The sequence below is a fragment of the Lutra lutra genome, chromosome 8 (genome assembly GCF_902655055.1).
Source record: "Lutra lutra chromosome 8, mLutLut1.2, whole genome shotgun sequence".
In the NCBI taxonomy this organism is placed as follows: domain Eukaryota; kingdom Metazoa; phylum Chordata; class Mammalia; order Carnivora; family Mustelidae; genus Lutra; species Lutra lutra.
The window spans coordinates 137,894,760-138,017,424 of record NC_062285.1 but is presented as its reverse complement, the minus strand read 5'-3'; the positions used below and the strand labels follow the sequence as shown (position 1 = coordinate 138,017,424).

Below are 122,665 nucleotides of genomic sequence, written 5' to 3'. Positions count from 1 at the left end.
AAGTAGAATGGTAGTTTCCAGGGGTTTGGAAGAGGAAGGAATGGGGTGTTGTTCAATGGGTACGGCGTTTCAGTTTCGCATGAAAAAGTTCTAGAGATTCACGGCACAACGATGTGAATACAGTTAACACTACTGAAATGGACACTTAAAAATGGTTAAGATAGGCTTTATATTGTTTTTTTTTGCCATATTTTTAAAAAAGAGATATATCCCTCTCCCCCCCAAAAAGAGATATATCCCTGAGACTCAGCCAGAAGATGCCCAGCATTTAGGGTGGTGGCTGTGGAGAGGCCCAGATCAGTAGGGTCCAATATGGCTAAAAGTAACACACGGGCTTGTGAAGAACATTTTCAGTCTGAATCGCAAACAGGACAGTGGCATTCCCCAGGAATGCAACAACACACACACACACAAAAGGGAAGTCCAATCCAGACGTGCGTATCTTCCAGCCTTAGGATGCCTGAGAGGAGGAATGAAGAAGGATGGGACTGGGGGTCGTTAGGAATGGGCATCCTCCTGCCGCTGCTGGGGATTATGGATTATGGATGTCAGATGTCAACTTCCTATTAATGAGTCTTTCTCCACTTCCCTCTTTTTTCAGACTCCTGGTAAAATGCGAAATAACACTGTAATATTCCTTTTTTCCCATTTGATGTTATCCAAACTTTTCTGCCATCTTTACCGGAATATCAGACAGCTCCAGGAACAGAGCCAGCCTCACTCTTCCCCCATGTCGTTTCCATCCACAAAAGGGTGAACAAGGAGGGGGAGAAGAATATAATCTGTCAGGCGGATATTCAGGGTAAAGGGTAAGAATTTAAAAGGTGGGGTAGCTCAACAAGCTACCACATGCCAACTCGAAAACAAGTTGGCATTCATTCACAGACAAAAGTATCTTGTGGAAGGTGTGGGACTCCACACCGCGCCCCACAGAGCCCGAGAGGGAAGAGTCTAGACCACCAGTTCATCAGGGAATAGGTGTGCAGACCTTACTCCTGGCTTGAACCCTGCAGGGCCTGGGAACTGGCTCCAGCCTGAGAGATGCTGGCGATCACTGTCTTAAACAATCACCCACAGACAAGAGAGCCTTTATGGGAGCCCAGGTTTCCTGTAAAGAAGTTCCAGCACACCACTGGAGAAAGAAAATAAAAATGTGAACACACCGGAGAGGGAAGGAGCAACATGTCACTCCTCCCCCAAGAGGATAGGTCAGTGCCAAGTCAGATGTTTCTTGGCCCTCGATTTCTCCCATGGGGAAAAATAAGGGCATGAGAGAGAGCACATGGTTCCCCAGTTGTGCAGCAAGTTGCCAAACAAACCTACTTCTCACTCACGCTGACCAGAGTACTGAGTCATGAGCTGTGTGACTTGGGAGTGGGAAAAGGCTGGGAGAGTGACAGATAAGACCCTCAGAAGGCATTAAAGGGATGTGGATCCTACTGTGTTTCAGACTTCAATAAGAAGCCTGCCCACACGTTGATCTTGGCTGCAGATCCCTCCAACCGGCTCAGAGATATCCCTGAGCCGCGCATCTCACCCCCATGAGCCCCTGTCTCACCTCCTTACCCTATGGATGATTTCTGTGCAAACTCTTGAGGGTGGCAAGAGTGAGCTTTGGGAGATGGCTAGCGAGCACGCACAGAAAGCCAGCCTGAGTCTGCAAATTGGGGACAGACCACAAACGTGAGCTTTAACCCTACCCTTGAGAAAATAAAACAGAGGCCACCAGAGATGCCTGGGTGGCTCAGTCATTTAAACGTCTGCCTTCAGCTCAGCTCATGATCTCAGGGATTGAGCCCAGGCTCGGGATTGAGCCCTGCATCGGGCTCCCTGCTCAGCAGGGAGCCTGCTTCTCTCTCTCCCTCTCCCCACTCGTACTCTCTCTCTCTCTCAAATAAATAAATAAAATCTTTTTTAAAAATTCAGAATAGCTGTTTTAAGGAAGCTCAATGAGCTACAAGAAAACACAAAGACAATTCAATGAAATCAGGAAAAGAATAGACAAATAAAATGAAGTAGAGCTAGAAATCAGAGCTAGAAAGAAGAGATCAAAATCATACCAAAGAAGAACCAAATGAACTCTGGAGCTGATGCGTGCATTGAATGAGGTGGAAAACGCCACAGAGGACATCGGCTGTAGAATGAAGCAGTCAGGAGAAAGAATCTGTGAATTAGAACAAGGAACTTTGATATTATCCAGTCAGAGGGTAAAAAAGGAAAAAGAAGGAAAGAGTGAAGAAAGCCTATATGATCTATAGGATGCCATCAAAAGAAACAAAATGCTAATTATTGGAGCCCCAGAAGGAAAAGAGAGGGAGAAGCGGATGGAGAAAACTTATTTAAAGAAATAATGGCTGAGAGTTCCCAAAGTCCCAACTTTAAGAGATTTTCTCCAGGGGCGCCTGGGTGGCTCAGTGGGTTAAGCCGCTGCCTTCGGCTCAGGTCATGATCCCAGAGTCCTGGGATCGAGCCCCACATTGGGCTCTCTGCTCAGCAGGGAGCCTGCTTCCTCCTCTCTCTCTGCCTGCCTCTCTGCCTACTTGTGATTTCTCTCTGTCAAATAAATAAATAAAATCTTAAAAAAAAAAAAAAAAGAGATTTTCTCCAATATACAGTAGGATGAAAGTGTTGAAAATCAAAAACAAAGAAAGAATCTTAAAAGCTGCAAGAGAAGGGGCACCTGGGTGACTCAGTCTGTTGGGCGGCTGCCTTTGGCTCAGGACATGATCTCAGGGTCCTGGGATCGAGCCCCGCATCAGTCTCCTTGCTCAATGGGAATTCTGCTTCTCCCTTTCCTTCTGCTGCTGCCCCTGCTTGTAATCTCTCACTTGTGCGCACACTCTCTCTCAAATAAATAAATAAAATCTTAAAAAAAAAAAAAAGCAGCAAGAGTAAAGAAGCTTATAACTTACAAGAGAATCCCCATGAAGTATCAGCGGATTTCTCTGCAGAAACCTCACACACTGAGAGAGAGTGGGATGATATATTCAAAGTGCCAAAAGAATAAAACTGCAACCAAGAATGACCTGGCAAAGCTGTCCTTCAGAAACAAGAGAAAAAAACAAAGATTACCTCAGACAAACAAAAGCAGAGGGAATTCATCGCTAGAAGTGCCTTATAAGGGGCGTCTGGGTGGCTCAGTTAGGTGTGTCTGCCTTCAGCTCAGATCATGATCCCAGGGTCCTGGAATTGAGCCCTGCATTGGACTCCTTGCTTAGCAGGGAGCCTGCTTCTCCCTCTCCCTCTGCCTGCCACACTCCCTGCCTGTGCTCTTGCTCTCTGTCAAATAAATAAAATCTTTAAAAATATCTATAGAGGTGCCTTATAAGGAATGCTGAAAGGAGTTCTTTAAACTGCAATGAATGGGCGCCTGGGTGGCTCAGTGGGTTAAGCCTCTGCCTTCAGCTCAGGTCATGATCTCAGGGTCCTGGGATCGAGTCCTGCATCGGGCTCTCTGCTCAGCGGGGAGCCTGCTTCTCCCTCTCTCTGCCTGCCTCTCTGCCTACTTGTGATCTCTGTCTGTCGAATAAATAAATAAAATCTTTAAAAAAAATAAAATAAACTGCAATGAAAGTATGCTAATTAGTAAGGTGAAAACATGAAAACAAGCAACACACTGGGAAGGTAAATATAGTTGAGCCTTGAACAACACGGGGGTGGGGAGGAAGTTAGGGGCACTGACCCCTGCACAGTCAAAAATTCCCTTATAATTCTGACTCCCCAAAACTTAACTTCTAATAGCTTACTGTTGATTGGAAGCCTTACTGATATTTTGTACATTATTTTTGTGCATATTTTGTACATTATATGTATCACATGCCATATTCTTACAATAAAGTAAGCTAAATAAAAGAGAATGTTAAGAAAATCATAAGGAAGAGGAAGTACAGTACCATATGTATATTTACTGAAAAAAAATTACCCAAGCTGGGCCAACTGGGTAGAGCACCCTGGGATGGCAATGTTCCACAGCCTGGTGGTTTTTGGCTTAGTGGCGGCAGCCACCAGGATGGCCCGTGGCAATGACAGTGACCTAGAGATGCAGTAAAGCTGCCCCATCTGCTTGGAGGTAGGCATTAGCCATTAGCAGCTGCAGTTACACGTGAGTGCATCGGCCTCTGGGAAGCTGAAGGCAGGAGGGAAGGTGTAGGCCACTGCAGGAAGGGGTCCACACTCCACCCTGGAGGGGCCCAAGGTCCACAGCTGCACTACCACAGCCCTGAAGCACGTCTGGACCACTCAAGGGCAGGGGTGCTAGGGTGTGGGTCTCCCTATGCAGCACTGTCCCTGCACACAGAGGGCACCTTGCATCCCTGCCTGCTCCTGGGCCCCCGGTGGTTGCTGACAGCCTCTGCTGGCCTCCACAGGTACCCACGGAGTGGCAGGTATGACCCGCACCAGTCACTTTCTATTCAGTCTGTGACAACGGTAGGGAGAGGGCAGTTGTAAATAAATGACTTGTGGCTTTTATTGTCAACCCTAAAAAATTTGTATAAGCAGACCCACACAATTCTAACCCATGTTGTTCAAGGGCCAACTGTATAGTCAAATTCAAAATATTCTAATACAGTAACGTGGTGGTGTATTAACCATTTAACTCTGGTATAATTGTTAAAGGACAAAGGTATTAAAAATAATTTTAGCTACAATCATTTGTTAACGAATCTGCAATATAAAAAGCGATAAACTGTGACATCTAAAATGTCACAAAAAAAAAAGAGGGAAAGTGGGGCGCCTGGGTGGCTCAGTGGGTTAAGCCGCTGCCTTCGGCTCAGGTCATGATCCCAGGTCCTGGGTTCGAGCCCCACATCGGGCTTTCTGCTCAGCGGGGAGCCTGCTTCCTCCTCTCTCTCTGCCTGTCTCTCTGCTTGCTTGTGATTTCTCTCTGTCAAATAAATAAATAAAATCTTAAAAAAAAAAAGAGGGAAAGTAAAAGGGTAGAGTTTCACATATGGTTAAAATAAAGTTATCAGCATAGAATAGACTGCCATATCTATAAGATATATTATGTAAGCCTCATGGTAACCACAAAGCAAAACCCTGCAATAGATACACAAAAGATAAAGGCAAGGGAATCAAAGCACAACATGCCAGAAAACCATCAATTCACAAAAGAAGATAGCAAAAGAGAGAGAAAGGTACAAGGAACTTTTTAAAAAATAGTCTGAGAGGGGTGCTGGGTGGCTCAGTGGATTAGAGCCTCTGCCTTCGGCTCAGGTCATGATCTCAGGGTCCTGGGATTGAGCCCTGAATTGGGCTCTCTACTCAGCAGGGAGCCTGCTTCCTCCTCTCTCTCTCTCTTCCTGCCTCTCTGCCTACTTGTGATCTCTGTCTGTCAAATAAACAAATAAAATCTTAAAAAAAAAACTTAAAAAAAATCAAAACATTTAAAAAAAAACAGCAGGAGAACAATTAATTAGATGACATTAGTAAGTCCTTACTTATCAATAATTACTCTTGATGTAAATGGATTAAGGGGCACCTGGATGGCTCAGTGGGTTAAACCTCTGCCTTCAGCTCAGGTTATGATCTCAGGGTCCTGGGATCGAGTCCCGCATCGGGCTCTCTGCTCAGTGGGGACCCTGCTTCCTCCTCTCTCTCTCTCTCTCTCTGCCTGCCTCTCCACCTACTTGGGATCTCTGTCTGTCAAATAAATAAATAATATCTTTTAAAAAAATGGATTAAAAACAAGATCCAACTGTATGTTGCTACAAGAGACTCACTTCAGCTAAGGACACACAGGCTCAAAGTGAAGAGATGGAAAAGGATATTCTATACAACTGGAAACCAAGAGACAGCAGTGATAACCACACTTAGACAAAATAGACCTTAAACCATAAACTATAACAAGAGACAAAGAAGGTTATTATATAATGATAAAAGGTCAATTCATCAAGAGGACATAGCAATCATATATGCACCCAACATTAGATTAATTATATTAAGTAAATACTAACCGATCTGAAGGGAGAAATAGACAACAATCCAGTAATAGCAGAGGAACTCAATATCACACTTTCAACAATGCATAAAACATCCAGACAAAAATCAGTAAGAAAATATTGGACTTCAGCTACGACCAAATGGGCCTAACAAACATATGCAGAACACCGCATTGAACAGCAGAATACACATTCTTCCTAAGTGCACGCGTAACATTCTGCAGGATAGATCTTATGATATATCACAAAACAAGTCTTAACAAATTTAAGATTTAAATCATAGCAAGTATTTTTTCCAATACATTGGTAGAAAACCAATATATTTTTATATTCAATAAATATTGAAGGCAATAACAAGGGGAAAACTGGAAAATTCACAAATATGTGGGAATTAACACACTCCTGAACAACCAAATGGTCAAAGAAGGAATCAAAAGAGAAAAAATGATCAGGGTGCCTGGGTGGCTAAGTCGGTTAAGCATCTGCCTTCAGCTCAGGTCATGATCCCAGGATCCTAGGATCAAGCCTGCATTAGGACTCCCTGCTCAGTGAGAAGCCTGCTTCTCCCCCTTCCTCTACCTGCCATTGCCATTCCCCTGTTTGTGCTCTCTCTCTGTCAAATAGATAAACAAAATCTTAAAAAAGAAGAAGAAGAAAAAATTTTAAAAGTATCTTGAAACAAACAAAATAAAATATATAACTTACCAAACTTGCAGCAAAAGCTTATATGGCAAATGTCTACATTAAAAAAAAAAAAAGGATTTCAAATAAACAACATAACTTCAAACTTAAGGAACCACAAAAAGAACAAACCAAACCCAAAGCTAGCAGAAAGAAGGAAGTAACAAAGATTAGACCAGCGATAAATGAAATAGAGGCCAGGAAAAAAAAAATAGAAAACATTAATGAAAGAGCTGTTATTTTTTTTTTAAATAAATAGCTAGACAAAGGGAAAAAAGAGAGAGAAGATGCGAATAAAATTGGAAATGAGAGAGCAGACATTATGATACCACAGAAAAACAAAAGAGCATAAGAGACTACTACAAACAATTATACACCAACAAGTTAGCTAATCTAGAAGAAATGGATAAATTTTTAGAAACATACAACCTAACAAGACTGAATCATGAGGTAATAGAAATCTAAACAGATACATAATGAGTAATTGAATCAGTAATAAAAATCTCCAAACACAGAAAAGCTCAGGACCAGAGTGTCTCTGCTGACGTCTATCAAACATTTTTTTTATTTATTTATTTGACAGAGAGAAATCACAAGTAAGCAGAGAGGCAGGCAGAGAGAGAGGAGGAAACAGGCTCCCTGCTGAGCAGAAAGCCCGATGTGGGGCTCGAACCCAGGACCTGGGATCATGACCTGAGCCGAAGGCAGCGGCCCAACCCACTGAGCCACCCAGGCGCCCCTCTATCAAACATTTAAAGCGTTAATATTAACCATTCTCAAACTCTTCCAAAAACAAAAAATTGAAGAGAAGGGGAGTCTCTCAAACTCATTTTATGGAGGCCAGAATTGCCCTGATGCCAAAGACAGATAAGGACACTGTAAGAAAACGACAGACGCATATCCCTGATGAATACAGATACAAAAAGCCTCAAAATAGTAACAAACCGAATTCAACATCACATTAGAAGGATCATACCATGATCAAGGAGGATTTATCCCTGGGATGCAAGGATGCTTCAACATATGCAAATCAATTAATGTGATATACCCATTGATAAGTTGAAAGACAAAAATCATATGAACATCTCAATAGATACAGAAAAAGCATCTGACAAAATATAACATCCAAACATTGAAGAAAGAAATTAAAGACCTGAATAAATGGAAAGACCTCCCTATTTGTGGATCGGAAGATTTAATATTGTTAAAAGTCCTAACAGATTCAGTCCTCATAAAATATCAATAGCCTTTTTACAGAAATGGATAGTTGATCCTGAAAGGGACCCAGAGTAGCTAAGATAATCTTGAACAAAAACAAACTTTAAAGATTCACACTTCTAATTTTAAAACCTATTAGAAAGCTATACTAATTAAAACTGTGGTAATAGAATAAAGATAGACACATAGATCAATGAGATACAGAGTCCTGAAAAAAACTCATACATCTATAGTCAACTGATTTTTGACAAAGGCACTACCATTCAATGAGTAAAAATGGTCTTTTCAGTAAATGGTTCTAGGACAACTAGCTAGCCACACAAATAAACTTGGACCTCTGTTTCACATTATATACAAAAATGAACTGAAAATGGATAAAGACCTACAAAGACCTAAGAGCTCAAACTATAAAACACTTAGAATAAAACAAAAGTTATATCTTAATGACTCTCGATTAGGCAACAGTTTCTTATATATGCCACTAAAAGCACAAGCAACCAAAGAGAAAATAAATAAATTGGATCTTATCAAAATAGAAAACTTATGTGTGTCAAAGACACTATCAAAGGAAGTGAAAAGATGACACACAGCATGGGAAAATAGATTTGCCAATCCTATATCTGATAAGGATCTATTATGGGAATATATAAAGATCACTTACAACTCATAAATACAACAAAAAAGATAAAAATAAAAAGACCAATAACCTATTTAAAAATAGGCAAAAGATTCAAAGAGACATTTCTCCAAAGAGATTGTACAAATGGCCAATAAGGCCATGGAAAGATGCTCAGTACCATTAACCACCAGTCCCTGTGGAGAACTCTCTGGAAATTCCTCAGAACGTTAAACACAAGTTACCACAGTGACCCAGCAATTGCACTTGCATGCATACACTCAAGAGAAATGAGAATATAAGCCTACACAAAGACTTATATATGAACGTTTACAACAGCATTATTTGTAATAACCAAAGAGTGGAAACAACTTAAATGTGTGTCAGCTAGCCGATTGGATAAATATGTGGTCTATCCACACAACCCATACAATATGTCTGTACTGATACATGCTACAACGTGGATGGGTCTAGAAAATGATACAAAGTGAAAGAAGCCAGACACAAAGGGCTCTTATCAGATTCCATTTATATGAAATGTTTAGAATAGGCCAATCTATAGAGACAAAAAGTAGGTGAGTGGTTTACAAAAGGGAATGAGTAGTGATTGCCAAGGGCAGGGCGTTTCTCTTTGGGTGATGAAAATGTTCTGGGCGGGGGGTGGTCCTGGATGGCTTAGTCAGTTGGGCGACCCACTCTTGATTTCCCCTCAGGTTATGATCTTAGGGTCTTGGGACCAAGCACCACGTTAGGCTCCACGCGCTCTCGCTTTAAAAAAAAAAAAAAGACTACCCAGTTCATAGAATGAGAACAAGTTGCATGTAGTGATTTAGTTACATATTCTAATATCTAGATTTAAATCTTGGCTCCAGGGGAGCCCGGGTGGCTCAGATAGTTAAGTGTCTGCCTTCAGCTCAGGTCATGATCCCAGTGTCCTGGGAACAAGCCCCACATCGGGCTCCTGGCTCAGCGGGGACTCTCCTTCTCCCTCTCCCTATCCCCCTGCTCATGCTCTCACGTACTCTTTCTCTATCTATATATCTATATATGTCTCAAATAAATAAATAAAATCCTTAAAAATTGCTTTTTAAAAAAATAAATCTTGGCTCCATTTAACTCTGTGCAATCTTGAATAAGCTACTTAATTTCTCTGTGTTTCCACTTCCTCCTCTGTAAAGTAGGGATGTTAATAGTTCACACAGGATTGTTGCTCAAGAATTACATAAGGTGGCTCAGTGGGTTAAGCCTCTACCTTCAGCTCAGGTCATGATCCCAGGGTCCAGGGATCGAGCCCCGCATCCGGCTCTCTGCTCAGCGGGGAGCCTGCCTCTCTGCCTACTTGTGATCTCTGTCTGTCAAATAAATAAATAAAATCTTTTAAAAAATTACATAAGGTAATTTATGTAAAGCACTTAGGCACCTGAATAAGTATTTGTGCCCAGTCTTCTCCACATCGTGGTTTTTGCCCCTAAGCCGGGGCGCCCTCTGCAGGAAGTTGTGGAAGTAACAGGGTCTCCTTAAGGGATACCCCAGCCCTCATCTCTTCTTCCCCGCTACCAGCCTTTTTAAAAGAGCAGTTCTAGGATTATGAAAAATGGAACAGGAAGCCAAGTTTCCATATATCCTCTGTACCCCCCAGGCCTCCTCCACTGTGTCCCCCATTATTAGCATCTTGCATTAAGTTGTTACATTTGTTATAACTGATCACAGGATTGATACATTATTATCAGCTATGGTCCATAGTTTACATTAGGGTTCTCTCTTTGTATTGTACATTTTGTAGGTTTTGACCAATGTATGACATGTATCCACCATTACAGTACAGAAGTGTCACTGCCCTAAAATCCTGGGCTCCTCTTACTCATCCCTCCCACCAACCCCCAACCCCACAACCACTAATCTTTTCACTGTCTTCATAGTTTTGCCTTCTCCAGAATGTCACAGAGCTGGAATTAAACAGTATGTAGCCTTTTCAGACTGGTTTCTCTCCCTTGGCAATACGCATTTAAGGTTCCAACATATCTTTCCATGACTTGGTAACTTACTTCTTTTTATTGATGAAACTATCCATTATGTCTATATCCACTCAGCTACGGAAGAACATCTTGATTGCCTCCAGATTTTGATAATTATGAATAAAGCTGTTATAAGCTTTCAGGTGCAGATTCTTGTGTAGACATAGGTTTTCAACTCATTTGGAAAAATAGCAAGGAGTTCAACTGCTGGTTCATACGGTAAGAATATGTTTAGTTTTATAAGAAACTGTCATATTATCTCCCACATGGTTGTTCCATTTTGTACTTCCACCAGCAATGAAAGAGCGTTCCTGTTGCTCCACATCCTTCCCAGAATTTGGTTTGATTAGTGTGCTGAATTTTAGCCATTTTAATTGGTGTATAGTGGTAGCTTGTTTCAATTTGAAATTCCCTAATGACATGTGATGCTGAACATCTTTTCATATGCTTATTTGCCATCTAGTGAGGTGTCTGTTCAGGTCTTTTGTCCATTCTTAATTGGGTCATTCCTATTGTTCAGTTGTGTGAGTTTTTTGTATATTTTGGAAATCAGTCCTTTACCAGATGTGTGTTTTCCAAATATTTTCTCCCAGTCTGTGGCTTGTCTTTTCATTCCCTTAGTAGTGCCTTTAAAGAGAAATTTTCCATTTCAGTGAAATCCAACTTACCAATGTTTTCTTTCACGGATGGTACTTTTTGGTGTTATTTTCTAAAAAATTCATCACAGAAGTGAAGGTCATTAGATATTTTCCTATGTGATCTTCTAGGAGTATATAGCTTAGCACTTCACATTTATGTCTTTGATGCATATTGAGTTAATTTTTGTGAAAAATCTGCTTTTAGATTTTTTTTTTTTTTTGCATGTGCATGTCCAGTGTTCTAGGGCCATTCGTTGGAAACACTATCGTTTCTCCACTGAATTGTCTTTGTTTCCTTTTTAAAAATCAGTTCACTATATTTGTGTGGTCTGTTTGTCCATTCTTTTGCTGATACCACCGTCTCGATTACTGTAGCTTTACAGCAGTTCTTGAAGTTGGATAGAGGCAGTCTTCCAAATTTGTTGTAGTTCTTCAACATTGTGTTGGCAACTCAAGATCTTTTACTTCTCCATATAAAATTTAGGATCAATTTGCTGATATCCACAAAATAACTTGCTAGATTTTTTTTTAAGATTTTATTTATTTATTTAATTGACAGAGACAGCGAGAGGGGAAACACAAGCAGGGGGGGGGGGTTGGGAGAGGGAGAAGCAGGTTTCCCACAGAGCAGAGAGCCCGATGTGGGACTTGATCCCAGGACCCTGGGATCATGATCTGAGCCGAAGGCAGACGCCCAACCAACTGAGCCACCCAGGCGCCCCGACTTGCTAGAATTTTGATTAGGATTATGTTGAATCTATAGATCAAACTGGAAGAACAGACATCTTGATAATATTGATTCTTCCTATCCTTGTATATAGAATCTCTCATTTAGAATTTCTTTCATCAGAGTTTTGTAGTTTTACCCAGTATAGATCTTGTATGTATTTTGTAAAATGTATGCTTAAGTATTTCCTTTTCTTTGGTAAATGGTATTGTCTTTTAAAACGATTTATTTATTAGTGCCTTCTTAGCGCAGTAGGCAGCACGTCAGTCTCATAAAAAGATTTATTTATTTGAAGAAAGGGGTGGGGCAGGGGGAGAGAATCCTCAAGCAGACCCCACAAACACACATCACCCAGCAGGGAGTCTGACACAGGGCTCAATCCCAAGACCTATGAGATGATGACCAGACACCCAACTGACTGAGCCATGCAGGTGCCCCAGTGGTATTGTGTGTGTGTGTTTTTAAGATTTATTTATTTATTTGAGAGAGAGAGAGCAAGTGAGTGGGAGGGACAGAGGGAGAGACAGGATCCTAATGTGGACTCCCGGTTGAGCACAGAGCCTGATAAGGGCTCGCTCGATCCAGGACCCTGAGATCATGACCTAAGTAGAAATCAGGAGTCAACCATTCAACCAGGCACCCCCCAATGGGATTGTGTTTTAAATTTCAAATTCCAATAATTTACCACTGGTATATAAGATAACAACTGACTTGTATATTAATCTTGTATCCTGCAACTTTGCTACAATCACTCATTAATTTCAGGAGGGTTCGGTTTGGTTTGGTTTTCTGGTCAATTCTTTCAGATTTTCTACATAGATAATCATGTCCTCTGGAAACAGAGTTTTATTTCTTCCTTCCCAATCTGTATATCTTTTATTTCTTTCTCTTATCTTATTGCATTATCCAGGGCTTGCAGTAGCAGCCCTGGTGGTGAGGGGACAGCCTTTCCTTCCTTCTGAGCTTGGCAGAAAAGTATCTAGTTGTTCATTGCTGAGTTTGATGTTAGCTGTAGGTTTTTTGTTTTGTTTTCTTTTTTGAGAGGGGAGAGGGGAAGGAGAGGGGGAGAGAATCTCAAGCAGACTCCACACCCAGCATAGAGCCTGACGTGAGGCTCAGTCTCATAACCCCAAGATCATAACCTGAGCTGAGATCAAGAGTTGGATGCCTAACTGAGCCATCCAGGCACCCCTAGTTATAGGTTTTTTGGTAGATGTTCTTTATCAAGTTGACAAGTTCTCTCTAATCCTGGTTTACTGAGCTATTTTATCATGAATGAGTGTTGGATTTTGTCAAATGCTTTTTCTGCATTTACTGATATAATCATACATTTTTTAGTCCATTGATATGATGGATTACATTAATTAATTTTTAAATATTCAATCAGCATTCCAGGGCTCCTGGGTGGCTTAGAGGGTTAAGCCTCTGCCTTCGGCTCAGGTCATGATCTCAGGGTCCTGGGATCGAGCCCTGCATTGGGCTCTCTGCTCGGCAGGGAGCACTTCCTCCTCTCTCTGCCTGCCTGCTTGTGATCTCTTTCTCTCTCTGTCAAATAAATAAATAAAATCTTTTTAAAAAATCAGACCTCCATATCCGGAATAAATTCCACTCAGTCATGGTGTATAATTCTTTTTTACATATTGTTGAATTCATCTTGGTAATTTTTTTTGAGGATCTTTGCATCCATGTTTATGAGAGATATTAATTTGTAGTCTCCTTGTAGTATCTATCTGTTTTTTTTTTTAAAGATTTTATTTATTTATTTGACAGAGAGAAATCACAAGTAAGCAGAGAGGCAGGCAGAGAGAGAGGAGGAAGCAGGCTCCCTGCTGAGCAGAAAGCCCGATGTGGGGCTCGAACCCAGGACCTGGGATCATGACCTGAGCCGAAGGCAGCAGCTTAACCCACTGAGCCACCCAGGCGCCCCTCTATCTGGTTTGAATAGAAGGTTAATGCTGGTTGCATAGAATGATTTAAAAAGTATACCATCTGTTTCTATTTCTGGAATAGAAAATATTGTTCTTCCTTAAATGTTTGGTACCATATACCAGTTAACCCATCTGGGCCTAGTGCTTTCTTTTCTGGAAGGCTATTAATTATAGACTCAATTTATTTAATAGATAAATCCCTATTCAAATGTTCTATTTTTCTTTGTGAGTTTTGTAGATTGTATAGATTGGTAGACTATGCCTTTTGGTAGACTGTTTTGATAGATTGGTCCCTTTCATCTAGGTTAACAAATTTGTGGGCATAGACGTATTTATAATATTCCTTATTATCCTTTTAATGTCTATGGGATCAGTAGTGATTGCTCCACATTTTTTTTTTTAGTTACTCTATTTTTTTGAGTACCGCTGACACACATTACATTCGTTTCAGGTATATAACTTAGTGATTTGACAAGTTTATATACTACTCCATGTTGGCCAATATAGTTACCTTCTGTCCCATTACATCATTATTACAATATCATTGACTGTTCCTTGTGCTCTGCTTTTTATTTTAATATTTTTGGAGGTTTTTTTTTTTTTTTTTGAGAGGGAAAGAGAGAGCACAAGTGGGGAGGAGAGGGAGAAGCAGGCTCCCCACAAGCAAGGACCTCAGTGTGGGGCGCCATCCCAGGACTCCAGGATCATGACCCGAGCTGAAGGCAGATCCCTAACTCACAGAGCCACCCAGGCACCCCACCCTTATGCTCTGCTTTTTTTCTCCTAACTTACTCATTCTGTAACTGGAGACCTGTATTTCCTCTCCCCTTCCCCCATTTTGTCCACCCCCCCTTTTCATTTCTGATATTAGAAATTTGTCTTCTTTTTTCTTAGTTAACCAAGCTAGAGGCTAACAATTTTATTGATTTTCTTCAAAGAACCAATTTTGTTTTTTTCTCTACTGACTCTCTTTTCAATTCCATTGATTTCTGTTTTAATTTCTTTTCTTCTGTTTACTTTGGATTTAAACTGGTTTTTCTCTAGTATCCTAAGGTAAAAGCTGAGATTACTGATATTAGATCTTTTACTACATCCCACAGTTTTGATAAGCTGTATTGAGCTTAATTTGGTTCAAATATATTTTGACTTTGGGGTGCCTGAATGGCTCAGTCAGTTAAGCAGCTGGCTCTTGGTTTTAGCTCAAGTCATGGTCTCAGGGTTCTGGGATCAAGTCCCACATTGGGCTCTGCACTCAGGGAGGAGTCTGCTTAAGGATTCTCTCTCTCTCAAATAAACAAATCTTTAAAATTATATATATATATATATATATATATATATATATATATATGTATATACATGTATATGTATACATGTATATACATGTATACATATGTACATATATATGTAATTTTTTACTTTTTTGATATCTCTTTGACCCATGTGTTATTTAGAAGTATGTTGTTTCACCTTCAAACATTGGGGGATTCCCCCCTATCTTTCTCTTCTTGACGTGTTTAATTTCATTTCAGTTTGAGAGTATACTTTGTATGATTTCTATACTTTTTTGATTTGTTGTGTTTTGCGTCCCAGAATGTGGTCTAGGTGAATGCTCCATGTGAGCTTGAGAAGAATGCATATTCTGTTATTACTTGGTGAAGTATTCTCTATCAATTAGATCTAGTCATTTGATAGTGCTTGTTTAGTTCAACTACATCCTGATTTTCTGCCTGCTGGATCTGTCAGTAATACAGGGGTGTTGAATTCTCCAACTGTATTAGTGGATTTATCTATTTCTCCTTATAGTTCTGTTTTTGTCTCATATATTTTGGTCCTCTGTCAGGTAATTTTGTATTAAGGATTGTTATATCTTCTTGGAGAATTAACCCTTTTACCATTATATAATGACCCTCCTTCTCACAGATAAATTTCTTTGCTCTGAAGTCAGCTTTGTTTGAAATTAGTATGGCTACCTGGTTTTCTTTTGGTTTGTGTTAGCAAAGTATATCTTACTCCATCCTTTATTCTTTTTTTTCTCTCTTTTTATTTTTTTAAAGATTTTATTTATTCATTTGACAGACAGAGATCACAAGTAGGCAGAGAGGCAGGCAGAGGGAGAGGAGGAAGCAGGCTCCCCATGGAGCAGAGAGCCTGATGTGGGGTTTGATCCCAGGACCCTGGGATCATGACCTGAGCCAAGTGCAGAGGCTTTAACCCACTGAGCCACCCAGGCACCCTCCTTTTTTCTTTTTAAAAAACTTGTGGTAAAATACACATAAAATTTACCATCTCAACCATTTTTAAGTGTACAGTTCAATGGTGTTAAGTATATTCACATAGTTGTGCAACTAAACCCCAAAACCTTTTCTATCCCTTTCCTCTTAATCTATCTGTGTCTTTATACTTAGAGTGGGTTTCTTGTAGCCAATATATAGTTGGGTTTTGTTTTTTTAATCCACTCTGACAGTCTCTGTCTTTTGTGTATTAAGGTGTTAGTATTCAAAATGATTATTGATAGCATCGGATCAATATATATTATGTTTTTTACTGTCCTCCATCCATTGTCCGAGTTCTTTTATCTTGCTTAATTTTTTTTGCTTTCTATACTTTTTCTGCCTTTTTTGGGTTTTTTTTTTTTTTAAAGATTTTATTTATTTGTCAGAGAGAGAGGAGAGCGAGCGAGCACAGGCAGACAGAATGGCAGGCAGAGGCAGAGGGAGAAGCAGGCTCCCCGCCAAGCAAGGAGCCCGATGCGGGACTCGATCCCAGGACGCTGGGATCATGACCCGAGCCGAAGGCAGCCGCCCAACCAACTGAGCCACCCAGGCGTCCCATGCCTTTTTTGGTTTTAATGAAGCATATTATGTGATTCCATTTTCTCTCTCTTGCAATATCATTAATACTATTTTTTTCTAACTTTTTAAAGTGGTTCCTCTAGAGTTTGCCATACCCATTTACTACTAATCCAAGTCCTCTTTCACGTAGCATTATACTGCTTCACAGAGCAAATACCAACTCCTCCTTATAACATTGCCATCATTCATTTCACTTATCCATAAGCTATAATACTGCATACATTGTTGTTGTTCTTATTAATACTTTGAACAAACTGTTATCTGTCAGTCAGTTAAGAAGACTAAAGGATTTCATTTTACCTTCATTTATTCCTTCTCTAGCACTCTTCGTTTCTGTATGTACATCCAAATTTCTAATGTATATCATTTTCTTTCTCTCTAAAAGCTTCTTCTAACATTTATTGCAAGGTAGCTCTGTTGGTGACAAATTCCCTCAATTTTTCTTTGAGAAAGTATTTATTTTTGAAGGATAATTTTACTGAATATAGAATTCGACATTATTTTTCTTTGAATGTTTTAAATATTACACTGCACTCTTTTTTTACTGGTATGGTTTCTGAAGAGAAGTCTGATGTAATTCTTATCCTCGTTCCTTTACAGGTAAGCTTTTCCCCTTCTGGCTTCGTTCAATATTTTCCCTTTGTCTTCAGTTTTTTTTTTTTTCCCCCAATTCAATATGATATGCCCAATTGTAGATTTTTTTGGTATTTATCCTTTTAAGTATCCTTTAAGATTCCTAGATTTGTGGTATCTTTTCTGTCATTAACTTTGGAAAATTCTCAGTCATTTCTTTTGTTTCTATCTTTTTCTTCTTTACATGTATGCTAAACATTTTGTAATTGTCCCACAGTTCTTGGGTGTTTTGCTCCATATTTTTCATTCCTTTCTCTTTTCAGTTTTGGAGATTACTAGTGACATATGTTCAAACTCATTGATTCTTTCCTTGGCCATGTCCAGTTCAGTGATGACCTCATCAAAGGTATGCTTCATTTCTGTTACAATGTTTTATTTTGTTTGTTTTGTTTCTAGCATTTCCTTTGATTGTTTCTTGGAATTTCCATCTGTTCTTGAATGTTGTCTATTTTTTCCATTAAAGCTCTTAGCCCACTAATCAGTTGTTTTAAATTCCCTCTGATAATTGCAACATCTTTGCCATTTATGAGTCTGGTTCTAGATGATAGCTCTGTCCAAGTTGTGGTTTTTTGTCTTTTGGTATGACTTGCAGTTTTATGCTGAAAGCCAGACATGATATACTTTGTAAAAGAGATGGAAGAAAATAGGCCTCAAGTGTGCGACTTTAGGTTTATCTGGTTTGGAGCTAGTCAGTGTTCACTGTTTACTATAACCACAGGTTGTCAGAGTTGAATTTCCTCTGGTGTTCTTATTTTTACCTCCCCCGTTGTCTTTGTATTTCCCTAGAGACATCTTAAATAAGGTCTGAGATGTGCCATTTTTTCATATGCAATCTTGTTATTACGCAGAGGCTCTACTGATGTGGCGGTATGGTGTTGGGGGAAGGGAAGCATCCTATAGTCCTATGATTAGGTGTCAGTCTTTCAATGAGCCCGTGGGCTTTGACCTCCATAAGTGCTTCTCAGTCCCTGGGTTTCCCCCACCCCCTTAGTTAAGGCAGAAAGGCTGAAGTGCTGGCCCTGGGTGTTTCCCTTCCCTGGGTCAGTTAGGCTCTAGTTAAGAATTTTCTCTTGAGGGCAGTCCATGTTAAGGAGAACATAATGCTCTGGGTGTGTTTTTAATATAGCTAACTTTCTATTTTTCCTGCTGGAAGCACAAAAGGATTTTTCTTCACTCTTTACTGTGGGGGTCTTGGCAGTACTCCTGGAGTCAACACTCACAAAAATGTCAGGCCCCCTTGAAAAAAAGTTTTTTTAAAGATTTTATTTGTTTATTCGACAGACAAAGATCACAAGTAGGCAGAGAGGCAGGCAGGGAGAGGAGGAAGCAGCCTCCCTGCTGAGCAGAGAGCCCGATGCGGGGCTCGATCCCAGGACCCTGGGATCATGACCTGAGCTGAAAGCAGAGGCTTTAACCCACTGAGCCACCCAGGCGCCCCTCAAGTGGAAATATTTCTAAAATAGTCCCAAACTAAAGGTGCATCAATGCCCAAACAGAGGTATGAGGACCAAGCAAATTAAGACCATCAGAGCAAGCTAAGAGAGAGCCCGACAACCTCCCCAGGGAGACCACAGGGAGGATGGAGTCCTCATCTGCTACCAGTCTAGAGGTCATGGGTGGGTGGGGTCCAGCACAGGGTGGAAACTTGTAAAACACAGTAAAACTCTCTCTCTCTGGAGCAGTCTGTGTAGCCTCCGATCAGGGCACGTCAGATCCCTCAGAGCACAGGGCTGGCGTAAAGCTGCCTCAGTAGGTCCTTGACCTGAACTGATCCTCAGGAGGCCGAGCACACAATATTGGGCAACACAGTGAACAAGCGGTCAGCCCACAGCTCTCGCAACAATGATCGCGGTCCTCCTGTGGAGAGTCAGAGGGCAGGCTTCCCCGATTTGGGCAAGTACTCCATCCAGGGGATTCAGAGACATCAGCACTAAGAAGATGCATCTGTCTCGGAACCAGACAATGAACCGTTGAAGCAAGACAAGTGCAGAGCCCAGCCAGGAATCTAAGAGTCTAGGCATGTCCAAGCTACCTACAGGTGGTCCCGCGGGACCAGCAACAGGCAGTGCGTATCACAGACGCTCTCAGGAACAGAGAGACCAAGGGCACGGCAGAGGTGTTGCGACAGCAGACTTTAATCAAGGATGTAAAGCCAGGGTGACTCCCGCCTCTTCGGTTACGTTAGCTTCTTTTTTCTCCTCAGGACATAGGCAGGAGGAAGAAGGCCTGTTTTCTAACGAGAATCTAGAAATCAGTCTCCATCCCCAAGCTGTATTACGTGGACTGGTTCAGATCTCGCTCTCTCTCTCTAGTTGGTTTGCAATCCGTTTTCAAGCATTTTCCTTCCTTGAGAAAAGAGTTCTCACATTCATCTATGTCTTGAGTCACCCTGGAATTAAGCTGCCTCTACACTAGCTGTTTCCTCTGTCTAGAACACTCTACTGCAGGCATATGCAGGGCTAGCTCCCTCACCTCCTTCATCCTTCCAGTCTCCACTCAGACATTACCTACTCAACAAGGTTCCGCAAAAGTCTGCTCCCTCTGCCACCCCCTGGCATTCCCAATCTCCCACACCTCGCTCTCTACTTTTCTATAACCCTTACCAACTTCTGTCTTTGCTTTTCCTGCAGTTTGAGTAGGAAATGCCCAGTTATATCACATAACTAATGTATTGACTGCATCTCAGTATCACTACAATGTACGCTCCGTAAGAGCAGGGACTTCTGTCTGGTCACTGATATCCCAAGTGCACAGAGATGGAACACAAAAGGCAATTCAATAAAAGAGTGCGTGCAAATGAGAAGCAAAACCTAGTGCAGATCCTGCCCTGTCATTTACTAGCCAGCTGTGTGCTTTAGGCAGTTTGCTTCCCTCTCTGCCCCAGTTCCTCAGACTGTAAGACTGGAGTCCAAGTACTCACCCTGCTAGGTTATGCCTATAAAGTGCCTAGCAGCGTGCTTGCTTAGTTCAGAAATGAGCCAGCCATCTGACATAATTACTGCCTGTCTCAAACTCTTCACCTCCAGTCTGTTCTACATACTCTTCACTCAGGGCATCACTAAGGCCACTGATGCAGGCCTGTGATGAGGGCAAGAGACCAAGAAAAAACAAAGATTTCAGGATTCCCTTTTTCCTGCACCAGCTTAGCGGACTTGAGGACAGCTAGCCTTGGGCTCCCCAAGCCCCACACCCCAGTTACATAGCAGCAGAGGATCTAGAACACATCTTCTGGCCCTGTGAGAAATCTGAGCCCTCTTTGACCTACTAGACCATACCGGATGCCCTCCGACCACCAGGGATGGTAAGCCCACAACCAGGAAGGGACTCCGAGCTTACCAGGACCTCACAGATGTGCGGAGAGGATCGAGGTACCACATGCAAGGAAACACCTCCTACTGCTGGCACCTGTGGGATGAAAAGAGGATGATGCTAGGAGGTGGGCTCTTCAGTCAGGGGTTAGGGTCACAGGCTCTGGAGTTCATGTTCAGCCTAAGTTCATGTTCTGTGTCCACCACTCAACAGGTGTGGCTGCTTTGGTTTCCTGAGGTCACCAAGCTTTAGTGTGCTTAGCTGTAAAATGAGGAAATGAACAGTCCGCACCTCACTGAATTACTGTGGGGATGAAGTGAGACATGCTTATGAAGTGCCTTAGCACATTGCCAGGCAACTCAACTTTAGTAATGATCATTAATTCACTTCCAAAGACCTTTGACACCAGGTAAGTTCTATGGGACCACCTAGCCAGCAGTGGTTTTGGCCAGTAGGAACCATATAAACCATGGCTGTGAGGTAGGAAGAGGTGAAACATAACCACGCCTTCAGGACTGTTCAACTCAAGCAGACAGAGAAGGGACAGTTTTCTCTAAAATCTGAAATTCTAATCCTCTCTAACAGCCTGCCAAAAAAAACTCACCTTGCAAATTATAATCTTCAACTGGTGGCCAGAACTTAGTGGTGTATATATGTGATGTGTGTGTACATGATGAATCAAGAAACACAATTTTTCACATTTTTATTCCCTCAACAAATGTTTACTGGACACCCACTCTGTGCAGCGCCTTCTGCTAAGTGTTCCTGCAATGAGACACAGGCTCTGTTCTCAAGGAGCTCACAGGTCATGGAGGAGATGGGCACGCAAGCAGTCCCAACAGGTTTGGCACAGGTTTTCACCAGAAACAATGCAAGCTCAGCAGAAGGGTAATTACTCTGGAAGGGGAGTACTCAAGAAAGAACTTTTCACCCTGTTTTTTGAGAGATTCCACCCAGCGTTAGGGAACCCATTGAGGAAGGCCAGGGACCTAGTTTTATCACTGTATTAATCATTTCCTTTATTTTCTGTAGTCTGATTCTTGGACATCTGGGGACTTGCTACCCCTAAAGGGGCTGCCCCTCTCAAGGTTAGCCAGTTTCTAAAGACAGTAAACAAGCTGCCAGAAAACGTGCCTTTCTAAAGGAAGCAAACCATTCTGGAGCCATTCCCCCAACCACCTCTTTTATGAGGCTCTACCTGCTCTAATCGTCCGTGGGCCTGGTACTGGACAAACAGGGACAGCCTCTCTGCCCCTGAGCCCACTGAATTTACTCAAACTATGCAGTCCTAAACCTGCTTACCCTGCCTCGCCTATTCCTTCCCATGGAAACCACAGTAAAGACTCTGGTACAGTTTCCCCTCACCCCTGGTGCTTTCCTTAGTGGCGCCCATGGCGTGGCATGCCACTGCCTTTGCATCTGTAAGTGTAACAAATTATCTTCTCAATGGCAGCTGTCTCCTGATCCGTTGGCCTTACCATACCTAAATAATAATAAAACCTATACTAAAACAATAACCAGAAGTTCTTTTCCCTGAATCCTCCAGAAGAGTGGCAGAGTGAGGCAAACAATTACCTACCAACTAGTTCCCTTTTTGCCCTAAAGCGCTGATCAGTAAGTTCTTAGAAGACAGGGACTATATTTTAAACAACTTTGTCCCCACTCTACAGCACTAGGAGTAATGGCCCAATAAATGTCCTCAGAGAACTCACAGTTCAGGGCAGAGACAGACATATAAACCAGCAATGACAATTTACTCTGTAAGTGCTCTCTAATGGAGTCATGCACAAAACAGAGTGGGACAGAAGAAGAAATAACTTCTGAATTTGGTTGAGAAGTTCAGGAAGGTTTCATAGAGCCTTTGAGTTGGGACTGAGCAGATGAACAGAACTTCGCCAGGCAGCCAGAATTATCATAGTATTGCAGCGGGGAGGGGGCAGGTAGAAAACATTCTAAACGCATACATGATGAAAGAGGAGAGCAAGGCACATTCTGGTAACTTCTCACCAAACTCAGGAGGTGACTGTTACCTCTCTCGGAGATGGAGGGTGAAAGTGTCCCTGCTTTATCTCACAACGCAAAAATCTAGCCCCAGTGGCTTTGGGGCTAGAGATTTGTCAAATGATTTGTCAAATGACTATTTAGACCTTAAAAAGAATTTAACAACTGTGGTCAATATTAGTAGCTACTTATTAACACTCAGTTCAATTAAAAACCTGTTTTATTTTTAATAATAAATGCTCATTACTAAATGTTATACAAAATTTTTAAACATTAGCGACTAAATGCATAGCTAATCAAATGGCTGGTCGAATCTACAGACCCTCTCCCTTAGACTGAATCCCTTCTTCTTGGGCCATTTAAGAATCTTCAAAAAGCTTATCCTCCAGCAGTCCATGGTCGAGAGTGCCACACTATCTCCCTCTCCTAAAGGCACTCCAGGTAAAGGTTGGGATGGATGCCACATGTTGTACTTTCTACCAGATGGCTAGGGCACCTGTGCACTATGAATTTGAATTGTGTCTTTACATCCTATACATAGTCACACATACATGATTTCAAGCAAGCAGCCAGGCAGTGGGTAAGAAAAGCCAAGTCAGCATAAAGGCAAAGGCTCTCTATTATCTTCTGTGCAAACCCAAATCCCGAGATTAGGATTATAAGGGCTGCTCAAGAAGTAGAAGGGATATAGTCAAACCTACTCTAGGGATACACAGTATAGCACTGAGTAGTAACTAATAAATATCTGTTATGTAAATAAAAAAAAAAAGTAGAAGGGATGGGGGTGCTGGAGAATCTGAGAGGTTGCGAAAGAACTGGAGCCTCTCCAGGAGTCCTGCTCCCCAGGGCTCAGGGGTGACATGGTACATGGAGTTGGACCTCCGACACCCAGCTGCCAGGCCCCACCCAGATTCCAGGGACATGAGGGAACAAACGAGCTATCAGACTTAATGGGACCAGGACTGGGCAGTAGCTCTTTCAGAAGTAACCTGATGCCTGGAAGGGGCTTCCTGGAGTCTTGATGCTGCATGAGATCTGGATACCTTTGCATAATCTCAGGAGTTTGGGGGAATCCACCAGCAAGGCAGATGGTGGGGGGGATCTTGATAACAGAACTAAATTAAGGGATAACAAAGACATGCAATATTTCCTGCATATATTAATCTATGGACTGGAAAATCCCATCCACTCTACATTTTCCCCTTGATTCCACAGGACAGTCAGGCCAGAAGGCTCTGCAGCAGCAGGCTAACAAGCATCCACTCATCCAGGAAAAAGACTATTTAGGCGGCGCCTGGGCGACTCAGTGGTTAAGCAGTTGCCTTCAGTTTGCATCATAATCCCAAGGTCCTGAGAATGAGCCCTGCTTCAGGCTCCCTGCTTGGTGGAAGCCTGCTTTCCGTCTCCCACTTCCCTTGCTTGTGTTCCGGGCTCTCGCTGTCTCTCTCTGTCAAATAAATAAATAAAATCTTTAAAAAAAGAGAGAATATTTAGATGCTTATTTTGTGGGTCCACTAGCAGATAGTGCAGAGATAAAAGGCCTTTTTCCTTTCCCTTTAGTATTTCTAATAGGAAATGAGGAGACAAAGTATAGAAAGCAAGAGTAGTTTCTGTATTGCAGCTAGGGAAGAGAGAGGAAGAAGAAAGAATCCACAGCTCAGGGAGTGAGTCAGGAAGGAAGCATCCAAAATGTCAGTGGAGGGGTGTCCAGGTGGTTCAGGTCCGTTAAGCATCTGCCTTGGGCTCAGGTCATGATCTCAGGATCCTGGGATCAGCCCTACCAGCCCTATGTTGGGCTCCTTGCTCAGCGGGGAGTCTGCTTTTTCCCTCTCTGCCTCCTCCCAACTTGTGCACTCTCTCTCTCTCTCAAATAAATAAATAAAAAAAACCCTTTAAAAAAATGTCAGTTGGGGAGCTGATGGCCCTGCGTTAGTGCTTTCAGCACATAACAGGCCTAGCTGAACTCTCTCGGGACTTATGATAGGCGGCGCAAATCAGATCCCTTTGTATACACAGGACCCAAAGCTCTCTTAATAGGATGTGCTTTTGGGTGCCTGTGTGGCTCAGTGGGTTAAAGCCTCTGCCTTCGGCTCGGGTCGTGATCCCAGGGTCCTGGGATCGAGCCCTGCGTCCAGCTCTCTGCTCAGCGGGGAGCCTGCTTCCTTCCTCTCTCTCTGCCTTCCTCTCTGCCTACTTGTGATCTCTGTCTGCCAAATAAATAAATAAAATCTTTAAAAAAAAAAATAGGATGTGCTTTTTTTTTTTTTAAGATTTTATTTATTTATTTGACAGAGAGAGAGAGATCACAAGCAGCCAGAGAGGCAGGCAGAGAGAGAGGGGGAAGCAGGCTCCCCGCTAAGCAGAGAACCCAGGATGTGCTTCTTATAGAAAGACTGAATCTTTGGGGAACAGCTGCACCGGGTAGTAGGAGCTAAAAGTAGTAGGTCTGTCACATAGCCCCAAGTGGATCCAAACTGTGGCTCTGCTTGGTCCCATCTCTATACAATCACAACCTTTGGTTGTCTTCAGGAAGCCTGGTGAAACAGGTGAACTGGTTCCCTTTGCAGGGGAGAACATTATGGAATTCACCTTCAGGAGACTTGGACTTACTAATCCTTCTAGGTCACTGGACCTCACTTCAAATTCACCTGGTACAGGGGCCCCTGGGTGGCTCAGTTAGACATCTGACTCTTGGTTTCGGCTCAGGTCATGATCTCAGGGTTATGAGATCAAGGCCCCCCAACCCACACCAAGTCAGACTCGCACTCAGCGAGGAGCCTGCTTGAGGATTCCTCCCCTCGGCCCCTCCTCACTCCACGCATGCTCTCTCCTACTTCAAATAAATCCATCTTTTCTTAAAAAAAAAAAAAAAAAAAAAAAAACCCACCTAGGGGACCTGGGTGGCTCAGTGGTTAAGCAACTGCCTTTGGCTCAGTTCATGATCCTGGAGTCCCAGGATCGAGTCCCACATCAGGCTCCCTGCTCTGTAAGTAGTCTGCTTCTCCCTCTGACCCTCCACCTCTCTCATGCTCTCTCTATCATTCTCTCTCTCAAATAATAAATAAATAAATAATCTTAAAAAAATAAAAAATAAAGATAAATAAATAAAAATTTAAAAACCCACCTAGAATGAAGAGCAGAAGACAAACTCTAGTTGCTACTCTTGTAGAATTCTAAGCCCAGAATGTGTCCTGCAAGACATTGGTTATTTAGAGAATATCCCGGCATAAAAGAGGTCTCACCCCTTGACCCTATTCCCAACTCACCCTCACATTCCAGCAGAAACCGAAAAGCTGAATGAGGGAACCCTATTCCTGCTCTGGTTTGTAGAATCTCTCCCTGTTCATTTGTCACTTCTGCCCATGCAGAGAGGTTTAGAGAGTGAGAAAAAAAGAAGAACTCCTGAAAGGAAAAAAAAAAAAATCCTTATCACTTCCTCTCAAAAAGATTTTAAGAGAAAGATCTGGAACCTGTGACCCACATTTAAGATCCATAGGATCTAAGTTATCTATTTGGAACCTTTAGAAAGGGTTATACCTATGGTTTTCCCTTGTTACTTCTTCCCTTCATGACAGTTGTCTGTGCATACTGTCAACCCCTTGTGCTACTGACACGCCAGCTTCTTAGACCCATGACCTCTATGCCAGTAATTGCTGAGAGAATCCGGAGCTACTTTCTATATCAACATTTGCCTTCTTCAAGAAGATCCCCTGCTGTCTACAAACTGGACATGAAAACTCTTTTTCTTGAAAGGGAAAGAATGGTCCTTGACTTGTCTCATTGCTGGAAGAGTTTCAAGGGCTAGCATATTCCAGAGACTTACAGGACCTTAAATTCTAATATCCCCTCATTCCAGAAAGTGTTCCCAATGTTTGTTCCACTGAGTAATAGTTTTTCCAAGATGTTTAGTGAATAAAATAGTCTAGGTCAAATAATTTGAAAAAATATGTAGTAGGGGCGCCTGGGTGGCTCAGTGGGTTAAGCCTCTGCCTTTGCCTCAGCTCATGATCTCAGGTCCTGGATCAAGCCCCACATCGGGCTCTCTGCTTGGCGGGGAGCCTGCTTCCCCCTCTCCCTGCCTGCCTCTCTGCCTACTTGGGATCTCTCTAATAATAAATCTTTAAAAAAAATTTTTGGGGCGCCTGAGTGGCTCAGTGGGTTAAGCCTCTGCCTTCGGCTCAGGTCATGGTCCCAGGGTCCTGGGATCGAGCCCCGCATTGGGCTCTCTGCTCAGCGGGGAACCTGCTTCCTCCCCTCTCTCTCTCTGCCTGCCTCTCTGCCTACTTGTGATCTCTCTTCCTCTGTCACATAAATAAAATAAAATCTTTAAAAATAAATAAATAAATAAAAAATAAAAATAAATAAAATAATTTTTAAAATATGTATATTTTGAAATTCTCTCCCTCTAAGGGATTTATGTTCATTAGTATATTCAGGGTGCTAAGAAATCATAAAGTAAAGAAACCTGTTCACCTGGCTTTTTCAAATATATATGACTCCATAACCCCCCTTTCACTTAAGACCCATTAACAGCCACCACTTCCTTAGGAAAGACTGTCCTTGGCAACACAGGAGCATCTGGTTTCCTAATTGTTACAATGAAGATCAATCAGTAACTCTAACCTCTTTTAAGGAAATAATCCAAGATTTTTTTAAAAAGCTCTATATAAGAAGTTAATTGCAATGTTGTTTGTAATGGCAAAAACCTGGAAACAACTAAAAATATCTTAAAATAAGGATGGAGAAAATATGTAATGGTGCAACCCTGTCAGAATATCATGTAACCACTACAATATTATGAAGAATTCTTAAAAGCCTATGAGACTCATTAACTATACATTAAGGAGCTCCTGGGTGGCTCAGTCATTAAGCCGTTGACTTCGGCTCAGGTCACGATCCCCTAGGTCCTGGCGTCAAGCCCCGTGTAGGGCTCCCAGGAGCCTGCTTCTCCCTCTCCCTCTGCTGCTGCTTCCCCTACTGTGCTGTCAAATAATAATAAAATCTTTTTTAAAAATGCATTAAATATATACAATTTTTAATGTATCAATTATATCTCAAAGCCGTTAAAAACACCCTATGAAAAATATAAAGTATCAGATGAAACTATATGTACAACATGTTTTCAGCTACATACAAAATATACAGAGAAAAAAATATATGATTTAAATGTCTTCTGATTCTGGTAATATTGTGCACTACAGTTCCTGAAAACCCTTCTGCTATATATCTAAAAACACTTGACATAATATATTTTTGTTTTAAAGATTTTATTTATTTATTTGGCAGACAGAGATCACAAGTAGGCAGAGAGGCAGGCAGAGAGAGAGAGGAAGGGAAGCAGGCTCTCCGCTGAGCAGAGAGCCCGATGCGGGGCTCGATCCCAGGACCCTGGGACCATGACCTGAGCTGAAGGCAGAGGCCCTAACCCACCGAGCCACCCAGGCGCCCCTTGACATAATATTTTTAAGACACCATTTTTAGGTGGCTTGATGACCTGAAAGCAAGCAAGAAAAGGCCAATTAAATCAGGGAGTTGGTCAAAATAGGGGGAACAGTGAGCTCTTAAGAGGCTGAAAACCTTGGAATAGTCTAGAATGAGTTCTCAGCAGGGAAGGCATTGACCCCCAGGGGCAATTATGGCATAAGTGGGGGCATTTCTGGTTATCACAGTTAGAGGCCACAGTTGGTATTCACTAGGTGAAAGGTCAAGCATACTAGACATCCTGAAAAGTACAGGGCAGTTCCTCACAACAAACAAATGCATCTCTGGCCATTGATACAGGTGAAACATGGGCTTGTAATCATTTAAGCCTAGATCCTAACCCTGTTTCACATGATTTTAATACATACAGAACTTCTCTGGAATTCAACCACTGTGTAAATCAAGGAAAAACTAAATCTTTTATTTGGAAATTTGTCAGAATTGGTTATTTGGAAATGACATTGCCAGTGGCATTGCCAGCATGGTATTCAAGTCACAAATGCAACATACAAGGATCAGTTGGCGTCCCCAGCATTTACAAATTTGGTGAATCTACATCCCGGTGAGCACCTGATTACTTCGTGGTCTTCTAGTACGGTGGGATTTGAGCATTTATATATTAATACTTAAAATTTTACTATAAACTAGTTTTTTTATTATTTCTCTATATCACATTTATGGTATTATATGTGGATTTTGGTTGCAATGGTGTGGGAATCATACTGTCCTACAAATTTCACTCCAGTATATAAAGGAGACATTACCAACTATTTGTTATGTGGGCATTCAGTCTGATGGGATTGAAAATCACTGTAGTATATAAGCCCTCAACTTGCCTTTCTCATTTAACATTAAGACAGAAATTGTTGCGCATGTAGCTTAGATGTATCATAGTTTATGTAAATATTTACTATGAGTGAACACATAGGTTGTTTCTAATTCTGCGATGTTAGAAACATGTAATAACATCTGTCTGCACGCATCTTTGCGCACATGTACAAACATTTCTCAGGAACAGATACTAAGAAGTGAAACTACTAAATGGAGAGTAGGTACCTTTTACTTTTAAAAGGTACTGCCAAATTTCCTTCTAAAAATTCATACCAATTTACACTCTCACTAGTTTTGTATCAAATAACCTTTCCCCCACATGTGTTCCTTCTCAACACTTAAGTTTTTCAATCTTTTCAATATTTGTAAATCTTTGTAAAGTTCTCATGCTATGTTGCATTTTCCTAACACTAGTCAAGTTGAATAAACAGCTTTTCAAATGTTTCTGAGCCACTCTAGTGGCCTCAGTTAATTGGGAATTTATACCTTTTGTCCATTTTTTCTTTTTGATTGACATTGTCATCAAAAAGTTCTGAGTGCAGAGTCTAACTTGGTGTGGGATGGGGGGGCTTGATCTCATAACCCTGATATCATGACCTGACCGAAACCAAGAGTCAAATGCCTAACTGAGCCACCCAGGGGCCCTTGTACCAGGTGAATTTGAAAGTGAGGTCCACTTCTTCATGATTCTGACTATAAATTATTTGTATTAACATACATGTTGGAGATTAACTGTCTCTTATCTATCTCCTAGCTTTAATTTTGGTCAATGGAAGTCCCAAATAGTTGATTATCATCAACTTATCACTGTTTTCCTATTGTTTCATGTGTTTGATCTTTTGTTAAAAGATTTTTAATTTATTTATGACAGAGAGATCACAAGTAGCAGGAGGCAGGCAGAGAGAGGGGGGAAGCAGCTCCCCGCTGAGCAGAGAGCCTGATGTGGGGCTCGATCCCAGGACCCTGAGACCATGACCTGAGCCGAAGGCAGAGACTTAACCCACTGAGCCACCCAGGTGGTCCCATTGTTTTTTATCTTAAAGAAGGTTTTTCCTACATCCAGATATCATTTCAGGGCCACATAATAGTCCACTATATGGCTGTACCATAATTTATGAAATTCTCTCTCACTATTGGAAATGTTAGGTTGTTCCATCCTTCAATAATATAATAATGCTGTGTTCAACTTGATATTTCTAACATATTTTAGGGCCTGGCAAACAGCATAATAATGTTCTTGAGTGGGGTAGAGGAGAAAGGCAGGAAGATTTTCCACCCTCACATATGTTAAAAAATGCAGCCCAATGTGAACCAAATTATCAGGGAATTTGCTCTAATTCTACTTCTCCTCTGGCCCATCTAATCAAGAGTTACCCCCTTCTAAAGTCTAGGCGTGGAAGTACAGCTTTATCCTTCCCCTAAGCTGCCCTCCATCAGGTTGCTACGGTACTTCATACATGCCTTCAATCACATACCCGAGTCCGCCTTCTTAATCCTGACTTCGGTTTTTGAGTGCCACTTGCTTGGTGAGTCTTCAATGGTTATTTCCTAAAAGATTGGTAGAGGGCCCTCAGAAGATGAAGGAGGAGGAAGAGAAGGCTCATACCCAGCAGGCTGGGCTGCCATAAATCGCTAGGACCCAGCTGTAGTTCCAACAGGTGAAATTCCATATGCCGGAGGCGAGGCTTCAATTTGCAGTGGGTGGGTTTTCATTTCCAGCCAGTGAAGCTTCATTTCCGCTGGTAGGGATCCGTTATCCTGCAGGGGGTGTTCCGTATACTCCAGATGGGGGTCTGTATCCCGCAGGCGGGGGCACGTATCCTGCTTGTGGGGTTCCGTATCCACCTGTGGGATTCCATACACCCCTGGTGAGGGTCCGTATCCCACCTGTTGCGGGGTGCGTATCCCGCCTGCGGGGTCCCGTATCCCGCCTGTGCGGGTCCATATCCTGCCTGTGGGTTCCATAGACAACAAATGGGTAGGCTGAGAAGGACAAAAAAAAAATCAGTTACTCATTTTTAGAGTGGACAAGGATAGGTAAGAAGGAAGAAGAAGCGAACTGACACAGGAAAAGAATTCGGGCAGAATAATGCTAAAGCCAGATCCTTCAGACACCACTGGATGAAGGCTTATCATTTCCTGTGTTTGGAGGGGTTCAAGTTAACATGAAAATAACCTTACAGTTATATCTCTACATTACTTATAGTTGTGCTCAAAAGATATATTTATTTAATAAATTTTGAGTATGAAGAAAGCAATACATGCTGAATGAGGGGTATGTATTAGAAAATAAAGATGAACTTTATTTTTTTTAAAGATTTATTTATTTAGTTGACAGAGAGAGACACAGTGAGAGAGGGAACACAAGCAGGGGGGGAGTGGCAGAGGGAGAAGCAGGCAGGGCTCAATCATAGGACCCTGGGATCATGACCTGAGCTAAAGCCAGACGCTTAGCAACTGAGCCACCCACGCACCCTGAAAAGATGAACTTCAAAAGTCATCTATAATCCACTCTCAAATACAAAAATTTAATATTCTGGTGTATTTCTTTGTAGAATCTGTTAATATTTTTATACACTCACAATCATAACACCCATACATTTTTTTTATCTGGCTCTTTTTGCTTGACATTATAAAAATTTTCTTTATATTATTAGCATATTTCATACATTAAAAGCTAGACAACATTTATTACTGTATAGGTGCTACTAATTTCCCTGCTGCAAGAGACATGTTGTTTCCAACTTTCTTTTTTTTTTTAAGAATTTTTATTTATTTATTTGACAGACAGAGATCACAAGTAGGCAGAGAGGCAGGCAGAGAGAGAGAGGAGAGAGAAGAGGAAGCAGGCTCCCTGCTGAGCAGAGAGCCCGTGTAGGGTTCAATCCCAGGACCCTGAGATCATGACCTGAGCCGAAAGGCAGAGGCTTTAAAACCCACTGAGCCACCCAGGCGCCCCTTTCTTTTTTTTTAGATTTATTTATTTATTTGAGAGAGGAAAGAGAAAGCACAGGAGCAGGGAAGGGGAGAGGGAGAAAGTCTTAAGCAGACTCCACACTGAGCACAGACCGATCCCAGGAACCCTGAGATCATCACCTAGGCCAAAACCGAGTCTGACAATTAACTGCACACCCAGGTACCCCATTTCCAATTTTCTAACTCATATTGCATAACCTGGACTTTATTTATTTCTTGGCTACATTTCCCAAAGTGGTTTAACTGAGTCAATGAGTGGACAGCTGTCAAGTTACTTTGCTGTAATCCACATTTATGTTTGAGATAACTAGAAAAACTTTAAAAGAATGGTCTTAAAGATTCTTTAAAAACGAAAGGAAAATGTGGAGGAAGTCAAGAAATGATGTATGCATCAAACAATACCAGCAGAAGTGGAAACTTCACAAGAAGTCAAAAAGAAATTCTGGAGCTGAACAAGTACAACACTGAAATGAAAAAAAGCACTATAGGGATTCAAATTCAGATTGGAGTAGGCAGAAGAATGAATCCATTAACTTGAAGATAAGACGACCGGAAACAATAGAGGTTGAGGAATAGGAAACACACACACACAACACACACACAAAAACCGAAACACTGAAGAAGAGTGAACAGGGCTTGAGAGTAACAGCGCTTGAGGGACCTGTGGAACACCATCAAGCAGACCAGAAGGAAGTCCAGGAGGAGGAGAAAAAGGGACAGAGCAATATTTGAACAAATAGTGACTGTAAATTTCTCAAATTTGATGAAAACATGAATATAAACATCCAGAAGCTCAATAACTTCAAGTAAGATGAACTTAAAGAAACAAACACTGAGATACATTCTAATTAAACTTTCAAAAGACAGAGACAAAGGGAGAGTCTTGAAAGCAGCAAGAGAGAAGCATACAAGGGATCCTCAGTAAGATAATCAGCAGATTTCCCATCAGAAACTTTAAAGGCCAGAGATAAACTGTCAAACGAGAATCCTCTATTTGCAAAAACTCCTTCAAGAGAGAGAAATGAAGATGTTCCCAGATACACAAAAGCTGAAGGAGTTCATTCTTTTTTTTTAAAGATTTTATTTATTTATTTGACAGAGAGAGATCACAAGTAGACGGAGAGGCAGGCAGAGAGAGAGAGAGAGAAGTAGGAAGCAGGTTCCCTGCCGAGCAGAGAGCCCGTGTGCGGGGGTCGATCCCAGGACCCTGAGATCATGACCTGAGCCGAAGGCAGCGGGCTTAACCCGCTGAGCGGCCCAGGCGCCCCATGAAGGAGTTCATTCTTACTGGGTAGGAAGTGCTTAAGGTGGTCCTGCAAGGTGAAGTGAAAGGACACCAGACAATAACTTAAAGCCAACTTTATAGGGATAAAGACCTCACTAAAGCTGAATCACTGGGCAATTACAAAAGCTAATATTTTATAATAATAGCTTGTAATTCCATTTTTGTTTCTACATAATTTAAGAGACATGCATTTATTTATTTGTTTTAAAGATTTATTTCTTATTAAGAAGAGGAAGAGCATGAAGTGGAGGAAGGAGCAAAGGGGGAGGGAGAAGGAGAAGGAAAGAATCTCAAGAAGAGTCACGGCTGAGCGCAGAGCCTGACACAGGGCTCGATCTCATGACCGGAGATCACAGTCTGAGCTGAAACCAAGAGTCAGAGGCTTAACTGACTGAGCCACCCAGGCACCTCTCAGAGACTAATGCGTTTAAAAGAATTATTACATTATATTTTTAGCCACACAACTATAAAGATGTAATTTTGTGACATCAGTTGTTCACAAAACTAAAAGCTGTAGACATGTATGTCATGTTCCAAGGAGAACCCAAGAAAGGACTACCTTTGGGGCCTGTTGACGGCCTGTTAGGAGACCCTTTGTGGCCCACCTATAGGCTGTGGACCACATTTGAGAACCACTGGGGACCAGGCACAACTGTTAAAGGACACAGGGCATGAAGCTGGAGTCCTCAGTGAGGCTGAAGGGCCCGGCACGAGCATGATGGCTATACTTGTGTGAGATGGGAAAGGGGTCAGTGGGGAAGAGCACCTTTTTTTTTTTTTTTTTTAAAGATTTTATTTATTTATTTGACAGACAGAGATCACAAGTAGACAGAGAGGCAGGCAGAGAGAGAGAGAGAGGGGAAGCAGGCTCCCTGCTGAGCAGAGAGCCCGATGCGGGACTCGATCCCAGGACCCTGAGATCATGACCTGAGCCGAAGGCAGCGGCCCAACCCACTGAGCCACCCAGGCGCCCAAGAGCACCTTTTTTGATGCAGGCTATAAGTAGGAAGTGACGGTTCCTGCTAGCAGGAGTCGTCCATGTCTGCTCCATATGTGTACATTACAGTTAAAAGTAAGCCTCAACTGAAGCCCAGTCATTGCTGACCTGCCATGGGGCTTCAGTCTAGAAATGAAGTCATGGACTCCATTTCCAATTCTCTTTAAATGTCTCCTCTTTCTCCTATAGCAGAGTTGCAGGCAAACTAGCAATGAATGGATCTTTGAGCCCTTGGCATATTTTTCCACCACCCAAGGAGAACTTCCCTGCCTCTCCTTACTGGACAGGCATCTGTTGGGAGCACATCATGCCCCCCTGCCCAGTAACTACGTACAGTCCTGGAGAGCCGAACCAGTAGTTTACACTTCCAAGTGGAACTCCCCTGGCAGCTGAGAAGACAAGTTTGGCAAAATAGGGACTTTTTAATTCTTTTAAGCAGCTATCAACCAAATAACTAATAAAGTATCAACCATCATCTCACATATGTGTCCAAAAATGCTCCCAGGATACGAGATAAAAAATATATACCTCCCTTGTCCTGAACTGCATGTTCCGTGAGGGCAGAGATTGTGTCTTATTTGCCTGTGCTTATCCAGGGCCTAGCATAGCACTTACCATAAAAATATTCAGAATCCAAGTGAGGATTCCATCTAGTTGGCAAGACACAACCATGGAAGCCAAGGTATGGCAACGTGATACAGAAGAAAGAAAGTGCTCTTGTATATCTTCCTCTGCGTCTCTCTTATAAGGACCCTTGTGATGGCATTTGGGGCCCACCTGGATAATCCAGGGTAATCTTCTCATCTCAAGCTCCTTAAATTAATTACATCTGCAGATTTTTTTTTCCAAACAAGGCAACATTCACAGATTCTGAGGGTTAAGGAAGGACATAGATATATCTTTGGGAGCCATTATTGGCCTACTGCTCTACTTCTGGCCTATGGCATGTGACCAGAAGTAAGGTACACCGCTTCCAGGGCTTCCCTGGTGCAACCTTCCCAGGTGAAATATTTACTCTCTTTCCCTCCCTGCCAGCTATCCAGAGGGCTGTGGAAGCCATGTGTTAAAGATGCAAAGACCCTAGTACTCTGGGTCCCTAAATGGCTATGTGGTTCAGAGCCCCATATTATCTTTGCTAATTGTCCTTTACATAAGCAGTAATATCTACTGCCTTAAGCTATGGATAATTTGGGATTTTTCTGTTCAAGAGATAGCATTATCTTAACTAATTCATTATAAATCTGAAGTTGTCCTCTTTACCCCTACTAACCTCCTTGTCAATATCCTATTAATATCCTTCCCAGAGTAATTATTTTATTAACTTATATGTTTGCTCTTTTCTTTTTTTAAAAGATTTTATTTATTTAGTTATTTGACAGATATATATATATAGAGAGAGAGAGAGTGTGTGCACAGGCAGAGCGGCAGGCAGAGGTCAGGGAGAAACAGGCTACCCGCCGAGCAAGGAGCCCGATGCAGGGCTCCATCCCAAGACCCGAGGATCATGACCTGAGGTAGATGCTTCACCGACTGAGCCACCCTGGCACCCCTGTTTGCTTATTTCTTATATGACTCTCACTAGACTGTAAGTTTAACAAAGTTAGGGGCTGTGTTCACCTTGTTCACTACTGTGTTCTTATCATCTCATATAGAGCTTGGCAAACAACAGGTACTCAACATGTATTTGGTAAAAACAAGAATCAAAGAGCCCCAACAAGTCAGCTCTGTAGAGGGGAAGAGATTTCTGCAAAGGGTCAAAGAATCAGATCATGAAGCATGATGGGTAGTTAATTCTAAAGACCTCAAAGAGCCCATCTCACAATCTTACATTCTTACTGGGGGAGTGGGGATAGGCTCCCACACCTAAGCCATGATGTAATCAGACCCAGAAAACAGTGGGCCAAGCTCACATACGTTGCCTAAACTCTTCCCAAGTAGCTATATAACTGCTGGGACTCCGTAGCTTTGCAGGCCAAGAAGCAGATCTTTTTTTTTTTTTAATTGACAGAGAGAGACACAGCAATAGAGGAAACACAAGCAGAGGGAGTGGGAGAGAGAAAGGCAGGCTCCCCTCCGAGCAGGGAGTCCGATGTGGGGCTCGAACCCAGGACCCATGATCCAGGATCATGACCTGAGCCAAAAGCAGATGGTCAACCAACTGAGCCACCCAGGCAACGCCCCAAGAAGCAATCTTAATGAGAGCACAAGAGGATCCCCTCAAGTTGCCTGATCCTGGCCCATAATCTTAAAAATAAGCCCCCTCCGTACTGTGAGGCCAGAAATAAGAGCGAACTCAAGAACCAATATGCAGTTATTCTGAGTTCTACGGACACCGGTAGGAAAGAGGAGCTGGACTTCCAAGTGGCCCCCGACTCTGGATTCCACAAGTCTGTGCTCTGTCTGCCAGGACACCTTGCTACCCAGTGTCAGGCTTCCAGATACTGTCTGCCCTTTGGATGATGAAGAGCTGTTGGTTGGGTACAGCATGTGAGCTCCTTGGCCTTTGTATTTTTGCACTGTATCTTAAAGGTAACAGTAAAACAATTCTTACTCCTCAATTTCTTATATATGGCTTTTCTGCCACCTGTCTTCTTTAGCATTTCTCTCTTGCTAAGAACACCAACAAACTCAAAGTTCCACATGCAATGCACATCCTTCAGTCTTCATTTTATCAAACATCTCTGTAGCAGCTGACAAATGATCACTCAGTAACGCCTGAAACCTGTCCTTCCTTGACCTCTAGGACAATAAACTCAATTCTTCTCCTACCTCAGTCAGCACCTTTGCATTCTTCATTAAGTCACCCCTCCCTACCCATCCCTGAGCTGTTGAGGACCCTTGGAATACCATTCCTAAGTCACTGAAGGATCCTATCACTCACATGGCTCCAGACATGACCTGCGTGCTGAGGATTTCTAAACCTCTAGAAGATACAGTTCATCTTTGGAGCTCTGAGCTGCAAATCCACTGGCCACTAGCATTCCAATGTGCCTCATATTTAATAAGATGCACGGAATGAATAATATAGGATCAAAAAAATACAACATCACTTATATCGTATTCCTGCCATTTAAAATGCATGATGTGCATCTAAGCATGAGGAACAGACAAACCCAAATTAAGGGACAGTCTACAAAACAATAAGCCTGTATTCTCTTTAAAATGTCAGCATCAAGAAAGGCTGAGTCCAGATTAAAGGAGACCAAAGACACAGGACAACTAAATTCAATGGGTATCTGGGATTAGATCCTGATTTGGGGGGAAAAATGTGCTATTAGAATTAGGAACAGTAATGGGTTCATCATTTGAATTTGAATATAACCAAATATTAATACAGCATTGTTTCCATGTTACATTTCTTGAATTTGATAAGCAGACTGAGGGTAGATAAGAGAATACCCTTGCTCCTAGGAGATTTACAATCCAAATACTTAGGGATGAAGGAAATGATCTTTGTGACTTATTCCCAAATACTTTAGTAGAAACAAAGCAAAAAAAGAACAAGATAAAGCAAAGTTGGGAAATGTTAATAATGGGTAATCTAGATGAATGGTCCATGAGAGTTTGTTGCAATACTTTTTTTTAAAGATTTATTTATTTGACAGATAGAGAGAAGACAGATCATAAGTAGGCAGAGAGGCAGGCAGAGAGAGAGGGGGAAGCAAGCTCCCTGCCAAGCAGAGACCTGACAGAGGGTTAACCCACTGAGCCACTCAGGCACCCTTGTTGCAATATTCGTGCAACTTTTCCAAAGATAAGATTATTTTCTTTAAAAGTTCAAAAAAAAGAGCAAGAAGAGGTTTAGGATTTAGATTCTAGCTCCATTGCTCTCTATCTGTACAGCCTTGGGACACTGTATAACCATCACTGCCTCAGTTTCTCCTGTTATCAACTGGGGATAATGACTGTAGCTACAATCATAAGTTTTTGTGAGGGTTACAAGTACTGACACAATGTAAAGGGTTTGGAACACTGCCCACTATATAGTAAGTGTTCAGTAAATGTTAGTATATCTAAAATTGAACTCCAACGTAGACTGTCTCTTGCATTCTTCCTATGGTTTATAGTATCATGATCCAATCAGTCTTCTGAGCTAGAACATTCATTCCATCCTTCTGTGTCCCCAGCATTTTGTCCATGCCTCTGTTATGGCATATTTGCATATGTCCATCTCAACTAGATTGTGTTCATCTCAACGAGATTGGAGTTGGAGGTGGAGGCAACAGAGAAAGAGAAAGAACATTCCAAATAGAGCAAATTTCAGGACACCTAGTGGCTCAGTCAGAAGAGCAGGTGACTCTTGATCTTGGGTCATGAGTTCAAGCCCCATATTGGGTATAGAGTTTACTTAAAAAATAAAAATAAGGGACGCCTGGGTGGCTCAGTTGGTTGGACGACTGCCTTCGGCTCAGGTCATGATCCTGAGGTCCCGGGATCGAGTCCCGCATCGGGCTCCCGGCTCCGCGTGAGTCCGCTTCTCTCTCTGACCTTCTCCTCACTCATGCTCTCTCTTACTGTCTCTCCCTCAATAAATAAATAAATAAAATCTTTAAAAAAAAATAAAAAATAAAAATAAATAAATAGATAGATAAGTAAATAAAATTACCCAGAAAGAGCAAATAACATGAAGGTACAGAGATGAGAGAACAAGGCATACAGAAGTCCATTAGATTGGAGTACAAAAGGTGAGAGAGGAGGGGTATGAAATGAGGCTAGATTAAATAAAATATATCATAAGGGATTTATTTCTTTTTAAGTGGGCTCTGCACCCTACATGGGACTTGAACTCACAACCCCTAGGTCAAGAGTCACATGCTCTACTGATTGAGCCAGCCAGGTGCCCCGTAAAAGGATTATTGGTATTCACAGTCTGAAAAGAGTTATCTGGTACATACTTTAGATCAGTGCTGTGGCACTTGACAATACCTCTTCCCTCTTCTCATGAAAATGGGAACTACAGCTAAGAGAAGCAAAGACAAAGCCAGAGAGGAGAAAAGACAAAAAAGGCATGACAGAGGAAAAAGAACTCAGGCAACTGGGGCTTCCAGAGCTGAAATGAGACTACTCAATGATAGGAGACCAGCATTTAATGGACAAGACATTAACAGGTAAAATTAGTCATTCAGGTGTCTGAGTACAAGCTCCTGGTAGACGACAAACTCCTTTAAGACAAGGAGGGGACTGACTAATCTTGCTCCCAGCCTGTGGTGTGGTACGTGTCCCATAGTAGGGAGGCTCAGGAAATACCTGCCGAATACATGTGCAGCTACCACGGCTTGACCTCGGAGGCCAAAGTCTTGACCGGGGTGTGTACAGTCCTACTTCGCCTCAACAGGCCTCAACCCACCCCCCAAAGCATTTAGAATCCTTATTAGCATTGCTCACCAGCGGAAGCAGCTTTCATCATCATCTGGCAAATTCGATGGCACCTCCTTTTCTGAAGGCTAATTTAAAGGTAGCCTGTCCTTCCCAGCCACCTGGGGGAAGAATGACACACATTCACTAAGGTGCTGGCACCTCTGGCCGGAGAGGACTGCCCCAGACAGAGAGAGAAGCACTACCCAAAGGAACGGGCAGCTTTTTTTGAATTCCAGCATGAGCCAAGTCTGAATCTTAAACCTTCTGGAAGCTTTTGAGAAAAAACAAACAAACAAAAAAACACTTCTGAGGGGGCACTTACCATCTGGGGCTGCCTGAATGATTCCTTTAATGAAGTGGGGGGTAAAGACGGGTTGTTCAACGGTGCAGTTACTCATCAGATCAAACGGCATCATAAAAGAAAACATGGAGTCATTGACTGTGTGTGAAGTCACGAAGATCACCTATGAGAGGAAAGAAATTTCAGAGAAGGACTACAAGTTTGTCCACAGATTGAGACATAGCAGAGCAATTCTAAGGTCAAGGCTGCTTTGACATCCTGGCCTAATTGAGAAACATCACCCATTTTCTTCCATATTCCTCAACATGGAAAATCATAAAAGTGTGAATGTTTTAAAACACTTTGAAAGTCAACATTTACCCTCTCTCCATTTTAAGGAAAACAAATGTGCAGTTAATCCGATCAAAGAAGAAGTAGAATTACCCGGTATGAAGTAAGAAACACTGTTCCCCTCTTTGTACCACAGAAGAGACTGGATCCCTCTGGTTGCTGTGGGAAGGAGAGTTCTACATCCTGACACTGAGTCAAGACACTGCAGAAAAGAAAGGGTAGACACCACTCAATTTCAAAGTTATATAAAATGACATACATAAAGCTTTTAGCATAGCTCCTAGCCCAGAGTGAGCACTCAATAAACATTACCTGCTGCTGTTATTGCCATTATTTTATTGAAATAGAAAGGAAATTAAATGATATTATTCTCTGACTGCTCACCTATTCTTCTCCCTTTTAATCACTAGTTTCTCTTTTTTCTTTTCTTTTTTTTTTTTTTAAGATTCATTTATGTATTACAAACTGAGGGTTGCCAGCGGGAGGAGGTAGGGAGAGGGTGGTTGGGTTATGGACATTGGGGAGGGTATGTGCTATGGTAAGTGCTGTGAAGTGTGTAAACCTGGCGATTCACAGACCTGTACCCCTGGGGCTAATAATACATTTTATGTTAATAAAAAATTTTTAAAATGTTTTAAAGATTATTTATTTTAGAGAGAAAGCATCACAGGCAGGGGGGAAGCAGACTCCTCACTGAGTTGGGAGCCCATACGTGGGGCTTGATCTCAGGATCCTCAAATCATGACCTGAGCTGAAACCAAGGGTCAGAGGCTTAACTGACTGAGCCACCCCGGTGCTCTGGGTTCTTTTTTTTCTGAATTTACATTCTTCTTCTTAAACTTCTTACCATCTCAAACCTTCTTACCATCTCAAAAAAGAAGTTTTATTCTTTATGTGCAGTAAGTATAAAGCACTGTGGTAATGGAAATGTTTCTCTGACTCTTATAGAGACGGTAAGGCACACAGCGGGCTTCAGATTCCTCAGGCATGTTGTGTCCTCTTCCTGTCATGTTCTCCCCTCACTATTAACCTGAGAAACTTGGACTCATCCTATTCTCGCTCACAGAATCCTAACGGATTTCTTCACTTTCTCAGTAATTACTATAATACATACGTGCTTATTTGTTCAATGTCTTAACTATGATCATTAAGGACAATGTCTTTCCACTGTAGCTCTAGCAAACAGTGGGTGCTACTAACTATTTATGGACAGAATGAGTGAATGAAAACATAAATATAAACAATAGAGCAGTATTGGGGTGCCTGGGTGGCTTAAAGCCTCTGCCTTCGCTCGGGTCATGATCTCGGTGGTCCTGGGATCGAGCCCCACATCGGGCTCTCTGCTCAGCAGGGAGCCTGATTCCCCCTCTCTCTCTGCCTGCCTGTCTGACTACTTGTGATCTCTGTCTGTCAAATAATAAATAAAATCTTTTTTAAAAAAATAATAAATAAATAATAGAGCAAGTACTAATATGACCATACATCACATTACTGGCACAAAATGTCATAGCAGTTTAGTGGAAGGAGAGATTAGCTTTGGTCAAAGTGATTAAAAATGACTTTATAGAAAGATCAAAGTGTGAGCTGATTCTTAAGATATCGACAGTGTTTCAGGAGGCAGAGTGAAGGCAAGGGGCAGTCCGGATTAGGGAGGCAAGCAGCATGAATGGAGGTGCAGGAGCAGCATCCATGGCATACGCAGTGGGAAGCAAACTGCACACTTGGGAGCCGGCTACATGTGTGGATTCAGCAAAACAGCATGGGAGTGTTGGGGTGGAGGAGAATAGTGAGATAGAGCTGGAAAGCCATGCTGGAACTAGAGCTTGGAGACACTATTTAATAGGCGAGGAGAAACTGTGAGCTACAGCTGTCTTAACAGGCTAGTCACATGATCAAGGAGGGGGGGTATATGAGAGGCACCACTTTAAGAATCCCTAAGGGGTACTGTGCTGGCTCAGTCAGTAGAGCATGCAGCTCTTGATCTTGGGGTCATGAGTTCAAGTCCTATGCTGGGTATGGAGTTGACCTTAAAAAAAAAAATCCCTAAAATATTCCTGATGTGCCACAATAAGAACTAGAACTGGGGTGGTGGTGTGGTGATAAAAAGGGTTTTTTAATATACAATGAAAATATAGGATGCCAGCAAAAATGTCAGGAAAAATAGGGGAATTCCGGGGGTGCCCGGGTGGTGCAACTTGTTGAATGTTGGACTTGGTTGGGGCCAGGTTGTGGCCTCAGGGTCTGGGATTGTGTCCTGAGTTAGGGTCCATACTCAGTGAGGAGTCTTCTTAGGACACTCTCTCCCTTTCCCTCTGCATCTCCTCTCTCTCTCTCTCTCTCAAATAAATAAATCTTTAAAAAAATAGGGAACTCCAAAACTCGGTTCAGAACTCTGGAATCTAACCAAAACCTTATAGCAACTAAGATAATGTTTAATCAAGAAAAAAAATAGCTGAGTCTCAGTAAGAGAGCTTTTTGACACTTTAACTTACCCTGGTACCATCCTCCAATCCCCAGTTTGGCAACAGCCTTAAAAATAACCCACATTGTGGGGTGCCTGGGTGGCTCAGTAATTAAGTGTCTGCCTTTGGCTCAGGTCATGATCCCAGGGTCCTGGATCAAGCCCTGCATGAAGACCCCTGCTCAGTGGGAAGCCCACTTCTCCCTCTCCCAATGAAACCTCTGGTGAAGCAGACAATTTCTGAATAAACGTAAAAAATAAAATAAAATAACCCACATTCCTAGTCTAAGTGCCAAGTACCAAAGAGAGCAGAACACACCTTATTCTCAAAGAATTGTGGTTGTTTTAACTTGTCTGGTAGCTCCCTGAGGGGCTGACTCAAAGGGTGTGTGCCTAATTCAGGCACTACCCAGGTGACTACCGAGGGTGCATTTATCAAAAACAGTTCAAGGTAAATGTATTAGTTGCTGCTATCTGGGGCAAAGATGACACTTAGTGCAAATGAACAAAACTGAAAAGTTAGGGATGAAAGGCTGATGAGATGCTTTAGTGAATAACAGCTTTGAAAAGCTCTGACGTATTCATGGAACTCTAGAAAGCCATATGCATCTCTGCCCAGGGCTGGATTCAGGCTCAGAAGAAAACTGAGAAGGCCCAAAACTTTTACCTCTGGTTGACAATAAGGCTCTTCTCAAGCAGGAAGTGAAAGCTAAGACAGAGCTGTAAACTACCTGGCTGAGTGACAAAAACATGCTCTAAACATACGGGCAGACCCCATCTGCAAAGGCAGGGAGGTTTTTTTTGTTTTGTTTTGTTTTGTTTTGGTACAGATTTATAAGGTAATAGTCAAATCACTAGTTGGCAACTAAGTTAACATAAAAGAGACTTTAGTGACCACATTGGACAAAGAGTACAAACTTTATAAAATTTATAATTCAGAAAGCTATTAAACAATAACCACAACAAGCAGCAACAATGTACCCTAAGAGAGAAAATCTGATTTTCAGATTTGCCAAATTATAATATTCAGAATGTCCAGTTTTCAACAACAATAAAAAATCATGAGGCTTGCAAATAAACAATAAGTATGGCCCATAGGTTTTTCTGTGAACATTAGACAATCAAACTAATAGAAACTGTACTGAGGAAGCCCACACATTGGATTAACTAAACAAAGATGTTATTTGTTTGTCTGTTAGGTGAAACTCTAAGTACAACGTGGTGCTCAAACTCCCAACCCCAAGATCAAGGATCACATGCTCTACTGACTGAACCAGCAAGGCACCGCACAAGACCAAGACTTTAAATAAACTATTTTAAGTATGCTTAAAGAGCTAAAGGAAACCATGTCTAAAATAACCAAAGGAAATAATGAGAACAATGTTTCAAAAGGTTGAGAATATCAATAAAGAGATAGAAATAGAAAATGAAACAAATAGAAATTCTGAAGATGGAGATTATAAGTAAAAAATTCAATTGTGGTGGGCTTAATGGCAGATTTCAGCAGGCGAAGGAAAGAATCAGTGAACCTGAAGATAGGTCAATTAAAAATAACAGTTACTACCCCAGTAACAGGAAGAAAAAAAGAATGAAGAAAAATGAATAGAGTCTAATAGACCTGTGGGACAAAATCAAGCTTACAACCAAATGCATAATGAGACTGCCTGAAGGAGAGGAGAGGAAAAAAGTGGGCATAAAAAATTTGAAGAAATAATGGCCAAAATTTCCTCCAATTTAATGAAATAATGAATCTACATATCCAATAAGCTCCTACTAGGATAAACTCAAAAAGACCCACACCAAGACATATTATAATCAAACAGCTGAAAACCAGATACAGAGACTCGAAAGCAGCAAGAGAAAAGGATCATCACTTACAAAGAATCCTCAATAAGACAAATAGCTGACTTCTCATAAAAAACTAGGGAGGCAGGGCTGCCTGGGTGGCTCGGTTGATTAAGTGGCTGCCTTTGGCTCAGGTCCTGATCCCAGGATCCTGGGATTGAACCCCACATTGGGCTCCCTGCTCAGTATAGAGTCTGTTTGCCCCTGTACCTGTGCCCCTCCCCCTGCTTGTGCTTTCTCTCTCACTCTCCCAAATAAATAAAATCTTTTATTATTATTATTTAAAAAAATGTTTTAAAGATTTTTATTATTTATTTGAGAGAGAGTAGGAAAGAGAGAGAGCATGAGTCGGGGGAGGGGTAGAGGGAGAGGGAGAAGCAGATTCCCCACTGAGCAGGAAGTCCAACATGGAACTTGATCCCAGGACCCTGGGACCATGACCCAAGCCAAAGACAGATGCTTAATGGACTGAGCCACCCAGGCACCCCTCAAATAAATAAAATCTTTAAAGAAAAGAAAAAAACTATGGAGGCTAGTGGAATGACATATGCAAACTGCTAAAAGGAAAAAAAAAATCTGTCAACCAAAAATTCTGTATCTGGGAAAACCATCCCTCAAAAATTAAGGAGAAATTAAAATACTACCAAGTAAACAAAAACTGAGAATTCATCACTAGTAGATCTGAGCTATAAGAAATGCCAAAGGAAGTCCTTCAGCCTGAAACAAAAAGACTCTGGGGGTGGGGCCTGGAAGGCTGTCAGTTAAGAGTCAACTCTTGATTTCAACCCAGGTTATGATCTCAGGGTTGTGAAATTGAGCCCTACATCAGGCTCCATGCTGTGCGTGGCCCCTGCTTGGGATTCTCTCTTCCCCTGCCTCTCTCCTTCTGTCCCTCCCCACCTTTCTCTTAAAAAATAAAAATAAAAAGACATAGACAGTAAATTAAACCCTTACAAATAAACAGAGAACACTGGTAAAGCTAACTACATAGGTAAACATAAAAGTCAGTATTAATGTATTTTTGGTTTGGAACTCTTCATTTCTTCCTATATGAATTAAAAGGCAACTGCATAAAATAATAATAGTAAATCTTCAGTGATCAGTACACAATGTATAAAAATGTAAATTGAGGCAATAATTGTATAAGGGGACAGACTATATAGGAACAAATTTTTTGCATAGAATTAAAATTTGGTATTGGGGCACATGGGTGGCTCAGTTAAGTGTCTGTCTTTGGCTCAGATCACGATCCCAGGGTCCTGGGGTCAAGACCTGTGTAGGGCTCCCTGCTCAGTGGGGAATCTGCTTATCCCTTTCCCTCTGTTCCCCCAACTCATGCTCTCTTTCTCTCTTACTTGCTCTCTTTCTCTCTCAAGTAAATAAATAAAATCTCTAAAAAACAACTAAATTGGTATTAATTTGAACCAGTGTTATAAATCAAGATGTTAAATGTAATCTTCAGGACAACCACAAAGAAAGTAACTAAAACACAAACAGTAAAAGAAATAAGGAGGGAATCAAGATAGCATATTAGGAAATATCTATTGAACACAAAGGAAGGCATTAATGAAGGAACTGAAACATAGAGGAAACAAATAGCAAAGGAGCAGAAGTTAATTCCTTCCTTATAATTATATTAGGTGTAAGTGAATTAAACTCTCCAATTAAAAGTCAGAGATTGGCAAAATACACATTTTTAAAATATGATACAACTATATGCTGTCTACAAAAGACTTCCTTTAGATCCAAAGACACAAATACGTTTAAAGTGAAAGGATGAAAAAAGATATTCCATGAAACAGTAGCCAAAAGAGAGCTGCAGGAGCTATACTAATACCAGAAAAAAATGGACTTTATTTATTTTTTTTAAAGATTTTATTTATTTACTTGACAGAGATCACAAGTAGGCAGAGAGGCAGGCAGAGAGAGAGGAAGGGAAGCAGGCTCCCCAGTGAGCAGGGAGCCTGATGCAGGTCTCCATCCCAGGACCCTGAGATCATGCCCTGAGCCAAAGACAGAGGCTTTAACCCACTGAGCCACACAGGTGCCCCAAAAAATGGACTTAAAAACAAAAATTATTATGAGACAATACTATATCATGATGAAAGGGCCAATCATCAAAAAGACATTACAAATGTAAACATGAATACATTTAATAAAAGTCAACTAGACCTAACATAAGGACACTTCAGCCACAAAGGTAGAATACACATTCTTCTCAAATACACATGAAACATTGTGTAAGACAGATCATATGTTAGGCAACAAAACAAGTCTCACTAAATTTATGAAGACTGTAATCATATTGAGTATCTTTTCTGACCACAATGGAATGAAATTATAATAACACAGGGAACCTGACAAATTAACAAATATGTGAAAATTAAACAAAATGCTTTTAAACAACTAATGATTCAAAAAAGATATCACAAGTGAAATTAGAAAACAGAATTGAATCACTAGAAATTAGAAATTTTTAGATGAATAAAAATGAAAACACACAAAACTTTTGAGATGCAGTGAAAGTGGTGCTTAAGAAGGAAATATATAGCTTTAATGCTTGCAATTTTTTTAAAATATTTATTTATTTATTTGACAGACAGAGAGCACAAGTAGGCAGAGAGGCAGGCAGAGAGAGGGGGGAAGCAGGCTACCCGCTGAGCAGAGAGCCCTATGCAGGACTCGAACCCAGGACCCTGAGATTATGACCTGAGCCGAAGGCAGAGGCTTAAACCACTGAGCCACCCAGGCGCCCAATGCTTGCAATTTTTTTAAGAACAGCAAACCAATAATCTAATTTTCCACACTAGAAAACTATAAAAACAAGACCAAACTAAACCCAAAGCTAGCAGAGAAGGAAATAATAAAGATTATAGTGAACATAAATAAAGAATAGAAACAAAAGAATCAATGAAACCAAAATTTTATCCTTTATCCTTTAAGCAAAATTGACCAACTTTTACCTAGACTAAGAAAAAAAGAAAGAAAATCTAAATTACTAAAATTTGAAATAAAAGTGGGGATGTTATCACAGAATTTATAGGGAAAAAAGGATTATGAGCGAATATATGAAAAATTACATGCCAACAAATGAGATAATCTGGGGCACCTGGGTGGCTCAGTGGGTTAAAGCCTCTGCCTTCAGCTCAGGTCATGATCCCAGGGTCCTGGAATAGAGCCCCACAGTGGGCTCTCTGCTCAGCGGGGAGCCTGCTTCCTCCTCTCTCTCTGCCTGCCTCTCTGCCTACATGTGATCTCTGTCTGTCAAATAAATAAATCTTAAAAAAAAAATTAGATAATCTAATTGAAACAGATAAATTCCTAGAGACAAACAACCAAAATGGACTAAAGAAAGAAAATGGGGCACCTGGGTGGCTCAGTCATTAAGTAGCTGCCTTTGGCTCAGGTCATGATCCCAGGGTCCTAGGATCAAGCCCTGCGTCAGGCCTCCCTGCTCAGCGGGATGCCTGCTTCTCCCTCTCCCACTCCCTCTGTTTGTGTTCCCTCTCTCACTGTGTCTCTCTCTGTCAAATAAATAAATTAAATCTTTTTAAAAAAAAAATAAGAAAGAAAATCTGAATAGAACTATAACAGATTGAATCAGTAACCAAAAAAATTCCAACAAAAAAGCCCAGGATGGGGCACCTAAGTGGCTCAGTGGGTTAAATAAGCCTCTGCCTTCAGCTCGGGTCCTGGTCTCAGGGTCCTGGGATCAAGCCCCGTGTCAGCCTCTCTCCTCAGCAGGTAGCCTGCTTCCCCCCCCCCCACCCCTCTCTGCCTGCCTCTCTGCCCATTTGTGATTTCTGTCAAATGAATAAACTCTTAAAAAAAAAAAAAAAAAAAAAGCCCAGGATGTATGTTATGTGTTGTTGGGCGGAGGGTTTTGCACGTGTCTATTAGGGCCAATTGGGTCCAATAGTGTTGTTCAGATCCTCTATTGTTTTATTATCTTCTGTCTGGCTGTTCTTTTGATCAGAGTTTCTTAGGAGCTGGGTTAAGTGAGGAATGTGGAGCGACTCCTTAATAAATACAGTTTCTTTTGGGGTGATGAAAATGTTCTGGAATTAGACAATGGTGGTGATTGCATGATACTGTGACTATACTAAAAGCCTCTGAATTGTACATTTTAAAATGGTTAAAATGGGGGGTGCCTGGGTGGCTCAGTGTGTTACAGCCTCTGCCTTCAGCTCAGGTCATGATCCCAGGGTCCTAGGATCAAGCCCCGCATCAGGCTCTCTGCTCAGTGGGGAGCCTGCTTCCCCCTCTTTCTCTCTGCCTGCCTCTCTGCCTACTTTGATCTGTCAAATAAATAAATAAAATCTTAAAAAAAGAAAAAATGATACCTTGTGTCTGAGAAGAAAGATATTTCTACGCTAAGAACTCCATCATATGTCTTAATTCCATAAAATAAAATCATTTTTTTAAAAATGGTTAAAATGGAAAATTTTATGTTATATGAACTTTACCTCAGTAAAAAAGTAGGTTTATATATTAAGTGTAAAACCTCAATAAATCAATTAATCAAATTTAAAAAACTGTGAAGAAAGAATCCCATGAGTTTGGTAATTCATTGGATCTGGGAGACAAAAAAGTCATGAGAAATCAAAGGTGATCTTTGCCTCCAAAGAAATAGGGAAGCCAGAAAAAGAAGCTTATTGGGAAGTAGGGACATAAATTTGGCTCTAGACATGTTGAAATAGTCAGGAGGCAGGAGTGCTCTTTGCAATTTCATTCTGTCATGTCCTTGGGTCAGCATATAGTACACGGGGTTTCTCAATCTTGGCACTATTGACTGGGTTGGATAATTATTTGTTGTTACGGGCTGTGCTTTGTAGATTGTTTGCAGCACCCCTTGTCTCTCGCCACCAAATATCAGTAGAAGCCCACCTCCACACTGAATTGTGAAAACCAAAATGTCCCCTGGGTGCAAAATCACCCCAGACCAAGAACCACTGTCCTACAAGGACGGCAAGGTGACTGCAAAATTTCAGGGAAAAGTACAGTACAGTGAAACAAAGAATGAATTTTCATCATGTTGGTAAATGTTATAATGTGGAAACAACAAATTTCTAAAAAAGAGATAAAAACTGCAAATGAAATTTCACAGTACCACGGTGCCAGGGTGGCTCAGTTGTTGGGCATCTGCCTTCAGCTTGGGTCATGGTCCCAGGATCCTGGGATCAAGCCCCATATAGGAGGACTCCCTGCTTGGCAGGAAGCCTTCCTCTCCCTCTCCCATTCCTGCTCCGTGTGTTCCCTCTCCTGCTGTGTCCCTCTCTCTGTCAAATAAATAAATAAATCTTTTTTTTTTAAAGATTTAAAAAATCTTTTTAAAAAAATCTTTTAAAAAAACGATTTTATTTATTTGTTTGACAAGAGAGGAGGAAGCAGGATCCCCACCAAGCAAGAGCCTGACTCGGGACTCGATCCCAGGACCCTGAGATCATGACTTGAGCTGAAGGCAGAGGCCTAAACCACTGAGCCACCCAGGCGCCCCAAAATAAACAAAATCTTAAAAAAAAAAAATTTCACAGCCCATTTGGCTAAGGATATCAAACACTATTCTGTCTCCAGTTAACAACCTAACTTTACACCTCGAGAAACTAAAGAACAAACCAAACCCAAAGCTAGTAGAAGGAAGGAAATAAAGATTAGAGCTGACATAAACAAAAAAGAGAATACAAAAGCAACAGAAAAAAAATCAGTGAAACTAAGTCATTTATTTATTTATTTTTTAAGATTTTATTTATTTATTTGACAGAGAGAAATCACAAGTAAGCAGAGAGGCAGGCAGAGAGAGAGGAGGAAGCAGGCTCCCTGCTGAGCAGAAAGCCCGATGTGGGGCTCGAACCCAGGACCTGGGATCATGACCTGAGCCAAAGGCAGCGGCTTAACCCACTGAGCCACCCAGGCGCCCCAAAACTAAGTCATTTTTTTAAATCAATGAAACTGACAAATGCTTGGCTTGATTACTTAAAAAAAGAGATGACTCAAATTATCAAAATCAGAAATGAAAGAAAGGACATTACAACGGAAGCCACAGGGGGAAAAAAAAGGATAAGATAATACTATGAAAAATTGTATGGCAATATATTGGATAACCTAGAAGAAATGGACAAATTCCTAGGAGCTAATTCATTAATAAATAGAAAACCTGAACAAACCAATAATAAGTAAAAACACTGAATTAGTAACCAAGAACTTCCAGCAAAGAAAAGCCCAGAATCAGAGGGCTACACTGGACAATTCACCAAACCCTAAAAGAATACCTAACACTGATCCCCTAGAAAATCTGCCCAAAAACTGAAGAGAAGGGAACACTTCCAAAGTCCTTCTCTGAGGCCAGCATTACCCTGATGTCAAAGCTAGAAAAAGATACAAGAAAACTATGGATTAACATCTCCAAAAAACACTGATGGAAAAATCGTAAACAAAATACTAGCAAACTGAGTATAACAGTACATTGAAAGGATTATACACATAACCAAGCGGGATTTATTCCTGGAACATAGGATGGTTCAACATATGAATATCAATCAACATAATAAAATAGAACTATCATATGATCCAGCAATCTCACTTCCGGGTACATATCCAAAGGAAACGAAAATAGGATATCAAAGAGATAACATGCACTCCTATGTTCACAGCAGGATTAGTCACAATATCCACGATAAACAACCTACTTGTCGGTCAATGAATGAATGGATAAAGAAGATGTGGTATTTATATATACATATCATTCAATCATAAGAAGGAAATCCTGTCACATGCTACAACATGAACGAACCTTGAGAACACTGTGCTGAAATAACCTCGAGAAAGGTAAGTACTGTATCGTCTCACTTATATGTAGAATCTTAAGGAAAAAAAAGTCAAATGCATAGAAGCAAAAAGTAGAATGGTGGCTACCAGGGACTCAGGGAATGGGGGAAATGGGGAGATGGTGGTCAAAAGGTACAAATTTGTAGTTATGTAGGATGAATAAGTTTAGAGATCCAACGTACAGTAGGCATGATGACTACATTTAATGAGTATATTGAAAGGGCGCCTGGGTGGCTCAGTGGGTTGGGCTTCTTCTGCCTTTGGCTCAGGTCATGATCCCAGGATCCAGGGATGGAGCCCCACATCGGGCTCCCTGCCCAGTGGAGAGCCTGTTTCTCCCTCTCCCCCTCTGCCATTACCCCTGCTTGTGCTCTCTTGCCCTCTCTCAAATAACTAAAATCTTTCTTTTAAAAATGAGTATAGCGGGTGCCCGGGTGGCTTGGTGGGTTAAAGCTTCTAGGCCTTCGGCTTGGGTCGTGATCCCAGGGTCCTGGGATGGGCCCCCGAATCAGGCTCTCTGTTCAGCGGGGGGCCTGCTTCCTCCTCTCTCTCTGCCTGCCTCTCTGCCTACTTGTGATCTCTATCAAATAAATAAATAAATAAAATCTGGGGCGCCGGGGTGGCTCAGTGGGTTAAAGCCTCTGCCTTCGGCTCAGGTCATGATCCCAGAGTCCTGGGATCGAGCCCCGCATCGGGCTCTCTTCTCAGCAGGGAGCCTGCTTCCCTCTCTCTCTCTCTGCCTGCCTCTCTGTCTATTTGTGATCTCTCTTTGTCAAAATAAATAAATAAAATATTTTAAAAAATTCTATAGGGTGACTTTGCAAAAATATATCTTTCAATATACATTCGTTTAATTTAAAATATTTTTGACAGAATTTTTATATATTTTTAAAAATACATTTTAATCTTTTTTAAAAAGTCTGTATCCTCTGAGTCCATTGTTCCACTTTCAGGAACATATCCCCAAAAAACACTGTGATAGGTGGGCAAAGATAAGTCATCAAAAGTGTTCACTGAAGCAATGTTTATAGCAATGACAAATTACACCCTGAACATCCCGGAGAGGAGCTTGAACAAAGATTCATGAATACTGGAATACCAGTCATTGAAAATAATGATGTAGGTATTGATACTGGAGAGCATTCCCAATACATTGGTAAGTGAGGAAAACCAATTACAAAGCAGTCTCAGGTGTGGGGGTGTTGCTCATATTTCCCTGGGAGGAAGTGCAGAAGGATACACACCAAAATGTAAAAAGCACTGGATGTTGGAATCTGGGGTAACTTAATTTTTTTTCTAGTTTTTCTACAATAAACACATATGGTACGATCTGCACAATTTTAGAATATTGGTTAAAAAAAGAAAACTCAGTGTCTTCCCTATTTACCAGTAGAGTCCTATATGTTCAATTATAACTTAGCTGGGGGGAAAAAAAAAGCAACCTCCCCAGAACACAGCTACAGTGTGATAAAATTCTCAAATGTGTATTCTGAATAGGCAAAAGAAGTAAAAATACAACCAATCTTCTTCTCAACCTTGTTTTAAAAAGTAGTTTCTATCATCACCAAAAGAACCCCAAACAATCCCATTTAAAAATGAGCAGAGGAGCTGAATAGACATTTTTTACAAATAAGAGATACAGATGGCCAAAAGACACATGAAAAGATGCTCAACATCACTCATCATCAGGGAAATGCAAGTCAAAACCACAATGAAAGCTCCCTTCACACCTGTCAGAATGGCTAACATCAAAAGACAAAAGCAAGTGTTGGAGAGGATGTAGAGGAAAAAGAACACTTGTGCACTCTCTGAAGGAATGTAAATTGATGCAGACAGTGTGGAAAACAGTATGGAGTTTTCTCAGAAAATTAAAAACAGAAATACCATATGATCCAGTGATTCCACTACTGGGTATTTACCTAAAGAAAATGAAAACACTGATTTGAAAAGACATATGCACCCCTATGTTTACTGCAGCATTAGTTACAGCAGCCAAGATATGGAAGTAACATAAGTGTTCCTCCATAGAAAATTAGATAAGATGTGATACACACACACACACACACACACACACACACACGAATATAATGCAGCCATAAAAAAGAATGGGATTTTTTTTTTTTTTTGCCATTTGCAACAACATGGATGGACCCAGAGTGTATTACACTAAGTGGAATAAATCAAAGAATACCATTTAATTTCAATTATACATGGAATCTAAAAAACAAAATGAATAAACACCCAAAAAGAATAAACACAGAGGATAAACTCATGGTTGCCAGAGGGAAGGTGCGGGAGGGGGGGGGGCCGGGGGATGTTGAGTAAAATGGTTGAAGGGGAATGGGAGACACAGCCTTCCAGGTTTGGAATGATTAAGTCACAGGAATAAAAGAGAACGGCATAGGGAACAGTCAATTGTACTGTAGTACTGTAATCTGTTTTGTATGGTGACTATTTAGGATGAGCCTAGCATCATTTACGGAGCAGCCCAATCACTATGTCGTCCACCTGAAACTAATGTTACACTGTGTGTCAACTATGATCAAATAAAAAAAATTAAATAAAGATAAAGAAATATCGTAGTTTCTACACAAGAAGCCAGAGCACTGACAGGGTGGGTGTTCTCTGATGACAAGAAGCAGTCCTTTTGGTTTCTGAGGGACAGCTGGAGTTGAGACGATCAGACCCCAATCCAAGCTCTCCCGGTGCAAGCAATTTACTTCTCCTTGTTTCAGTTTGAGGAATTCCCGGAGAAATAAGGGAAACACTGCTGATCCTCATTGTAGATAGAGCAGGGGTGAGTACGAAGCTCTTACAGGTGTTTGGCGATGATCAAGCATTCAAGAGCACAGAATGGACCCCATCAAGGTAACTCGAACGACCATGAAATCAGTGTTTCTGATACAACATTTTAAAACATGCTTCACGCCCTGCCTCCGAGCCACACACAGAAAAGCAGAGAGGCAGACCCGACGCTCAGCGAGAAGATGCCCAAACACCAGATCAGAAGTGACTGCAGGGCACAGAGCCACCTGTGCTCAGGTCAAAGCGCTCTGGGCGGTGAGCCGGAGACCTCGCACACGGCGGGCCATCATCATCTCCTACTACAAGGGAAGACCGACGGCCTCCACCGCACGAAGGAATCTGTCAACAACATTTTCTCGGGGAGGAAGCAGAGAAAACAGATCTGGACATCAGCACTCGGTACTGTCTGAGCGGATCTTCCCGACAAACGCGCAGTCCCCCGGGAGCACAGCACTGGGTGTCAGAGTCTCCCGCTACCCGACAGCAAAGGAGACCGAGGGCCAGTCGAGCCGAGACACGAGCCGGGGGGCACCGCGCAGGAGTCTGGAAAACCCGGAGGGAGGAACGGAGCAGGGGAGCGGCGTGGAGGCGAGGCACGAGGAGGGAAGGGGAGCGAGAGGCGGGCCCGCCCGCGCGCGAACCCGGAAGCGCCGCGCAGCCAGCGTCCGCCTCCCGAGGGGTCTGGTCCGCATCTTTACGGTAAAGGAAGCGCAGTCAGCCCCCCGCCCCCGTCGGGGCGAATAGAAACGGCGCTTCAGGAGGTTCTGAGGGCGAGCGAGGCCCTCGCAGCGCGGGACCGTCAGAGTGGGCCGCACTCCCGCCTCTTCCGCCCCGGCGTGCCGGGAGCCCCGGAGGGGTGCGCCCACCGCTTCCCCTCACCCCACGCCCGGCCGCCGTCACCCCGCGGAGGTCCTGCGCTCCCAACGGCAGCCGCACGCGACCCCAAAGGGCGGCGCGACACCCTACTACTACCAGTGCGCTCCCGCCTCTCTCCTGAGGCGACGAGCGCCTCGCACCGCGCACCCGCCCATTTACCTGACCGAGGCCACACGCTCCAGCCTCGGCCACCCGTAAGCCCCTAAACGCCCGCCGGGGCGCGCGCGCTCAAACGGAGGGGGCCGGAAAAGGCGGGAAAGGTCCCCATTGGCTGAGAGTCTACAAGCCGCCGGCCCCGCCCGCCGGCCTCCTCCCGGCTCTGACAGCACCCCTCCCCGGCCCCCGGCTTCCCTTCAGGCACCTTTCGCCAAAAGGGATGATGGCCCCGCGGCGGTTCTCGGTGTGACTCTGATTCACTGCCATCTTTCTCCAGGCCCCCTCCTGCCGCCCCTCAGATGGGAAGGGGCGGGGCCTGCGCCAGGCCGGGGGGCGGGGCTTTGAAGGGGAGGGCGGAGATTATGGCGCAAGGACGAAGGTGGGGGGTGAGTGGGCGAAGGGGCTGGTCACGTGAGGGGCGGTGGTCCGAGAACCCTGAGGTGTCCAGGTTGGGATGCTGGCTGCAGGGGAGCGGGCGGGGAAGGGAGCGGACCGGGGAACCAACCGGGGGAACTGACCCCGCCTCCGGAGCTCGGAGGGTTGAGAGGCAGGTGAGTGGCCTCCTGGATCCACACCTGTCCTCTTGGTCCCCGCGTCGTAGCCCGGGCATGGCTGCTCTGCTGCCCGCGGGAATGGACTCACAAGCAGGATTTTCCTGCATCTTTCCTGGCCCGGTCAGGAGGCTAATGCCCTGTGGAGAAAGGGTCCAGAAGGATTTCTCGCTTCTCCTAGGGCGAGCATAACTTTTCCCCACCAGAAAAAGCCTGGAATCTGAGCCGGTTTCTTATGAGGCAGCGTCCAGGAAAGGGTGCGTGAGCTGGGTGCGGGGGTGTCTGTGCCGGCCCCAAGATCCAGAGAGCCCGTGTCAACCATCCTACCTCTGCGGCCTCCTTGGACCCGTGACTGGGAGGATCTAGTGGGATACGTTATATTGGAATCGCTTTGAAGACTAAACTGTTGTCCATACTCTTATTTCCTTTAGAATTCGAAAAACAGCACCAGAGGGCTTCAAGCAAAGGGATGTTAACAGCTTCAGGATTACTGTATTTCTCCAACTTTAAGATGCTGCCAGTTATAAGATGCATCATTTTTAAATATACCACTGAGAAAAAACAGTTGCCAAAGAAAGATGTGTCATCGGTTGTAAGCTTTTTTTTTTTTTTTTTTTTTTTTTTTTTTTAAAGTAATCTCTACACCCAACATAGGGCTTGAATTCATGACCTGGGGATCAAGAGTCACATGCTCTAGGGACTCAGTCATCCAGGTGTCCCAAGCTGATTTTTTTTTTTTTAACACAAAACTATTGGAACAAATGCAATACAGTAGGAATGGTGTGAAGCTGTAGAACGAACATCGAGATAATGGAGTACTCCTCTTGCAATGGTAACTAAGCGTGCAACTTTGGGCAAGACAACTATGCTTTCTGGACTTTAGTGTCCATATCTGTATCAAAGAATGGAACTAAAAGAACTGTTTTCTCTTAGTTGTGATTTTTAAGTTGGCAGAACTACTCTGTCACTCAAATCTTCCCACATCTATCCATCTTGGTGTGGCATTGCCACTCTGCCCCTGGTCTGCATCATTCTACCTGAATGACTCCCCACCACTCTTCTATACCTTGCATTCACCCTACAGAATATTAAGGCCCCAAACACAATTGTTTATGGCCATCACATTCAAATTCAGAAAGACAGAGACAAAGTTGTGTTATTTGTTGGCTACAGAAGAGATCAGGAACCTCAAAGGGAGGAAGTTTAAGTTTGAAAAAGACAAGAGACCAGCTAGTGCTTTAGATGTAAATTCTTAATTCTTTAAGCATTCACTGTACAGTAGGCAGGTCTCCAGGCACGAAGGGCCCACTCCTTTCATAGAATTGGGTTTTATGCCTTCTGGAGAAAGGAGGGAAAAGCTAGGGAATTAGTTAAATGAAAATAAACCTTGTTTACATTGAAGGAGACAGTCTATACAGAACAGTGTCCTTGAAGGTCTAGCATGATAGCTCCATCACTACTTCTAAACACAAAACTCCGTGGAATAATGACTGAAGTCCAACCTCAAGCCAACTGAAGACAAACTGATCTCACGAAATGTTTTCCACCTATAATTCCTGTGGCTGCTTCTTACCAAGACGGTCCCTGTCTCACCCCCCAATCAGTAATGGCTGATTTCGGCCAAGGAGTGAGGAGCACAAATGAAACACAGGCCAGACAGTTCTTGTTCAAACAGCAATGTTTAGTTGTACAACACATAAAGTCTAGCAACATTTATACAACCAGTTGGAGTGTCTGTTGGCTTGTTTTCAATTGGGAAATTTAACCATAATGTCACCCAAAGGTTGGCTGGGACTGGTAACATTTAAGAAATGGGTCGTTCTTGCATCCCCTAGGCTTGGGCCTCTTGCTCCATCAGGACTTAGTTGTAGATGAATGGCCCACAAGTCACCAGCCTTTGAGAAAGCAGTGTCCAGGTAGAGATGGCGGGGGTGGGCAGGTGGGGGGGGGATCCCATAAAGACATAGTATGTGGGGCAGTGGCAGCCAACATTCGCAAACATTCATGCATCTGATGGGGGGCTTTGCCCTCCACTGGGTATTTTCCACTAGCCTACAGTGACCAACTGAGGCCAGGCTAATTCATTACTCACATTAGCAGGGTGAAGGTCAGGGTAGCAGGTAGCAGGAGTAGTCAGGGTAGGTGGGAAGAGATCCCTCTTATTGCTAAGTGGACAGAAGGGTGCTTTTTGTGTTTTCTTCCTAGAGTTCACATCCCACGGGTTTCTGGAGGTTTATGTCTGTGTTTAGTTCTTTTTTAAAGTTTGAGGGTAAGGAAGTCAATTCCAGAAATGTCTCTCCAGGAAAACCACTTTAGGTGGCCGCCTTACAGGGTGGGGCAAATGTGAAGCTGAACTCTGGGCCAGCTACAAGTGGTGGTTTTTATTTTTAAATGACCCTAGGCCTGGCTCCCCCCACATCCGTAGTGACCCATCATCAGAAATAAGCTGTAAGCAATGAAGGAGACACCCTTGTCCCACACTGGGGCTCACACGGCTGACATCCACAAATCTGACAAGCAGAAAAGTTGCTTTCTTGACCCTTGAAGGAAGCCAAGAGTAGCTCATGCAGATGAATGGACAGGGAGCAATGCCATTTCCCTTCGGAGATGGTTACAAGTAGCTGGTAGGGGTGTCCAAGGGCAGAAGGAGCTCTTGATGAGTTCTTTCCCCCTACAGATGGGCTGGGACCGGCTGATACAGACGATGGAGGAGGGCTGGGCTGGCGAGAACTCCATTCCACTGGGAGCAGGGAGGGGTTTGGATACAGGGAGAAAGCAACTGTCCTAAAGAGACAGCTGGCCCCTCCGACCTGCTGAGAGCTGAACGGGGGCTGTGGTGGTGGTGGGCTGGGCAAGCACAGCTCTAAAAAAGGGCATAGCCCAGCAGCAATAAGAGCTGGGAGGAATGGAGGGAGAAGCAGTGCTTGAAATGGCCTTCATTCAGCAGTGGGGCAGGGGGTGGCTGGCACAGGTGGAAGGACAGTGCCCAGGAGGCCTTCTCCCTGCAGGGGGGGGGGGTTGAAAACGGTTGAGGGTGTGGAGACCAGCAGCTGGCAGCAGACACATAACACAGCTTCTCCGCAGAGGCTGACGTCAAGGTGTAGGGGTGCCAAGCATCATTCTCTACTCAGCCTCTCCAATGCCCGCCACCCCCACTAGACCTCCCCTGACAGCCTTAGGTGGCCAGTCCCGCGTCTGCATACATGACTGCCCACTGTATACCCCAGGGGTCCCTCTCCTGTTGAAATGTAGCAAGCTCTGTGCTTTAGTCCTGCTGCTGTCCTATCCTGCTAGGTGCTTACCCTGCAATGACTTTGTGGGTGCGGGACTATGTGTATTGCACTGGTAAAGAGCCTCCAAGAAAGACTGAGACCATAGGTTTTGGGTCTCTGGTTTTGGGGTTCACCCACCTCTTTCCCCTGGCCCACTGAATCTTGATCTGAAGTCTATGTGTTTTCCTAGCACCTGAGTGATACGAGACTAGAAATGCTGGGATTTGTCATGGACCAGTAAAACACCGAGCGCTGGGCCCGGAGGTGGAACAGGAGGTTGTATGAGGTCATTGTAAACGCCAGCTGGTTGGGAGTTTTCCCTTACCTAAGGAAGCTGTTTCCCCAGCCCCAAGTTTCAGCCACCTTACGGACTAAAGGAGGAAGAGGAACTCGTTTGTAAAACCAATGGGGGTAATCTAGGCCTTAATGCAGAGCTGAAGGGAATGGCAAGAAAAGGCCGACGGGATGATTGTGGGTGTCCTTAGGAATGTCTGCAGGAGTCAGGAGGGGGAAAGCGAGGAAAAGCAGAGACAGACAGACAGACAGACAGACATGCACAGTGAGAGAGAACAGAAGCCCAGAGGGGGTCAAGCATGAATGAGAAGCAAGCAGTAGAGAGGCCAACTTTGGGGGGAGGAAGAACCCTGATGGAGAAAAGTGAGGTGGTGTCTCACATTTGCCTCTGAAGCCAAACCACAGAAAAAGGCAAAGATTGTGTACCGCTCTTGAGACGTCTTTAGATCTAATTCTTCTAGAACTCAGTGCCCAAAGGTTGTCTCACTGGACCAGCACATGTGCTTCTCAAACCAGATACTGGGAACTGGGTAACTCATCGTGTTTCCTCCTCTGCCTGGGCCCACAGGGGGCCGCCATGCGCTGTGGATACTTTCTTTCCCTCTCATCTCTGCGGGTCTGATTTCTCTCGTAATCCCTGTGGGCACTGTCACATGGTTGGCTGTAATTTTATTTTAAGGTGGCCTGAAGGCCTTTTTGGGCATAAATCCTATATATAGGAATGTAGCTAAGATGGGTTAGACTCAAAGCACGTGGAAGAAGTCACAGAGAGGGGCAGGATGAAGGAATGCAGGAAGGGGGAGAAGCTGGGAGCAGAGGGGAGTGAGGAGAGGCGCGTGTGGAGGGCAGCGGACTGCAACCAGGACGGACGGTGACAGGTGGTGGGTTTCCGACAGTGGAGACAGTGGAGACGACCCACACTGAAGGGTGGAGCTCTCTTCCCCACTTCTCTTTTCTGCAGGAGCCCAGCTCCCACCTACTCTGCTCTCCTTCGACCTTCCCACTCCTAGGAAGGCCCAGCCTTACCCTAGACGGCCACCTCCCACCCCCTCCCCCACCAGGTCCAGCTCCAAAGCTGTCCTTAGAGAGTCTCTGCCATCCCCTTTGTGGGCGGTTCAGAGATAAGAAAGTTACCTGCGGCTCACTTGTTCCCCATCATTTTTAAGTGAAACCTCCCCCAAAACCTCTTGAGTGAGGCGTACAGCTTGGTTCTGGGACACAAGGAAAGGAGACAGATAATGGACAGCCATGGAGGAACCAAACTTACAAGGGACCTTCCAGGGAAGGCAGTGAAAATACCTCATCCCTGCGCAGGTACACACACACACACACACACACACTCTCTCTCTCTCTCTCTCTCTCTCTCTCTCTCACACACACACACACACACACACACACACACACACACACACACTGTAGACAAACCACAAACACCAGACAGGCCTGCGGGACAGAGTAGAAAGCAAGAAGGTGGTTGGTGGTGATACTGGGATGTGTGTGTGGAAAAGCAGGGATGTGTGATGATACAGAGAAAGGGCCGTCAGGGGTTACTGTCGTGGCTTTCCTCTGTGTCCACGCTCACCGGAGGGAGGCCTCCATTGTCATTGAGCCGCTTGGCCCTGTAGGTCTCGTAGTGGATGTTGTGTGTCACTTCCTTGAGGTCCTGGAGGTGGGTCCTGAAGGACATGGGGTGAGGAGAGAGAGGGGTGTGGTTATGGGTGGGAGGAGGAAGAGATGAACCCACACCTAGGGCCAGTGCATCACTCCCATGGCCTAGGCCCAATGACTGGGACCCAAGCCAGAGAGAGAATAAAAGTACTTCTTTGGCCCCTTCTGCTTCATAATGGGACGAGAAACGGGGCGCAGAGCGCTCCGTCAGAGGAAGTAGACCTGAAGGGATGGCCTCCTGACCAAGAAGTAAAGCCACCCTCTGAGGGAACGGGTGAATCTCACCTGATGACAAAGTCTCGGAGCAAGGCAAACTCACAGTGGTTGAGGTTTTCCACTGTGAACAAAACAGAACAACAGGTGGTCATTTCACTAATGCAGAAACACTTCTATTCAGGTCACACAGGGCTTCTAAAAACTGGCCCAAAGCCTCAGACACAATTCCTATCCTCGAGGAGCTTATGATCTGATTGGAAGAGAGTAACACACGCCAAATGTAACAGCCGAGCCATCTTAGAAAAGGTCACACACTATATGGTGACTCTAACTCAATACAGATTTGAGTACCTACTATCTGCAAGCCGTCTGCCACGCATTGTGGGAGAAGGGGACTAAGACACGAAGGCTCTAGTCCCACGATCTAATGGACAGGACAGACATCCTCATAAATGATTCTAGTTCAAGGGGGATGAGAAAATGCAATTAAAAAAAAAAAACTCAACACAAGGTCATCGGCAAATGAGAGACGTGATCCAGTGGGATGAACTTGGTTTGGGAATTAAAATCAACTCAGCTGTGGCCTTGAACTCTGGCTCTAAAATCCCAGTTTCAACTGCTAACAAGTTGTGTGATCTTGAGCAAGACCCTTCCCCTGTCTGGGGCTCGAGACCCTCGGGGGCTAATGTTCTGAGGACAGGCACGCCTCCCCTGCTCCCCACAGAGGGTGGGCATGCTCGAACAAGATCACTGAAGCAATTCTTTGAAACCTTCCAGAATCGTTATTGACCTTCTCAAGGTCACATCCGTTCACAACAAAACGAAAATGAGCACCTCCGAAACACCCTTTAGCAGTTTGTCAGATCATGTCCCCTTTCATGTGAAAACCTTTCTGCAGTTTTCCAGTGCTTTTTAGTCTCTCCATGTCCTCCGCTCCTTTGACGCATGGGTCAGGGCCTCCCAGTCAGGTGTTAAACCAGCCTTTGACCGCTGCCCGCCTCTGACACTCATCTTCTCAGTTAGACTGTAAGCTCCTTACAGCAGGGTCTGGCTGGCATTCGTTTCGTATCCGACATGCCAGGACAGTGCCCTGAACTCTAGAGGCTGAGTAAGTAAGCATAACGTACCCACAACGGCCAGTTCTTCAAGAAGATGCACTGAATTACCTTCAATGATTCCCCAGGGAGTTTTTCTGCCGAGGACACGCTTGCCATTCACTTGGTACTCCTTGTCACTTCCCACGACAGCGAACGGCATGCTTTCCTGCTGACAAACCACACACATGCATGTCAGCCTCCTGCTGTCCGGGCCGCCACGGACAGGATGCCCAAGGGTCCTGGGCCTCTGGTCTTGAACTACACACTTCCATTGCCCATTCCATGATCTCACTGATGGGCAAGGGCAAGGTGTGTGTCTCTTAAAAGGGACTCTGAAGTTCTGGGTCCAGCCCTGGCCGCATCCCTCCCTGTCTGGCGGGTTAACCTCGGTAGGTCGGCTTTCCTTCAACCAGAGAAAGCTCTGTATTTTTTAGGGAGTTTTAATGCATTTGGTTTGGTTTGGAACAGCTAGGACAGAACGACAGCTCTTTAGGGATACGCACCCAAGGGATAGCCAAGTTACATGTTGTTGTTTTTTTTAAGATTTTACTTATTTATTTGACAGATCACAAGCAGGCAGAGAGGCAGGCAGAGAGAGAGGAGGAAGCAGGCTCCCTGCTGAGCAGAGAGCCCGATGCGGGGCTCGATCCCAGGACACTGAGACCATGACCTGAGCCGAAGGCAGCGGCTTAACCCACTGAGCCACCCAGGCGCCTCCAAGTTACATGTTTTAAGCTACCTCCCATCAAACCTGCAGGCAGAGGTCTGTGTCCGCTGCCCTCCACCTTTGGAGTTCCGTAGGCTCCTCTGTTCCCCCCTAGTGGGTTGTATATATTCCCAAATCCATTTGCCTGATGTGTGTTCTACTTGCTCTTAGAAAAACTATGATTTAAGCCAAGGATCTGTGACCGTGGAGAATGGTTTCTCTGAAAATCGAGCTGAGTGTTTCAGAAAGACTTAAGAAAGTCTTAAAAACATTTAAGATTTGCAGGGCGCCTGGGTGGCTCAGTGGGTTAAGCCGCTGCCTTCGGCTCAGGTCATGATCTCAGGGTCCTGGGATCAAGCCCCACATCGGGCTCTCTGCTCAGCAAGGAGCCTGCTTCCTCTCCTCTCTCTGCCTGCCTCTCTGCCTGCTTGTGATCTCTGTCTGTCAAATAAATAAATAAAATCTTTTAAAAAAAATTTTAAGATTTGCATACACCATTTTTTTTAAAGCGATTTCTTCTCTTCAGTGGATTTTCTCAATTAACTGACCCACTACCTCTCTCAGCTACACCAGATAAGGGGCTTCGGACGGATTATCCACCCCTGACAGAAGAGAAGACTCCAGACCAAAGCAAACAAGTGGCTTGTCTCAGGTCATAGTGGTGCATAGAAAAGCCTGGACTGGAACTCAGAATTCTGACGTAAAATCCCAGAACTGTCAAAGTTTGGAATTGAGAGAGGGATTGTAGAAATCCCAAGAAGTCTTAAGATCTGCAGGAGAGGGGCACCTGGGTGGCTCAGTGGGTTAAAGCCTCTGCCTTCAGCTCAGGTCATGATCTCAGGATCCTGGGATCGAGCCCCGCATCGGGCTCTCTGCTCAGCAGAGAGCCTGCTTCCTCCTCTCTCTCTCTCTGCCTACTTGTGATCTCTGTCTGTCAAGTAAATTAAAAAAAAAAAAAAGAAGAAAGAAAAGATCCCCAGGAGACGCCCCAGGGATAGCTGAGAAGACAGCACTCTGTGCCCACATCCCTGAGGCAGAGCAGCTCTGTTTTCATGTTTTATATTTCAACAAGAGTTCTGTCTAATGTTTAATATTTTAAAAGAGCTCCTCTAGGGGGAAAAAATGCCTATAAGCCACTCACCTAGCCTGAATTCTGCATCTTATAGAGGGGAAACTGAGGCAGGGCTCTGATTAGAGCATGGACACCTTGGACCCCAGCTTGATGTTCTTTCTGCCCATGCTCTTCCATGAACCACACCCTGTTTTTCCAGGCCCTGTTGGGGGAGAAGAGGCTTTTGGGGTAGCCCGGGATGGATGCAAACCTTGGCTCTCTGGGTTCAGGGTTCGCAGTCCTGGCCAGGGCCCTACCGCTCATCCTCTCCCATATCACTTCTGGTCTGGGTCAGCAAGGTGGGGCAGATGGCTCAGAAGGGAGAAAGCAGGTGGCAAGACAGAAGGGGGACACAATCCACATCCCACTCGTTCCAAGGGGGACATTTGTGCGCCAAACAGAGCCCTGGGCACCCACCCGGATTTTGTCATTCTCTGTCTTGTCCTCCAAATCCTCATCAAATTCCTTCTGGGGGTAGAACTCAATGCCATTCACTTCAAGCTCCTTTCGAACCTAGGGGTAAGGAAGAGAAGCAAGGTAACCAAAGGTAGCCAAGTGTCGGGATAACTGGGGGGGGGGGGGCGGTGATGCGTGTGCATGTGTGTGAGTGTGTGTGTGTGTGTGTGTGTGCACTGAAGTCAGAGGGATGAGTGTAGCTTTTGCTAATCCAGTCATCTCTGAACTCAAGGCCCTGAGCGGCAGGAAGATCATAAATGGCAGCCCCAGTCATCCAGCTGCTACAGCCCAGGCTGAGACGAGGAAGAATCTGGGGGTGCGGCTTGCTCATCTCAGGGTCCAGAAGCTTAGGGTTTAGACAAACAGCACTGCTGAGATTCCCCAAGGGCAGTGCTCATGCTGCCGTATGTCACATTGTTGTTTGCAGGGAAGAGAGTTGAGGCTCAACCCCAAGCCTGTCTGGTCTGTCCTTTCTCGAAGCTTAGCTTAAGTCTCACCTCCTCCAGGAAGCTGTCCAGCAACTCCCCAGTGCTCTACCTGATTACAAGTTTCTCAAAGGTAGCAAATGTCTGTTTGAAGACCCCACTTCCATCCCTGTGCATCCAGCATGGGGATGAGCTTATAGAAGACACTAATAAAGACTAGCGGACAGGTGATTAATTATTCTAGCCCCTCAAGCACGCTAAATAACATCAAGGAGTGCTTTCCAGTTGCATGGTGATTTATGTATTCAGCAGTCTTCTCCAGAAAGTTTGGAGGGTGGGAAGGAGGCAGCATGAGGCTACTAATTTCTCTTTGCCATTGGTCCTCAACACGGCCAGCCCGACCTCTTTAATGGTTCAGTGGGAGCTGAGTGGGAAGGGGGGATATGATGACCAAGGATAGGACACGGCTTGGAGCAGAGGAAGGGAAGGAAGGGTGGGGACAGGAAAAGGAGGAGGGGCCTTCTCACCCTTTGCTTGAATTCAGACTTCTCCTCCAGGGTCATGGTGTCAGCCTTAGCAATGACCGGAATGATGTTCACAACTTTGCTGAGGTGCTTCATGAACTCCAGATCGAGGGGTCGCAAGCTGGGGCCCAGAGAAGGCAGGGTGTCAGAGCCACCTTGCCATCCCCACTCTGCCATGGCCACCACGCCAGGGCTACCCTTGGGACGGGAGGGACTGGGCGGGGAACCTGGCTGAGGTCAAGGGGCTGCTCCTTCTCCTCCATGACACGCTCCCAGACTCTCACTGCCTGCGGAACAGGCTGCAACCGTCTGCGCCCACAGGGCAGAGACCACGGTCTCCCCTTCTCTTCAAATCCCACCCCTCCCGCAGCCCTGCTCAAACAGCTCCTTCAGGACAGCATTCCTGCCGTGGGGATCTTTTTCTCTTGGGAATAGCCGTGGACTGTTGTCTCTGCCTTTATGTCCCCCTTAAGTCCTTGTGTCACGGTTACTGATATATCTTATTATCCATATAGGACAGCACTTTTTTTTTTTAGTAATCTCCATGCGCAACATGGGGCTTGAACTCACAACGCCCCTGATTGAGAGTCACCTGCCCCATGGACTGAGCCAGCCAGGCACCCAGGACAGCCCCTCTGATGGGCCTTCTCCCAGCCCACCCTTAGTCCTGCAGGGCCCAGCTGGGGGCTTTGGCCCTTGCCATCTGAGGGCCTTGCTCCCCTGGGCTCTGGGGGCCCCCATCTGGCTCTAGTTCCCAGTCTGGTGACTTACTAAGTCAGGCTATCTGCCGGCTTGCTCTACCATGAGTCCACATTCTAGGGAGCAATAAAGCTAATCTTTTTATTGAGTTCCTAGACCCCACCATCAAACACCTGCTGAGTACCCAGTTCTTCCAAAATCGGGACACTGCCTGGCTCACATCATCCGCTCAAGAACTGAACCCTGGCCCGGCAGTTAGGCGTAGTAGTAAGTTATGGAAGCTTGCCTGCTTGCCCACCGGGATCTCTCCATCCCACACTGGAACTCGCTGGCACTCGGCCCATCTGCCACTCACAACTGGACTTCCCTGCACACCTGCTCATCACCAGCCTTCATCTCTAGACATGCTGGGCTGCCCACCCACCAAAGCCTACAGCTGGACCCCACGCCCCTCCAAAACGCCCACCTGATCTAGTGGCCCTGCCCCTCCCCGTTTCACTCTTCTTGCTGCCCACCCCTCCCCCCACCCCAGCCTTGTGCAAAGCAGATCTCCTATATAGACAAGGAGCCCTCTGGGCTCACATGCAGGACCCCCCCCCCCCAACTGGCACAGTTGTGCTAGAACACCAGTGGGCAGCATGGGGGCTGGGCTCGGTCACACTCTCCGGGGGAAAGTCCAGGTGATCACAGGGCCTGATGGCAGCAGGGCCCATCTGGGGGTGTTGATTCTCCATGACAGAGCAGGCACAGCTGACACGAACCAGAGTGAGCCACGGCCATGGGGGGAGGGACTGGTACGTACGAGTGTCCCGTGGGGGAGATGAAGTAGAGGCAGCAGTGGACACGAGTGTCGGGGATCCGTTTCTTCCTGGCGATGTTGACCTCTTCCTTCAGGAACTTCTCGTACTGTTCATTGATGTACTTCTCAATGGGCTCCCAGCTGGGAGTGGAGGGGAGAGGGGGAAGAAAGCAGATGGATGTCCCAGAAAGAAAGGCCTGTTGGCCACTCTCCCTCAGGCCCCCATGGATAGCTTTCCTTGTTAAGCAAAGCCAGAACTCCCACGGGGACCTGGTCCTCTGACTGGGCCAGAAGAACTTGCAGAACCCCACCTCACCCCAGAGAGTCGCGCACACACTCTCCCCACCTCCATTCCTTATTAGCTAGGAGGCTCTGCGGAAGTCTCAGCCCCTCTCTGAGTACCAATGCGTGCCTGGAGGGATTAAGGACTACTTAACACAGCAATGGCACATAGTAAGTATTCAACACAGCCACAACACATTATCGTGACCGTTGTCAACGCTATCACTACCTTTCTCCTTTAAGGAGCATGCTATAACCAGAGGACAGGACAACCAGTCGCTTTTCTAAGATTGTTCCAAGTTGTGTTGTTTGGCGATCCTGCCTTGTGTGCGGCAGACCCCAGCATCCTCACAGAGGAACCATGGTCTCTGTCCCTATCTGGGAGCAAATCTCCGCCTGGAACTTTCCATCTACATCCTTGGCAGGATGCTGATGGTCGCTTTGCTCTGTGAATTCCCGGAGGTGTTCTCCTCCTGGAAATTCCCATGTGTCCTCTCATCATGCAGGGTTATGACACTGCCCACAGGCCAAGCTCGGCCACAGACTTCAGGTCAGCCTAGATGTTTGCCACAGGTCCCCTTGGGTCTGCCCTTCCCTGCTGCCACCTCCAGGCAATCCCACAGCCAAAATTCCCTCTGCTTTGGCCCTTTCCTGGGGCTCTTCACAAAGCCCCCGTCTCCCATCCTTTAGCTCGCCTTCCCACTTAGCCCCTCAGCATGGAGGGCGCAGATGGTTCTCAACATGAAGGAATCTGCACCGTGTTCAGCATCTTCAGGGCAGAAATCTCACAGGCAGGCAGACATATACCAGTTTTCATTGTTGATCTGGTCTCCGAAGCCCGGAGTGTCGATGACGGTCAGCTTCATTTTGACCCCGCCTTCCTCTATCACTAGAGGGTGAACAGAAAAGGCACCAGAGATGTCAATTGTCGGGCTGATGCTGGCTACGCTGCTGGCTACCATCCAGGGAGACCCAGGCTCCTTCCTTCTTCAGGACCAATTATGGGAAAAGTCAATTTCAGGGTCTTCCCACTTCAGCAGCTCTGTTCATGCTGTTCCCTGCACCTAGCATGTCTTCCCTGCTTCTTCCTGCTTGAATCCCACCCATGCTCCACCATTCAGCTCAAGCCCCATTTCTAATCCCCCCCTGTCTTTTCTAGACCAAGAGTTGGTTCTACAGACCTTAGGCCTCCGTTCTCTTCTGTCTTGAGATTGCTTTCCATTTGTCTCATTCCCCAGTAGGCCCATCTCTCCCTCCCTGGCAGAGAGCCTTCTGAACAAGAGTCACAGGGGTCCCCGCCTGGTCCTCACCGTGCCCAATAGCTTTGATCTCCACGGTCTTGGGAATCTTCTCCTCCCGGTTCCAGCTGGAGGCCTTGCGGCTCACCTGGGATTTGAAGAGTGTGTTGACCAGCGTTGACTTGCCCAGTCCGCTCTGACCTGCCGCAAGACAGGAGGAGGATGACACGGTGGGGAAGACCCGTGTCTACCTCCTGAGCCTGCCGTCTCTCCTACAAGCTTACAAAATTCTACAGCCTTGATCCAGGCCATGCCCCCTCTTCACCGCCCATGAGGGGAGCAGAGGACTGGATGGGAGAGCAGGCAGGTGGGAATGCGTCCCTGGTACCGGAGAGGGACTTGGGGAAACATCAGTTGGATTCCACATTCTCTCCTTCCTGGAGCCCCAGGACCGTGGGGAGGGGAAACAACTTCTGCCTTTGTCTAGTGCAGTGATTTCTTGTTTTGTGCCTGCTGGACTTCAGCTTTTAGTCTTTACAAATCCTAAACGGAATGACAGAACTACTTTGTCTTCCTAGGCTGCCTCAGTGCATCCGAGACTTTCACATCTGTTAGCCACATCTGCCTTTGAATCCCACAGCCCTGGGAATCCCGTAGCAGAACTCTCCTTATCCCCAGCTCAAGTGGTCCCAGAGAGATTGACCCCCACCTGACATAAAATGTGTGCAAGGTCACATAACTAAGAAAGGCAAGACCAGGGCCTTGAACCCAAGGAACCCCCTGGTTCCGTGTCCACTCTTCTTTCTAGTGCTGCCTTAGTACCTCATGCCAGAAAAATGCCCAAGAGGGCACTGAGAGAGGAGGGGGCAGCTGACCAGCCAGGGCCGGTCCCTCACCTCCACTTCCCTCGTGAGTGCTCCCTTTGGACCCATCTTTTTTTTTTTTTTTTTTTTTTAATTTTAAATATGCTCCACTCCGAACTTGGAGCTTGAACTTAGGACCCAGAGATCAAGAGTCACATACTCTACTGACTGAGCCACCTGGGCACCCCATTTTGACCTGTTTTACACGAGTCTGCAGAATCTAGAGAAGATTTCCTTCCAAGGAGGAGTTCTGCGACTAAAAGGCGCTTGAAAACCACTGGTCCAAGCCGTGCTTCTCAAACCTGTACGTGCACGAAGATCAGATGCTACACTTGATCTTAGCCAGAAGGCCAAAAAGCGATGCACGAGGATCACACAAGCCCTACATCTGCTCAATGGCACCAGCATCACCTGCACCCTTGCAGGAAATGCAGGATCCCAGGCCCCGCCCCAGCCCTTTCATTCAGAATCTGCCCTTTGACAGGACTCTCCCAGATGAATGATATACACAGTAAAGTCAGAAGTGCTGGTCTAGAACATGCCTGTGGTATACTGGGGGGCTGATGAGACCCAAAAGCTCCAGACCCAACACTGCTGTTTCCCTGAACACCTGGGACTAGCCATGTTCACTTTTCTAGTTTCCTTACTGACAACTGATGGCAAGGGAGGGAACTGGATGAGACCAGGGATAGCAGATAAGAGGCATGTCTCATTCCAACTGATCAATCAACAGTAGCCACCCAGGCCAATATGTTAAAAAAGGCTACCTGTGGGCTCAGTCCTGAATGTGAGCTGGGACTGACCAGCAATGTCTCTCCCGGTGGCACTGCTGGGGAGAGAAGAAGCCTGCACAGCTTCTCCTTGCTGTTCCCGGTCTGGATAATTTCTGAGGTTGTTTGCTCAGTAAGTACTCCTGAGTGCTAAGTGCTGTGCTGGATTTGGAGGCAGAGAAGCAAACAAGACATCTTTACCCTCAAGAAGCTGTTTAGTGTGCGGAAGACCAAAACACAAGCGGGTAGTTATGATATGTTGCCATTATCACCATGAAAAAGGGAACTACAGAGTATTACGGCAGAAAACTGAAGGGAATGTAATCCAGTCTCTCTGGAATAAAGGAGGACTTCTCGGAAGAAGCAACAACTAAGTTGAAACCTTTGGAGAAACTTTGAAAGACCCCTGAGAAGCTGGAATGGGGTTCTAGACAGAGGGAATGGCAGAGCCAAAGGTTCAGAGGCTGGAAAGAACATCCTGAGTCCAGAACTTACCAATGAGGAGTAGAATGCTACATGGTTAGTGGTAAGAAGTGAATGGAGAGGGAGCACCAGGCCAGGCTAGGAGTTCAAGCCCTTAAATCTACTGAAGGGTTTTAAGTAGGATGGAGGACCTGATGAGTTCTGCAAGTTGGGAAAATTATTTAGTCACTGGTGAACAATGGTTTGAAACAGAAAGAAGACAGAGGACCAGGAGGGTCAATGCCAGAGTGTGGCCCAGGGCCATGGTCCCTGAACCATTTGCCACTCGTTCTTGAGGTAAGAAATTTGCACCAGAAAATATATTGACCGTAACACTGAACACACTACTTAGTTCACCTGATTTTTTTTTTTCTTGACTTTCTAGATGATTTAAACTCCAGCCACCTCCTTATCTTTGGGCAGCACTGAGTCAGGGAGCTGTGGCAATCTAGGTGGGAGGCCTAGCTTAGCTCAGAGTGGTCACAGCAGAGAAAGAAAGACATGGGCAGACTTCAGAGAGATTTACAAGGGGAAACTGGCAGGTCCTGAAGGCTGATGGAATGAAATAAGGGAGAAAGAGACATGTCCATGTCCCTGTTTCAGCAATTGAGTGAATATCTCAGTAATATCAGGCAAAGGTCCCTTCCTGCTCTTACATGCTATGACCTGGTGACACCACCTAGTGACCAATATCCTACAAATTCTCTTTAAGGTTTCAAGCACTACAGAAGATCAGAAAGAAGACCACCCTCCATCTGACACCAGTGGGGAAAGACACTGATGATTTCCCCGTGCCACACACCTAAAAACTGGCTGAGTATGGCTAAGAGGCTGCCTGTGTCCACCCTACTGGGTGGGACCCAGATGGGACCAGGCGGACCATCTACCCACAGTTCCCACCCCTGGATTAGCCAGTCTTCTGGGGAGAAGAGAGTCAGGCTTTTGTGATCAACATAGTGAAATCCTTCCTCCTGGAAAGAGCTCATCTTAGGGAAGCCAGGGCTGAGACCCAGCCTAGGGACGGAGACAGGATCCTTGGTGCTGCCCACCAGCATGGCCTCCAGTGACCCCACAGCCTTGCATACCAACCACCATGATGTTGAAGTCGAAACCAGTCTTCATGGTTTTCTTGCGCATCTGCTCAATGATGGTGTCAATGCCAATGTAGCCGAGCAGGTTGGAGTTGATGCTCATGGGTTTCATGGGCACTGCCGGCTTAGGCCTGGGCTCAGGCACCAGCTCTGACATGGCTGCGTCCGTCCTGGTCTCTGGGAGCCCTGCAAAACCAAAGCGGGAGATGTGGGCTGGGGGAAAACAGAAGTCACGTGGAAGCCATAGTATTAGTCTCTTGATACAGAATCATACAGAGTTGGGACTGGAAGGGACCTCAGGTGTCATCCAGCATGGGTCCCTCACTTCACAGATGGAGAGACTGAGGCCTGGGGGGGCGGGGGAGAAGGACTTCCCCAAGACATAGAGCAAGTCAAATGCCAGATCGGGATCAGTGCCCAGCCTCTCCAGCTGCTGGGGCACTTTCTGGTGTACTCGCTGCCCCAAAGCGCATCTATGCATCTAATCCAGGGACTTCACCTTGGCCCTGTTGACATTTGGGTCTGGATAATTACTGGGGGGGGGGTGGTCCTGTGCACTGTAGGATGTTCAGTGCCCCCCCGACCTCTATTAGATGCCAGTTGTGACAACAAAAAGTATTTGTACACAGTGCCAAATGTCCCCTGGGGACAGTATAACCCTAGAGGAGAACCACCGATCTAAGATATGTCTGGGGTTATTATGACCTGAGTTCTGCCTCCTCAAATAAGGGGCTAAGACCTTTTAGGATACTGGACCTAACTTCTATTGACAGTCACTGACCTTCTATAAGACAAAGCAACTAGTTGCTTTGTCTTATAGAAGCAAACAGGGCTCCCCCCTCACACCACAGGAGCATCACTCTTGTCTCCGGCCTCAGTGTCCCCTCTGTTCCATAAGCACCACTGCAAAGTCGGGGTGTCTATGCCTTGAGGAGCCCCAGACACCATCCTAGCCATAGTTTTAAATCTGTGGGAAGAATAAGTCTCTCCTTTTGACCAGTGGGGAGGGGATGAGACACAGCCAGCCTGCGGCAGCCACTTGCCTAAGATGACATAGTGTGTTCTTGGGATGGTGGGTGGCAAAAGAAAGGGGAGGCTAAGGACAGAGCAGTCCCTAGAAGGGAAAGGCCAACATCCCTCTGGGACTGGCAGGTTACAGGCATGTTCGCTCACAAGGGAAATCTGTGCATTTCCTCATGGGGCCAATGTCCCCCAGGGCAGGTTTCAGTATAGAACACCTCCATTTTCCCATCCATAAAATGGGTATATGTGGTGAAATGGACCGAGCCTGGCCCTGCTACTTGCCAGATGTGTGGACTTGGGCAAATCACCACTCCCCGCCCCGCCCCCGAGCCTGTTTCCTCATCTATAAGCCAGGATCATGATTAAGGCTGCGGTGAGCATCACATGAGCTACGATGCTCAGAAGCAGCGGCATAACCCCCCACACTTCCAGACCCTCTTGGCCCCTGTGTCCCTTTCAAGTTCACCAGTTTGTCCGAAGGGCAAATGAGGTGGGGCGTGGGCAAGCGGTGCTCATTACACAGCATAGTTATTGGACTCCACGCTCTCTCCAGGACCCTTCCAACGCTGCCATTCTGGAATCCTGGGGTTCCTGCAGAGTCTCAGGCTCCCAGGAGAGCTGATGGAGCAGCAGATGGGCAAGAGGGGGAGAGGACAGGAGGGCCTCCCTCCCCCACCCCCAGACTCAGCCAGGAGTCTGTTCTTGTACCCCCACCACCTGGTCCGGCCACCAGTCCCGGCAAGACTCTCTCTCTCCCAATGGGAAGCCGTTCTTCCCTTGTCACTCCCAGGCACAGCCAAATCTGACAAAGCCTCGGGACCTCCCCAGGGCCTGGCGTGGCTCCCTCCTGCTTCCCAGGAAGCTGTTGCCAGCCAGACGGCTCCAGGCGGCCGCAAGATTGGCTCAGCCCTGCGGCAGCTGACTCTCACAGCCTGGCCTGCTCCTCCACTCTCTGCACGTGGCTCCCGGGTCCCCACTCAGCACACCTGCACCGGGGGCCGTGCCCCGCTTTCCCTGCCCAGCTGCCGCCACGGCTGGCCCAGGCCACTTCCCGCCATGCCTCTACAGCCAAGCCCACTTGTTCTCACAAGCCATGTTGTGAGACAGATCCATCGGAGGGCAGGGGGGTGTCCCATACTATTTTACAGACTTGGAAAGTGAGTCTTGTATTTATTTGGGGGAGATTTTGTTAGTATCCCTGTAAAGGAGGTGCCCTCCCTATGGCTGGCTCAGCTCTAGCCCATCAATGGCAGAATCCTAAAAGAGCTTTCCCAAAAGACGGACGCTGGTTTCAAGAAGGATCTGCCCACCAGATTCCCAGGGAACTTCTAGAACCAGCAAGCACCTCCTCGCACCCGTGCACACACCGTGTTACGTGCCTGCTGGCAAGTCACACCTCTACGAACCCTAGGCCAATTACATGCCAGCCACATGCTACCCGCAACCACCCGTCAGCCACACGCACGGCAAACATGTGGCAGGTCACCATGTCACAACCTCTGCTGGACGGCCCTGGGCCACTCCAGCCCCTGGCTGACACCTACTCCTTCTTCACCATTGGGCTCAAGGCCTACCTCTAGAAGAACCTCTGCTTTCCTACCTGATACGCGTGGCCCTCTTCTGTGCTTCCTTGGCCCCCCGGTACCCTGTACCCATCAGGTTCATTCCTTCACTCCGTCCCTTCCACGACATTTTTCTTTTAAGATTTTTATTTATTTATTTGACAGAGAGAGACACAGAGAGAGAGGGAACACAAGCATGGGGAGTGGGAGAGGGAGAAGCAGGCTTCCCACTAAGCAGGGAGCCTGATGTGGGACTCGATCCCAGGACCCCGGAATCATGACCTGAGCCAAAGGCAGACGCTTTAACAATGGAGCCACCAGGCACCCCGCTCCCAGGACATTTCATGTGCTGCCTAATGGAAGCCTACTCCAGCCAACCCTAGACTTCATGCCGAAGATACTTTTGGACCCCAGACAAGGTCCTCGCCCCCAAGGGTCCACTGTGTGGTGAGGGTGCCTGTCAAGCACACCATTCCCAGGGCACAGGACGATGCTGCTCTGGAGAGGAATTCCATAGCTCCATCCCTAGCCCAGAAAGCAGCCCGGGTCCTACCATGCCAACCCCAGATGGGCATCTGGCCCAGGCTTAACTCCCAGTTGGATGACCTCTGTGAACCTCAGTTTTCTCCTCAGGAAAATGGGCATATTACCTACGTTGCCAGGTTGTTGTGAAAGTTATACAAAAGCATGGATACAAATTACCTGGCATTGAACACAGGCCCATCCTTCTTCAGGGAAGGGTCGTGTCTCATTGATCTCTGTGCCCCATTGAACCTAACATAACACAGGCACTCAGCAATGGATGGATGGATGGATGGACAGACGCCTGGCAGGGAGGCAGATGTCAATGGATGGATGGTTGGATGGACAGATGGACAGATGCCTCGCAGGGAGCCAGATGTCACTTTAGAACCATCACTTTTCTTCTCCCTCACAGGCTGCTCCCTTTGCAGACCAGCTGACCACCCCCCCGCCAGCAAGCAAATGGCTCCTCAGTAGGCCACAGTCAAGGGAGCAGACTCTGTTAAGAGCAACCCTCTCTCTCCCTGCTACAGGGATTGGACAGGGGCTCCCTAAGGGTGGGATGAGCTAAGGATGAAGGTCACAGCAGGATATAGCTCAAGTGCCACCCTGCCTAGATGGTCCTTTGGGGTCCTCCTAAGCTCCCAGCTCTCCCAGGCTTTCTGGAGAGGTGGGGGTTCTGTCAGCAGCACCCCCTGCCAGGTGCCACCTGCCCCATCAATGTTCTAGGGAGATGCACTGTCCACCTGACTCAGCTCTGGCTGAGGCCCCCACAGAAACAGCACCCCCCTCCCCGTGCCAAGCAAGGACTCCACCGCTTTCTTTTACACGGGCAAATAAATGGCTTTGTCTTTGTCTGGCCCAGGGACCCCACCCCTCTGTTGGGAAGGTGGCAGCAGGGGGAGGGGATCTTTCCGGAATAGCACCTGCCTCCTTGGCTCAGCGAGGGGTGGGGTGGGAGAGGTCTCTTCCTCCCTTCCAGGGCTGGAGATCTTCCTTACTCCCAGCCCTAGCAGCCTCTAAGACCCCACCCCCACCGGCAGAGGCAATTCCAGACCAATTCCAGACCACAGCAGCTCCAGCCCCGCTCTTAGAAAACGAATCACCTAAGACATCTCGATCCTTTCCCATTCACAGTTGCAAAGGGCCCTGGGACACCCCCTTCCCCCATCCCAGTTCTCTGGAGGCCAATGAGTTCCCTTGGAGACCACCAGCTGGTGCCTGTCTCAGTGTGCGCCTGTGTGTGGGGGAAGGGGCCTATGTGTCAGCGCACAGGTCTCTTATCTGGCCGTCCCTGGCCCCGATACCTGTGCGTGGTGTGCATGTGTATGCGTGTGCTCTAGCGTGGGGTTTTCTGTGCACATCTGAGTCCCTGCTTGTACGTCCGTGGGCCTCTCGAACTCCCCGCGATCCCGTGTGTGCGTTTCTCCGGGCATGTAAACCCTGGGGTGTGTGCGTGTGTCCGTGCATATGTCACCGCGCGTGGGCTCCTCCGCGCAGCAACCCTCCCTCTGGCAGCACCTCCAGCCGGGGTTTTCGGAGCCGCAGCCTCCTCCCAGCGGGCGCCGGTGGCCCGGCCAGCCGCCCTACCTTTGGACATGAATCCTCCTTTGTCTCCGTTCCTCCGGGGAGATGCTCAGGGCGCGGGGCTGCAAGGCTGAGCGGGGCGCGGGCTCCCCCTGGGCAGAGCGGCCCCTGCAGCCGGGCCTCGCCCCTCCGCGCTCTCCGCCCACCCGCCCGGCCCGCGGCCCGGCCGCGCCGCCCCTGCGCCCCGCGCCGCCGCGCCCTCCGGGGACCTGGCTTCGGCTCGCTTGGCGCCGCTGCCCGTGCCCGCGCGTACCGATGCCGCCGCCGCTGCCACCCGCACCACGTGACCCGCGCGCCTGCCGGCCCCGCCGAGAGCCCCTCCCCCTCCCACAGCGCCCGCGCCCGCACCGGCTCTCCGCCCGCCCGCACGCGGGAGCGGGTACCGGGTCCCGGCTGCAGGCGGCCCGGGAGGCGCGCGGGGGCGCTGTGTCTGCCGCTCCGGATGCCGCGCCGGGGGAGGTGCCCGAATCCCAGTCTCGATCCCTGCCCGCCCCCCCATCCCGCTCCCCGCCTCTTACCCTGCAAGCTGGGGCGGGGCGGGGGGCGCGGGGGATCGGAGACAGCGGCGAGCGGCGGTACGCGCGCGGGTCACGCGCGGGTGGGGATGTTGCGCGGGCTCAGCGCGTTTCTGCCCAGGCGCCGGCGCCTGCGGAGCCCTGAGTCAGGGGCCCGGGTTCCAGGCCTGGCTTCTGGATGATGAGCCCTATGACCTTGAGGTGGTCAGGAACTTTCCCGAGCGTCAATTTACCCATCAGAAAAAAAATGTTCATGCATTCAGTCAACATTAATAGACAGCTCATTGCCAGGCCCTGGAGGCACAGGAATGAGGATGACTCTTCTAGGCCTAGTAGGGGAGACAGCTGGGGGCTGGGGTACACAGAGAGTACTGGGTGCTGTGAGGCGGTCATCCAGAGGAGAGGGATTTTGGAAGAGTTCATGGGGAAGCTGAGGGCCAAGACAGAAAGGCAAATGGTGGTGGGAGGGAAGAGGGGGAAGGGCACTCTGTGGTTAGGGGCAGCAGAGGTGAGCAGACCCTGAGGGGAAAGCTGCATGGTGCTGGTGGACAACTCACAGCTCCTGGGGCAGCAGCAGCAGAGAAAATTCCAGATGGAAATACAGAGCTGGAGGCTGGGAAAGATCAAAGTCTTGGAAGCTGGGCGAAGGAGCTGGACTTTGAGGGAAGCCGGTGGTGAGTCACCAGTGACTGTTAGCATAAAGAGCCACCATCACATCCCTGAGTCCCTGGGACAGCTGCATGGGGAACAGAGAACCCCCCCACCCTGGAGTGTGGGGTGCGGTGGGGGGAGGGAGGGTGGGACTGTGGCATGGCAGGGGCAGAGTGTCGAAGAGTAGGGGACAGCCAGCCAAGTGCCAATGAGATAGATCATCAGAGATGGAAACAGACTGGTTGGAAAGAGAGTGAAAGATGAGGAAAAGGAAGAAACCCAGTTTTCTCCGAGACAGAATGAACTTCTAGCCCTTATGTTGACCTATTTACAGTTCTATGCGTACTGTATGCAGGACTTCTATGTATACAAGTCTCCAACTTACCTTTCAGGATGAAAGGGCTGGGGGTAGGGGACCAAGGAAGAACAGGTCAGGTGGGGCACCTTTCCAGCAACAGATATCTTCCTGAAAGGCTGAATGTGCATCGTTTAGAAGGTCTCAGATGAGGTCACTGTGCCTATCTAGAGAGCACTGTAGGGACGGCTGTTGGATAAATCATGGCTTCTTGACGTGGGAGTCTGTATTTCCATACAGGTGGTTCGCTTTGAAAGCTGGACTCACCTGTAGATCACCTGATTACTCCACCACGGAAGACGCTAAAGGAAGGACTCAGCGCAATTGCTCCTGCACAAGTCACCCCTGGAAACTTCCCTTCTGGTGACTTCCCTCAACCTCACCTCTGACCGGCAGGGGGACCCAGCTTAGGGTGCATCCCCTGGGTTCCACCCCTTGGTCTCGATGTCTTTTCCCTCAGCACATTCACCTTTGACCTTACAGTCCTATCTCCTTTTCCCCACCTATTTATCTCCAAGCCAACACACTCTGACCCCCCACAACACCCCAGTACATCCCCAGCCAAGCCCTTTGCATTTACCTTTGGTTTCTCTGGCTTGGTCCAGTGTGCCAGGCTCTGCGGGCCAGTCTCTGGAAGTATCTGCAGTAGCATGGACCCACGATGGGGCTGTGTTTCTGCTTGACCTCAGCGGGTAGGTGGCTGATATGGTCAGGTTAATGACTCTGTCCAGTGTGATCTCCCCCATGGTGGTGCCTAGCTTGCTTGTGTCCAAAGCCAAAGAATCTGGAGCTCTGTCCGGCTGGGCTGTTTTTGCTCTAGCCAGATCCGTGGCTGCATGTGTCCTGGCTGTGCCCAGCTTGACTGGGTCTGGTACCACCAAATCCACGGCTGTGCCCTCTGTGGTTGGATCTGGCTTGGCTGGACCTGCTATAGCTATGGCTTTGCCCAGCTTGTCTGGCTCTGGGGTCACCAAATCCGTGACTGTGCTTGGCTCGGATGGGCCTGCTGTAGCAAAGTCCACGGCTGCGTCCAGCTTGGTGCCCAGAGCAGCCAACTCCATGCCTGGATCCCGTCCGGATGTGTTTGGTGTGGCCGGATGGACAGTCAAGTTAGGTCTGTTGGTGACCGTTGTGCTTAAACGTCTGCCTGTGCCTAGCCTGGTTGCGTCCAGAGTAGCCAAATCCATGGTCGTCGCAGGCCCCATGGTAGAGGTGGCCCTTTGGAGATGCAGCCGGGGTCTCGGGATACCCCTGGCCCGGGGCTTGCCTCTTCCTGGAGATGCTCTGGTAATCGCATAGGCAGTCCCTGGGACAGGGTGCTTCTGACCTACCAAGCCTGGCCCTGCGGGACATGGTGATTTCTGGGCTAACCGGGATTGAAACGGTAGGGCCAGGTAGGAACTCACCAGAGGCTTCTCCACTATGGGCATCCTGCTGGGTTTGGCCAGACCTGGGTTCCCTGGGCCCTCACAGTGGACTCTGCCCCCAGGCACTTGGGTCAGAGATCGTGAGCCTGGGCTGAGCAGCCTTCCTCCTCCATGGATGGCAGCCTCCTTGCCCGGGGTGGGCAGCTCTTCCCAGTGAGAAGGTAGGGGACTCAGGGGCCATGCCTGGCTGTTCTGCCGGAGTGTTAAGGAGATGGAGCTGAGCTTCCGGGGCATGGTCTCCTGTGGGGGCACAGTCCGGGCCCTGGCTCCAGGGCCTGGTCGACCGGAAGCCTGTGGGATATGGCTTTGAGGAAAGGCATCCAGACAGATGGTTTTCCTGAGGACAGGGACGAGGGGAGACCCCCCTCCAGAGAGCTTTGAGGGGCGGGCAGAGCGCCCCAGCAGGTGGCTGTGGGAGAGAGGGGTTGTGGGGTTGAGGGAGCCATGCTGCTGCATCTCAAAATCGTGGTCCATCCAGGTCTTCCGTCTTCCCCTGAGGCAATCAACAGAGAGAAGGCGCCAAGCAGGGGGTGAAGGGCTCTGCTTGCATTTCTTTGATTCCTAGTTAATAAAGAGTATGAAAACTTCTTTACTAAGTAGCAAATTAATTTGCAGTTGTCAGTGTTTGCCAAGGTCTTATAAAACAAGACAGTATTTTAAAATGCAAAATACTTAAATCCTATGAAATGTTACAGAGTAATTGTTGGGTAAAGCCTGATTTATCATTTTCATATTATGCAGTCAGTAAGGTACGAAATAGTTTTAAAAACTATTCACCATATAACTGGTGGAAATATAACAATGGAAGAAATTGCTAAATATATACGTAAAGCGGGGCACCTGGGTGGTTCAGTGGGTTAAAGCCTCTGCCTTCGGCTCAGGTCATGATCCCAGGGTCCTGGGATCAAGTCCTGCATCGGGATCTCTGCTCAGCAGGGAGCCTGCTTCCCTTCCTCTTTCTCTGCCTGCCTCTCTGCCTACTTGTGATCTCTGTCAAATAAATAAAATCTTTAAAAAATAAATAAATATACATATATATAAAGCTTAATCTCTAAATATAATTTGTTAACAATGAGACAACAGAAATGTTTTACAAGAAATATATTGACAAAAAAATTTTAATATATCGGGATATAAAATTGTGGCATCCTCAATGGTTTGAGTTTTATACTACTTATCCAAAACACAAATGCCTAGAGGTCATGGGTGCCTGGCTGTCTCAGTCAGTACAGTCAGTAGAGCACACAACTCTTGATGTTGGGATTTTACGTTTGAACCCCATATGAGGCAAGACGCCTACTTAAAAACAAAAAACAAGAAGCAAACAAACGAACAAAAAAACACTGCCAGGTCTGAAGGGGCCTTGTTCTGGGACGCCTGCTGGAGGGCAGTGGTTATCGAAAGCCCGTCTGCCTCTGTTTTTTCCAGGAGGGGCCGGAGGGCTCTGGGTTCCCACCCAGAGCACCCACAGGAGTTCAGGCATCCAGGTGGGAGACCAAGGGATGACCTGTTTGGCTTGGGAACAGCGTCTTCCTCTGGGGCTTCTGCCCAGGACCAGGAAAGAGCCTTGGGCTGGCCTGCTGCTGGAGCCAGAATCAGCCGGAGCTGAAGAGGGCCACGGTGGGGGGGGGGGGGGGGGGGGGGGGGGGGCTCGGAGAGCCAAGTGACAAGGGCTCACAGTGAACTAGCCACAGTCCCTGCCCCTGGGGAACCTGCCATCCCCGGTGGCGCCAGGCAGTGAAGCCGGCCCAGCTAAGCCCGAAGTGGGCGTTGGCCTCAGAGGAGGGAGGCTGGCCTGGAGGCTGGGCAGCTCCCACAGAAGCCCCAAAGGGGAGGGGTGTGTTATCTGCCTGAAAATCAACTGTGGGACTCCTAGGCTGTTGGGGAGGGGGCAGGGGGCAGGGCAGCCTAAGGCCACAGGTGCAGTGATCAGGCCCAGGCCAGGCCACAGTGATGCTCGGCCCAGGAAAATGACCCAGTCAGATCAGCCGGTGGGAAGAGTCACTCCTGTGCTGGGTGACAGAGGGATGAGAAGGGAACAGAGGTGGAGGCCAGGGGATGGCAGGGACACCCACGGTTGAAACTCCACGGCTGGCGTGGAGCTGGAGAAGGCTGCCCAGCACAGCGGTAGAAACAACAGAGCAGCAGGAGGTGGGGAGAAGAGGGGTTGAGGATGCTGGCTCTTAGTCTGTGTGGATGAGCTATCCCCCAAGGTGGGCTCCAAGAACCCCAGATGGCCAGCTAGCGCACACTCTGGGCTCCGTGTAATTTCCCTGCGGGACCGAAGTTGTTCCTGTTGCTTTCAACATAGCAGGCAGGACAGGCCAGGGCTGGTCGGAAGGGTTCTCAGGAGAGGGGCTGACCCTAAAGCCAGGTCCCTAAGGTCTGGAGCAAGGGGTCTTCACAGTGATACCCCAGCCCTTCTCCAGCCACATGTTTGTACCCAAGACTGTGCCAGCCTCCATCACCCCCCACTCAGCACAGCCGTATGGCCCTGCTCTCCTGGTCTCACAACCACGCATACCTGGGCACACGCTGGCCTCACCCGCAAATATCTACCCCCAGTGTGCATGCCCACATGGAGAGGGCAGGCCCAAGGATAGGATCTCTGAGATCCACTTGTTCCAACGTCGCCAGACCCCCACCCCCTCACTGAGCCTATCTCCCATCATCTACCCCTGGTCCCCTCCCATCCACTCCCTCTCCACACACACACACATAAATACCCACCTGCCTTGGTCAGAGAACAAGTAAAGTCCAGTGGCCCTCAGTCCAGGAAGCCCTCCTCTGTGCCCAGATGGCTACTGTGACCAGCTCAGGGCCCTCTTCCCTCTGGTCCCCTCATGGGCCTCTGCTCAGCCTCCAAGCCATCGTCCCCAGGCCTAGGGCGCAGCCCTCTCCTGACCTGTCCCACCAGCTACATCTGCAACTGGGCTGGGCTCCGGGGCAGGGAGGGGCTGGCTTCTCAGGAGTGGGCGTCTGTGAATGGCTGTTCTGAGCCTCTGGAATCCTGAAGGGCCTGGGGAGGCTCCTAATGGCCAGGCTGGGCTGCCCTGGACTCAAGGGCATCTTGGGGGGAGGGCCGTGCCCTGTTGTCTGCCCTCCCCAAATTTAAATCTACTCTGTCTCCCACAGACTCTGACCCCTGAGAGACATCTCCTGGTTCCCTCCAAAGTTTCCCTCAGCATAGCTAGCGCTCTCGCACGGGAACCCACTCAGTTTTATCCTGTAAACCAAATGATTAAAGCTCTTGGAGCCAATTAAGGACACTCCAAATACGGCCACGCTCCGGTGGTCCCCGCACCATCCTCGTTTCTCTCTGTATTGCTTCCACGCCTCCGTTTAGCTCTGCGACCCCCAGCTATCTTGTCACCCACCTGAGGACTTTTCTGGGTCAAGCTGAAGTTCCCAGAAGCTAAAGCCGGGGCTGTCTGCTTCAACAATTCCTTGAGCCCTTCCCCACTCCAGCTGGACCCTGTCCCAAGGCCCTGGGACATGAAGATGACCCAAGTCTGGGCCCGGGAGCCCCACCCTGTGGGCTGGGTGTCTTCTTCTGCCCCTGTCATCGCAACAGTAATAACAGTGATCGTGCTAATCATAGCTGCCATTTACTGGACACTTACTATATGCCAGGCACTGTGCCGAGGCTGGGAAGGAGCTCGCCGGCCGCTCAAGAAGATGGGTATGTAAACAGGTCCTTAGAGTAATACAGCAATGACAATACAGGACATCCTTTGAGCACTCCCTCTGAGCCAGGAACTAGGCTAAACCTGCTCTCGGTGCCTCCTGTAATCTTCGCCTTGTCACCTGCTTTTGGCTGATGAGCACACCGCCACCCACAAACGCTGTGCTGTCTGGTCGCTTTTCCTGGGGATTGCCCTCCTTAGCGAGTGAGCTCCAGGAGCCGTGCTGGCCAGTAGAACATTCTACGATAATGGAAATGTTCTATATCTGTGCCATCCAGTGTGACAGCCGCTAGCCACAGGGGAACTTATTTTCTCTGGGTCCGAGGCCCTGGCAAGCATCAGCTGAATGAATGAATGAACGGATGAGTGAATGAATGAAATGACGGAGTGAATGGTGACCGTGTGGACTCCGACCTTCCCCTCTTCATCCATTCTCTCCCTTTCCAACCTCTAAGTTTTCAAACTTGGCTGCGCTCTGGTTACTGGGGCAACACCTGCTGGAAGCCCCGTGGGTGGGGGAGGGGAGGGGTCTGGAGTTCCTCCCCCTCCCTTCTTGTTCTGGGGACCAGCCCAGTTTGAGGAAGAATACAGATGGCTGGGGCAGGGGACAGCACAGTTCTGCCGGACAGATTGGGTAGGGGGAGCCTTTACTGGTCACCCCCACTGGATTACATCATTTCTGAGATATGGAAGCCCTGAGTAGGAGTCAGGAGTCCTGGATTCTCTCCCCCACTTTGGCAAACGAGTCATTACACAGCTTCTACCAGATCGCTTGGGTTTCTGGCCCTCGGTGTCCTTTGCAAAGACATCCCAAGTGCCTTCACGTGGGCTCTTCCAGCTTAAAGATCTAGCATTCCTCCACCTGGCTCCCTGCCAGGCTCTTAGGGACTTGAGAGTCAGGCCTGAGTCTGGCTCAAGTCTGTATCTCCCAGGCCCATCTGCCCTGCTCTGTCCTCCAGGATTGGGGGGGGCGGGGGCCACCTGGAGGACACTGCCTGCCCAGTAATTACAGCCTGGGTTCAGCTGCCCTCTAGTGGTGTGCAGTGGCAATGACCTCATGTCTGCGCTGCTGTGCTTTCTCCGCAAAGGAATGATCCTCAAGGCCTTGGAAGTAGCCTCAGAGGACAAACATTGATCCAAGCAAAACATCATTGTGGTGGCCTCCCAGACAAGCGATGCGGGCTCTAGAAACCCCGTCTTGGATTTGCTACCGCCGTGTGATTTTGAACAGGTCACCAGTCTCCAAGCTCCAGTTTCTTCACCCGTAAAAATGGGAATGGTATCGGTCAGGATGGGTTAAATTATACTGCAATAGCAAACAGTTCCAAAACCCGAGGGCCTTATAACAACAAAGGTTTCCTTCTCATTCATTTCTCATGTCCACTGTGGTATGGATCCACAGAGGCTCTGCTCTGTGTCATCTTCCTGGGACCCAGGCTGATGGAGCAGCCACCTTCTGGAGCCTTGCGGGTCATTGTGACAGACGGAGGGGTGAAATGTGCACTAGCAATGAAATGCTTTGGCTTAGACTCTCTCCTCCTCCTCCTCCTCCTCATCCTCCTCCCCCTCCTCCTCCTTCTCAGTAGGCTCCACACTGGGCCCAGCTCCAGGCCCAGACTCATGACCCTGAGATCAAGACCTGAGCTGAGATCAAGAGTCAGACGCTTAACTGCCTGAGCCACCCACACACCCCTGGCCTGGACTCACTTCTGATCCCAGAATTAGCCACATGGTCCCACCCACCACAAGGAGGTAGGGAAGTTAACCCTACTGTGTGTGAGAACGGAAGAGCCAGATATAGTTGATGAACAGGACCGATGACCCACTTGCACAGTTGTAGGTATATAGTGAGAAGTGCAGTGAATTCAATCCAGGTTAGCCACTAAAACTGTAGCCTCGTCATTCTGGTTCCCTTTTTTCTTTGCCCTCATGATTTCCTGTGACTTCCGCATCAGCTCCACCTGCTTCCAGCTGCGGATACAGAGGGGGTTAGACTTGGACTGGAGGAAACTCACACAATAAACCTGTGGCTTGCCATCCAGGTCTCCAAATTCTGAGCCCTTCCTACTGTAGGGGGCAGAGAAGGGGTTTGCCCCCTGGAGGCTCTCTGTAACAGTGTTGATTGACAGCGTGATTGTCTGTTGAGGGAGCCTGAAGCCTCTGCCTTCCTCCCGAAGCTAGTCTCTGGCCTTTCGAAGCCCTTCCTGACCGACCAAAGTGGAGAGCTGAGGGGGTGGAACAATGAGAAGCCTGTGCTGCACCCCCCAACCCGGGGCCAAGAGTCCGAACATTGCAACCATTCCTACGCAGGGACCCTGCACATTCCTGCCTCTTGTCCTGTTCTGGGCCTGGCCCAGACACACCCACCATCTCCTGACAGCTCCCAGATGGTAGGAAAGGGAAGCTTTCGGGACTCTGCAAAACATCCCAAGGCATTAAAAAACCTGCACAACAGTTTCCCACCCCCACCCTGGCCCCCAGGAAGCCTCTAAGCCTTTCTAAAATCTCAGTAGCTAAGCAGATGGGTAGCCCCTGGCAAGACTTGCAAAGAGACCAGCCCATTCATCCAACATGCTTTCACGGAGGCCTTGCCCAGTGCCAGGCAGGCTGTGGGCTGAGATAAGGAGATGCCATTGCTGCTCTCCACTGACACATAAACAAAATCACAGCACAAGATTAGGGCTGTAATTGGGAAAGCTTTTGGTGGAATCAGGGAGGGCTTCTTGGAGGAGGTAGCAACTGGAAAGTCATCTGATTCTCTCCCTGGATCTAACCTTATGTGAAAAACCACCTTCTGGTCATTCAGTCTCCCTTCCCACCACTCACCAATATTCTAGACTTCAACCACACGACACCCCTCACACTTTTCAGAGAGTACCGGGTTCCCCCTAACCTCCATGGCTCTGCACTTACTGACTGCTCTTCCCTTTACAGGGAAAACTCTTATTCAGCCTTCAAAACCCAGATGAGTCGTTATGTCCTCCAGGAAGCTTTCCTTCACAAAGCCCCACCCCAAGAGTCTTCAGTTCTTTCTGACACAGCTCCTTGCTGCGGTAACACTTCTGTCATTTGTTTACACATCTGTCCCCTCCAGCATGTGAGCTCTTTTAATTCAGAGACTCTTATCTTCTTTGTCATTGCATTCTTGGTGGCAGGGCTAGTGCTGGGTAGAGCAGGTATGTGACAGGCTTCCATGGGGTTCGGGAGGATAGCTGTAGGACACACAGTATTTATAGGGTGCTTACTTGCCAACTAGCTCCTTCGACATTTGCCACAACCCAGGGGGCAGGCAGGGCAGGAGTGATACAGAAACAACGCACCATCTATGGAAAACCTGCCCTGGGCTGAGCACGAGGCCAGGCACTGGGGGGGGGGGGGACATTCATTCATCTGGGCTTCAGTCATCTGTGATTTTCAGTGCCTGGTGCACAGAAATGCTGGCTGGATTCTGATGTATGTCTACGAGCTAAGGAAGCTTGCCCAAGGACGTGCGATATAAATGAACAGTTTTCTAGGATTTATTATGGTCAGTCCCGACCCCAGGTTGTTCCCAGTATAGTCCTCTGGCATGCCCCGGCAGAAGGAAAAATCTGTCTTCATGGTCAATGGCCTGTTTCCGTAGGCTCTGCTGTCTGAGTCAATCCTCCCCCTTCCACAAAAAAATGCCGAGGATACAGTCTGTTGTGTTAATGTCCCATTTGAGACATTTCTTTTTAGTATCTAGAACCAGAAATTTGTCTTTCACAAAGAGTCCATTTCTCTCCCTACTATCACATAACAAGAATAAAATGACTTTTTTTTTTAAGATTTTTATTTATTCGACAGACAGAGATCACAAGTAGGCAGAGAGGCAGGCAGAGAGAGAGAGAGGAGGAAGCAGGCTCCCTGCAGAGCAGAGAGCCCAATGTGGGGCTCGATCCCAGGACCCTGGGATCATGACCTGAGCCGAAGGCAGAGGCCTTAACCCACTGAGCCACCCAGGCGCCCCAATAAAATGACTTCTTAGTGTGTCCTCTTTCCCTCTGGCTGCCGGGAAGTTCAGAGACAATAGTATCATGGGTGCAGTCAGAATGTTTCCTTTTCGCCCCTAAGTGTGTGGCTTCTTTAACTGAAACCTTCTTGCATTCTTTAGGCGAAGAGCAGATGTAAATAAGCATTTATGTAAGAAGCTGTGGGAACTGGGAAAGGGCCCAAGTTTAGGCACAAGGCAGGCGAGAACCCCTTACCCTCTCTGAGCCCCAGGCTCCTCTTCGGCAGCCCCGGGATGAGAAGCTATGCTGCCTTCCTCGGCAAAGGCAGCTGTGAGGAGGACTGGCCATGGCCCAAGCCTCAGGCAGGGTCACGGTCAACACCCTCCCTGCGGAGATTACGTGTTTATAACCTTGAACACGTTCACACTTCGAATCCAGTGTGGCCAGAAGTCTTATTTTTAAAGAGGAGTCAGAAAAAGAGATTTCTCATGTGAAATCTCCTGACTTATAAATGTTGCCAATTAATTTGCATTTTCCCCCAAAACGCTGTGTTGGACAAACCAAATTTGGCAGTAGGCCAGATACAGCCTGAGGCCCTCGCAGGCTCAGCCAGTCCAGCCCTCTGGGTAGCCTGGGTGGCTAACATCTCTCCGCACTTGTTTCCTCCTCTTAATAGGACATCTTCAGTCCCTCTCTCTTCCTCCCAAGACCTGTTCCCTCCCTCAGGCAACTGCCCCTGCCCACCCCAGCCCTCCTGGGACCATGTGATCAGTATGCTATCTCCACCCAGGTCCAGCAGTGGGGACCAGAGGGGGCTGGAAATCAGGGTGCCCCATGCCCTGAGCTCATGTGCCTCCAGAGGCAGGGGCTGAGGGCAATGGGAGTCCACGCCCTGAGCTTTTGCTGGAACAAGATGCCTGCTCCATCCTGGAATCAAGGTGCTGAAGGCTGTGGGAGCCTAGGACTGCCAGGGGAACTTGACCGCCACCAGGAGAGAGTCTGTTGGAAAATGCAGCCGCCACAAAGTAAATCAGGACCAAGGGAGACAGACAGAGAGATGGCAGGTCCTGGGGACATCCTTGAACACCATGATCCAACAAGCCTGAGTCCCGACCCAAACCCTTTTACTTCAGCTAATTTCACGTTGGAGTCTTGTGCCTGCAAGAGGGGCACAGTGAGGGGTAGTGAGCGAGGCCAGCCGCCTGGTACCAGAGCACGTGGGGGAAAATCTCCACAATTGGACGCAGCAGGGCCGGGCTGGGGGAGGCCAGAGAGGCCCCAGGGGCACAGAACTGAAGGAGGCACTTGGGTGTGAGCCTCGGGTGCCTCTCGGGCCTTACCCTGGCCGGGTTCTGCAACCCAGGGTAGGCAAGACCTGGGCTTGTCCCATAGCGGAAGAGCAGCCCCAGCCCTCCAGAGACGCAGCTCTCGCTTTCCCTCATTCCTTAGGGAATGAACATCCGGGGACCCGGCCATCAGACTAGTTCCCAACAACCTTCCTGAGAACTGTGCTGTGAGTGAGAAAGAACATTCTATTTGGTTTAAGGCCTTTGTTTTGCATCTCTGTGACTGAACTCTTAATCTCAGTGGCACTCGACCTCTTGTATTCAGCTAACAGCTTCGGCTGTCCTGATTAGGGGGAGGGGGTGAGAGTTACTGGTTTCCAGTGGATGGAAACCAGAGATGCCGATTCTCCCACAACACACAGGACAGCCTCCCACAGCAAAAATGATCTGGGCCACCACATCAGGAATGCTACTGCTGAGAAACTGCTTTAGCTACCCTCTCTGAGACAGGTGTCCCCATCCCTCAAAAGGGGAATATTGCACTATCATAGTTTTTTCTGAAGATCCAGTGACATGACAGACATGAACTGCCCTTCAGGAAAGGAGAGAGTCCCACAAAAATAGTCAGAAGTCTTTTTTATTGCAAGAAACTAAGAGGAGCACTCCAGAGGAAGAGAGTGAGACAGACTGCCAATCACACAGGAGGGCGGCTCCCTGGTGGGGCTAGGGTGGGCAGGATGGGTGAGGGGAGGGGGTATGTATCTGAAGGAGCGGTACAGGGCAGGGGGGGCAAGGGCCTTGGGGAAGGGGAGATATAGAAAAGTTTGGCAGAGGGACAGAAAAGAGAGCTGCTGCTGGTGGCCCCTGGGGCTGCTCACTAGCTTGCCCTATTCCCACTACCTTCCCACTCCGCCTGTCACACACACAGACCTGCATCTCCTCTCCCCCACATACCTCTCCTCTCCCCCCCAGACATACTCTCTCTCTCTCATGCACACACACACACACCCCTCCTTCCTCTGTGGTCTTACACTCTGCCCCCCCATCACATACTCTCAGTGCCAAGTCCAGAGGCATGGGGCTGGGTTGGGTTAGGGACTTTTCCTTGGGTCTGCTTTGAAGTTGGCCATGTGAAGCTGTAGGGTGGGTGCCTTGGGTGGCCTGGGCCGTTGAGCATCACCCGGAATTCAGTGGGGAAGTGGGACTCTCTCGAGGCTCAGGACAGGCAGAGACAGCAGTGCCTGGCTGCAGGTGAGAGACAAGAGAGCTGGGCAGCACAAAGGCACTGGGGGTCAGTGGGGAATTAAACCCAGAGCTGGGGAGGGCAGGAGGTGGAGAGCAAGCCCTGGGCCAGCAGCAGTGACACCTTAAGGTGCCCAGGTTCCACATCTTAACAGGTGCAGCCAGGGTCCACCCGGAGGACCCGGAAGCCTCTGCTGGGAGGGTCCAGGCTGAAGAAGGATGGCCTGGAGGACCAGGGGTTGTCCTCTCTGCCCCGGGGTCTGCAGGCTGGGCGAGGCCGGGGAGGGCGCCCGGTGCCGGCCACGGGCCACCCGCGGGGGTCCACTCAGACCTCTGGCCCTCCAAAGGCCAAGTTGTCTCTGACCATCAGGGTCTTGCGGAGGTCTCGGTCCACCAGGGGGCGCTGCATGCGCCACTTGTGCGCCTCCTGCAGGCCGGGCTCGAAGTAGTAGATGCAGGCGCCGAAGCCCACCAGGATGAGCACAGAGATGACCAGGTAGACGGGCACGAACCAGTCCAGGAAGTGCGGCATCGCGGCGGCCTCAGCTGCCGAGACACGGGCGGTGAGTGCTTGGCGGAGGCGCCCCTGGTCCCACCTGCCAGCCCGGAGGGACCCGCGCCGGCTTCCCAGAGCCAGAAGGTCGGAGCATCACCTTACAGCTGGGAAGGCTGAGGCCCAGGAGAGTGGAGGGCGGGGACTCGCCGGCTGGCCCCCTGCGCGGGGCCAGGAACAGAGCTGCCCCCCTCACAGGGGTCCTCCTGGGACCTACTCACCCTTCACGAAGGCCGCTTAGAGCTGAGGGCGGGACCTGGCTCCATCCCTCACAGGCCCGGGTGCCCTCAGGCAAGTTGCCTAAACTCTCGCTCAACCGGGGCCTGGTGGGGGGGGATTCCGAGGGCTCAGTGAAGGACAGCTGGGGCCATGCCTCGCCTGAGCCACCCCTCCCGGCCCTGACTGTGCAGTCGCAGATGTTGCCCTCTGCCCTCCACCCTCTTGCCAGACCCTCACAGATGAGTGGGTCCCCAGCCGCTGGCACATCCTGGCTGGGTGTGGCTTGCAAGAGCCATCTGAACAAACACCCATCCCCAGGGGACCGGGTTGATGGCAACAGAGTCTGCGCAGTCTCCCGAACTCACGCCTATGCCCAGTTTTGTAATTATAAGACTGTGAACACCGCCCCAAAAACTTGGGCCTTGGGTTTCCACATCTGTAAAATGGGCATGAAGATAGCACCTGGACCGGGGAGCTGCTGTGACTGTTCAATGGGTTAATTTATGTAAAATACTCAGAATTAATGCCTGGCCCATGATACGTGCTCTATAGTTCCTTGTTCTTATTCTCTGAGCCTCAGTTTCCTTATCTGTAAAATGGGGACAGAAGTAGGATCCATTTCTTAAGGTCACTGTGAATGTGTGACAAGGTAAGACCTAAAGAGCATTTCGGACCACGCTGCATGGCCCCGAATCAGCCCTTGTCTTACCTGTTGTTATTTCCAGCCCACCGGGGACAGGAAAGCAGGAAAATGGAAGGTGGCAGATATAAGGGGCTTCATGAAGTTTCCATATACCGAGACCCCTTAGAATGGCCCAAAGGTACTCACAGCTGTGCTCTGCCAACCTCCCCATCCTCCTCTCCCCGCCCATGTGCCATCCTATGGAACTGCTCGTCAGTCACCTGTGTGTCCCTGCGTGTCATACAGTCTCCATCTTTCATAGGATGGAGATGCCCTTTTCATTTTCATTTTCCCTGGGATGTCCTTTGTACCATGTTCATGTGGTAGGCTCCTATGCATTTTTCAAAAGCCAGACCATCTTTTCCAGGAATGGGATAGAGTAGGACCCATTTAACCCACCTTCAAACCCTTCTTGAGGAGTAAAAATTGGGGAAGGATGAGAGCCCCACGTCTGCCTGCCAGGAGAGAGCTCTCTTAGGGCGTGTTCACAAATCACGAGGCCTGTGGGGTAGGTGTTACTGTCTACATTTTACTGAGGCCCAGAGGGGTTCACTAACTTGCCCTGGGTTGGAAGGTGACTAAGAGCTGGGTGGGCCCCAAAGGCCCAGAGATGGCCTGAGGTTTGAGTCCTCCAGAATGAGTAAAGGACACCTGAGCAGAATGAAATGAGCAGGGACCCACCTTGGCTTCTGGGGAAGGAAGAAAGGGGATGAATGGAACCACTCCAGGACAAGCTAAAGAGAAGCCCCAGCTCCTCAGACCTCTGTCTCCAAACTCCAGCCCCTCTTGTCCTACAACTTCCAGGTGGGTCTTCAAGGTGTGCCATGACCCCCGGAGAGAGAGATGCTGCTTACCAGTCCCACATCCATCCTGATGCCTGCCCCTGACCCCCAGGGTCCCCACTGGCCCCTCTGAAGCACAGACAGTGTCTCAAGGTGCCATACTCATGGAGAAATAAAATGAAGAGGGCTTAGCCATTCTCTCCTAAGCATCTACCTTTCTGGAGAGCCAAAGAGAGAGTTCAAAATTGCTTTGGTGCAGCTGGGTTGAGAGGAAGTCAGGAAGAGGGACCCCAAGCAGGAAGGCTGCTCCAAATGAACTTGACTGTGGCCAAGTATTCGTGCCTCACCCCCCAGCCACAGGCAGGAACCCCAGTCCCCTTGCAGCTTAAACATGAGAATGAAGGACTTGGGCAGAGCCAAAGCCATTTGGGCTGCAGTGGTGTGGCTCTATGGAGCAGGGTTTAGAGTTCCCCAACCTCTCTATCCCTGTGAAGAAAACCCCAGGCATTCCCAGGCAGACTGAGGACCCCCGGATCTTCTCCTGGATTCTCAGGGACTAGTCTAGCTGAAATAAATCACTCGCTGCGCTTCTGTGCGACCTTGGGCCGTACCTCACCCCACTCTGGGCTTCCACTCCACGCACCGTGACGAGGTGAGAGAGGGGTTACCAGATTATCTATAAGGAATTTTCCAGCCCCATTCTAGCCAAAGTCCCATCCAGGACAGTGTGACGGTTGAGGTCTGTAGAGCCCAGCTTCCTGCCTCCCAAACCATTGGCAGGTGCCCCCTTCCCCTCCCCCAAATGCCGGCAGACCCACCTCACGCCCTGCCGATGCCTGTCCAGGGGGGCTCTGTGCTGAGTGCACCACCTCAGCCTGAGCAGCTCAGCGTCGGCCTGCAGACTGTCGCAGCTGCTGTCCCCAGACACACTGCCATCTGCAGCCGCCGTGGGTGCTGGAGGCAGAGAAAGGGCGAGGCTAGTGTCCCCCGTGGGAGACTGAGCTCCTCAGGCCCTGGGGGCTCTGACTGGGCCAGGAGGGGGAAGTCTTGTGCTGGCAAGGCACACTGGTACCTCTCCCTGCCCATCAAGACCCTTCCCTCTACCCCCCACCCTCAGGATGGTGGGAGGCGGGGCGTGTCTCAGCCAATCAGCAGACTGGCAGAACAAGGGTTTTATCCTCCGTTGCCCTGGCAACCAGCCTTCCCTTCTGGATCCCTCGCGCTGTGCACGTGGTACAGAAATGACAGTCAGGGCAAGATTGGGAGAATTCGGGGAGGGATGGGAACCACCCAGCAGGCTGCTGGGTCCCGTGTCTGCTGAACCTGGAGAGGAGGGGACCCCAGCTGAGATAAATAGAAGGGTTTGGAGGCTTGCGGTTTGGTTTGCGGGTAGGGAGAGAGGAGGGTCCCCAGCCAGTGGGTGGGTACACAGAAGTAGTGACTGGTAGAGCCAATGGGAATCCTGTATTGTAAAGAACCAAGGTGGAGACTCTGGACACTTAGGTCCAATGTAGACACTGCTTTCAGTGTTTTATGCATAGCAATTCATTTATCCGTCATCCAAGGTCACACAGCAAGAAAGTGACAATGCCAGAGTCAGAGCCCTAGCCTGGCCTTCAGGCCCCCACACAGGAGCTGCCTCTCCAGGTTCTGCCTCACCAGCCCCACAGTTGCCCTGGCTGGGATACAACCTCACATGGTTGTGACTCCCGGGCAGTGAGCACCCCAATGTCCCAGGCATGGCCCCCCACACTGCTTCATTCTGTCCTCCAGCTGGACGGGCGTTGAGAGCCCATCTGGGATGAGGCCGCTACAGCTCAGAGGTGAGGCTTCTTACTTTCCCCTCCCTCTAAGTCACCCAGCTTCTCAGTGACGAAGCTAGGGAGTGGGGGTGGGGTAAGGGGTCCACCTCCCAAGCCTGGGTCCTCCCACCTGTGCCATAAACAGTGTCAGCAAAGTGTCAGGCTCCCAGTGTGCACTCCATAAACATCAGTGCCTACTGCCTTAGAGTAGAGAGCAGCCCCAGAAGCCTATGGGGCGGGAAAGCAGTTTCAAGGAAACACTTCCTCAGGGAGTCCATTCCCGGAAATCTGAGGATAGGCAGGTGGGAAAGGTCATTGGGGGAGATGCCTTCAGGACCCAGGGTCCCCCACCCCACAGACACCCTGCCAGCTCTGGGACCATCTGGACACCTTTAAGGGTGGTGGGTCCTCTCCAGATGCATACGGCAAGGGGAGTGAGTTTGCATTCACAGGGGGAATTGTAATGAGACTGAGTACTCATTTAGTAAAATGCAAATCTTAAGTGGTGAGTGTTTACCTGTGTATACAGCTTTGATCAATGTCTAGGAGATTTCCATCTCTCCAGACACCAGACAGTTCCCTCCTGCCTGGTGCCAGTCAATACCCTCTTCCCAAAGGTACCCACTGATATCTATCACTGTAAATTAGGTTTTCCTGTATTTGTATTTAATGTAAACGGACTCATACATTATGTACTTTTGTGTCTGGCGTCTGTCGCTCAACACAATCATTTTAGTTCTCAACTGATGTTGCTACATTGGTCAGTATACCACAACTGGTTTATCTGCTGACCACCGAAGGACATTTGGGGTGTTTCCAGTATGGGACTATTGTGAGCATAGACTCCTCAGTGCTTCTCAACAATCTGGAGTGGGAGGACAGAGAGGAGTTGGGGGAGGGGTATGGAGAAATTTTTGGAGGTAACAGACATGTGCATTACACTGATGGTGGTAGTGGCTTCCTAGGAGGACACACTGGTCAATATTTATCAAACCACAGGGATGCCTGGGTGGCTCAGTCGTTAAGCGTCTGCCTTCAGCTCAGGTCATGATCCCAGGGTCCTGGGGTCAAGCCCTGTGTAGGGCTCCCTGCTCAGTGGGAAGTCTGCTTCTCCCTCTCCCTCTGCCTGCTGCTTCCCCTACTGTGCTTTCTCTGTGTCAAATAAAAAAATAAATCTTAAAAAAAAAAAAAAACTTACCAAACCATAGACTAACTATGTGTAGCTTATCCTATGTCAATTATACTATGATAAAGCCATAAAAAATGTGATCAATGGCCTTCAGATATTGTTTTAGCCATATGATTCTTTATTCACACACAAACATATTGGGGGCTCCTGGGTGGCTCAGTGGTTTAAAGCCTCTGCCTTCGGCTCAGGTCATGATCCCAGGATCGTGGGATCATGTGGGATCGAGACCCTCATCAGGCTCTCTGCTCAGCGGGGAGCCTGCTTCCTCCTCTCTCTTTCTCTGCCTGCCTCTCTGCCTACTTGTGATCTCTGTCAAATAAATAAATAAAATCTTAAAAAAATAAAAACATAATGGGAAGCTCAATATAAAACAGAGAATAAAGCCTGAGCTGCTTCTGTTAAATAATGGGATGGGGTTTCTGGGCCCTACCCACACAGCTTCCCCTTGCTCCTTATAGCATATCCCTGAGGCATCTCCCCAGAGCTCCACAAAAGCCAATTTGAAAAACACTGTCCCAGAGTGTGTCTGATGGCCCTGCCAGTTCCACGTGTTCTTGATATTAGAACCTCCAGGCCTGGGTCTGGCCTTCTGGCCCATCCCCTCCCTTCATCGCTATATGGATCCCACACACAGCTCCTTTCTACTGCACTACCCAGGCAACAAGCCCCAGCTCACTTTCACATCTCAGTCAACCGTTACCTCCGCAGCAAGTGTAGCGGTGGCTCCCCAGGGACCCTACATGCATCTGGGCCCCCGAGGCTCCCTGGGGTGGCTCTCACCAACTGGGCTGCTTTGGCTGTTGTAATTGGTCCAACCGCCACCGAGCAGGGATGGTATCTCTGGTGCCTGGGTCACTAGCGAGCAGCACCAAACCTGGCCCGAGGCAGGCATTCAGCACCTGCTGATTGAATGGGTCTCAGCTCAGCCCCTTCTAGTAAGTGCTACGGGGGCCACGGTCTCTCCGGGGCACTCGAGGGCCTCAGTGACTTCTGCAGCCTCCCCTCTCCCCACTGTCTCCTGACTCCATCTGCTTCAGCCCCTGGCCTCCCTCATCAGGGATGCTCCCCGCTCTGGGTCTTAGCATCTGCTACTACTCCTGCCTGAAGCCCCGTCCATATCCTTAACTGGCTCCTCTCTCCCTGAATTCAGGCATCTGCTCAAACATGACTTGCTGACAGAAGCCTCCCCTGACCCAAAGTAGCTTCTTCCTGTCCATCTCCATCCCCTAGCTCACCTTACTTAATGTTCAGAGTACTCATTACCATCGGACTTTTGGGGAGTCCCTTCCACACCCCATGTAGCAGCAATCAGGAACTGGGGCAGGAACTCCATGAAGCCATATACTTCCAGCTCTTTCTAAGCAAGATACAGTTTTGCCTGCAGTGAGAAGGATGTAGGTTAGCCAGGGAGTATGGCTCTGCTCTCCCAGACGCCACAGCAGGGAGCACACCTGTGTGATCATGGTCTGGTTCCTCCAACTCCAGAGCTGATAGACAATGCCCGACTCATCTGTATTCTCAAGGTGGGGTGAAGGGTCTACCCTAGGAAATGATGAAAGAACCCCCGCTGAGAATTAATCAATGGATGTAAATCCATCCATTCATTCAACAAATAATATTGGAGCAACTCCCATGGGGCTAGGCATTTTTTAAAGCCCCAGACAGGCAAAATGACAAAGTCTCCGCTCTCCTGTGTCTTTTGCTGTAGCTGGAAAGACAACGCACAAGTAATCATGTAACTGTTGGGAGAAGCAATGGGCCAGTGTCGGGCACTTCGCTGCGGGCTCCTGCTGGGAATGCCAAGGGAGCAAGGCCCTGAAAGCTCTTTACCCAGACGGTTGATTTCTCAGGGTTGTGTTTGCCGCAAGCAACCTTGAAGGAGGAGGTGACATGTCCCCCATGCCCCGGACAAAGAACTGTATGCTGCTTGCTATAAAAGGAGTGAATGTCCAGTCCCCTTCTATACTGCTGTCCTATGCATGAAGTGTATAAGGGTCCATGGTGGGTCCTTCACAGGGCTTGGGGTACATGGAGTAGTGACACAAACACACCTGCTACTGTTTATACCATGAGTAATAGGAAACAAACTAGACAAAATCCTTTGTCTCTTACCCAGGAGTTTCATCCATGAAACAGTAACACACTATAACTAAACAATAATAAACAGTAACAGTTTATTCGTTTGTAAATACGGTACAATCTCAGAGGCTGTGCAGTTCTTCACCACATGCGAAGTGGAGATGAGTGCTGTTGAGAAAAATAGAGCAGAAAAAGAAGACAGGGAGATTTGCTTTTTTTTTTTTAAAGGTAAAGGAGGGTTTTTTTTTTTTGATGATTTATTATTAATTTAAGTACACTCTACGCCCAAGGTGGGGCTTGAACTCACAACCCCAAGATCAAGAGTGGCAAGTTCTACCAGCTGAGCCAGCCAGCCTCCCCAAGACTTGCTACTTTAGATAGGGATTGTTAAGAAAGGCCCCTCTAAGTATTTTTTTAATTAAAAAATAAAAATTAGGAGCACCTGGGTGGCTCAGTCAATTAAGCATCCGCCTTCAGCTCAGGTCATGATCTCAGGACCCTGGGACCAACCTCCATGTCAGTCTCAGCTGAGAATCTCCTTCACCCCCTGCCTCTCCCCCTACTCATGCTCTTCTTAAAAATTTAAAAAAAAAAAAACAGGGGCACCTGGGTGGGTCAGTCTGTTGGGCATCTGCCTTTGGCTCAGGGCATGATCACAGGGTCCTTGGATCGAGACCCACATTGGGCTCCCTTCTCAGTGGGAAGTCTGCTTCTCTCTCTCCCTCTCACTTTGTGCTCTCCCTCTCTCTCAAAGAAATAAAATCTAATAAAATAAAATTAAAAATTAAAAAAATAGGGGCATCTGGGTGGCTCAGTCCACCTTGGGCTCATGATCCCAGGGTCCTGGAATCAGAGTCATGCAGCAGGCTCCATGCTCAGCACTGGGTCTGCTTCTCCCTCTCCCTCTGCCTCTCCCCCTGCACACGCTCGCTCTCTCTCTCTCCCACAAATAATCTTTTTTTAAAAATTTGAATTTTAATTTTAAAAATTTGAAAAATAAAAATTAATTTAAAAATAAAAATTTATGGGCCCTTGGGTGGCTCAGTGGGTTAAGCCTCTGCCTTCAGCTCAGGTCAGGATCTCAGGGTCCTGGGATCAAGCCCCCCCATCCGGCTCTCCGCTCAGCTGGGAGCATGCTTCCCCCTCTCTTTCTCTGCCGGTCTCTCTACTTACTTGTGATCTCTGTCTGTCAAATAAATAAATAAATAAAATCTTAAAAAAAAAAAAAAAAAAAGATGGCTCTGATTGCTGCATGGAGAAGAGCCCCCCTGTGGAGGAAGCGGGGACCCAATAAGAAAGTTGTTACGCGAGTCCGGGGTGAGAGATGACGATAGCTTGTCCTGGTGGTGGCGGTGGAGGTGGTGAGCAGTGGTCAGCTTCTGGATGCATTTTAAGTCTGAAACCCACAAGCTTGCTTATGGATTGAATGTGGCATGCGAAAAGAGGAGCCAAGAGTGACCTCAAGGTTTTGTTCTGAGCTGAACCAGGGAAGACGTGGGAGGGGCAGGCTTGGAAGGAATAAAGAGTATGATGAATGAGCATGAGCGAACGAAAACGAAACACTGAATGCCTTCTTCCTCCGAGGCGGGAAATAAAAGGCCTGTCCCAGGGACTGTACTTTAGGAGCCTGAGGCCAGAGCTGGAGCTCCCCGCTCAAAAAAGGAGGTCAGGGTTCCTTTAAAAGGACTCCGCCCCTCCCCGCGAAGCCCCGCCCAGATGAGGGTCACGTGCCCCTCGGTCTCTCGCTTAAGGGCGGACCTCAGCGGTTTGAAAGATTCGCGCGCGGGGCAGGAGCGGAGGTTCTTTGCGTGACTGGGATGTCGGTGTTGCGGCCACTGGACAAGCAGCCTGGCCTGAACACGGCCACCATCTTGGTAGGCGTCAGCTGCTCCGCTTCCCCCGCCCGCCTTCCCTCCTTCCCTCCTTCCCTCCTTGGCTGCGCCTCAGCTGCCAGCTCCTGGGCGCTCTGTCAGGGTCTGGAGCGCGCCTTTCAGACTGGGGTGTGGTGGGCGGGACAGCCACACTCCGAACCAATGGGAGTGGTCTCCCGCTGAGGCTGAAGGACGCCCCCGCCAATACGTGCGCGGCGGGCTCTTTCCCCGTTTCTGATTGGTGGAGCTGCTGGGCGGGGAGACTAAGGAGGGTCCCGGGAGGCTGAGTTCCTCTCAGAGCCCGCGAAGTGGTTCCCGGGGTCGCTGGGTCCCGCGGTCCGGGGGAGGGTCCTGGGAGGGAAGGACTGCTGTGCGGCCAGCACTGGGCCCTCCACCCGTGCCCGGCCGAGCCCTGTCTCGGTAAACGGCGCCGTGCGCGCGAGAGCGGGAATCCGGGAGCCGCGCGGCGTTCGGTGTGTGGCCTGCTTCCCGCGCCCCGCGGCGGGTCTGCGGCGCCCGGTCTCAGGAGGCCGCCTTCTCTGCCCGGCAGCTGGTGGGCACGGAAGATGCTCTTCTGCAGCAGCTGGCCGACTCGATGCTCAAGGAGGACTGCGCCTCGGAGCTGAAGGTGTAAGTAGCCGAGGCCGGGGGTGTCCGATGGCTCTGCGGTGGCCTGAACGGTGGGCCCAGGAGCGCGAGCCGGGAGCCAGAGAGGCGGGCGCAGGTGGGGCCAGGCCTAGAGGCGCGATCCGTCCCCAGCCAAGGGACCCTCCATCGCTCTCTGTCACGCACTCCTGTTTTCCTGCAGCTCTTGTGACCACAGGAGATGTCTTTGTGCACCGGTTCGTTTTCCCGTTTCGGGGCTGCCAGCCCCACGGACCCCTAGGTCGGCCCCTTGAGGTCAGGGACTTTGACTTTTCCCCTACTGAATCCCCAGTGGCTTGAGCAGTACTTGGCACAGAGGAAAGTTCAGATACCCCCCAGATTTCCAGAAGAGTTGACTAAAGAAGTAGTATCTTGTTTTTCTTTTTTTAACTGGTGGAGAGTGGAAACAGCTGCTGGTGGGAAGCAAGTGACTGGATGTATGTGGGTGTCATTGTCCCTGCTGGACAAGCTCCAGGGGCTCATGTTGACGGAGAAGGATCCAGTCCACTGGGTGTTCCTCCATGGGAAACGGAAACACCCCTCACTGGGAGAATCAACCCCCTTCCAGCACTTGAAAGAATCTGATGAGGGAACAAGCTCAGACGAGTGATAAGGGTGACTTACCCAAGGTCACATAGCTGGTCACGGGCAGCCTGAGATTTGAGCCCACTTCCATTGCCCTCCAGGGAGGTTCAGCCTTAACCCCTAATCCGCACAGTCTAACACCCCTCTTCTGAGCCTGATCTCCCTCCCAGCATGCAGTGTAGCTGGCTAGCCCGGTGCCATCTTCTACCCCGACTCCCTCTTGCCAAGGTGGTTACCAGACAGAGCTACCTTCTGGCAGTAGGGGTCAGTCTAGATGGGACCAGCTCTGCCCTGCCGCTATGCTCACCTGAGGAGCCTAGTCCACAAGAGCCTCGGGGGAATAGGTGAGGAGCCCTCCACAGCCTCTTGCCCCGGGGCGGGCAGCCTGCGAAAGGTCCCTGTGATGTGGGTATGTATATTTTTATCCTGCAGTTTCTCATTTTTCAGCCACCTGGCAAGGTCCCTCCCTCTACCCTCCAACGTGAATCGGCCCCGAATTGACCTGATCATGTTCGTGGTCAACCTTCACAGCAAATACAGGTGAGAGCCAGAGAGTGGGGGCATCAGGGCTCAGGTAGACCTGGCTTAGGGGTGTACTGGGATGGTGACCTCACTTGTGATGGGAAGCAGGGGACACAAGGAGAGGCTGCCTGGGGTTAGCCCAGAGGGTGAGGATGCGGAGCCAATGGCAAGTGAATGATGTTTTAAAGACACTGATTAAGGGGCACCTGCATGGCTCAGTCGGTTCAAACATCGGACTCTTGATTTTGGCTCAGGTCATGATCTCAGGGTCCTGGGATTGTGCTCCACGTGGGTCTGCCTGAGATACTCTGTCCTTCTCCCTCTGCTCCTCCCCACCATGCACTTGCTCTCTCTCTCTCTCAAATAAAATTTTAAAAATAAAAAATAAAGACACTAATAAACTCCAGCGGCGGCATCGGTCATTTATCTAATGCTTTCAGCAACCTTCTCTGTATCCCTGATGGCAGACCCAGACATGAATGAAGCAGACCCCCCACCCCAAGGTGTTCCCAGCCCACTGGGGGAGGAAGCCAGACTCCTGAACAGATGATTACAGTATCTGGCATCGGTCCTGTAAAGGAAGAATGCGTTGGGCTATGAGACTCCCAACAAGACCTCTGACTCGGGACTCAGGGCAGGGTAGACTTTCTGCTGGAGGTGACCAGGACAAATTAGCCTGGTGAAAATGGGAGTCAGCAGAAGGTTCCAGATGAAGAAGGTTAATGTAATGGGTAGGAGGAGCACAAGGTGTGTGTACAGGACTGTGAAGGCCAGTCCAGGGTCAGGAGCCCAGGGCAGTGGGAGGCTGTAGCCAGGGGATCGTGAATGGTGGTGATGCTGGGCACCTGGCCTGGCCTCCCTGTGGTGCTGGCTGCCCTGGGGGACAGGACCGCAGTAAACCTGGGGAATACGGTAGAAGGTCTGCTCTCCCTCTTGGGGGATGGCCGACTGAGGGTAGGCGGGGTGCACCTCTAGCACAGAATCTGAAACACACACCCAGTGATGAGGTGGGGATTAAGGGAAGGCTGGGGTGGAAACACTAGGACCAGGGACATAGAGCTACCAAACACAAACACCCAGCAGCAGGATCAAATCCAGACGGGCTGCCCAGCCAGGGGGAACAGGTGAGCAGTGGCTAGAGCCCATGGTGGCACAGAGAAAGGGCTGAGATCGGCCGTGATTGCCAAAGGTCCTGACTCAGCAGATCTGCTCTTTGGGTGAGATCTCTGTTCGAAAGGGACGCTGACCTGTCTCTGGGGAGGTTCTGCTCTACAGCCACACGTCAGGGCAAAGAGCCATCCTTACTGTTTGCTTCAGGCCTTGCTCATTCAGGCTGAAACGTTGGCTTGGTTCTCCTGACCAAGATGGCTTTTTGGCCAGGAGACAACAGATTTCTTTTTTTTTTTAATATTTTATTTATTTATTTGACAGAGATCACAAGTAGACAGAGAGGCAGGCAGAGAGAGAGAGAGGGAAGCAGGCTCCCAAGACAACAGATTTCTTTATCCCTCCTTGGACACCAATGAATGAAACCCTTGGCCCAGTGGGTCAAAGTGCCCTTTTCCTAGATTTCCTAAGATTGTTTTCATATACTTGATATGACTATAAATATTGTCACTTTATTGGAAAGCAATTTTGCAATACCTAGGTACTTTTTTTTTTTTTTTTTTTTTGAGAGAGAGAGAGAGAGAGTGTGTGTGAGCACAAGTGGGGGTGGTCAGAGGGAGAATCTCAAGCAGGCTTCATACTCAGTCCCTTGGAGCCCAACATGGCTCTATCCCAGGGCCCTGAGATCATGACCTGAGCCAAAAGCAAGAATCAAGAGTCAGACAGAGTCAGATGCTCAACCGACTGAGCCACCCCGGAGCCCCCAACCTAGGTACATTTTATTTTGTTTTTGTTTTTGTTTTTGTTTTTTAAAGATTTTATTTATTTATTTGACAGAGAGAGAGAGAACACAAGTAGGCAGAGAGGCAGGCAGAGAGACAGGAGGAAGCAGGCTCCCTGCTGAGCAGAGAGCCCAATGCGGGACTCGATCCCAGGACTCCGAGATCATGACCTGAGCCGAAGGCAGCGGCTTAACCCACTGAGCCACCCAGGCGCCCCCCTAGGTACATTTTAGAAAGACACATATTGTGACCCAGCCACTCTGCATCTAGCATCTTCCCTACAGAAACATTTGTCTACATGTGTAAGAACATATGGGGAAGAATGTTCATGCGGCATTCTTTGTAATGATGAGAAACTGGAGACCACGTAAGCGTCTATCACCTAGAAAATAGATTGTGATACGGGGTGGTCGTTCCAAAAAATGTCACAGGTTGAACCCAACCAAACCCAACTACATGCTTATACATATCACTGCCTGTATTTGCATATGAGAAATTCATATGCAAATGACATTATACCCCAAACTGTGGGCAGCAGCAACCCCTGGGCTGTTGAGACAGAATGGTGGTGCTAGAGAGGGACACTTACTCTTTACTGATCACATCCATATTTACTGTTGGATTGCTCTACAGGCTTGAGTCACTTTGTAATGAAATGTCCTTAAACAAAGTGAAAGACAAAATATTCCCCTAGTAGTGTTTCCTCTTACATCTCCTTCTCCGGCCCCTCTGGGATGAGGAAGGCCTTCTGCCTTCTCGGTGGTAAGGTCTGTCCTCTGTCTTCTCGCACCAGCCTCCGGAACGTGGAGGAGTCCCTGCGCCATGTGGACGCCACCTTCTTCCTGGGGAAGGTGGGCTTCCTTGCCACGGGCGGTAAGTCCATTCCGCCACTCTCCCTTCCCCACCCCACCCCCCAGGGAGACTCCTCACTGAGGCCATGCAGATCCCCGGGACCTGGGGCGGCGGCAGGGTGGGGAGGAACGATGGAAAGAGCGTGAGCTTCAGAATCTGCCCTATTGCCCGTCTCTCCAAAAGCAGATCTGAGCAGGTCATTCCACTGAGATAATTCCGGAGAGTTAGCTGGGGACTCCCCGTGGCTTTCAGAGTAAAATCCCAGCTCCCATGAAGACAAAGTTTGGCCTTCCGCCTTCCTGTCTGGGCTCATCCTCCTGTCACTCTCTGTTCTTGGGCTCGGCTTATAGTTCTCTGAGCAAATCCTGCTGTTCGGAGACTGTGTCGTATTAGCAGCGGAACTGACAGTAGCTGGCCTTTCCCGAGCACTCCCTGTATACCAGACAGCATCATTTCTCTGTACTTCATCTTCACTACACTCAACCCTTTGAGGCACATACTGTTACGTGTTATAGCTGAGGAAACTGTCCGTGTGGTTTAGTAACCTGCCCGAGGCCCATTGCTAAACAGCAGTACAGCCAATAGTCCTACCTTGAGAGCCCTCTTCTAGAGCCCACGTCCTTAGTGACTATATTCTACAGCTTCTCATGAATGCTCTTTTCCTCTTTGCCTCGCTAACCCCCATTTCCCATCTCGTGGGCGACAGCTCCCTGACCGGCCCTGCAGTCTGGGCCCCTGGGAGTCCGTCCCATAGACTCCCCACCCTCCCTCCTCCACCAGTGGTGCGTCCTCGCCGTCCGCCCCGACCCAGCTGAGCTGTGAACTCCCCAGGCTGTGCGGCGGCTGGTACAGATTATGCTCAGGAAGCATTGACGAATTCCCTATAGATTAATTCACTGAATCTCTGTAGTCCTGGGGGCTGTTCCCATCCTCATCTTCGAGATGAAGAAACTCATGTTTCTAGAGCATGCTCTCTCCAAGGCCTCCCAGCTTGAGAACAAATTATGTTCTAATTTGATGAAAAGCAGATTGAACAGGCAACGAGGCTGGGAGAGGGGTGATGAATGAGTTTGCCCAGTGCCTCCTGGCTCACGGCCGCCAAGGCAGACATTCCAACCTGCCACACTCACGGCTTCTTTGCAGCCGGCCGGGAGAGCCACTGCAGCGTTCACCGGAGCACCGTCGTGAGGCTGGCCCGCACCTACCGGAGCCCCCTGCTCTTCTGTGACCCGGAGGTGAGGATGCTGATCGCGGGGGCGCAGGGAGAGGGCTGTCAGCGCTCCGTGGGTGTGTCAAGAACGCTTCTCCGAGGGTCATCAAGTGCTCGAGCCAGGGGATCCTGATGTGAAGACACAAGATCCTGATCTGAATCCTGGCTTTGCGGCTCACTGTACCTCGGGTACAACAGTCAGCCTAAGCGGTGGGGGGCACAAACGCAAAGCAGAGCGATGATACACATTCAACCTGAGCACCTCCGAGATGCCAGGCGCTATGGCTTGTGCCTTACGTTGCTTTGTTTTCTCCCATAACCAAGTCTCGTGTATGTGTGTGTGGGTCCTCGTTACCGTCTTACTCTCCTGCCAAGCTGTCAGTGCTGTGAGGCCAGGCATCTTGTCTGTTTCATTAACCAGGGCTGCCTTGTGTCCCCTGCAGTCAGAATGCCCACTGCCCCCCTTATGCCCCTGGACTACAGGCCTGGTCCAGTCCCAGCGCAGGGCAGGGCATCCAGCAGGCAGCGGCAGTGGCCGGGCAGTGGGTTTGGAGGGTGTCTGTGGTGTCGGTTCTGTCCCAGCTCACTTCTGTTGGGGTTTCTCATGGGTGATCCTAATTATGAGCATGACAGAGCAGTTTTGCTGATACATTTTGCTCTCCTGCTTCTCTTCCTGCAGTATGAATCCTGACTTTTTGCTAAAAGTGGTGGTCAGCGGAGGACTGGGTGGTCAGTGGAGGACTCCCAGGGCCTGGGCCACCCCACCCATGTACCAGACCTGCTCCGTTCATTGTGGGGTGTGTTTATTAGTTTTGAGGTGCGTTTCTGCTCTGTTTTGGGTGTCGCACCTGTTCCCAAAAAGCCAAGTGACGTAACGCAGAGAGAACCGAGTCAGCACCCTCTCCATTATCAGCACCCAGACCTGGGGCTCTTATTCACGGGTTTGTGGACCCCTCTGGTCTGAGGGTAGAGTTCGGGGGATCTGTGAACTTGTATGGGAAAAAAATACTTCCTTTTTTCCCACTAAGCTCTACGTGAAATTTAGCATTATGAGTATGGGCAAGAGAGGTCGGCAGTAGTAGCCAGGGCTGGGTCTGTTACCAGCAGAAGCGGCAGACGTTCCATCTTGTCAGGGGAGGGGCAGGTCTCCTGACTCAGTGCATCGATACAGACTGACGCACTACTCTGTCACAGATTCGGTTTTCTTATTGGGTGACTATTTAAGTCAGCACGCTGATGTCAGATAGGACCATGAGGCCTGTGCCATGCCCAAAGTGCCTGCCCTTCCAGGCTTTTCTTACAATGTACCCCAGACACCCAAGACCTAGAGAGGAGAGGCGACTTGCTCAGTCATGCAGCTAGTAAGTTCTGCGGGAGAGCCAGCAGATTTGCAAGCCGCTGTCTCCTTCCCTTCTTAGCCTGCTGACTGTGTGACTTTGGACAGGTCACTTCCCCTACATGCAGCCTTCATCTCCTTACCTCCAAAGGGGAACCATAATCTTTGATCCACAGCCCAGGTACCTCAAACTTTGGTGTTCCCTCTGCGGGGTGCCCAGGACCTTGCGCTGTGCGGTGCAGTTCCCCTTGTGGCCAGTAGGTGGCAGGCCACACCAGGTCCTGGGGTCTCCGGGAGCCTGACTCCCGGAGAAGGCCTGCCCCCAGCTAAAGCTGGCATTCCTTCGGAGGAAGCAGCCGGTGTTTGGACAGTCATCACTTCTCATACCTGTGTTGTCCTTTGTTGGACACACCCCTCCACATACCTGAGTTTGCGCCTTGCTGTATTTTAAGGCCTTGCCCAGAAGGAATTTTCAGTCCTGTTCACACATAAAGAAACACATTCTAAAAGCCGGGGCATTGACCCAGTGCCTGTATTTCCGAGCGCTGCTGATAGGGCCCGGAGCTGCTGCCATGAGCACAAAGATGGGCCAGGCGTTGCGGCTGCCTCCACAGAATCAGGGGAGCTAGACCTTGGGCACCATGTGCCACGGCAGAAGGACTTGCCGAGACCTGGAAGCCTGGCAGTGGGATGAAGTCGTTCCTCCCTGCAGGTGACACAGCAGCCTGGGGTGGTCATATTTGGGTTTGGGGCCACAGCTCCGGAGTGTGGTGTGTGGATTGGAGGAGGCCCGGCCAGGGACGAGGCTGCTGCAGGAGGCCAGCCAGGGAGCCTGAGTGACAGCAGCAGCAGCTCGGAGCTGTATTCGGGGGTGAAGGCCACAGAACTCAGAGGGAGCGGATTTCGTCAACAAAGACTTCTTCGGTACCTCCAGTGAGCCAAGCGCTGTTCTAGGCACTAGCCATGCAGCATAGAACAAAAGAGTGTAAAAGGAAGAGGAAAATCCCAGCTCTATTGACATGGAGGGAACAAAGGTGTAACAAAGGGAACAAAGAAGTAAAAGGTGTGGGTGTTAGAAAGTGAGCATGTGGCGTGTCGGGTGGTAAAGCAGTGAAGGTTGGTGGGGTTGACGGGAGTGACCGTGAATGGGGCCTTAACAGACTTGAAGACGATAAGAAGGCAGGCGCCGAGACCGCTGGAGGGAGGAGGCCGGAGGACCAAGTGCGAAGGCCTGGTGTGTGGGCCTTGCCTGGTGTGCCCAGGGTCCCTCCCCGGGAGCAAAGACCAGAGCACAGCACAGGGCAGGGTAGTGGTGGCTGTGTCGCAGTGACCGCATCCCCAGAGCAGGAGGGCCTCGTGGGTCTTAGTAAGGGTGGTGACTTTCAGGCTGTGTAAGACGGGAGCTGCAGGGAGGGTGCCGGGGCGGGGGCGGGGAGGGCCTGATACGGGTTTTATTTATTTTTCTTTTCTATTTATGTGATGCAAGTTTAAATGGATCCCTCCAGCTGTTGGGAGGAGAGTAAATGAAAGAAAAGCAAGGGCAGAAATGAGGAGGCGGGCCCGGGGGCTGTTTCTGGAAGAGTTAGGAGTGGCCTGGGCTCCATGCTGCCCAGGGAAGGGGGAGGCAGGATGGCCTGTACCACTGGGCCATTTTCCAGGGTGGAGCCAACCGACTGTGCGGGTGGCCGGGGTGTGAGACGTAGGAGAAAAGAGAGAATGGCCCCAGGGTTTTCAGCTGAGCCGCTGTTAAGATGGAGTTGCCCTTGGCTGAGATGGGGTGACTGCAGAGGGGACAGGTTGGGAGGACCCTCAGGGACTACACTGGAGACATGCTAATCAGATCAGGGTGTCTGTCAGCCATGTACCCGGAAATCGAGTAGGCAGCCACGTCCGTGTGTCTGACGTTCAGAGGAAGGGTCTGGAGATGTAATTTGGGCATCGTGGGTAGTGAGATCGTTTTAGATCACAGAACTGGATGAGCTTCCCAGGGAGTGTGTGTGGGGAGCAGCCCTGCGAAGGCCAAGGCCAGGGGCTGCACTTAGATGTGTGTGTGTGGAGGGGGCGAGTGTGGCATCCTGGGGCTGGTGAGAAGCATTCTGGAGATGGGAGCGCTGTGGCTGACGAGGGTCTGATGAGAGACTTGGTGAGAAGGACAGCTGCCTCTGGATTTGGACTAAGGAGCCACAAGCGACAAAGATAGGAGCACAAGCAGCACTGAGGGTGCCTGGTCCCTAGTGAGGGTGACTGGTCGGATGGCAAAACCCCTTCCCCAGTTAGAGGAGGAGGAGGACAACGAGATGTGCCCACGGAGACTGTTGGCAGGGGAGGGCGACTGAGCATCGTGTGGCCTTCGCCAGGCACTGATGTCGCATCTCCTTTGCTGCTTGCTGGCGCCAGGCCCGGGGACAGAGTTGCCAGCCCTACCTGACCCCACCCCACGGCACCTCTGGGCCCCTGCCTTCAAAAGCCCTGTTAAAGGAACCCTGTTGATGGGACCTCCCTGTCCCCATGAGGGCCACTCTCTGCCCACTCCTCTTTTCCATGCCCAGGTAAAAGGGTCTTCAGGGCCTCTGCCTCCTGGACATCGGTTGGAGCTGGGTCTGGTTCAGATCCCAGCCTGGAGACTGCTAGATCCTTCACCTGCCTTGGCCAGGTGCTTGCTAAGCCTCGCCTCTCCTGGAGGAGGGGTCACTGTCGCAGCATCCCTGGTCCCTGGAGGACCTCTGAGGGCTCTGTAAGCCAGAGCAGTTGGAAGCTGCTGGGTGAGGCGGGCTGTGGACAGGGGCCTGGCCACGATGGGCAGTGGTGCCCGAATCCGGCCCCCGCTCTCGGCTTCCGCTCACCCCCATCCTCCGCTCTCCCTCGGCAGGTGGACGGCTTCCGAGCCCCGGTCGCACAGCGGCTGGTGCGAATGCTGCAGATCTGTGCTGGCCATGTACCTGGTGTCTCGGCCCTGAACCTGCTGTCCCTGCTACGGAGCTCTGAGAACCCCACCCTGGAGGACCTGTGAGGCCTGCGGTCCCCCCCGACTGAGTTGCCCCTCCCCAAGGCCTGGGGTCTGGGGCGCTAGTGGGACGGCAGCCCCCGCCCCGCCGTGCTCATGCCAGCGGAGCCCCGTGTCTTCATCTATCTGCTGGGCTGCCCCACCGCCTCAGGCTTCATTTGAACAAAGCATCCACGGCTCAAAAGTCTGAAAACCCCTGGTCTTCTCCACCACCTCGATTGTGCAGATGAGGACACTGAACCCGGACAGTTATGAGGGTCGGGCCGGGGGGCTTGGACTCTGCGACCCCATCTGACCCCACATCCTAGCCTTGCCATCCTCACAGAGCCCCCTGTGGCCTCATAGACCCTCGGTTTCCCCAAGTGCATAATGGAGATCGTTCTACTGAGACATTGTCGCGTTGGTTAGGACCGAATGAAATGACAGGCCTGCCGCTGTAGTGCTCCCTCCATGTCAGTTCCGTGTATCCCGTGATCCTTTGCAGTAAGGCCTTGCCCGGTTCCAGCTAAGCGCTCGGTGAACGGTACCTATTGTGTGAAATCCCACAGAGCGGGGTTCAAAAGCTGGTGCAAACCCAGGAATTACACTGTTTATGAATTGATACATTTGTGGGAATTATGTGAGAAAGGCTGTCTGGAGGGTTGGCTTCCGGCTTGGCGGCCAGAGGTTGTGCCGTGACAGTGGCTCCCCATCTCCTCTGGGTCTAATGAGAATTTGCAGAAGTGCCAGGGTTGGAATCCAGAAATCCGGTCAGCCGCCAGGGCTCCTGCCGCTGCCCGGTGGCCAGCTGGGCACACGCTGGTGGAGGAGACCGCAGGAGGAGAGCCGGGTCTGGGCTCCTTGGACCATGATGGTGCCCCCTCCTCGCCCCCATTTGGCTCATGCAGGGACCTGCCTCCAAATTCAGGCCTCTGCTTCGACTTTGCCGTCACAGCTGGAGCCCCTGCTCTCCATGAAGCGGGGCCAGCTTGAAAATCGTGAGGGGATGCCTGCCTTTCTACCCGCCACAGGCTCCTGCTCAGGCCTGGCCCAGCGGCGCCTCACCCCTGGTGCTCAGTAGGTCCAGCAGCCAGACGGCTGGCTGATTAGAGGCCAACCCGGGGGACCCACTGAGAACCTCAGCTGCGATGATTCCGTCTGAGGCCCCTAGTGTCTGTGACACAGCGGGGCGCCGCACACTTCATTCTCCTCACACGGCCGCTCCTGTGTCCCCTGGCAGACCTGCGAGGTCGGGACTATTTCCCTACTTCCGCTCGTGCCAGGGTGCCGGGCCAGAAGTGTGTCCACATCACACAGCTAATCAGGCGGCTGACCTCCAGCCCCTCCCCTGCTCTTCCCTCCAGTTGTTTTCTTAGGTGCCTAATGGTTGAACAAAGGTTCGGGCATTTCTGCTGGGCAGGCCCTGGCTGTCCACACAGAAGTGGTGGACACGCAGGCCTTGTGCCTGAGAAAGCAGCTGTCAGGAAGGGCAGTCTCAAGGAGCCGCTCCCGCGTGCTGGGGTCTGCACCTCAGGACAGGGGCAGGCCTGGGGGAGGAGAGGGCGCGGAGCAGGGTAGGAGCACTGCCCGAACCAGAAAGAGGACGACTGCAAATGTGGGGCTCCTCAGCACTGGGGAAGGGAAGCCAGCTTCCGGGGTGAGGTTGCTGCGTCCAGGGTTGAAGGAAGAGGCCGAGGTGAGGTGAAAGTGCACGCTAGTCTCTGAGGGGATGGGCAGGATCCGCAGAGGCCCGGTGCCTCCTAGGAGCCAGCCTTGTCTTCAGCTCCTCAGCAGCCTGGGCGGGAAAGGTGGGGCTTTGTAGGGCAGTGCGGAGAGGGGGTGAAAGTAGGGGGGTCTCTGGGAGCCGATGGAGCAGGTATCCAGGCAGAAGAGGAAGGCAGCGTGGACACAGCCTCCCTGCCTTTGCTGGGCCCAGTCCCTTTGTTGGAGACGAGGGGTGCCCCTCCCCTTCCCCCTTCGCCTCCCCCTGGGTGGCATGGGGCACACTTCTCTCCCCTCCCCCACTCTCTGGTCCCTGTGCCATGTTTTCTTTGCCACCTGGTGCCATTTAACAAGAGAAGTGGCATCACACTCCAGCCAAGGATCTGAGAGCCTTCCAGGCGCCGGGGGAACTCAAGGCTGTCACTGCTCCCAGCTCCAGCGAGCTTGGCAGGGGCCCAGGACCTGGGAGCCTGCCTCTGCCTCACTGCAGAGCTGAGCAGCCCCCGAAGGGCAGTCAGCAGCCCTCCCAGGCCTGTTCCCTCCGGCTGGGGAGTGCGGCTGCTCTGTACTGTCCGGAGGCCAGGGACGCTGGGAGGCAGTTCAAGCAAGGGAAGTAATGGAAGGCCAGTCTTTCCACCCCAGTGGTGCCTGGAATGGTTGCCTGATGCTGCGGTGGGGGAGGGGGGGCTAGGAGAGGCTGTGCCAGGCTTCTTAGGGATCTTGTGACCTGAGGCAGGTCCCTTTATCTTCCACGAGCCTCAGTTTCCCTGTCTGTAGAATGTGATCAGGCTAATGAATGCCTTTCTCCCTGGGGGGCCTCAGGCTGAGAAGGAGAAGCCATTATTTTATTTTATTTATTTGTTTTTTAAAGATTTTATTTATTTGACAGAGCAGGGGGAGTGGCAGGGAGAGGGAGAAGCAGGCTCCCCGCTGAGCAGGGAGCCTGATGCGGGACTCGATCCTAGGACCCTGGGATCATGACCCGAGTCCAAGGCAGACGCTTAACCAACGGAGCCACCCAGGTGCTCCAAGAAGCCAGTATCTTAAACACAAAACTTCCAGCCAGTGTCAGAACTCTCAGGTTGGCCTTGGTCACAAGACAGTCACAGCGGAGGCGGTTACGGGGGGCCGGCTGAGGCCCCTGTAGGAGATGCCTTTCTGCTGGACCGGTGAGCTGCTGGCTCCATGCTGTCTGAGTGCACGGAGGAAAGGGGGTTTGGGCCCCACTGTACGGGGCAAGGCTTGGTCAGCCCACAGGTTCTTTTGTTCCTTGGGCACACCCCAGGGGGCTCCCGTTCGTTCGCAGGAGAAGGCCTGGGCCTGTGTCCTGGCCCCAGTCTAATGCTATTTCCCACCCTGGCCAAGGAGGCCGAGCCTCCCCAGGGAGGAGGGGGCTCAGCAGCAGGGCACTGGTGTCTCCTTCAGCCCTCCGCAAGCGGAGGCAGGGGCAGCCTCGGGCTGGGGCTCTGCCAGGGCGACCTGGTCACAGAGGGGAAGTGGTGCAGTGGGAAAGGGCCCAGCCCTTGAGTCTCACTGACTTGGGGTCTGTGGCCAACCTGCGTGGGACCTGGGGGAGCTCACTTCCTGTCTTCCTGTCCCCACAGCCTCTTGAGGTTCTCATGGGTCTCAGAGAAACCAAAGAGCCCGACCCTGTGCGTGCCCCGTGTATGCCCTGCACAAACAGGGCTGGCTGCCCGTGCCCTGCGGCGTGGCAGGCATGGTGGAGTGCCGGGGAGTTCTGGAGGTAACAGCCTGCCACAGCCGGCCCCTCCCCTCCCGCACCTACTGCCGGGCCAGGCCTCCCCGAAGGGCTCCAGCAGAAAGGGACCCTCTCCACAGGGCACACCTGCTGGCTTGCCCTCCTTCCTTCTGAATCCCCTGGGGCCGTAAGGGCGCAGCAGAGACTCGGTGTGGGAAGGCTGCTCGTAGACACCTGGAGACTTGAGGGGTGGGGGGTGAGGAGTGAGGACAATGTGGTGGGTTGTCAGGACCTGCCCACCTCTGCGTCCCACCTGAGTGTGACCCTGTGGACTGCGGGCTGCTGAGGACCAACTCTGGGAGGGAGGGAGAGTAGGGAGTCCCAGTGGCCCTGACCCGGACAGGAGGCCAGGAAGCAGCCTTCCTTCTTACATCCTTACCCTCTTACATCCGGAGGAATGCCAAAGGCATCTGGGGGCCCCTGGGAGTTCACACTGGGGGGAGTGCCTGGTCTGGCTACCTAGTGGCCCTGCGAGGCCTGAGGGCTCCCCGCACCTGGCCGTCCTCAGCCGTGTTTGGCCACAGGCTGATCTTCCACTGACCTTCCACTGAAGGCCACTGACCTTCCCTCCACCTGCTGACCGGGAGGGGACTCCACCGATGTGTGTGTCCTGGGAGCCGTGGGGGGGGGATCTTAGGGACTGCGGGGCTGTCTGGCTCGTCCCCATCCTCCTGAGCCTCCTTCCCTCTTTGTAAAGTGGGAACCCCGCTGCCGTTTCCCCCACAGGGCTGCGGCAAGGGGTGTGGGCTCCCGCAGGGCACAGGCCGGCAGGTGCTCAGGCAGTACTGGGCCCTGCCATTTTCCTGGTCACTGAGCCATTCCCTGGGCCTCGTCTGCTCCTCCCCGGACATCCTGGGTGCGGGGGTCACTCTCACCCGCCTCCCTCTGTTTGGAAATCTCACCAGGCCCGGCCTGACTCCGGGCCCTCCCTGACACCCTTCCCTCCTGAATTTGTCTCCCCAGCACTGCTCAGCCCCTCACCTACTACACGGTTTCCCCGTTTGGATTTTGTCTCTGGGGCTCCCTGCCCTCTCTCCAGCACCTAGAACAGTGCCTGGTGCAGAGTGAGTCTCCCAAAGTATTTGCTGAACGAATGGCGGCGTCTGCTCACAGTCGGCCTGTGCGCCAGTCAGACAGGGCCGAGAGCCTGCAGGGAGGCCCAGAGCCCTCGGCCCTTGTCCCTGCAACGCCGGGGGAGGCTCCCTGCTCTCCCACCTGCCACCCGCAGGTGCTACTAGCCCCCAGGTGGCGGTGACTGTGTCCTCCATCCCGAGGCCGGGCTGAGAACGGCTGGGCTGCCCTGGGCCGCAACCCCCAGGGATGCTGGACTGTGTGTGGGTATGTGTGCACGTTTATGTGTGTGCGTGCACATGTGCGTGTAAGTGTACGTGTGTGTGTATGTGTGCGTGGTGGGGGGCAGGGAGATGAGGGCCTGAGTCTAGGCAGCCTGGGCCTGTGAAAACCTGGACAGGGTTTCCAGAACCACATCATGGAAAGGCCTCACCTGCCCTTGGAGAGTCTGGAGTGGAGGGCAGAGGGCTGGGGGCTCTCCATCTCGCGACGGCTTTGTACGGAGCCTCTGTCTCTCCTGCCCCTCGTCCCAGGGTCCCCACATTCCTCCAGGGAGGGGGACTTTGTAGCAGTGTCCTGTGTGTCAGCGCTAGGTACAGGAGAAAGACAAAGGGAGTCCCCGTTCTGGGGCCCCTGACCACTCCCAGGACAAAACATGACAAAAGACAAAGGGGGGCCCACGCGGCTGAGGGCTGAGGCGGGCAGGGAAGCCCACAGAACAGCGCACACTGTGTGGCCCCTTTTCATGAATCACAAACCTGCTTTTCTGCAGACGCTTACGTGAGAATGGAAAGGCACAAAATAGGATGGGAGGAAAAAGTCCAAAGGGAGAACAGCCTCCCTCTGGGGACAGCAGGGAAATGCCCCATCTTACTCACAGACTCCTGTGTTGTTTGAGGGTTTTTTCGTGAGAATGTGTTCAGGTATTACTCACAGAATTGCAAATAAAAATAATTTTTACGTAAGGAGTGCGCCCTGGGTCTCTGAGCACTTTCACATCTAGATCTGGGGGGGCCGGGCCCCTCTGTCCCCCGGGACTGCCCCCGCTTATCACCGAGCTTGTCCAAGTGGCAGAGTTTCCTCCTTTCCCCCACCCTGTCCCCGAGGCATGAAGGGCGCAGGCCACGCTTCACAGCCAGCCGGGCACAGGCCCTGTCCGGGCTCCCGGGACGCGCTGGGTCATCCCTCTGCCCCGCAGAGCCCCTGCTTCACCACCTGGAAACCGGTTGTCAAGATACTGCCTGTGTCAGACCTACTAGGGGAGTGTCTTGAGGGGAATTCAAGGGACAAAGATCACGGGAGACTCCCTTTTCCCTGACAGACCCCAGATTAATTATCTTTGTAAAACAATTCACCAGGAAGCGAAAAGGTGAGAACACTGAGACGTTTGTTAGGTGGGTTTTTCAGCAACAAAGTCCCTTCTTGGGGCGCCTGGGTGGCTCAGTGGGTTAAGCCTCTGCCTTCAGCTCAGGTCACGATCTCAGGGTCCTGGGATCGAGCCCTGCATCGGGCTCTCTGCTCAGCAGGGAGCCTGCTTCCCCCCTCTCTCTGCCTGCCTCTCTGCCTACTTGTGATCTCTCTCTCTGTGTCAAATAAATAAAATCTTTTTTTTTTAATTCCCTTCTTTTCTACCTAGTACCTTTGAGGCCATGATACCAGAGTAATTAAAATAAAATAAAATAAAATAAAAATAAAAACTATCAAGCGCCCAGCTGGCTCAGTCAGTAGAGTGTGAGACTCGATCTCGGGTCCTGAGTTCGAGCCCCACGCTGGGTGTAGCAATTACTTAAAAAAAATAATAATGGGGCGCCTGGGTGGCTCAGCCGGTTAAGCGTTTGCCTTCAGCTCAGGTCATGATGCTGGGGTCCTGGGATCGAGCCTGCATGGGGGGGGGGGGGGTCCTTGCTCAGCGGGGAGCCTGCCTTTCCCCTCTCCCACTCCCCCAGCTCCTGTTCCCTCTGTCAAATAAAATCTTCAAAAAAAAAGTGATGGAGAGAACATGAATAAAGAAATTAATCGTCACTTCAGAGATGTGAACCAAAATAAGGAATACACTGAGAATTTAACCTAGCATTTATCATGCTGGTCTGTCGCGGAAATTTCTCTTAACTGTGAGGTTGAGATTCGAGGCCTCCCTCTGCCTCCCGTTCAGAAGAGGCGAGTGAGAAGGTGCATGTGGGGTCGGGCACCTGCCCACGCCACTGACACGAATCACACACGCCTTTCGCCGTTGCCTGCTTTGTCCTGGACACGTGGCCCGTTCGGCACCCCGGCGGCCCCAGGGAAACAGTCCCGCTCCCCACTCTGACTGGCGCCCCTGAAGGCCACGTCCCCTGCTTTCTACGGGAGCCCGTGCGGGCCCCAGTGAGACGGGCCGGCCCAGCCTCCGCAGAAGTGGCTCCTGCAAGTGACCCCAGACTGGCCCCACGGGCCCACCTTCTCCCAGGGACAGGTTCCTCCCTCCCAGTTCCCGCAAGACTCAGTCTGCTCTGCCCGATGGAATGAGGGTTCAGTGAGGCGCCCGGTCCCGTGTAAGGGCTCTGCGGTCCTCAGGGTGACAGGTCGTAACAGCTCCGCCAGGGATGGGGGTGGGGGTTCTGCCGCCGCTCCCCTCCAGGCCCCCCCACGCCCTCACCACACACCCACACTCACACCCACACCCACCGCCCCAGACCCACTTCTCCTTTGCAGCTGCCTGACGCCTACACCTTCCTGCCAGGGAGTTGTTGGCCCGTGGGCAGGGGCCGGAGAGGCAGTGGGCCAGGGCTCCTCGAGGCCAGAAACCTGGGGCCCAGCCTCGCTTCCCTCACTCCACAGCATCACTCTTTCCTCCTAAACAACTTCAAGATGGTTCCCCTGCCCCGGACCCCTGTGTCCTATCTCCAACCCCACAGTAGCCAGAGAGAGAGGGTCCTTAGGAAGCACAGCTCCCTGCACTCACGTACCTCCTGGGGCTCCCCGGGGCCCAGCGCCTCTGCAGACTCCGGCTCCCTGCCTCCCCAGCACCCCCCCAGGTGGTAGCCATGCCTGTCCCCAGAGTAAGTGTCCTGTAAGCGTCCCCTCTTACCTCTCTTTGCCTTTGCCCTTGCCAGTCTCTCTGCCTGGAAGCTTCTCTCCCCCTTGCAGCTGCTGAAGATCTACTCCTGTGCCCAAGCCCCTGCTGTCCCCTGGATCCCCAGCCCTGACCGCATAGGGGTCTGGTGTGGCCCACCGTGTCCGCCGTGCTGGGGCTCGCTGCCAACCCCTGTCCTCAGGGCCGGGGCAGCAGACGTCAGGAAGGCTTGTGTGTGTGTCTGAGACTCAATCTGAGAGACTGAGGAGGACAGACAAGTGGGGAAACCCAAACACTGGAAAGGAAGGACAGACAGAGGGGACTTCTGAGACGCAGAGGCAAGCAGCTGGGGACACACATATCCTGGGGAGAAGGAGTTGGGATGGGGCGGCCGCCCACTGGGCCTTGGTCTGCCTGTCTGTTCATCTGTTGATCTAAGTCTCCCTCCTTTCCAGGATCTGGAGACAGCTGTGAGCCCTTGGACCCTTGGCTACCCTCCCCCCCCCCCCCCCCCCCCCCCCGGCGGTGCCCTCTGCTCCGGCCAGAGATTGCTTACTCTCACGCAGCTTGGACTAGGCACTGTCTGCTCAGAGCCCCGCAGAGTCCCCTGGTGCCCTCAGCCAGGGTCAAACTCCATAACCCTCCACTGAGGTCCCAGCCCAGCCCTCCGACCCAGCACTCTCTGGGCTCCTGCTCTGTCCTCCTCTGTCACACTCCCCTAGACCTCGCTCCCTCTGGCAAACACCTTCTCAGTATTGCCTCCTTGACAAAGCTTCCGTGGCTGCTGCTGGGAGACACTGTCTTTCCCTGGGAGATGGGGCGCTCAGGAAGCATCCGATAAAAGGACCCAGCTCTGCCTGGGAAGGGCAGGAAGGAGCCCCAGGGGAGGGTGTAGCTGGTGGGGGCTGTCTGGGGCTGGGGCTGGCCGCTGGGGAGCAGGACAGAGGAGGCCACCCCAAGGTCTTTGTCCTGACTATGGGGGCCCAACCTCTATCGGCCAAGAGCAGGCCCAGGTCTGCACCCCAGCACTGTCCCAGAGCCCAGCACAGGGCCCACCCAGCCAGCGACTGGGGGTGATGGTTGAGCGGTTGAATGGAGGAACCGCAGGTAGAAAGAGAAGGTGTGGGGTGCAGGGCCTTGGGGCCCTGGGTGACAGTGGTCCCACCCCAGCAGGCAGGAGGGTGGGGCGGGGCACAGTGGGTGGTGGCCCCTCCTGGTTTCCTCCTCCCGACTGCAGAAGCCAGACTCAGTGCACTGGGTGTGAGGCAACATGGGCAGCAGGAGGAGAGGGGCCAGGAACAGGAGGGGCAGGGACGGCCCGGCCCCCACACAGTGTGTCCAGGCCCAGTGCTTTGACCCTCTGGTCCGAAACTGCGTGGCCTGCAATCTCTTCCGGACGCCAGAACCGAGACCGGGTAAGAGCCCGCCCAGTCGGCCAGCTGGCCGCAGGGCAGAGAGGGTCCCCCTACCAGCCCCGCAGGAGCCGCAAGCATGGTCTCTACCCACTTCCCCCAGCCCCACGATGGGGAAGGGGCGCGGTGACCAGTTTGATGGGGGGCTATAAGCAGGGGGCCTGCCTGGGGACCTGTGGTCCCCACGTGGCCCTCACCGCTCCCTGTCTTCCCCTCCTCCTGTCCACCCGCCCGGCCCTCTCTCGCCTCCCTGGCCCAGCCTCGCCTCCCTCCGACCCTTCCCCTCCCCCGCCGTCTCTTCCCTCCGCCCCCTGCCCTCCCTCTCCGTCCCTTCCCCCAGCAGCGGGGGCCAGCAGCAGCCTGGCGCCCGGGACGGCGCTGCAGCCGCAGGAGTCGGTGGGCCCGGGGGGCGCGGCGGAGGCCGAGGCGGCGCTGCCGCTGCCCGCGCTGCTCTTCGGCGCCCCCGCGCTGCTGGGCCTGGCGCTGGCCCTGGTCCTGGTGGGCCTGCTGGGCTGCCGGTGGCGGCGGCGGCTGCGCGCGGCGGCTCCCCGAGGGACCCCGGAGCCGCACCCCGGCGGTAAGTAACGCGGGGCCTGGGAGCTGGGAGGGAGCCTGCAGCGGGGGCCGGGCTCTGGGGCGGGCGCTGAAGACCTCGGGTCGATTCCCCCGGGAGGGACACGACTCTAGCCTCCCAGAGCCCTCGGAGCCCGAGAGCCAAGGCTCCCCCGCTTCTCCCTTCCCCCGCACCTCCCATTTTGCCAGCCCGCTCTGCACTTCCTGTCCCGAGGCCCCATGCCCTGCCACCCCTCCGCACCCCTGCAGAGGAGCTTCGGGACTAATGGCTCCGTCCAGGGCTGTCCCTCCAGTGAGGCTTCCTGCACAGGGGTGGGGAAGGGTTGTGATGCAATCCTGACCTTGCATTCCCCACCTCCCCCCCACCAGAGACCCTGGACCATGTCACCACCCTCCCCCTGGGACCTCTTGATGCCACCGCTCCCGTCTGGCCTCCAACCAGAGAAGACGCAGCCAACACCCCACCTGCCCACAGCGTCCCCGTGCCAGCCACAGAGCTGGGCTCCACTGAGTTGGTGACCACCAAGACAGCCGGCCCTGAGCAGCAGTAGCAACGGAGGGGGCAGGAGGTGGCCCCTGTGCTCCCAGTGGGCCGTCAGCCAGGGGCTTGGAGGTTGGATTCGGCTCTTCACCCGCCCCCCCACCCCGTGCCCACCTGCCCCTTCTCTGGGAACCACGCTGCTCCCCTGCTAACCCCGCAGAGCCACAGACTACAGACCTCAGACGGCAGGCGTGGCGGCCCTACCACACCGTAGCATTTGGCTTAAAACCAGACCATCTTTGGCAGCCCTCGAAGGTTGTGGCCGAGCTCCCGTGCTTTTGAGTGGCTGGGGCACATGGCGTAGGAGGTTTTTCTCTAAGCGCAGGGAAGCCACCATCCACCAGAATGAATCTAGGAGAAGGATCAGGTGGGAGGACGCTTAATTTATAGCTGGGTGATGTATCTCTTTAATACGTGCTCTCCCAGCTGTCCTGCTTCTAACCAATGCAAATGGCAGCAAGGAGTAACCAGCCGACAGGTTTGCTTCAGGATTTAATACAGAATGATTCTGATTGTAACAAAGAGCCTGAATTGTGCTAATTCTCAGGTATCTGTACCCGAGGGCCAACCCTGAGCTTGGCCCAACCTTCTAGGACCTGCGATGCCATTTTTCACCCCAGTAGCAGCTTCCAGAGCCCCAGGCTTGCCCTTGGGAGGAAGTCTCCAGCCCCCCTGGGGCTGGACTGCAGGCTCACGCTGAAGGCACACGGCCGAACTTCTCTCTCAGAGGCCACCTGGAGTCCCAGCTGTCTCCGAGGCGCTCTCAGCTGTACACAGGGAAAGGCCCAGGACCACCAAGGGGCTCCTTTGTTCAGAAGCCAGAGCAGACCTGTGGCCTTGAACCAGCTGGACCTGATGTCCCTTGAGCTCCCTCTCTCCATGGCCTGCCCCCCTGAAGCACTAGGCCCCAAGTGCTATGGTCACTCGGCCATTCTGTGCCAGCCCCCTGGGTCACCCAATCTCCCAGGGGAATTGCTCCTCTGACAGCAGTGCCCCTTGCTCTGGGGCCTGGGACTGAGACCATCTCGTTGAGTTGTGGACCATGCCGTACTTGGTCAGGCACTGCGTCTCCTGCCAGCTCTCCTACAGAGTTAGAACCTCCTGACCCGGACTCTGTCCTGGACAGTCCTTGGAACTTGTCACAGGTTAGCACCCTCCGAAGGAACCTGGACTAGGAGTTAGAAGATGGAGTTTTGGGTCCCATTTGTCCCACTGTAGGGCCTTGGCCATGTTCTGTTCCATGCATCTGATGCCTTTCTGCCCACTTCTCCCTGAGCTGCCCAGCAGAGCTGCCTGGCAGATACCCACCCTTCCTGGCCACCGGCTTCTCAGCCCAGAAGACGGCTGGAGCCCCCAGCACCCTGACACCCAATTTAACTCTTCCTAAGCCACTCCCTCCCTGAATTCATCCCAGGTGCCCCTCTCTGCAAGCTACCAGGTGGCTGGGGCAAGGTCAGATGGCTGGCAGTCAGCAGGAGGGTGGGAAGCTGGCCCAGCATGGGCCCAGACCTCCACTCTACTTCATCTGGGTACTGGAGAGTCTATGCTGTTCCTGGCCCCCTCTGTCTCCCACTCACCTTTTGTACCAGAGCAGGGGGCTGGGCCCTGGAGGTAAAACCCCTCTGGGGTCCAGACATGCAAACCTCTGGCACCACTGTGTCCCAGCCAAACCCCAGCTTCCCCTCTGGTCTCGGTTTCCATTTCTGAAATATTGGGGCCGGGGGGTGGGGAGGTGTTGGATGCAAAGTGTTTCTCCAGGCCTGTTGCTGTCCGCTGTCCGAGAAGGACTTGAAAGAACCTGAAAAGATCCTTGTCCACACCCCACCATTTTACAGATAAGGAAACTGAGACCCAGAGAGGAACAAGACTTGGCAAATAACAGAAGGGAGGTTCCTTGGAGAAGAACCAGGAGCAGAGGCGGGGGGAGGCGTGGGCAACGAGGGGGTCAGTGTCCCCCAGACCCCAGGAAAGGACCCCACCACTCAGGGGGTTCCAGTCTCTGGCTCTGTGTCCCAGGAAGTGTTTTCTAAGAAGCCTTCAATGAAGTCACAGCTTTTGATCTTAAGGACAGCACCCGGAGGAGGGGCGTGGGTATTTGTTCGCTTTTTTCTTTTTTTTTTTAAGGTTTTATTTATTCATTGGAGAGAGACAAAGAGGATGAGTGTGGGGCAAGGGCGAGGGAGAGGGAGAAGCGGACTCCCCCTGAGCAGGGAGCCCCCCATGGAGCTTGGACACCAACCCAGGACCCTGAGATCATGACCTGAGCCCAAGTCAGACGCCTAACCGACTGAGCCCCCCAGGCATCCCTTGTTTGCTTTTTTTAAAGTTGTTTGTTTGTTTTTTTTTTTAATTAGAAAAAAATCGAGACAAATACTTTGTAAACGCTTTGGAAAATTCAGGGCAGTGACCCAGGGTGGAGGCCATGAAGAAATGACCCATAAGCCTGAGTGACTGTAATCATTTTACACGCATAAATTTGTACCTTGGCTGTCATATTTGGTGAGTGTTGTCTGGTCTTTCAACACTTCACCAACAAGATTTTCAACATTTGTAAAGGCTTCCACTTGAGTACTTGGTTGTTTTGAGCTTTTACTACTGTAGCTGAGGTAGCACTGCCTCCTTGACCTAAACCTTTGCCTGAGTTTTTTTATGGGCCCTGTGGGTTGAATTGATTTCCTAAAAATCTGGACCAGTTCATGTCCGCGAACACGGATTAGATGTCCCATTTTGCAGGTAAGAAAAAAGAGGCCCTGGAGGTGAGAGGATCTGGCCCAAGCTACAGTCTGCCCACCGTGGTGGAGCTGGGCTAGAGAGGCTCCGGCCCCTGCCCAGCGCCCCTGTCCAGAAGGTCACTGGCTCAGGTGCCCTCCTTGGGGACGACGGACTCCGGGAATCCATCCGGGCTTGACTACTTGCTTTCATCACTCCTCAAAGATGTTTCTCCCCAACTGGTCTCTTTTTGCTTTAAAAGGGACCCAAGATAGTCTCTGGAAGAACTACTCGTTGGGGTGGGGACCTAGGGAAGCAGCTTCCCCTCCCCCCAGCCTGGGTTTCTGGCCAGTTTTTCCTGAAGGAGGCTCTGGTTTCCCTGAGGTCCCCAGGGCCCGGGCAGGTGGAGGCAGGGCTGGCTCAAGTCTCAGTTCCTCCTGGGGCTTCCTGCAGGCACCTTTCACTTCCTGCCCAGCAGCCCTGGGCTCTGGGGTCAGGGTGGGGGTGGGGCGGCCCAGCTGGGGAGGCCCCGGAGGAGAGACCTGACCCCTTGCCTCCGCCGTCTCAGCCAGGAGCCCCACACAGCCCTTCCCTCCGAGCCTCCTCATCTCCGAAATGGAGCCCAAGGGCCAAGCCGCCTTCGGAGATGAAAGAGGTCATGTGGCAAGTAGAAGGGTCTTCACCCTAGAGTGCCTCCTCCTCCTTTCCCTGGGATGGAGTCACCAGCCCTCGGAAATTCCTCTGGAAAGTGAGTTTCCCAGAGCTGGTCTGAGGCTCTGGTCTCGGCTCCTGCCACTCGCCCATTTGTTTACTGCTCCACTGGTCGCACCAGATCCAGACACACCTGCTCTGGGCCAGCGCCATTCTGGGCAATGCTTGGAGGTCAGCCTCGGGCCCTGCCATTAGGTCCTGGTTCAATGGGAGAGAAGGAGTGGGACAGAACGACAGGATAGGGCGATCCCTGCCCCAGGCAGGGGGATTGACCCACCAGCATCTAGGAAGTGCTTTGGACCGTAGGAAGTACGCCCTGAGCCTTGCCCACTTTTCCTGCTGGAATGGAGAGGAGAATAGGCATCCCTGGTCCAGGGGACTGTGCCAAAGCGCAGAAGAGAGGGCGGGCGCAAAAGGGCGAAGAAGCAGGGCGCAGGGGCGGGGAGCTGGAGAGGTGGGTACCCTGACCTCGGCGTGC

At 49.3% G+C, this 122,665-nt stretch overlaps 4 protein-coding genes and 1 long non-coding RNA gene across 16 annotated transcripts; 3 read left to right on the top strand and 2 right to left on the bottom strand.

Annotated features, from left to right (window-relative positions):
* Positions 1–20,585: 20,585 nt before the first annotated feature.
* WBP2NL (WBP2 N-terminal like) lies at positions 20,586–55,420 on the bottom strand. The gene is given in 9 exon segments (XM_047742965.1): positions 20,586–20,655; positions 25,827–25,962; positions 30,348–30,868; positions 34,417–34,519; positions 39,516–39,545; positions 39,548–39,607; positions 39,811–39,952; positions 40,213–40,321; positions 55,293–55,420. Coding segments are annotated over 7 exon segments (870 nt in total). The 5' UTR covers positions 55,355–55,420; the 3' UTR covers positions 20,586–20,655; positions 25,827–25,962; positions 30,348–30,504.
* On the top strand, positions 39,327–56,283 carry LOC125107662 (uncharacterized). Of its 3 annotated transcripts, XR_007129623.1 has the most exons (4): positions 39,327–39,337; positions 55,170–55,331; positions 55,767–55,895; positions 56,070–56,283. It is a non-coding gene; the product is annotated as an uncharacterized LOC125107662 (long non-coding RNA). The 3 variants fall into 3 exon arrangements; XR_007129622.1 differs by lacking the exon at positions 55,767–55,895; XR_007129624.1 differs by lacking the exons at positions 39,327–39,337; positions 55,170–55,331 and adding an exon at positions 55,479–55,638.
* Positions 56,284–57,298: 1,015 nt separating this feature from the next.
* SEPTIN3 (septin 3) lies at positions 57,299–83,294 on the bottom strand. Of its 6 annotated transcripts, XM_047742535.1 has the most exons (12): positions 82,877–83,294; positions 78,407–79,814; positions 71,606–71,797; positions 68,498–68,626; positions 67,995–68,076; positions 66,909–67,046; positions 65,411–65,528; positions 64,420–64,515; positions 62,255–62,351; positions 61,158–61,209; positions 60,787–60,880; positions 57,299–58,640 (listed from the first exon to the last, which is right to left on the bottom strand). In XM_047742535.1, the coding sequence occupies exons 2-12, from the start codon at positions 79,725–79,727 to the stop codon at positions 58,575–58,577; spliced, it is 2,385 nt and encodes a 794-aa protein (XP_047598491.1). In that variant the 5' UTR covers positions 79,728–79,814; positions 82,877–83,294; the 3' UTR covers positions 57,299–58,574. The 6 variants fall into 6 exon arrangements, with proteins under 6 accessions (XP_047598491.1, XP_047598494.1, XP_047598495.1 ...); XM_047742538.1 differs by lacking the exons at positions 78,407–79,814; positions 82,877–83,294 and adding an exon at positions 77,857–78,102 and having other exon boundaries at positions 62,255–62,354; XM_047742539.1 differs by lacking the exons at positions 78,407–79,814; positions 82,877–83,294 and adding an exon at positions 76,824–76,844 and having other exon boundaries at positions 62,255–62,354.
* Positions 83,295–98,489: 15,195 nt separating this feature from the next.
* On the top strand, positions 98,490–109,259 carry CENPM (centromere protein M). Of its 3 annotated transcripts, none has more exons than XM_047742641.1 (6): positions 98,490–98,618; positions 99,166–99,245; positions 100,293–100,385; positions 103,050–103,129; positions 104,252–104,343; positions 108,524–109,259. In XM_047742641.1, the coding sequence occupies exons 1-6, from the start codon at positions 98,562–98,564 to the stop codon at positions 108,662–108,664; spliced, it is 543 nt and encodes a 180-aa protein (XP_047598597.1). In that variant the 5' UTR covers positions 98,490–98,561; the 3' UTR covers positions 108,665–109,259. The 3 variants fall into 3 exon arrangements, with proteins under 3 accessions (XP_047598597.1, XP_047598596.1, XP_047598598.1); XM_047742640.1 differs by having other exon boundaries at positions 100,278–100,385; XM_047742642.1 differs by lacking the exon at positions 100,293–100,385.
* Positions 109,260–117,196: 7,937 nt separating this feature from the next.
* On the top strand, positions 117,197–119,285 carry TNFRSF13C (TNF receptor superfamily member 13C). 3 transcript variants are annotated; one of them, XM_047742874.1, is made up of 3 exons: positions 117,197–117,656; positions 117,913–118,230; positions 118,596–119,285. In XM_047742874.1, exons 1-3 carry the CDS (start codon positions 117,512–117,514, stop codon positions 118,775–118,777), a joined length of 645 nt encoding a protein of 214 aa, XP_047598830.1. In that variant the 5' UTR covers positions 117,197–117,511; the 3' UTR covers positions 118,778–119,285. The 3 variants fall into 3 exon arrangements, with proteins under 3 accessions (XP_047598830.1, XP_047598831.1, XP_047598832.1); XM_047742875.1 differs by having other exon boundaries at positions 117,203–117,656; positions 117,994–118,230; XM_047742876.1 differs by having other exon boundaries at positions 117,204–117,656; positions 117,997–118,230.
* The last annotated feature ends 3,380 nt before the right edge of the window (positions 119,286–122,665 follow it).

Excerpts from the sequence above, each read along its gene's own strand:
- SEPTIN3 (XM_047742535.1), bottom strand. The coding sequence starts at position 79,727 with ATGGACCACGATTTTGAGATGCAGCAGCATGGCTCCCTCAACCCCACA. Across the intron at positions 68,077-68,497 it reads GATCAAAGCTATTGGGCACG|TGATAGAGGAAGGCGGGGTC; the intron begins GTGAGGACCAGG and ends TTCACCCTCTAG. Across the intron at positions 67,047-67,994 it reads CAGATCAACAATGAAAACTG|CTGGGAGCCCATTGAGAAGT; the intron begins GTATATGTCTGC and ends CTCCACTCCCAG.
- CENPM (XM_047742640.1), top strand. The coding sequence starts at position 98,562 with ATGTCGGTGTTGCGGCCACTGGACAAGCAGCCTGGCCTGAACACGGCC. Across the intron at positions 98,619-99,165 it reads TGAACACGGCCACCATCTTG|CTGGTGGGCACGGAAGATGC; the intron begins GTAGGCGTCAGC and ends TCTGCCCGGCAG. Across the intron at positions 104,344-108,523 it reads TGCTCTTCTGTGACCCGGAG|GTGGACGGCTTCCGAGCCCC; the intron begins GTGAGGATGCTG and ends CTCCCTCGGCAG.
- TNFRSF13C (XM_047742874.1), top strand. The coding sequence starts at position 117,512 with ATGGGCAGCAGGAGGAGAGGGGCCAGGAACAGGAGGGGCAGGGACGGC. Across the intron at positions 117,657-117,912 it reads GACGCCAGAACCGAGACCGG|CCTCGCCTCCCTCCGACCCT; the intron begins GTAAGAGCCCGC and ends TCCCTGGCCCAG. Across the intron at positions 118,231-118,595 it reads CCCGGAGCCGCACCCCGGCG|AGACCCTGGACCATGTCACC; the intron begins GTAAGTAACGCG and ends CCCCCCCACCAG.